Source organism: Neolamprologus brichardi, chromosome 10, assembly GCF_056152115.1.
Source record: "Neolamprologus brichardi isolate AB-2024 chromosome 10, ASM5615211v1, whole genome shotgun sequence".
NCBI classification, from domain to species: domain Eukaryota; kingdom Metazoa; phylum Chordata; class Actinopteri; order Cichliformes; family Cichlidae; genus Neolamprologus; species Neolamprologus brichardi.
This window is the reverse complement of record NC_142113.1, coordinates 4,817,217-4,953,440: the sequence shown is the minus strand read 5'-3', so window position 1 is coordinate 4,953,440 and position 136,224 is coordinate 4,817,217. Positions and strand designations below refer to the sequence as shown.

General features: G+C 41.3%; 5 protein-coding genes across 6 annotated transcripts; 4 read left to right on the top strand and 1 right to left on the bottom strand.

The window, feature by feature from the left end:
- Positions 1 to 9,644: 9,644 nt before the first annotated feature.
- dlb (deltaB) lies at positions 9,645 to 14,650 on the top strand. Its single transcript, XM_087847091.1, has 7 exons — positions 9,645 to 9,910; positions 9,997 to 10,236; positions 10,384 to 10,441; positions 10,534 to 10,791; positions 11,985 to 12,346; positions 12,734 to 12,950; positions 13,148 to 14,650. Exons 1-7 carry the CDS (start codon positions 9,860 to 9,862, stop codon positions 13,843 to 13,845), a joined length of 1,884 nt encoding a protein of 627 aa, XP_087703217.1. The 5' UTR covers positions 9,645 to 9,859; the 3' UTR covers positions 13,846 to 14,650.
- A 5,673-nt stretch (positions 14,651 to 20,323) lies between these two features.
- ppp1r14aa (protein phosphatase 1, regulatory (inhibitor) subunit 14Aa) lies at positions 20,324 to 26,974 on the top strand. The gene is made up of 4 exons (XM_006808601.3): positions 20,324 to 20,671; positions 23,435 to 23,515; positions 23,944 to 23,976; positions 25,802 to 26,974. The coding sequence occupies exons 1-4, from the start codon at positions 20,324 to 20,326 to the stop codon at positions 25,979 to 25,981; spliced, it is 642 nt and encodes a 213-aa protein (XP_006808664.2). The 3' UTR covers positions 25,982 to 26,974.
- Positions 26,975 to 29,758: 2,784 nt separating this feature from the next.
- On the top strand, positions 29,759 to 42,799 carry exoc3l2a (exocyst complex component 3-like 2a). The gene is made up of 13 exons (XM_006808600.3): positions 29,759 to 29,862; positions 32,385 to 32,956; positions 34,780 to 35,000; positions 35,433 to 36,180; positions 36,268 to 36,382; positions 36,467 to 36,577; positions 36,657 to 36,757; positions 36,872 to 36,982; positions 37,077 to 37,212; positions 38,511 to 38,633; positions 38,737 to 38,892; positions 40,225 to 40,346; positions 41,445 to 42,799. Exons 2-13 carry the CDS (start codon positions 32,409 to 32,411, stop codon positions 41,758 to 41,760), a joined length of 2,808 nt encoding a protein of 935 aa, XP_006808663.2. The 5' UTR covers positions 29,759 to 29,862; positions 32,385 to 32,408; the 3' UTR covers positions 41,761 to 42,799.
- Positions 42,800 to 74,021: 31,222 nt separating this feature from the next.
- mark4a (MAP/microtubule affinity-regulating kinase 4a) lies at positions 74,022 to 112,211 on the top strand. 2 transcript variants are annotated; one of them, XM_087847089.1, is made up of 18 exons: positions 74,022 to 74,662; positions 76,961 to 77,158; positions 78,542 to 78,595; positions 82,749 to 82,797; positions 83,047 to 83,112; positions 90,610 to 90,680; positions 90,771 to 90,827; positions 91,258 to 91,494; positions 95,919 to 96,038; positions 96,121 to 96,220; positions 96,324 to 96,433; positions 97,175 to 97,358; positions 97,613 to 97,824; positions 98,497 to 98,600; positions 102,091 to 102,375; positions 105,667 to 105,749; positions 106,323 to 106,367; positions 106,467 to 106,647. In XM_087847089.1, the coding sequence occupies exons 1-18, from the start codon at positions 74,609 to 74,611 to the stop codon at positions 106,529 to 106,531; spliced, it is 2,094 nt and encodes a 697-aa protein (XP_087703215.1). In that variant the 5' UTR covers positions 74,022 to 74,608; the 3' UTR covers positions 106,532 to 106,647. The 2 variants fall into 2 exon arrangements, with proteins under 2 accessions (XP_087703215.1, XP_087703214.1); XM_087847088.1 differs by lacking the exon at positions 105,667 to 105,749 and having other exon boundaries at positions 106,467 to 112,211.
- Positions 111,882 to 115,317, bottom strand: ckma (creatine kinase, muscle a). The gene is made up of 8 exons (XM_006808599.3): positions 115,168 to 115,317; positions 113,784 to 113,991; positions 113,506 to 113,660; positions 113,228 to 113,360; positions 112,966 to 113,137; positions 112,740 to 112,863; positions 112,457 to 112,646; positions 111,882 to 112,372 (listed from the first exon to the last, which is right to left on the bottom strand). Exons 2-8 carry the CDS (start codon positions 113,974 to 113,976, stop codon positions 112,194 to 112,196), a joined length of 1,146 nt encoding a protein of 381 aa, XP_006808662.1. The 5' UTR covers positions 113,977 to 113,991; positions 115,168 to 115,317; the 3' UTR covers positions 111,882 to 112,193.
- Between the last annotated feature and the right edge of the window lie 20,907 nt (positions 115,318 to 136,224).

The window sequence follows — 136,224 nt, the reverse complement described above, 5'->3', positions numbered from 1 at the left end:
GGCTGGGGTCCTGAATAGGCAGCTGTATTCACATTGTGAGCGGGTCTTTCACCTTCAGTTCCTTACGGAGCCCTTAAAACTGAGACTTAAGCCTTTCTGAAAAGACCTTATTCACTTCGAGTGCCTATAAAACTGTATTCTGCCAGATTCCAACCCCCCCTCTTCTTCTTTGAGAATAAAGTATGACTTATTGGAGGGTACACTAAATACACACGATTCCATTCAGTTGTTAAATACCTTCATAGGCTGGATTTCTCTGTACTATTCCACACGACGTGGTGCATTGTGGTCAGAAGAATGAATGTCAAAGGTAAAAAATGCTGTGACCCATATAATAAAAAAGGTAGATTAAAACAAACAAGGTTGGATTAAATAATATACTAGACTTTATATTTTAGAATATGAGAACTACTTGCTTTGAAGAGTATAGCTGCTGAAACACTGTAACAGTCTTTAATAGTCAAACACACTCTTTCTCTAGCTGTAGTGTAAATGTTCACATTTCTGCAGAGCCGCTCACCATTTGGCAAGACGACAGATTTCAAGAGGCACATTGGAAAGGGTAAAAAGAAAAGAAAATCTATCCATCGATCTGTCCCTCTGCAAGTCTATATGTAACTTTCCTCCCCCTTTCTAATGCCCCAGTTGACCCCTTGACCTTTCCTTTTCTTCAGTTTTCACTAACACCTGTTTTCATTCCCTCGTTCATCCAGCTCCCCCTTTCATCTCCCATCTGCCACTGAAGCTGCTGCAGGGCCGAGTGTGGAAAGGTAGGACTGGAGGAAGCCAGAGCTGCTGCTCAGCGTGGACGGGTTTAGATAATTATCATGATTTCTTTTGTGCCCTAACAAAAGCATAATTATGCATCTGCTGCTAAGCCAAAGAGTTCACTTCATCGCGGCCGTTGTTTCGGGAAGGATTTGAGACTTGATCGGAGACACAGATTTCTTCCTTTCATATATTAAAGCAATTTTTTAAAATTTTCTTTAAAACCATATAAATGGTTTATAGTCATAAACTGGATCTGTGAAGTTATACAAAGAAAATAACAGGTTGCACCCATTAAAAGGAACTCTGTTTTTAATCTGCTTCCCTTTTTTTGATCAAACTCTTCATTTTCCTCACAGAGTGGGCAGATTTGTTTCTAGAAGAACTTCGAAGACAGTCACCCTCATATTAACCTGTTTAGCCTGCATGTCCCCAGGACTTAATTTACCAGCACTATGAACACTACCATGGACACACAACCTGCAGAGGAGGGAACAAGTGTCAGTAAATGCTAGCCGCTGCAGTATTATTGCTGTTGTACTCTGTGGAAGTGTGAACGTGTTAGAGAGATGAATATGAATAAGATGTTATTAATAAAAAGAACAAGAATAAAATAAATGATCAGAGAGAAATTATAGAATATAAGAGAAGAGAGTCTACTCCTGTGTGATATTACGTCAGTATCAAATTATTCCAAATTAAATCACCTACTAGTAACTCCATATTATGGGTGAAGGATTTGGTTTTACCATTGCAGTTGCACCCAGGTCCCTAGCATCCTCCTCTGTCACACCAACCATCTGCATACCCTCCTGTATTACATCTATGAACCCCCTCTGTGGTCTTCCTGCTTGGCAGCTCCATATTCAACATCCTTTGTCCAATATATCAACTTTAACTTCTCTGTACATGTAGAAACCACCTAAACTTGCTTCTATAACTTAGCCTCCAAACCTCTCATCCCAGCCTGTTGCTCTGATATGTCTATGGCTGTATCCCAATTCAGGGTCTGCAGCCTTAAAGGCCGCATTTTAAGGCCGATTACGTCACAGCGACCCTACGAAGGCTGTCCCAATTCGAAGGCTGCTCGAAATGTGGCCCTCAAATGCGTCCTTCATTTCCCTGAATTTTAAGGACGTGGCGGTGTAGACTTCGTGGCCCAACATATCCCAGAATGCATAGCGCGGCGGTGGGTGTGGATAATTTTGCCGAAAAAAAATGGCGGATGAGGGGCGCCAAAGAGTAAACTTTAAGTAAGTACTGAATATTATGTCACTTATTTATTTGCAAATGTTTAATAACGAAGAACATTAAAACATTACTGTTGGCCACATGTCGGCAAAGTTATGTGACATTAGTGACGTTTGTACTAACTTGGTTTTAAAGCCTTTACTTTAAAATATACGCCGTTCAATAGCTGAGCTTAATCAGAGAATGATCAAAGCTCATGTAGAAACAAACAAACAAATGAACAAAAGATTTTCCCCTTCATTTCTGTCAAACAAAGCTGTATGAAACGTTTCCAGCTGTTATTATCATGGTTGCTAGGCAACCTGGGGAGCGCAACGGAGGCTACACCGTCACATTTCACAAGCCTCGCACTTCCGGCCTTAGCGGTCTTTAAGTACGCGGCCCTTGAGGATCGTTAAGGCTGTATACTTTAAGGCTGCAGACCCTGAATTGGGATACAGCCTATGCTGTCCATTGTAGTCACTCCCAATGAAAAACGTTCATTACTCACCTTTAGCTGAGGTAACTGCTGTACCTCTTGAGCCACACCCAACTCCTATAGCACCTGGTACTCCCATCCAAGTACTAACCAGGCCTGCTTGGCTTCTGAGATTAGATGCGATTGGGTGTGATCAGGGTAGTATGACCGTGGCCTCAACCAGTGGTCATTTTGTGAGGACAAGCTGATATCAATTAGACCAAAGTGAAACCATTCTGTCATAATTCTTCCCATCTATTCTTTATATTGCTTTCATCCTTTGGAAATTAGGCATTATCAGAGGAAACAGGCTTGCCTTTAATTCCACTCAATTCTCAATTTCATGGACGTGTCTGTGTCCTATTAGAAAAGGCTTGAGCTTGTCAGGCTGAGAAAGCAGCAGCTTTGTTTCGGGTTTGTGCATGCTCATCGTGGATAAACTTCAGGTCCTTGATGGGAGACTGGTTAGAGATCAGGGTGCTGGCTCTAATTTCCCTGCTCTGAGATGAACAGTTGCTCGTTTGTGAACAGAAATAGCATTATTAAGTAGAAAAGTTTTCTCTTGCTGACCATATTGGGCAACATGTTTGATGTAGAGGAGCTAGAGTGCAGTGTGAAGAAATTCTTAATAAATGCTTTAGCGCGTTAGCAAAGAAAACCCCGATGATAGAGTACAGAGGTCGTCTCCTGCCACGTGCACTTTCATGAGACAGGCAAGATGAACCGGATCACACTCGGACTGCATTTTCACATCAGCATCTCTTAGAAATAAATGGGTGGAATGAATGTACAACGTTTAACCAAATGTTAAACTATTTTCATAATCTCTTTCTGATTATGTCTATGTCCTTCCTCCGCCGCTGCTCTGTTTCCTCCCTCCTTTCCTCCTCACCTCAGAGCCTGAACTGAAGTCCAGGCTAAACATGCTTTGTTCCTGATATTGCCACAAGTACTGATCATAAATGGTAAAATGGTAAATGGCCTGTATTTGTATAGCGCTTTTACTAGTCCCGCCTAGGGACCCCAAAGCGCTTTTACACGTCCAGTCATCCACCCATTCACTCTCACATTCACACACTGGCGGAGGCAAGCTACAGTTGTAGCCACAGCTGCCCTGGGGCAGACTGACAGAAGCGAGGCTGCCATATCGCGCCATCAGCCCTTCTGGCCAACACCAGTAGGCGGTAGGTGAAGTGTCTTGCCCAAGGACACAACGACCGAGACTGTCCGAGCCGGGACTCGAACCGGCAACCTTCCGATTACAAGACGAACTCCCAACTCTTGAGCCACGATCGCCCATCATCAGCATATAACCTAACCTAACCTAACCAACAATTTACTGCAATATTTCTATTTAGAAAACTTTGTAACAGACGGTAACTTATTCTTATTCTTGTACTTTTACATCTATTTTGTGCTTCTTTAGTTCTATATTTGATAAATTCTCCACATAAGGTATTTTTCTTTTTACAGACAATGTAGATCATTGGTTAAATGATCACCAAGCAATATTTGTTTGTGCAGACCTGCCATAACTGTGGGGGACTAGTCCAACCGGAATAGTATGGTGGGGGGAGTTTTGTTCTTCCGGTGCGGTCTGTGTGTTTTGTCGTGTGCTGGAGTATGCATTAAAGTTTTACAGCGGAGTAACATCGGGAGTGATTAGTGGCTTGTCGCATCACACGATAGTGCTACAGACAATATATACAGCTGACCTTGTGATGGATTATCTATATAATCTGTTTTTTTTTTTAATTTTGCTGTATTTTTTATAATGTAATAATTTAAATATACTTTGTTTTGTTTAAATCTTTTCTCAGTGAATCTTTCTCAGTTTTGCACATACATATATTTTTAAAAAGCACTCACTGAGTCTTCCATTTCTCTTCCAGCTGTTTGTAGAAATATTTTATTATTATTTGCAATTACATGAAGGCCCACAGCAGACCACATGAACTGGATGAGTAACCAACTTTGACAGGAGAGCATTCAACTCAAGTCACTGTGCTACTCAGGAAAACCAAAAAACTGAAAATTAACCAAAATCAAAAAACATTTAAAAATAGTATGCTCATGGAGAAAACAGGAGAGAATTTTTTTCTGGGTGCAGAATTTCAATTCAATTCAATTCAATTTTATTTATATAGCGCCAAATCACAACAAAAGTTGCCTCAAGGCGCTTCATAGATACAGAGAAAAACCCAACAATCATATGACCCCCTATGAGCAAGCACTTTGGCGACAGTGGGAAGGAAAAACTCCCTTTTAACAGGAAGAAACCTCCGGCAGAACCAGGCTCAGGGAGGGGCGGGGCCATCTGCTGCGACCGGTTGGGGTGAGAGAAGGAAGACAGGATAAAAGACATGCTGTGGAAGAGAGACAGAGGTTAATAACAGATATGATTCAATGCAGAGAGGTCTGTTAATACATAGTGAGTGAGAAAGGTGACTGGAAAGGAAAAACTCAATGCATCATGGGAATCCCCCGGCAGCCTACGTCTATTGCAGCATAACTAAGGGAGGATTCAGGGTCACCTGGTCCAGCCCTAACTATATGCTTTAGCAAAAAGGAAAGTTTGAAGCCTAATCTTAAAAGTAGAGATAGTGTCTGTCTCCCGAATCCAAACTGGAAGCTGGTTCCACAGAAGAGGGGCCTGAAAACTGAAGGCTCTCCCTCCCATTCTACTTTTAAATACTCTAGGAACAACAAGTAGGCCTGCAGAGCGAGAGTGAAGTGCTCTAATAGGGTGATATGGTACTACAAGGTCATTAAGATAAGATGGGGCCTGATTATTTAAGACCTTGTATGTGAGGAGCAGGATTTTGAATTCAATTCTGGATTTAACAGGAAGCCAATGAAGGGAAGCCAAAACGGGAGAAATATGCTCTCTCTTTCTAGTCCCTGTCAGTACTCTTGCTGCAGCATTTTGGATTAACTGAAGGCTTTTCAGAAGTGGATTGATCAACTCACCACACACTAGGACAGAATATCCTGTTTTCATTTGTTTTGCAATTTTGAAGCAGGGTTATGCTTCAAAGCTGCACGAGCTGATGAATGACCTCTTTTAGTTTCAAGGAGACATGAGCTGCACTTCCCAAAGTCTGACCTGCATAGAGCCACCTGCTCAGGGTCCCCCTCACTCAGGATGGTCACCGTGATTGCTGCAGAAGCAGAACTAAACTACTGTGAACCAAATAATTAAACTGAGCGTGCACTGCAAATACCCATTCAAACGAGTGTTTTTCATTACCAAACTGTATGAATTAATGTAACTTATGCCAGCCCTTTCCATTTTTATTTTAAACATCTAAATGATTATGAAGTATTTTTGTAAAAATAAATAAATAAATATAAATTGCTGTTTAATATGACTTGCCTGGAATGATATTAAGAAATGTAGATCAGCACAATGGAAATAATTGAATGTTGTGGCAGCTACGAAAGGAGAAGTTTGGGGCCTAAAAGGATTACAAGCTACACAGCCTGGAGGAAGTAAGCAGATACAGATGTCCTGAGCAAATGAGAAGTACATCATGACCTGTGGCTGGAGGCTGTAAAGATGAGAAGATACTGTATATTTGTTAGTTTTAGCCAGTGACTTGCCTCATAATACACTTCCAGCTATCTCACATCTCTTTGACTCATAAATTTATTCAGTGGGGAGGTGGCAAAGCTTTTCTGGTACCCAGCAGTGCATCCAGCATCTTAATGAGATAAACCAATACGTCACATGGCATGCATAAAATTAGAGGCTGCCTGCATATGGGCGCACACAAACAGAACATCACAACCCAGTACACATCCATCCCGTACCTCCCATTGTTGTGCAGTCAGACAACAGGACGGGACTCCAGAAGTGGCCACGACCGGCTGACTTCTCCCCTGAGAGCCTGCGCGAGTCAGATTTGCAGCAGCTACCCTCCCTTCAAGAGTCCTCAGGGAGAAGGATCTCCAAGCTGCTGCGGGGCCATAGACGAAGCAGATGCCGACCACTCAAACTAATGGGAGGTCCGCGGCGGCCGGGGTGGGGGCTTACATAACTCTTCTTTGGTTCCCATGCCCTGTGGCACGTTCATGTCACACCCTCGCAAGTAATACAGATGACAACAGCAGTGAGGGTGCACTGTCCATCTGCTCCCCACACAAAGACACAGGCATCCTCCTGCAGATGCTGCAGGAGGATGCAGATACTGTATACGCTCAGAGTGCACATATTAAAGAACATTGCTGTCTGACCCAGAGGAACAACAGATAAGGTAATTGTCATGTCTGTGTGACACGAGGGTTGTAGGTTACATATGATCTGATGTACAGGAACAGGTGTTCCACACATGCTTTGCTTCATGACATAAAACCACACAGAGCATCTGATACGTGCACAAAAACAAACAACTGCAGCTCTGATGTTTTGCATTATTTATGGGCTCTAACTTCTAACACACATCAGCAGAAGGATGGTTATTTTTTTTTTCAGTTAACCAGCTGAGGCACAGATATTTGATCATTTTTTCTGCTGTTTTGTATTCTCACTTTGTGATCATCATGGTAAAACAAAAAACAACCTGGAATCAAAATAGTTGTTAAATCAATAGAGATTTTTTGAAAGTATCAAGAAGTTAAACTGATTTCAAACTTTATTGTCTCGCCTTTTTGGGCAAATGAATTCAACCTAAAATAAAAGTTTCTACAAAAAGAACAATTACAAAATTGTTAACAGCACGAGTCAAAATCAACACCCGCAGGTCAAATCTGGTCTCTACCCACAGTCCACAAACATGAGTGTTTGGTCCTGATGCTTCTAAAATTTAGGTAGCAAACGTGTACAGAACCAAGGATTTATATGGATTTGTACTTTTCAGTGATCAGTAAAATACATATAACATACAGGTGACTGCATTACACTGAGTCTGATCTCAAAGTGATGGGGCTGAAAGGACATTTCTATGTGCAGCCAAGTCCACAGCAGAAGTTTCCACTGTGTGGTACATGATGTTTTTCTCACACAAATATTTACGTTAAAGCCTGTAAATCATCCTGCATAAAACTGGTAGAAATATGTCCCAAACCAAAATTTCAACTTTCAAATTTGGGCTTGTTATACAGTTAGTTGTGAGTTGCACTGTAAATGATAGATTATCTTTCTTTGTTTGTCGCCTCTGAGTTAAGATATTGTCACATATGAAATATTTACCAGATACAAAATGTTTAAATATCATGATTATCATAAACACATTGTTATTCTCACCATAAATGTGTTTATTTTTTGTGTTAGAAACAAAACAAAACAAACAGTTGAAAAGTTTGTAATGAGGTGATAGCTGGCAATCAGAGCCAAGTTGGGAGAGCACAATGTGCACACTTTAAAAACACCACAGATTACACTCCTCAGTTAACTGAAACGACATTTTTTCCCCCATAAAACTCAGATGGTTTAAGTTGATGGATGCAACAGATAACAATTCAAACAGACAAGAAAGTTAAAGAAGACACAACAACTCCTCTCCTGTCCAAGCAGGATTTATTTGGCCTACAGGCATACGGTTACACCTGCCCAATCAAACTATCGCTAAATCGTCCTGTCGATATTTTAAAGGAGGACTTTTGTTGCGCTTTTAAAATCGCTGTTCTGGGCTTTGTTATTTAAAAGTTTGAAGAACTGACAAGCTACTCAGAAAAAACACAATGTAGATGTTTCCTTTCCGTATTGTGCTCGTTATCTGCAGAGAAGCGTGCCAGGATATTCAGGGGGCCACTTCAGGCACGCGTTCTCCTTTCTCATTTTAATATCAATCGGTATCCACCCGTCGTCCAGCCCCCGTCACAGCACACATATACCAACTGACATGTCTGTAAAATGAAAAAATAATGAACGTAGCTGAAATGCCTTGGCGTTACCATGGTGGAATCATGTGTCAGATTTTATATATTATATTATTTATTCAATTTTAATATTGTTAATTTGTGCGACAGTGACTCATCAATCCACTGTAGTGACAGTGATTTTGGAACTGAAGCACTGGGATGAAGAATTGGTTAACTCACCTTCAAACAAGTATTTATTATAACAGTCAAGCTGCCACATTTTTATTTTGTGCTTCTCTACAGCTTCGATAGCATTAACACTTACTTGAACTAAAACATTAACTGGCTACTAAAATGGATAACAACAAAGGTCGGTGGCAATGATCAGTTCAAGGTCTAAAGCTAACAGTTTAGGTGTGTTTACTCTCCTGCGACAGGTGCGGGACTCGGCAACAGACCGGAGTTTTTTCTTAAATCAATAAGGGGTTAGTGGTTTGTGCGCGCCCGCGCAGTGGAAGAAGACGCTTTGAGGAGACAATAGCCGGGTTTGGAACCCCCCAAGGCGGATCATGTGCCGCTGATTATCATACAGCTGTTCTCATGAGGTTCAGACAAAGGCAACAGAGAGTCTCAACGACTCCCTGGTTACGCCTGCACACACGCGCGCGCGTGTGCGTGCGCCGCCTTCTTTCTTGTGACACAAGAGCACAACAGAAGTCTGAATGACCGCTACACACACAATGCGCGCTTATCCGGAACCTGCCCACTCTTTGTCACCTCACACGCGCCACAGCAATTAGAAGGTTGAATACTATTCTTTGCTCCCTTCTGATCTTTAGTGTATGTATAAAACACTTTCTAAACTATGATATACAGCCACAGAGCCCACGGTCATGATTCATGTGGGAGGTCTTGAATGCTTTGGAGCGCGTTTGATTAAAACTGCAACAAAATTCTAAACAGAGAAGAAAAAAATCCTTTCAGAGAGAAAAGAAGTTCTGATTTAAAACTAACTCCAAACACTCTTCAACGCCCATCAATAAAAGTTGGATCGTTTGCTATCAAACTGACTTTATTGTCTATTTGTGACAATCTAGTCCCATCACCTGCTTGCTTTTTTTCCTGGCTGATCAAGAATCGTACAAACTTGATAAACGTATCTTCATGTACCAGCTTCTAATGCATATTCCAAAGAACTTTGTCCAGATGTAACGAGTGTTCCCTAAATCCCTAAGCAGGCCCCTTGTGTCTGGATGCAAATCTACTCCCCTGAGGTCTGCCACGGCTCCACCTCTTTGCCTGTGACGCACAGATCAGAGGGTATAAAACCGCTCTGCGCCTTTACGCACCAGAACCCAAACAAGACGAGTGCCAATAAGAGGTGAGAGGACAAAGGAGAGGACTACCAAGACGTCTCAGGATACCCTGAAAAGATAACAGACTTAAGAGTGATGAAAAATATTTGAGAGATTTCCCCTCCACTGTGACAGCATCCTGAAGTGATCTATCTGTCTGGCATTGTGACGCACGGCGAATGAGGAGCTCCAAACTTTAAACTTGGAAAAGCAAACTTCAGGAAAAATGGCACATTTGCATCTGAGATGCCTATTGGCTCTGGCCTTAGTGAACGTTGTAAGTTGTCTTCAGTTTATGCTCAAATAACACCATGAAGACGTCTTTACGCCGTGATATCTTATTTTATTTATTTCTCATTACAGGTTTTGTCCTCTGGTGTGTTTGAGCTGAAGATTCATTCCTTCCACACCGCGCAGCGGATCTGTCGAAGACACAGGGACTGTCACATTTTTTTCAGAATTTGCCTGAAACACCCGGAGGATGTCATCTCCGCAGAGCCGCCCTGCACCTTTGGTACCGGACAGACCAACGTCATCAGAGCCGATCACACCTCGATCTCCAGCAGCGCTCCCATCAGGGTGCCTTTCCACTTCAAGTGGCCGGTAAATAAATAATAAAGAACATCAGTTACACAAACAGTGGTGCTGGAGTTCATATACCCGTTTAAAATATTCATAGTTTACGTCCGCTACACATCCCTGATCTCGAACTTGCCGAGTACTGATGCGCTTTCCCCCTCCTGTTTTTAGGGAACATTTTCGTTGATCATTGAAGCCTGGAACGCTGAATCTCCCACTGAATACACAGGTAGGTTGTTTTAAATAACTCACCCTATTTAAGCCAAACCAACATATCTTGCGGAAGGGTATTTGTTTTACAACTTTCTTTAACTCCTGCAGACAACCAGAACAACCTCGTGAGCCGCTTGGCGACCAGAAGGAGACTTGCCATTGGAGAAGACTGGTCCCAGGACGTGCATTTTGGAGAACAGAGCGAGCTGCGCTACTCCTACCACGTCTTCTGTGACGAGTACTACTTTGGAGACGGCTGCGCTGACTATTGCAGGCCGAGGGATGACACGCTGGGCCACTACACCTGCGACGAGGAGGGCAACCGCATCTGCCTGGAGGGCTGGAAAGGAAACTACTGCTCTGAGCGTAAGCGTTCATGATTGATGACTTGAAGTGTCCATGAGCAAGGCACTTGAGTTTGCCATACTCTTTTATGTTGCGGTGGCTTTATCATATAGTGTATAACAAATACGTCTACTTAAGTTAGTTCACCTATTTATACAATATTGCATCTTTTAAAACAAACTTACTGATAAAACGGAAATTCAAAGTTTCTCACTATAGTTTGATCAAAAATGTTAAATGAATGTAGAGAAAACAATTAAATAGAATTAAATCAAATAAAAATGTTCGTAAAAATCAATAAAAACGTTAAATAAATGCACAAATATAAGAAATGTAAGGACTGACAAATATAGATAGATAGATAGATAGATAGATATCGAGATATAGAGATAGATAGATAAATATCGAGATAGATAGATAGATAGATAGATAGATAGATAGATAGATAGATAGATAGATAGATATAGAGATATAGAGATAGATAGATAGATAGATAGATATCGAGATATAGAGATAGATAGATATAGAGATATAGAGATAGATAGATAGATATAGAGATAGATAGATAGATAGATAGATAGATAGATAGATATAGAGATAGATAGATAGATAGATAGATAGATAGATAGATAGATAGATATCGAGATATAGAGATAGATAGATATATAGATATAGAGATATAGAGATAGATAGATAGATATAGAGATATAGAGATAGATAGATAGATAGATATAGAGATATAGAGATAGATAGATAGATAGATAGATAGATAGATAGATAGATAGATAGATAGATAGATAGATAGATAGATATGTATAAAAAATATGATGAGCAAGATTTATAAAAACATTACACAGATGCTCATCAGCAGATATCCTGTAGAGTTTTTTTATAAGGCGGGGTTTGGTATTCCATCTACCTTTTGTTGTGTTACAATGTGACAAAGAGCTGGGACCATTGTTAGACATACACATTTTTCAAGGTGATCAGGCTACGTGTGTGTGTGTGCGTGTGTGTGTGTAATCGGGAAGAGATAAAAGAAAGCATTTTCTCCGGCAGTGTGCCTACCAGCTGCTTGGCTTAATGCTTAACCAATAGTGAAGTCTGGAACAGGGCTGGGGTCAGACGTGGGGCCCTGTATGTGTTCGTGTGTGAGATGTATGAGAAGGGGCGCCCATTGTAATCACACACCCTCCCCTCCCTCTCCTCCCCAGCCATCTGCTCGGCGGAATGCAGCGAGAAGCATGGCTACTGCGAGGCCCCAGGGGGCTGTACGTGCCGCATGGGCTGGCAGGGCCCTTCCTGCAATGAATGCGTCCGCTACCCAGGCTGCCTCCATGGGACATGCAGCCAGCCGTGGCAGTGTAACTGTCAGGAGGGTTGGGGGGGCCTCTTCTGCGACCAGGACCTGAACTATTGTACTAACCACAAGCCATGCGCCAATGGTGCCACCTGCACCAACACAGGCCAGGGCAGCTACACCTGCAACTGCCGGCCCGGCTTTGGAGGTACCAACTGCGAGCTGGAGACCAACGAGTGTGACAGCAACCCCTGCAAGAACGGAGGCAGCTGCAATGTGAGTCAACAATCAGTTTGTTTGCTTATTATAAAGATGCAATAAGAGCAAGATAAGATAAGGAAAACTGATCCCATGCAGGCAAGTTTAAGTTTTACAACAGCAGGAGATAGGATAGGCCATGTGCAGCAATATACTGCAAACAACAGAAGAAAATCAATGGATGGATTATAAATTGTGCTAACAAAAAAAAGAGAAATAAATAAATAAAAGAAAAGTCAAAATTGCACTTGAGGGAGTAGAACTAGATGATTGCTCTCCACTGGTCTACAGAAGATTTGACACAATGCATACAGAATAGTTCTTGGCAGCGAAATAGATCGGCTGCTTACGTCCTATTTTCTAGATCTTTGCTCCTTGAGCTGAAGGTTTTCTTTCCTTCCACAGGACCTGGAGAACGACTACTCCTGCACCTGTCCTCAGGGATTCTATGGGAAGAACTGTGAGATCATTGCCATGACTTGTGCAGACGGTCCCTGCTTCAATGGCGGCACCTGTGTGGAGACAATGACCGGAGGCTACACCTGCCGCTGCCCTCCCAGCTACACTGGCTCCAACTGTGAGAAGAAGCTGGACCGCTGCAGCAACAGGCCCTGTCTAAACGGTGAGTGTACGGCGACATCTTGTGGCTGAAGTACAAATCAACCGACCTTGGCTCTTCTTCAGTGGTGAAGTGTGACTCTCAGCACTTCTGCATGAATGCCCTTGTAGCAAACGTAATCCAATTAACACTCCTTCTTTAAACGACTGGCCACCTTCTGATTTAATGGATGCTGAACAGAGTGTTTCTCTCTCCTGCAGGCGGCGAGTGTCTGGATCTCGGCCAGAGCATCTTGTGTCGTTGTCAGGCAGGCTTCACGGGTGCCAACTGCCAGGTTAACATTGACGACTGCGCCTCAAGTCCCTGCCAGAATGCTGGAACCTGCCAAGATGGTGTAAATGACTACACCTGCTCCTGTACTCTGGGATACACTGGCAAGAACTGCAGCGTGCGCTCAGACGCCTGTGGCGCCCATCCCTGTCAGAACGGTGGCACTTGTTTCACCCACTTCACTGGGCCCGTGTGCCAGTGCCCCAAGGGCTTTATGGGTCCCAGTTGTGAGTTCACGCTTCAGCCCAGTTTCAAGCCAGCTTTGCGCCAAACCTCCCAACCCTCATCTACTACCCTCACCCTCTCCTGCGCTCTGGCTATTCTGGTACTAGTCCTGGTTGCGGGGATCCTCTACTTGAGGAGGAGGAGGAGAATGCAGGGAAGGAAGCAGCTAAGAGACACTGCAGTTTATAATGACTTGGAGACAGTCAACAACCTGGGTGGAAGCGAAAGAGACGCCTTCCTCGGCCCCAATGGCCTCTTCAAGATCAGCAACAGCACAGCCCGTCTCAGCCTCTCCCTCTGCCCAGACGGCAGACCCGGCTACAGGCACAACCCTGTGGAGAACAGCCTCTCCAGAGGGGAGCGTCAGGACTTCATGTGGAGAGATGAGGCAGGACTGAGATGAAAAGCGACAAAGCACAGATTTGAAAAACAGGGAAAGAAACACATTAGCACTTGTTGCTCCTCTTTCGATGCGTACAGTGAGGGAAGGAGTAAATCCACGAGGTGGAAACCACTCGTGCTCACAAACCAACATAAACATCACTGAAAAAAGCAAAATTGTGACAAATAAACTATTCTGTTAGAGATGATTTATTACTGAGAAGGTATCCGGGGCCAAGCTCTTCCATGTGTAAGACCCAAAGAGACAAATAATATGATCCACTGTTCATAGGACCTAAAACACAAAACCAAATACAGGAAGATCCGATATCCATTCCTCTTTTGGAAAACTGGCCCAGATGTGTTTTGCTGGGTTATTCTCATGAATATGTTCACTTTGTTGTTGTTGTTTTTTAAACACTCAAATTTTCTTTTGCTTTTCAATCTTCCTTTTGCCATTATTTCCTTGTTGTGCGTACCATCATTTTTTTTATCCTTTTATTATTAATTATTATTTATTTATTTGAAAACTCGTGTTTATGGTTTCACTTTGTCACAGATGTAGAGATATATTTATACGATGCTAAATGAAGACCGATGCTTGATGCTGTGCATGGATGTTTTGTAGGCTGTGTGAGATATCCCAAAGATACGATGGGCAGGGATATAATGAGAATGTGCTTTTTCACATAACGTCAGCCATCACTGTAATTTATATAAATATATATAATATAGTACTGGTGTTCATGTGCCATTTTGAGTTCATGCCAAAGTTTGTTTTATGTTGCATCTTTTCATTCATATTATTTATTTGTAAGTTCATTATTTCATGGTTGTGATGTGAAATAAAACTTTGCTTTAAAGCGATCTGAGATTTTAGGATTCTGTTCCACAGGCTTGAACAGTCCTGTTTTACATGGTATCCGTGGTGATTTATATTCTGGTTGATCTAGGAGGCAATGACAGAGGTCAAATATATATTTTTAAATAAACTAGTTTAACTATTTACTAATTCTCTAAAAAAAAAAAGGTCAAGATGCTGAAAAATGCATCTTCATTCTCACACACGGACATTTCGAACCATTGACTATCAGTCCGGTTCTTGTGTACTTTGGCTGACCTCAGACCTTTCTCCCTGTTTCTCTTCCTTACGAATGGCTTCTTAGCAGCCACCCTACCGCTGTGACCATTCCTGATGAGGCTTCTGTTAACTGAACAGATGCTGTTCAGTTTATTAAGCCGATTTTGCCTTCCAATTTTTCTGCTTCCTCAGATTTTTTCCAGGAACACACTGCACACTTTGCTGAGATGCAGCAAGTTTTTAGTTCATAGCTCTTCAGGAATGAACTTGTCGATGCTGTTTTATACCCATCAAACTGTGTTCTGTTTAGCCTTTTTCATAGATTCAACTAAAGAAATCAGAACAAATGAGGTGTTTTTGTAAGAAAGTAACTAAAGATAGCAATTACAATAGAAGTGATTCTGTCTTCTTGGAGGCAAAATGTAAAGAAATGATAGGGAAGCTCAAAACACTTCTGGATTTTTATGTTAAAGTGAGACTGAAAGTACGAACTACAACAGCTGCAGGACAGAATTTATGTATAAACGCTGCGACATAGTTAAAAGACAATATGTAGGTGTTTTTACAGCTATCTTTTTTTTTTTTTTTTTTGCCTGTCCCGTTTGGTTCTTTTGCCATCAGAATTATTGTCTAAAGGCGAGGAAAGATGCCCAACGGATTTACTTTACCAAATTGACAGTCCCAGCCTTGCCGTAATGGTCTATTTGATTCATCTTTTATTGTTTATTTATTTATTTTATTTTCACTTGCTAGATACAGGACAGACTTGAGTGAGGAAAAGAAAAGGGAGAAAGGAAGAGGGGAAAAAACAGCGGAGAAGAGGGACGGGGATAAAGGACAAAAAAACAAAAACAACAAAATAAGCAGACAAAAAAAATATCAATCACCTGGATCACCTGTTGAGAAAAGAAAACAAGCAGAAGAAAACGAGAGCAATAGAATAAACAACATCACAATGATATATGGAAATATAACAGTAAATACTAAATATTAAACATTATTGTGCAGCACGTAAGATCGACAGCGCACAGTGTGCTTTGAGGTAGGAGCCAAAAAGGGTGTAGTTTGTGTGTGTGAGCACCCGTGTGTACACCTGTGAGCATGGACGCGCTTGTTTTTTAAAGGTTCCTTCATGTAATGATCTGCTAGAGGGTGTGGGGGGGCCACAGCCCCGTCCTCCAGGGCATGAAGCAGGTATGGAGGAGATCAAGACTCCAGACATCCAGAGGCCCCCAGAACACAAGAGACCAAGGAAGACCAACAGAGGGGCAGCCGCGCCACTGTCCCAGAAAGAGCTGAGGAGAGTCCCAGATGAGGGGTCATTCAGCAGCCGCGGAGCAGAAGCCGGGGGGGTTGCAGTGATGTGCCCGTGAGCTCCGCCGGCAGCCAGCTGTGCCAGAGTGACCGAGCCCCAGGCCGAGAGGCCTTTTTACAGCTATCTAAAAAGTGTGAGGAAACTGTATCACATGTTTGTTTTTTAATTAATATTATAGATTTCCTCCATGGTTTTTTCTTGATGAAAGCTCTGCATGTTACTGGTGTAAATACATCTGGAATGAGAAAATAACTAAAATCAGAGGCAGCTTTAAGCCTTAAGGACCCTCTCACGTGGAATCAGCTCGCAGTTTAGATTAAGGAGACAGAAACCTTCTCTAAAACTTGGTTTGATAAAGCCTACAGTTAGCCCCTTACTGTAGCTATGATGACAGACTCATGATGCACCGAATGCCTCCCCTTAACCCCCTATTTCTCTCCCAGTGCATTCATATATGCCACTAATGGGAATTATTAATTTGCCAATCTCCTAAATTGTGGGGGAAAATATCTGCTCCTCCCTTTTAAAAGGGAGTTCTTGCTCCTAATAGCTGTCATGTGTTTGCTCTAATGTTGAAGGGTCTTTACCAAACAGTATAAACTGCCTTGAGACAACTGCAAAATAAAACAAAAAATACATTAATTTCTATCTTCTAATCAGACATTCGGCTGTGCTGAAATACAGCAAACAGCTTCATTCAACTACTGCAGTAATCATATTAGAAATGCTCAGCTGAGTAAAGAGAAAATATAGTCCATCCAGTCTTCAAGAATGAAGAAGTGTCAGTTGCAGCTACAATAATAATCACCAAACGCTGTGATGAAACTTCTCCAGATCTCCAACAATTCCCTTTGATACTAAACAAAAGAGTCACTAGCCTGAGAAATCAACAGTTAACAGCAGCCATGTCTCAGAATCAGGTGTTTATCAGGCTTTCAAAGAAAATAAACCACTGATGAGGTTCACCAACAAGATGAGAACAAAGAATCACGGACATTTGACCAGAAGATATTTGAACTTGGTCTGATAAATGTAAATATGAGATGCTTGATTCCAGCTGCCATGTCATTGTGTGGCAGAGAGAGGCTGACAGATGGTGTGTTCCCTAAGGGTTGAAAGGGGGGGGGGGGGGGGGTGCATTCCCTCTTTTATGGCTTCTAGACCAGGAATATTGAGTGGTGAATAAGATCCAATCACCACTACAACCACCCAACCTTAACCCATTTGTCAAGCTGTGGAAGGTAATGGAAACTGAGTATAGTTGTAAGAAAGAAAGTTTTACTGTGTTATTGGGAAGATTCCTGAACAAAGTACACTCTTAGTGCTTCCACAGAATTTAAAGGGTAAGTGCAGCTCAGTGCTCATCAATCAAATCTTCTTCTTCTTCTTTTTCTTCTCATGGCTCATCCCGTTAGGAGTCACAACAGCCGTCTCCATTTCATCCTGTTCTTAGCACCGACCCTCTGCATGTCCTGCTTTTCCTACATCCATGAACCTCCTCTGAGCTCTTTCTGTTTTCTTCCTGCCTGACAGCTCCATGTTCAACTTAGTCCACTATATCCACTCTCCCTCCTGCAGATGTCCAAATCATCTCAGCCTTTCCTCTCTAACTTTGATTCCACACTGCTCAGCCTGAGCTGTCCCTCTGATATGGTCATTTCTAATCTTGTCACTCCTAATGAAACTCTTAACATCTTCATGCCACCACCAGCTTGGCTTCCTGTCTTTTTCTCAGTGCCACCATTTTCAAACTGTAAATCGCAGCAGAGCAGATCCCTGTTATAATCTCAACCCCTCCTGCACACCTGGTCAGCGTGTAAGGTGCAGCCAGAGACTGAACCACCATCTCTCCAGCCAGTAGATGACCTCCTCTACCTCCTGAGCCACGCCCACTCTGCCGACAAACTCACGCAGAAAATGAACCCTTCAAATTGTTGCTGCTAAAGATGGTCATACAACAGTGAGGTATACATATGGGCTTACATAGATTCCTGTGAAAATGTTCTTTTACACATGATTTTATACTGTATTGTACTCCAGTATATCTCATACATTATTCATTCATCTACCTCATGTACATGTGAAGTGCACTTAAGTATGATTAAGTCTGATTGTAGACGTGAGAGAGTGTTGCATGCTGACAGTTCGACTTTTGTCCCTGTTTTTGGAGGAAACATCCATCCATCTTCATCCGCTTTATCCGAGGCCGGGTCGCGGGGGCAGCAGCCTAAGCAGAGAGGCCCAGACCTCCCTCTCCCCAGCCACCTCCTCCAGCTTATCCGGGGGAACACCAAGGCGTTCCCAGGCCAGCCGAGAGATATAATCTCTCCAGCGTGTCCTGGGTCTGCCCCGGGGCCTCTTCCCAGTGGGACATGCCTGGAACACCTCACCCAGGAGGCGCCCAGGAGGCATCCTTGTCAGATGCCCGAACCACCTCAGCTGGCTCCTTTCGATGTGGAGCAGCAGCGGCTCTACTCTGAGCCCCTCCCGGATGGCCGAACTTCTCACCCTATCTCTAAGGGAGAGGCCAGCCACCCTTCGGAGGAAGCTCATTTCCGCCGCTTGTATCCGCGATCTCGTTCTTTCGGTCACTACCCACAGCTCGTGGCCATAGGTGAGGGTAGGGACGTAGATCGACCGGTAAATTGAGAGCTTCGCTTTTACACTCAGCTCCCTCTTCACCACGACAGACCGGTGCAGCGTCTGCATTACTGCACCCGCAGCCCCAATCCGTCTGTCGATCTCCGGCTCCCTCCTCCCATCACTCGCGAACAAGACCCCGAGATACTTGAACTCCTCCACTTGGGGCAGGAACTCATCCCCGACCTGGAGTGGGCACTCCACCCTTTTCCGGCTGAGAACCATGGCCTCAGATTTGGAGGTGCTGATCCTCATTCCCGCTGCTTCACACTCGGCTGCGAACCGTTCCAGTGCGAGCTGGAGGCCCTCACCTGATGAAGCCAACAGAACCACATCATCCGCAAAAATCAGAGATGAGATTCTGAGGCCACCAAAGCGAAAGCCCTCCGCCACTTGGCTGCGCCTAGGAGGTTGGAGGAAACAACCCAATTAAATGTGCACGTGTCACCTGCCCATGTCAATGATAAACTCGATCCATTTAGTCAGATTTTCAAACCCTTGTACTTGAAACACGTATTCTGCCAAGATTTCATTTTAATGTTCAAACCTTTCTGTAGTTTCCAAGGATGTTATATTCCTCCTTAGGGGTGTTTTTTTTTAGAAATCACAGACACCTTAACTGTAACATCAAGGATGACTAAAAACAAAAAGGTCAGAAAATATTCCCTTAAGATTAAGCCAGCATAACCAGAGGAGAGAAGATGCTGCGGACTGACATTACAACACCGTGTGTATGTGTGCTGCATGGTGATGAAGTTAAAAATGTAAGACTTGGGCAGCCCAATATTGGTATTGGATCAATACGAGCGTGATGGGATTGATACTTGATTGACAGAAGCTGACTCAAAGTGCTTTAGAGACACACACATCTACATTACAACTCTCCAAAAAAGCCAGTGTCAAAAATACACGAATAGCTGAAAGGTGTTGTTGTATTAACAAATGATTATAGAAAGTGACACATGAATTTAGTGGTCAAAAATGTATTCTACATTTGCAAACTGATGATGATTCATGTCATAAATCATGAAATGGAGAGCTTCTTGTATAAGGCTTTTATACTCTGAGCACTCAAAGCTTTACGCAGCTTGTCTCATTCACTCCAGCACTTTTTTCTATGCTCTTTTTATGTAAGTGTACTTAGATAGTAAACACTTACTAACATTCTGTGTAAATGCACACCGATGGATGCATCCGCGTAACGCAGGGGGAAAAGATTAGTTGGTGAGGAGAAAGGACCCACTCCTTTCAGAGGTCTCGCTAAGTGCCTGAGGTGGTGGTAGGTGTGCATGCCATGCGCCCCCCGTGAACGCTTACACACGTTGAGCTGTGACGCAATCGGTTAACCAGGCACAGCTGAGTAATTAGAAAGTGAAAATATCTCTTCTTTTATTTTCATGTATTTATTTATTTATTGTTTTTATTGAAGGTTTTTACAATCGGAATGGTTCAGTGACTTGCTCTATGTTCCAGAGAAGCCAAAGATTCAATTCAATTCAGTTTTTTATCAACTCACAAAAACATCTCAAGAGGAACAAGGAAAAAAAAAGGTGGGAGCTGTGTCGCCTCCCAGCTCCTCTCCCGTCCGTGCGCGTCAAACGGGCGAGAAACCAGCCGGACCAGTCCACAGCAGAGATGGCAGCCGAGTGGACAGACGCAGCGCTCGAAGAAAACGCCGGCGAAGAGTGCAGTCGTAGCATCCCGAAGAGACATGCCCGGGTTACGGTGAAGTACAACAGGAAGGAGCTGCAGCGACGCCTCGACGTAGAGAAGTGGATCGACGAGAGCCTGGATAGACTGTACGCGGGGCAGGTGGGTGTCTCTGAGAGAAGTGAACTGATTTAGGATACTGCACGGTACTGTCTGCGTGTCCAACAAGTTTAAAAAGCTTTGAAGTTGAGAAGAAGTTGAAATGCAAAATGGAAAATATTATATTTAAACAAGAATGTTGCGTGAAGACACTTTCCTGAGACTCGTCTTCAGGTCTCTGTTGATTTATGAGGTGTTTAGGGAATGAGGGGTGGGGCACTATGTTGTCCTTACAAGGCCAAACATCCTGTAGATGTGATATCTGCTGCTGTTCCCGTCTCACAAATCTGTATTTGTCTTGGAGCTTTCTGCCTTACATGGGCAGTGTGGAACTGGGGGAAGAGGAAGAGGGGGTAGGAGGGAGAATGCTGGTTTTATGTCCCTGGAGGGGGTGAACTCTACATCTGGGAAGCAGCTGACAAGATGTTAGAATCCCTCAACAGGAGTTGCAGGGAAAGTTTCTTGTTTTTGGACTTTAGGGCTATAATGAAAGTCTGGTTTGATTTTAAAAAGGCATTCAGATGGTTACAATAAGTCATCTCTCCAAATAAAAAGGAGCAAACATACCAATTTTCTCATCATCCCCATACCCAGAAGATTCTGAGTGAGACAAATGCTTTGTTTTTGTAAAATGGTCCTTTACAGTGAGCTAACCTTATGCAACATAAGGTCATGTCACACTCAAGAACAGCATTTCATTATTTAAAAAAAAATAAAACAAGCCTAAAAACAGGAGTTGCTGTTATAGTGCATAGAGTTGCAGTCCTATAGGTGCCAGGGGCCTGATCACAAAGGCAGTGCAGTGCACTGGTGTGCATGGGTGGGTGGGTGGACTGTCCCTTCACTCAGCTTGTACAATGGCTGTTTGTTCAAACAGAACACGCCACTCTTACTGTAGCCTATTACATGAACACTGTTAACATTCGGTCCCCACAGCCTAAACAACGCAATTAAAGTTTGCAGGCTGAATGTAAATATTCCAGCTGCTATTAAAGCTTAAAGTACTATTTGGACATGGAGGTTAAATGTTTCAGGAAGTCTTTTTAACTTAGTGACTGTTAAAATGGACATTTGCACATGGCTGAATCGCTTTTCTCAGCATAAAGGTAGCCTACCTTTAGAATTTGGGTATTCAGAAAGACCCTGTAAGTATGCATACTGTGTATGTGCTGACTAACAGACAGCTGGTAAGAATATTACTGTAAAGTTGTGCAAAAGTTGTTTTGTGTGATCCGTTTATCCTGGGATGAAACTTTTTTTTTAGCTCAGTCTTGAGGGTGTGAGGACTCTCTGAATGGTGTGGTGTGTATGAAGATGTTTTAGACCATCATATTAGAAAATGTTCATCCAGATGGTGAAAGTCACCATCCAATGGTGACTTTCTGTTAGCTTTCATTTTAATTTATCAGTCGTTTGTATTCCAAAAATTATGATTCCCGGGGAGTGAATCCTATCCTAATCTCAGCCTATTCCCTTTTATGGTTTTTATTAGCCAGTTGAAGAAAAAGCGAGTAAAGACAAAGAGTACATAGTGGAAGTTGAAGAAGACAATTGTTGAACAGAGTTCAGGGAAGAGTTGAGACAGGCTCTAGGTGGTAGGGAAGAGTTACCAGATAACTGGGAAAGTACAGCTGACGTGTTGAAGTATTTGCTGTATCGTCTGGACAAATGAAAGAAGACCAGGAGACTCAGCAGTGGAATGAGCAAGTACACAAAAATATTCAAAGCAGGAAGCTGGCACAGAAAAATTGAGATTGGTACATAGATGAAGAAAGTGGACTGGAGTACTGGTAGGTTAGACATACAGCAAAGACAGACAAAGTAAAAGAAAAGGCTTATAGTGAGCTAATGCTAGCTTGGACACTGAAGGAGAGGACTTGCACTGGCTTGGCAGAGAGCTTGAACTGGAAAGGATGTGCAGCAGGTCAGGGTGATCAAGGATAGACATGAAAATGTACTAATTAATAAAGAGTGCTGAGAAAATGAAATAAATACTTTAAAGAACTTACGAATGAAGAAAGTAGTAGTAGTAACTACAGAGAGATAAAGCTGGTGGCTGGTTTGCAGTAGTGATCGCCAGGTTGATGGATGTGTTTTGTTTTGTTCACATGATCATAGTTACTTTGGATCCACTGACAACTGAAAGGACAAAGTCTTAAGTTATGAGTTAGTACCTGCTCCAAAAGGCACCGACAACACAAACACAGTAAAGATCCAGTGTAATGACTTAAAGTAGTAGATAAGGTCTAATCTGAGGCAGATTTAAACCAGCTCCAGCTGCCTGTTTCTGGCCACCTGGCAATCAAAGCGGCCACCCCCCCCCCAAACTTTTGTATCCAAGTGAATTTCATTCAAAATAATTATGAAGGGGGAAACTATCCACAGAGGCTGAAACAGTTCTTTGTACCAAGCTGTAAACATGCTTTTTAATGCTATAAAGCTGGGCGTATTAATATGTGATTCTATGGGGAATGACTAACTCTTGAACACAGCTTCAGTTGGTATCTAGACAAACAGCAGTCTTTGAAACCTCCGCATTGGCCTAGTTTTTCAACGCCATAGGTTGCCCCTTAAAGGAAGAAACGGATGAACAAAGCATTTAAAGCTGAGCGCATGCCAACTGCAGGAAAGCGGACGATACTTGATTTTTCAACTGATAACAAAATCAGTATTGTAGCATGCATCTGTCACATTCTTCTACGATGACTCACTGAAGCGTTCCATATGTGTGTTTTCATTACTTCTATGTCCACGTGTTGCCCTCAGGAGGGTGACATGCCAGAGGAGGTTAACATTGACGAATTGCTCGACCTTCCGAATGAAGAGGAGCGAGTCAAAAAGTTGCAGGTAATATGACCTGTTGCATTCATCGCTATCTTTTCAACTTCGGCGTGAGATAAATGGACGTGTTGTTTTGTTTTGTTTTTTTTTATTTCTGACCAAATAAAGTAAAAAACACAAGGTGCATTAATGAGGTTGGTATACAAGTCCAAAATTGAGCAGGTAGACGTAGACACTCTTCAAGACAAACCCCCTTATGTAACAACGAACAAAGAAATTTACAAATTAATACAAATTAAGTTGTATACAGGCTGCTACGTTCTCATTAGCTATAGATATGTCCACATAACAATAATAATGGAAAATAGTAGTTAGAAATTAGCAAAACGGAGTCAAAAAAGTCAAATCATCTTCATACAAACATTAATTTTTTGTTTTTATACAGTTGTGTGAACTTAAGGTTTGTTATAACACTGTCCTTTTTTAAAAAACAGGAACTTCTTCAAAAGTGCAGAAGCAGCACAGAGGTAAGTTAAAACTGAAAGTTACATTTACAAGCACTGATGCAAACATGCATGTGAGCTAAACTAAAGCTACAGCCCGTCTTTCTTCCTGCGGTCCTTCCACATTCCTCGGCAACAACTTTTTTTTTTTTTTTCCCAGTTCAGTGATTGAAACAATGAGGCTCTCTGGAACAAACAGAGTCAGTGTAGGAGCTGCATTTTTGTCCCAGACTTAATTTATTAGACTTTTTGGATATGGATTAGATTAAACTGATTCACTTTTATCCAAGCACTGAAACATTTTTTCTTCCCTTCTATATCCTCTCCTCACCATGGACTATATGCCCTAAAAAGTAAAGCTTTCAGTTTTCAGTATGGCTTCAATAAACACTTTCCTAATGAGTTAATGATCTCAGTTGTTAGCATTTAGTCACTGATGATCTCATTTAAAGAAAAATAGATGTTGAAAGTATTTTTTTGGCAGTGGATGCCTTTGTGCCTGACAAGATCGACAAAGATTAACATGGGGGCAGCCGAAATGCTGTTGAGGCTTCAAAATGTTAGTCCATAACTCGGTTAATGGTTTCACGGTGGCTGCATCCATCTTTTCTGTACAGTCTGCACTGCTAACAGTGTAAGGGACAAAAACCACACTCCTGTTTGTGCAGAAATCGATTGCAAAGTTTATCTTAAATAAACGTGAGCAGTCCAAGTCTAAAGTTTCCATGCTGGACAGCTGTGAATGGATGTTACGTTTGCACCGGTGATGACTGAAGCAAGCGCACATACAACAGTCAGTGCACGTATGATTAGGTGAATATTGTTTTAAAATAGGTTAAATTAATGAATGGATATAAAAGACCTGCTACAGCTGATACTAACACAGAGATTTAGTACTTCTGATGAATGTTCACAGTAAACAAATGTGGACAGGGAGTATTTATACATGGCAGGGGCAGCTGGTTTTTTCCACCTGCACGTAGACTGTTACCATAACACAATATATCTGGGTATTGCATGTCTTAACAAACTACATCACAACATGGGAGGGCTTGAGGTCATTCTCCCGGGACTCTGGTGCTCTTCGAGACATTCTTCCATCTATGGACATATGAACACTGAATACTCTTAAACAAGAATGTGTGGAAAAATGATTAAACGCTACATTTAGTTCTGCTTCGTGCCTCACAACAATTGATTGTTATCAAATAAGAAGCTGTTTGTTTTTTGATTCTCTGATAAGGGCTGCAGGGTTGTAAAAGTAGATTCAGATGCTTCCAGATGGTCCACATATAAAGTATGTTGCAACTATGGTCTCCTATAAATAAAATCTATAAAAACAAAAAACAAACCTAAATATCTGATTAAAAAAAGTTCTCATCTTTAATGCATTACCAATCTCGTGTATCTAATCAGGGCTACAACTGGCAAAGGCATAACTGAGTTCCTGAAGAGGTTGCAGTTGTTACACAGTACATACGTGTAGTTATATTGAGCTCATTGTAACTTCATTTTACTTTCTAGTTATTTTAAATTCTACTATTGTCCAGTGTTGTTTCAGTCAGTGAGCCATAAGGAGGCGCTATTACTGTCATCTTTTATTTTAAACAAAAAAAGACCAAAATCAACTGCAGTAAGCCTGAGTGCTGTGGGTAGGATTAACCCCATCAATCAATTTATGATTCAAATTCCATTTCTGTTTAGTTTTTTGTTTGTTTTGTGGGCAGAGTCATGGAATACTTTTTAAATACTCTATCTTGTGTATTATAGACAGAAATGATTAGAGATTAGGTTGTGCTGTTAAGTGTGAAAGATCTCTTAACGGACTGGGTTTCTGTTTCACCCTCAGACCTTCATCAAGGAGCTGGTGGTCAAGCTACAAGGAGTTCACAGGAAGGATGAGCTGCAGAGCGAAGGCATCGAGCATCCTGTCATCTGTCATGGCCACTATCGCCATGAGCCTTATCACTTCAACAACCCACAGCACCACCACTTTCACCACAACCAAGAGCAAAATCAGACCCTCTGATGGCCCAATAAACATGCACACACACACAGACACACACACAGATACTATTGTGAAATGAAGTCAGTCGTCCTGGATTACAGAAGGCATTAGATACATTGTTGAAAACAACAACAAAATTATTAAATATAGATTTCTTTTGAAGTCCCTCTGCATCTCACTCAATTTTAAAACCCAATACAGTATTCATAAAGGCAGAACATATGCATTGGCTTCTTGGCTCACTCTGAAGCCCACATTGACCCAGCGGCACCACCTAAGCTCACAGCTCTGGTTTCAGCTCCCAGCCAGGAAATATTTTGCCACGTTGATTCAAAAAGGAGATGTACATGTTGAGAGAGAGTGACTTTCAGACAGAAGAAGCTTTGCTTTGCCCCGTATTTTTGGTCTTTATGGCTAGCCAGTTCTATATGTCCCTTAATGTCGTACTATTCCTTAAAACACAAACAAACATGTAGGTTTACTTGACTGGAAAAACAAAACAAAACACCGCTTAACTTGTACTCTTTGTCACTTTCCTTACGTAAATATAGTTGGTGTCAGAAACTGTTGTGGTAACTGATGTATATGAAGGAAAACAGGATTGACAGCAAATTTTGAAGTGACATCCAAGGGTGGCTTCTAGGTCAACAAATTCACTGTGTGAACTGAACTGTGTCACAGAGCACATGAACATGAGTTTAGAAATAACACCACTCAATCACATGCACATACGTGTGACTTATTTAACAGCTGGTAAATTCCGGTGGTTATTTATTGTCATGATTACAGAAAAAGGATAAGGATCTAACATACTGGTATGATGTAACACTGGAAATAATCCTGTTGCATTGCTTATCCACTGTAGCTTTTTAATATTTCATTGTTATTCAGATTGTGTTTGAGTTTTGGTGTTGCTACGTTGTGAGTTATGTCGATACATTCACTAAATTGTAGTTGTGCAAAATAACCGAAGTCTCCTGAAGAAATTTCTAATAAAATAATTTTGTTCAGTTATGTTTGTTTTCACTAATCCACTGAGATGTGCAGTCTAATATACAGCTGGATGTGGGACACATAAGTTTAATGGTGAATTATGAAAACAAACAGCTTGTGTCAAAGGCCACAACATTCCTCAACCAGGACCACTAAAGCTCACCAGCTGCTTGGGGAAATCTAATTTGCAGTTTGTGCTGTAGTCCCTACTGAAGGGCAGTATTTCAAAAGTAGAGGAACTATGTGGGTGCAGTAAATAACATTTTGACAGGAGGCAGAAAAACATAGACCACCGTAGAAACACAGGCAGTCATTAACTTGAAGAAACCCTTGGACTAATACTTCTGGAAGTAAACTTAATTTCAGGGAGAGTAAGGGTGGCCACTTACTCCTTTTCCCAGTGTTTATACTGTTTATCTGGACGTAGCATTTCCAGTGGGAGGAACGTTTCATCACTCATCCAAGTGACTTTTTCAGGCTCAGAAGAAAGAAATGACATTTTAAAAAGAGTCCAGTGAGCTCATAGATCATAGATCATTTCTATGAGAGCTTTGGGAATTGACAAAAAGCCCTGATCAGAAGAACCGAGGCCCCTGCTGGTGACATGGCTGCAAAAGTTTGCTTGTGTAGGTGGGTGGGTTATCCAGAGCCCTAAAGATGAACACCAGACCTTGGATTTGAGTCTAAATGGGGAGCCAGTGCAGTGAGATCAGCATAGGTTTGACATGAGAATGTCTGGAGGCTCTGGTATGGAGTCTATTGTAGCTAGGTGAAGCGAGATGACATACCAATCTCCATCTCCACAAATAAAAGATCTCTTTAAGCAATGCAACATAATTCAGCTGTAGGATGTGTGTTTATTTGTACTCATAGAGGCACTGCAAATATGTCATGATGTTAATGTATACACTAACGTGTGACATTTACCTGGCGCCCCAGCAGGGGTCTTTTGTGTGGCGAACATCCTGGCTCATCCTGACCTTTGTGGGAACGTATTCATCACAGCAAGAATTCGGCCTCAAACTGAGAGCGTGCTGGCTCTGTTTGTATATTTAACACATTTTAGGAAACACACATTTAAACTGTATCGACCTTTTAACCTTTTAATGGTTTCAAAGACTCCAGCTGACTGCACTCATTTTACTATTATAAATGCACTTTCTATGAATCTGAACATACCCACTAAACCTACAATCTGGTGAAGCTGTTAACAACTTTTAGACATCTGAAGGTTGTGAATGATAAATGAATGCTAGCGACTGGGCTCATCTTTAACAAGCTGTTGTATCTGTAATCAAATCAAAAGGAATCTTGATAATTGAAGTTCAACATATTCATATCATATTAGCCATGCATCCTGTGACATTGACGACACAGTTGTTTTCATGTCACTTATGATACACTGTGTGTATCTTTTCAGTGGCTGACAAAGCTGTTACTTTTATCTTATTTGCTCTAAAATTGAGATGTTTTAGAGCAAAACCTCTTTAGGTTTGAAGTGTTATGAGTGCATTTAATCAAATTTGTATTTATATTTGACCTAGGTTACATTAAATTGTACTTTGTGTTTGCAGCGTAGTTGATTTCAGCTAGAGGCGAAATCGCTGGGGGCGATCGTGGCTCAAGAGTTGGGAGTTCGCCTTGTAATCGGAAGGTTGCCGGTTCGATCCCCGGCTTGGACAGTCTCGGTCGTTGTGTCCTTGGTCATACTTCACCCGTTGCCTACTGGTGGTGGTCAGAGGACCCAGTGGCGCCAGTGTCCGGCAGCCTCGCCTCTGTCAGGGTGGCTGTGGCTACTGTAGCTGCCATCACCAGTGTGTGTGTGAATGTGTGTGTGAATGGGTGGATGACTGAATGTGTAAAGCGCTTTGGGGTCCTTAGGGACTAGTAAAAGCGCTATACAAATATAGGCCATTTACCAGTCTTTATTGTAGAGAAAACAAGTCAATGCTGGACAGCATCCCTGACTGTATGATACGGTGGCCCTGAAAGGCCAAACGGACTGCAACGTAAGAAAACACCAGCAATAAGAAAAACGCTGCAAAAGCACACAAAACACAACGGAAATTCACCCAACCACTGTCATGATGAGAGACATTCATAATGGAAAACACGAGTAGAAATGAGCAAATTCCATCAGTCATCATGTCTGAAGTGGACTAAATGCAGAACACCACCCTTTGCACTACACCTCTCTGCACACTGGGTGGCAGCAGGGAGCCAGCGTGAATAAAGGCCCTTCATGTGTTACTGCATCTTGTTGACATGTTGCTTTTTTTTTTTTTTTTAAACTCACAATACTTTGAACCGTCCACGTGCTCAAACTCTACAAACTCACTGCATTCTTCAATTGTTCTGTCCTGCATTAGACTTCTGTCGTGGCTACGATGAACTTAAAACTTTGCAGTAATGCAAAGACGTTCAAGAGAGTGTGCAAGAACGGGACTTTTTCCTCATGGCTGTTGACAATGAATAATAATTTTATGTTTTCTACTGAAGCCGCACTCACAAACACAGAGAGATTCACAACCGTAGAACACAACATGGGGATGGTTTGTCCTCCTTCACCCTTAAGGTCAATACAATTAGTGTAATTAATTACACTTGGGGCCCAAGGTGCGGGGGCTGATCAGGACAGGGTGGTGGTGGGGTGGGGGTCTGTGGTGTGTGTGTGGGGGGAGAAAGGACGGGACAAGCCTTTCCTCAGGAAAACATATCACCTTCAACCACAATAGGGTAAACCACAGGAAATCAGGAAACCGCAGGCAGCAACATTGCTCTCTTGAGTCAGTGAGGACTTTCAGACACGCTCTCACACTCATCACAGACGCTCTACAGCCTGGCAGCTCATTTAGCCAACACACTCCAGGATGACATTGGACTGAAACACAGCAAGGCATCGTCATCAGGTAAGTCTGATCCTCTGCAATCATTTATTATTTCATACTGACTGTTTCCGTTGTGATAGAGATTTAAGTTCAAATGATTGTTTTTATGTGGAAATCATTGTGTTTGGCTGTTTTTCACCACCTCTGTCTGTAACATATATACTTAAAGTTGGGTAGTCATTTTTGTGTTTAGAAAAAAAACCCAAACTGATTCACAGTTTCTCCGTTACTTTTTTCAATTTTTGGAAGAGTTTCCCTATCCTGGCTAATTACACAAACAAACAAACAAACAGACAAATAAACAAACAGACAGACAGACAAATAAACAGCTTGGAAAAATCAAGAAAGAATATCATGGAAAAAAATCATACACAGTTGATATTTGATCAACCCACCAGTTGCTAAGTGTAATACAATGCTGATGTCTGGCTTTTGAGCGTTTGCCAGTCACACTGATTTTATGAACTTTGAGGTCATCTTATTAAAAAAAAGACACAACTGATAAATACCATCCCTACTCGTCTCCTTTCTTCATCAGGAACACTCAGTATTATTTTTCCATGTAGACACTAAAGGATTCAAATGCCAATGCATCACAGTAACCATCTCAGCTAGAGTCACTGTTCTGAATTTTTACTAACAAAAGATCAATTGTTGTCACTGTCTGGAGTTTGGCTGTTTCTGTTGGCAGGAACAAAGATGAACAAACAAAAGGAGAACTCTCTTTCACTGCCATCAGACCAAAAAAAAAATTGTTCCCCTGCTACTATTTGTTCTATTCAATGTCATTATTTAAAAATGAAGTCCATATAACGAGTAAAAACTGACTGAAATGAGCTTGGCTTGATACCGTACAAGCTTTAGTCACTATTAAAGCACCTAAAGTATTTTTTCAGCAGAGCATGCGGTATGAAACGAAACACTGTTTCTTGTTCTTGATCATGAAGCAGTAGGCTCTCATTATAGTGGACGTGAAACAAAGTATACAAACTGAATTAATGAAAAATGTACAAATGAAAGAAAAACATACTCCTGGGTTCCAAAAAAGTAACCACCACATCTGACCACAAGTAATCATATGAAATATTATGACCACATCATAAGGCAAAAAAACACAATAATGAAAAACAGCCAAAGCAGAAAAAAGGGAGAGTCAGACAAAAACAGCAATAAAACTATATATCAGTCGCATCTACTGTAGGCCTGGTGTTAATAGGATGTTGAGTCAGCAGGGGGCGCTTTTTGCCTTCAGTACTTTTTAAGATTCTGTAAAAATTTGCTCATTGAATGCATGAGAGCAGACAATTTTATGTTTTCTACGTAAAAGCACAATGACTTGATTTTTTTTTTAAAAACTGGAAGTAAAAAATCTTTAGATACCTTTAATAAGTAGTAAAGTTACTTAAGCACTTAAGAACTAGCTGTCCTGTTTCTCACCAATATCCCACCCAGGGCTGTGTGCAGTCTTGCGTATGTTAGCCACTACGTATCACCTGAACAGCACCTTAGCTTCTTTTCTCTAAGTCTTGTTCTTCAAAAGGATATTCCAGCACTAGAGAGCACAATAACAGCACTACTATAGGATATACACTACCCATTGTGTTGCGTTCTTCTTACTATGAAGGTCAAATATATTTCACATGAAAGTATTCAGGGACCTCTAATGCCCCATTGTTGTCGCTTTGGCTTTTTGTCACTCCCACCAGGACAGAAATGTTTCATAGAGGGATAAAGGTGAACATTTTGCTCTGATGTGCAGTGACAATTCCCTACAAGGCGACGAGTGGCTCCAGAACTTTGTCAATAACTTGCCCACCGCAGAGTCACCAGATCCCATCAAAGGATCAAAAGTTCTGCTTTTTTCCTTTAATTTGTCACATACTGTATATTTGAAACTAATGTGACACCACCTGGATTCTTGGTATGAAACTGACTATTTGTGTTTCCCTGGAAACTGTTTTGTCACTAAGGTGTAAATTGGGCCAAGAAGAACAGCAAAAACTCAGTTTCATCACCTTATATTAGAACTGAAAAAACGTCACAAACCAACTCTTAAATAAAAAATGTCATTTAAAGTTATTTTAACTTTTAATAATAATAATGGATTGGATTTATATAGCGCTTTACAATACCGCTATTCATTCACTCACTGGTGGAGGCAGCTACGGTTGTAGCCACAGCTGCCCTGGGGCAGACTGACAGAAGCGAGGCTGCCATATCGCGCCATCGGCCCCTCTGGCCAACACCAGTAGGCGGTAGGCAAGTGTCTTGCCCAAGGACACAACGACCAGGACAGAGAGCCCGGGAATCGAACCAGCAACCTTCCGGTTACAGATGCGCTTCCTAACCCCCTGAGCCACAGTTGCACTGTTTTAGTTCAAAATGAGTTCACTTATAAGTAGTTTGAAATGAAACCTCTGATCCAGGACTGTTTCTGAATTCTTTGGGGCATGAAGTTATATAATTTTGCTCTTATCTTGGTTGGTTATAGCCCGGGTATGTCTGGTACTCATGTCCTAATTAACATTATCTTTGTTTTGCAGTTTGTTAACGTATTAAATGCAACCATGCCAATTCTGAAGAAACTCCCGGGAAGATCCAAGAGCTGCCACGAGTTCCCCAGAGTGAACGGTGAACTGATTCTGCCTCGCCTAGACTTAGACATCAGGGACTTGAACGAGCTCAAGGACCTGAAGGAGCTTAATGAACTGAAGGATCTAAACAAGAACCTGAACCCCTTTGAGGATGTGGACCTGGATGATGATGATGACAGGAACAGAGGTGACATGGGCCTCATTATGGGGGAAGTCAAGGGTAACCTCCAGCTGAAGTCGTCCTGTGATGGTGAAGAGGAGGAGAACGAGGTAAACGCTGGGAAACACGGGGCAGGGAATCCTAAAGTGAAGCCACTGCGGGGGACCCTTGAGCGGATCTGTGGAGTGTCTCCCCTTAAGACCCTTGGAAAATTGGGAAAGGGGCTTCGCATATCAGGACGGAGTGTATGGGGGAACAGCACCCCACACTACAGCCCTGGAGATTCAAATACACTACCAGCAGAGAAAGAGAAAAGAAAAGGAGTACGCAGGAGCTCAGAGGGAATAATGACCCTGCTTCGGTGAGGAGAGATTTGGAGTAGAAAGAAAGCAGTTTTTAAACAATTTAACCTGTGGTACAGTTGTGGTTTGGCGTTTACATTCACTCTTCATTGACCTAAATGTTCTTTTTTCCAGGTGTAATCATTGTGCAGCATGCTTTTGCACTTTGGGTTTGAATTGACATTGGATTTTGTCACATCCACACAGGGCCAAACGTATACATATAGGCTAAAATATATTCATACACTCACTTGAATATTTTAATAGGTGACACTGAAGGTCCACTGAATGTCTTTTAACTTGCCAAGGCCTACTAACTACTCATTAGTGATCACCATTGACTACAACTGGTACTTTCTCTTTGTCAGCAGAAAAAGGATGTGTTTCACAGCTCACAGCACACATGGGATTAACTAATACTCATAACAATGGGAAAATCCAGAGAAGTCTGAGGGAAAAGATGATTAATAAGAACTCTAAATTTACGTAAATTTAAGCTGGGAAGGTGTCTTAGTCATTTCCACAAAACTGCAGATTCTGAGCTCATCATTTGAAAGAGAAAGTTCTAAAAATAAAAATTGGCTAGAATATTCAGAAACATCCGTAACCATAACCCAGAAAAACTGCTGGCATAACTGTCAGTGAAGCAAGTTTTACATTTCAGGGTTAATCCATTTGTAGAAATGTGTAGCTCCCTGCATGGACGAGCCAAATGCCTTGTGGGAAAGTTTTATTGTCAGACGAGACAAGACTGAGTCACAGTTAAAAGAGGTACGTTTGGAAGAGGCTTTCAAACCTGTGCCAGTGTTCAGCATTCAGTTTGCTTTGAGTGCTCGAGTAGAGTAGAAAACCACTACATAAGAACCAGTCCATTTACCATTTACCAAATTAACAGCCAGACGCTTTAAACCTTGACATAACTGGGTGTTCCAATGGGACAATAATGTAAAAACGCACATTAAAATGGTTCTGGAATAGGCTAATATTAAGCTTCTGGCATGGCCTTCCCAAATCCCAGACCTCAACCCTGTTGAAAAATTCTGGACTACGCTGGATTTGTGCCAGGAAACCAACCAATTTAAATGAAATTTTTACTAATTCTGCCAAGAGTACAGGTCAAATATCCAGCAAGAATTATGCCAGGAGCTTGTTGGAGATCAGAAGTTCAGGCGCAACTATCTAAGCAACAAATATTAGTGGGGGCATCTGTATTTCTTTAAGGTTTATGTCTTTAACCTTTGACCCTGTGTGGATTAGAGAAAATCCAAAACTAAAGAAAAATTGTGCAAACAATTTTTGGTTAATTTTTAAGCCATTAAAGATGTAGGACTGGGGAAAGAACATTTCAAAGAGATCAAGCCCCCAAATTATGGTGATATTCACAGCCATGTAAATTCTGATGACAACTGTATGTCACTTATGTGAAGCAACTCTATGCGCATTGGACTCATATGATGCTTTTGATTGCATTAATGACACAAGGTTAAAAAAGTTTTTCAGCGACTGAGAATAAAAGTTCTGTTTACTGGTCAGTGACAGAATAACATATAGTGCCCTTATTTCCTAAGAGGTTGTGTAATTTGCTGTGGTAACTTGTTGATCTAAGGAACCTCTTTTGTTTTTCAGTGGCATGTTGTGTACTTGCTGTCCTCACTCAATGGGACTATTTTTAGACGAGGTAGCCACACACAGCAGCAACACTGTGTGAATGTGTGGCACTCAAAGCACAGGTTTCCCTAGGAATCCCGTACAGGACAATACAAACCTCATGCACTCATTAAAGTCCTTGCATCATTTAGGGCCATGATTTATGCTCTTTGTCATTGCTGTGGATGTTCTGCAGCTTCACTGGTCGACGGAAGGAGGAGCGCAGAGAAAGCCTGCCCTGTGGAGACCTGAGCGTAGGCAACGAGGTAGAGACTTCCAGGCGATCATCCTTCCTCAGGATGGTCAGTCTGGGCAAGCTAAAGAGGGAATCCATGTCAGACAAGGCATCCCAAGAGACGGAGGAGGAAATGGAGGAGGCAGAGGATCCAGTAGTGAAAACCAGAGAGCCCCTCTCAGGTAATAATTAAGAAGTCGAAAAAAATTACTTTCCAAGTGACCCTGTAGACTTTAGCAATGAATCTACATTACATTAGTTAATATTTCAGGTCAAATTTCAACAGCAGTTGTTGAAACCTAGACAACCCTCTGATGAGGTTAAAACTTTTCACTTGGGAGCCACTGCGCTCACTTACCATTAGGCTGAAAAGGAGAGGAAGTAGGGTCAGAAATGTTCCCCAGCTTCCTCTAGATAATTCAGTCCAGCTACTGTTTGGAGACTCCGGCAGGGAATTTTATCAGGAACAGAGGAATGTGCAGACAAACCTGCAACAAACAGGCGAGTTTGTCAGCCAGGTACATGCACAGCTGCTGAATGAGATATGTGCATTAACATATTTGTTACTAAACTTATTACCTCTAAACTTGTGTTTCTCTTCTGGTTTCCCACAGTTCTGGAGATCTTACAGCTGGTCAATCACAGGGACCTTCTCCTGGCTGACACACACATTCAGGAACTGGAGCGAGAGTGTGAGCTCCTGTCTCTCCTGCCAAACACAACTCCTCCTACCCTCACTCCTACCCTGTGTCCCAGTACTCCACCCAGCATGTTGTCTTTGTCCTCTTCCTTTGATGAGTCCCTCAGCTCTAATGCGACTTTGGACTCAAGCCGGAGAAAAGCTAAGGATGTGGAGCTCCTGTATGAAGCCCTTCAGAAGGAGATGTGGGATGTGGTGCGGGAGTCACTCCGCCAGCCTAGTGCTGGCCCCAACCTTGGTCTGGTGGTGCTGGTAATCCAACAGGAGGAGCATGCTGATGCTGCCTGGGCTCTGAGGGAGGAGACTAAGCCAGAGCAAGAGGTCCCCCGCATCCAGCCCAGCCAGCGTCCCCGGCGACTGAAGATGAAGTGGAGGCAGGCTGTAGCGGAGGCTGCAGACTGGAGCCTGCCACATCAGGTAGACACCCAAGCAGGCCAGTTGGCCTCATACCTGGAGCGCCTGAAGTGTCGAATGGTGGATGATCTGGATGCAGCGAGAAGGAACGCTATATCCATTTACCCAGAGGAGTTTGCAGCCTTCCAGGTGTATGTGGAAAGTTACCATCGAGCTGTGGCCAAACGTCTTCACACTATTACCAGTGGCCCACTGCAGATCACAGACGTATACTCACTACTTGACTGGTTCTACAACATCTACAACAGGTTGGTAATGATTGCCTGCTCCAATAACGACACACACAACAAGCTTTTATTCGTAGTTAAATTTTTACATTAATTCTTTCCCACCAGGGATGTCCTAGGAACTATCGGGACCACCACACCCATCAACTACAGCACACTGGATGGTATTCTGCCTCAAGAGACAGTGGATAGGCTGGAACAAGACTGCATTAGTGTAGTCAGGGTGAGAAAAGAGTGTTTGAATGTCTGTTGCTGGGAAAATGTGGATAAGAGGTGCATTTAAATTCCCTGCTTTTTCAATTTTCAGGATAAGGTGACAACAGAGCTGATCCATGTGCTGGATGAAGAGGAGAGGCGATGGGCTCAGACTTTGCACATAGAGGAGTATCAGTCTCACCTAGCATGCTCAGTAATCCAGGTACAAAGCCGTCCTATTTCAGTAACATTTTCCTTGAATGAAACCTCTGTCTTATCACTCATGTCTTTTAAAATTTCAGAGGGTAAAGGTGGATTTGGACAGATCTACATCTGTGAACCAGTTTCTAGGAGCAAGAGTGGCTCGCTGCAGTCTCATTGGATTGGCTGACTTCATTTACAGGTGTGTGGACAGTAGTTTAAGGTTATAATGTTAAATCATATCTATATATCTATCTACTGAGAAAGAGAGAGTATTTGGATTCAAAGTGTTCTCATAAAACCTCTATGCATTCAGTTTCCAGAGGAAGGTGGAGATGTTTCATGACAGTCAGGCAGAATTTGGAGACCGAGGAGATGGATATGTTTCAAGGACCATAGCTCTGGTTAACTGCTGCCCTCCTCTCAGGTTGGCAAAGATCAGTGAAACGTCATATCTGAACATTTTCTAAAAGAGCTACAGAAACTAAACTGACATGTCATATTTCTTGTGTAATGTGTAGATCCTTTGTGGACCGCTGCAGGCAGTGTGACCCACAGGGCAGTGAGGAATCTGCGCAGAAAGCCAACTCCTCATTGGACAGGATCATCAACCAGTCAGTGAGGGTGCTGACTGACAGGCTATTTGACCACATCAGAGTGAGTAGGACAGTGGCAAGATTCATCTGAGCCATTAACGATGGTTTTCCGGAAACATAATTATGATCATGACCCAGATGTGCTGTGCTTAACAAATTTATGAGAGCATCACCCAATGTAAGGTTTGTGCCACAGCTACCCTAAATTAACAGTACTGTAATGGTAATTGGCAAAATTATTGTGTGTGTTACTGCAATGGTTGCTCCACCAGTATGCACAAGCTCTTCAATAAAATTATATTTTAATGCTAAAATATAATTATTTTTCTTATCAAAGAATTTTTCAATTTACTGTACAAAAAGAAAAAAAAACATTAAAGCACATTATTATTTATCAGGTTAAGATACAAAATGACAGTTATTTACTTGCATTCCTGAACAGAAAAATAGTTTTAGTGGTTGAAGGTTGTGCTTTTGGTACAAACCGCAAATTAATTTCAGTAAGTTTACTTATTATTAGTTCTGAACAAGTTTCTGGCAGATTTGTGTTCATGACAGGTAAGCTAAAACAAAACTGTATTTTTTAAGTTTCTGGTCACATACTTGTGTCTTTTATTATTTTGATAATACACCGAATTATATGGAGAACTTACATGTAATACATGAAAAGTCAGTATTTGGGCAGAAGTGTTTTGTGTACACACAGCTGTTTAGCTGTATCATTAGCTGTTTCGTTAGCTGTATCATTAGCTGTTTCGTTAGCTGTTTTGTTAGCTGTTTCGTTAGCTGTATCGTTAGCTGTTTCGTTAGCTGTATTGTTAGCTGTTTCGTTAGCTGTATCGTTAGCTGTTTTGTTAGCTGTTTTATTAGCTGTTTCGTTAGCTGTATCGTTAGCTGTTTCGTTAGCTGTATCGTTAGCTGTATCATTAGCTGTTTCGTTAGCTGTATCGTTAGCTGTTTCGTTAGCTGTTTCGTTAGCTGTTTAGACAAAAACAGCTAATAAATACAACTGTCCAACATGATGATGATAATAATGATAATAATAATAAACAATGAGTATAAAGTACAGTCTTTACCTCGTTCCTATATCTGAAATTTCAAGTAATAAAACCATCCACACTAATTCGGTTAAAAGGACTAGATGTTACAGTCCCTGATAATGCATTGCTTTTGATGGAGAGACTCTTGAGGGATGGCTGTTATGAGGAAAGGCAGCCCAGAAACTTTGCCAGCAGGACACGTCGTTGTGTGCCTCACTTTCGGTCTTTTACCCAGGCTAATCTGCTGTTTTCCTTCCTTGGTTAGGGTTACCAAACCTAAATCTGTTCTTAATCTGTACTTTGTCTGTTGCCTTTCTAGCCCTTCTTTGACAAACTGATGAAGAGAAAGTGGCTGAACAACACAGAGGCCTTCGAGGCTATTGAAGCCAGTATTAAACAGCATTTCAAGAAATTTAGAAGGATGGACTCTCCACCCTATCAGGTCAATACACGTTTGAAATGGTAGTTGATAATATTTTCAATGTATAAAGGTATGAAACTATATAAAACTATAGCTAATCTATAATTGCTGTTATGACTGACAGACACTGGTGGGTGAGGTGCACCGGCGGGTCCTAGTGGAGTATGTGAGAGCCATTATGAGGGGACGCCTCATGTGCACATCCTCCAAGATGAGGAAGAGGATGGCTTTCCGCCTGCAAGATGAGGCCAAGCAGCTCAAAGGACTCTTTAAGGATCTGGTAAGTCTGGTCTGCAGACACAAAACTTTTTTTTTTTATTAGACTGTGTTAGTGTGGAAAAGAAAAGTATATTTTAGAGTGCTAATGGTCTCCAAATATGAAGAAGGAAATTCACAGAGTCCAAGACACAAGTAGTGGTTATGTTTCCGGGGAGCACAAACAGAAGTGCTGATTCTCAAAAACTTGGAATGGGGAGGGGGAAAGAGTGTGCTGGCTGTGACTGGAGCCTGACCCTGGAATTTCCTAGGTCAGGAATAACTCAGACAGTGTTGATACAGGACTGAGCTCTGAAAAATGGCTGCCGTCAGTGAGATGGAGATGGATGAACCGGGCTTACGTTAGCACTTGCCAAAGTGGGGAAGAGGGAGTCAAACAACGAGGCCTGACGGCATGGCATTTGCCCCCTTTCTATCTACAAGTTCAAACAAGTGTCCGTCACCTCAGCTGACAACAGGAAGCTGCTGTGTTCGGAGGAAACTTCCTGTTCCTGTCAGCTGGCGCACTTTGATGTGGCTCTGGAATGGCCTTGATGGCCTTTTTCGCTGAGGAGCGGGATGAAGTTTCTGTGGAAACTGGGAACTTAGGAGCATTGGGGGGAGGATGAGTTTTTAACGACCACCAAAAAAAGACGTTGTTATTTTTAGTGAGTGGCAAGCAACCTCTCTTTTCCTCAGTGTTCCTGAGAAAAAAACAAGAACTGGGAAAGCAGAGGTTGAGGTCTGGTATTCACTAATCAAATTCCTAAGTGTTTGGCCTCCAGAGGCATTAACCTGTGCTTCCTCTGTGGGTTTCATTGTTCACTAAATTGCTTGTCACTTCTTGCCTGAAAAACACATTGAGACTTAAGAAGAGGTCATTTGGATGGGCAATGATAATAAATAAGTGGAACTCGCGTCTTCTTGCAGTCCGTTTGTGCTCTTCTCATTCTGTCCATCCAATGTCTCGTCTCTCGCTCACTGTTTTTCTTTGAAACTTTTGCACATTCTTGTAAACAGTGACCAAAGATGTCTGCAGAATCTTTTATGACTTTTATATCTAACAATACATTACCATTAGATGTGCAAGGATGCCAGCCTTTAGCCTTTTATGTGTTTTAAAATTTCATCCACTGTATTTGAGGTATTTTAGGTGTCATCACCAGAACTAAGTGCCCAAACCACATTATAAGTTCAAACAAAAGCACAGCTGGACAACTTTCAGATTTATATTTATTTATGTAGCGTGCTTGCATTTATATGCTACTTTTGTAGTCTTACTGACGCTCAAAGTACTTGATTTATCTTGTAGTCCTGAGTTTCCTGTGAATGAATTGTTGCCTCTTCTCTGCCTCAGGAATCGAGCTCCTCCTGGTTGGACAGCATCATCTGTCACCTTGCTGACATCATTCTCCTGGAGGACACGCCCTCCATCCAAATGGAGGTGGCTGTCCTGGTGAAAGAATTTCCAGATATACGGTAAGGATTTTTTTTTCCCCCTCACAAATGAACAGTCTTGAAATGTTACAACCAGGAAACATCTATAAAACAGATGCTCTCTGCACTGGTCCCTCCCAGAGGTCCTATATTCTTTTATGCTTACGGCTACACATTCGCTGTGTTGTTTTTGGCACTGTGCTAAAACAAGAAAAATGTAAGCCTGCATATGTTTTTTTGTTGCAATGGATCAAAACAAGGAAAAGGAGCGCGGAAACATATCTACATTAACTTTGCTATTTTTGGAGCGGTGCGGGTCTGTTTTGAGAATGGATGAAGCAGACAAGCCTCTGGGGGGGAGTTCCAGCCTGTTTGTGCACAGATTAAGACTCACATTAGTGACGGTTTTCGACCTAATGCACGTGACGCATAACCCTCCAAGGAACAGACAGGAAGCTGCTGCCGAATACTTCCTGTTCCTGCCATCCTGCAGGAGACAGACTGGTGCCACTCTTTGAATCAGAGAGAGAAAGGTGTGGAAGAGAAGAGAAAAAGTAGCAGTTCAGACCTAGAGACACATTAACTTGCTACATTTGTTTGTACCTTATGACAGACCCGCAAGTCTTTCAGGAGATCAAATGCAGGATTTCCCGAGTCTTTTATTTATCGACCTTAAGAGTCACATCATGCACATACGGCTGTGTCTACACATTGTGGATAAAAAGTATGAAAAAATCCAATGATAAATAAAATACAGTGCTTAACAATTTTATAAGATCACCACCCAATGTAAGGTTTATGCCACAGCTGCCGGTAGTTATCAAAATCATTTTCTTTAAATAGTTTTTTATTCTGTAATGGTTACATACACAAGTGCTTCTTGTTTTTACCTTATTCAGTGTTAGTTTAAGTTTAAATGAAGCTTGTAAATTTAAGTAGACCCAATATGATTTAAAACCATCGCCATGCAAAATTTTAGACGGGCACTGAATCTTCTGTCCTTCCCAGAAGTGAACACAGTGACTCAGAGAAAATAACCGTTACTCGGCGTCATGGCACTTCTTGACAACACCACACAGATCTAATTTCCGATACATACCCATTTATCCTTCGCCCTCCCTGTATCCTTCCTCTTTGCAGGAAGAAGCATGTCTCCACCCTGCTGAACGTTCGAGGGATGATGCGGCAGGCAGAGCGACAGGAGATCCTCAATGTCGTCAAAGATTTCGAATGCAGCAGCGCCCTCATGTGCCGGGACCACGCCCTCTTTTCCGATATTCCCATCACCTCAGAGGTGCACTGCATCAGCCTGGGTTTCCTCCGCCTCGCCATGACCGTCTCCAACTGGTTCTCAGAGCACCGGCCAAGACGGAGAGGCAGAGTAAGCATCAGGAACGTTACACCTCAGCCTGCAGAGAATAAGGAAGATGCGAGTAAACTTCACAGAGAAGACTAGCGACTAGTGTTTGTGCTAGGAGAGTAGTCACAGGCATACTGCGAAGATGAGATGTACATGCACCTTGACCAAAACTGATTTTGTCACCAGCCACTTAAAAAAAACCTCAGGTACTGCACATACTGTACATCCTCAGTGACAATTCTCCATTTCCTCGTGTTCGCTTTTGCTTTAACGGTGAAACAAACCGTGTATTTTAATAACGCACCATGATTTACAGTACTTTGCTGTTTATTTACACCTCTACAGAAGTAAACAAAAAAGAATATATCCTCTGAATGTAACATCATGTTCATTAGTTTTTCAGCTTTTATTTCTTAATTATCATTGCACAAAAAACTTCAATATGATTTACAATGTCTGCTCTTCAGCATATATTTACCCAATGATATATACCCTTTCTCTGGTATATAGAGCATATGGATGTACAGTACTGTGCATCAAAAGTTAAAGACACTTGCTGTTGTTTAGCTGTTTGCTTCTTATCCAGATACCTGATCTGTTAAAAAGTCATTCTGCTGCGTGCAATTAGGCCAATATGATGCTAGCTTTAGTGATAAGAAAAACAAAGGGTCCTGAACATTTGGACCTAATCTGGGATCATTCTGACACTTACCAATGTAACTGGCAAATGTTGTGAGTGTTACAAATGTGGATATAAGATAAAGTGGACCTGTGGCTGAGCTGCAGAAGTCAGATTTGCACCAAATCCAATGAGGTGGATTTGGATTCATTGCTATATATAACATGAAAGAAGTCATAAAATAACTGTGGCAAGGTCTCCAAGATCCTTTGATCAAACAAAAAGTGGTGCAGTTTTATTGGTGTTTTTTCATGACTGCACTTTGAATTAAACTAATACAGAAAAATGAAAAATTGCTTTATTTTCTTCAAAACATCCTCCATTTACATTTTACTTTTACAATGTTTTCTTAGTACTGCATATTAATTTTATGGAAATCTGTTGTGTCACTGTGAATGAAATGGATCAATTGCTGGAAACATAATAAAAGCCCATTGACTGGGTCGAGTAAAGTGATTCAGCAGCTCTGTCATTGTGGGTTCAAATTCTGTTTTGCATTTCAGGTAAAAAATGGAATGTGTTCTATGTACTGACGTGCTTCAGTTGAGTTCAGTTTCAATTTTATAGCAATCACACAAACCCCTACCTCAACCACTTGGCGAAAATGAGAAGGAAAAACCCAATTTTAACAGGAAGACTCAGCGAGGGGCGGCGAATCGGATGCAGTTGGTTGGAGCAGGAGAGACAGTGTTTAGTAATTATTATTTATTAAATGCAGCAGTACTGTATAAAAATACAGAGAGTGCAAAAAATAGTGTAGAAGGAACCCTCACTGCATCATGGGAAACCCCACGGCAGCCTAAGCCTATTGCAGTGTCACTAAGGAACAGTGTTGGTCAAGTTACTTGAAAAAAGTAATCAGTAACTAATTACTGATTACTTCCCCCAAAAAGTAATCCCGTTACTTTACTGCTTACTTATTTTCAAAAGTAATTAATTACTTAATTACTTAGTTACTTTTTAAAAACACAATTTACAACCTGAATAGGTGATAAAGCGATAGATCTTTCAGCCCAATTCTACTTTTTCTGCATAATCCATCATACAAAATGTAATCAAATGGAAAAGTCTCTTTTTAAAACTTGTTTTATTAGTTTTAATCTTTTAACTTTATGCATCAAGCAAAAATGTAATTATATGCAACATTCTCTGACTGGAAGAAATTTGTTTAACATTTAAACCTATTTTCTGCACATTCCAGCACTTTTTTTTTTTTTTTTGTTACACTCAGTCTTTCAAATAGATGCAAGTAAAACACAGCAAAAAATAAATAAAGTCAAAGTCTAGCGGTCCTGTTGCTCTATTTTCACCTGTAAAGCAGGAGTGGGGTAGGCGGAGGTTTACCCTGGTGCAGGTGTGCCGCAGCGGTCAGTGTAAGAATCCGCGAGTTTCTCTGTGAATTTCCCATTACGTCGTAGCTACTCGGTGTTTGTTCGGAAGTTTAGGGTTTTTTCGCTGTAAAAAGAAGTTTTCTTCCCACGCACAACGGACACTAATGTTTTTGTCACTTTTTATGGAATCAAACTCAAAGTAAGGTCAGCGCGTGCAGCGTTTAAGGCTTTAAACGCTGCACGCTCATACTCTCTCCCACACTCGATATATGATCCATTGTTGATCTGCACACAGCTGTTGTCACAAACGTCGCACTCGCTTACGTCACTGTCATGAGACATTCTCGCAAAAAAAATCACGGTTTTAGTAACGCAGTAACGCAGCGTTCCTACGGGAAAGTAACGGTAATCTAATTACCGTTTTTGCAATAGTAATCCCTTACTTTACTCGTTACTTGAAAAAGTAATCGGATTACAGTAACGCGTTACAAGTAACGCGTTACTGCCCATCTCTGCTAGGGAATGGTTCAGAATCACCTGATCCATCACTAACTATAGGTTTGATCAAAAACAAAAGTTTCAAAAGCAGTGACGGTGAGTTTTCTGAATCCAAACCGGGAGCCGGTCCCACAGACGGCTTAATAATGCTCGGCTTCTGACTAAACTTTTATCAAATCTGGGAACCTCACGTGAGCCACCAGTCTGAGAACAAGGTGCTCTGTTAGGAAAATAAGGTGTTGTGTGACCTTTCAGAGCCTGAGTGTGTGGGGAAAGGTTTCAAATTCAACTGTGAATTTAACAGAGAGCCAATGAAAAGAAGCTAATATGGGAAACACATGGTTTCTTTTTATAGCTCCAATTCTGGATTAACTGAAGACTTTTCAGGGATCTGTTAGAGTGATCTGGTATTAAGGAAGCAGAGGAGTCGCGCCTAGAAGGTTATTTACTGGCACCTCAAAAACCTGTGGTACATGATAATAAAGATAAGTTAATCATATTTACAATTGAAGCATTAATTAATGGTGGAACTTTATTAAGCATCAGGGATGGGGTCTAAAAGACACAATGATGGTTTTTAGAAAGAAAAGATTGAAATTAGCTTGTTCTTGGATTGGTCTAATAAAATATCATCATTTATCATAACAGAGAACTAAATTAGACTTTAAAAAGTCTGAGAAATCCAATAGAAATTGAGTAACTGTTAGAATGGATATGCGTTTAGTCAGTTACTCTGCCAGCTTCTAACTTTAGGTGCTGTGACCCCCGATCACCGGAGGGTCAGACATGCTGTCTAGCGCTATGTTAAACAATACATACCAAGTGGTACTCTGACAAACAGGCACTGGGCCGACACACAATCTATGTAGCCAACGCATATACGCCCACCTACGCATAAAGTCTTTGCTGTTTATCTTAAGAGTAAGGCTGCTTTGTTCAGTAAACAGAGCTTTAAATATGGAGCTCAAGAACAACGACTACACTGTCTTGCAACAAGAAGGGTCATCCAACCCGGGGCCAACAACGGGATGTTTTTTACTAAACAAAGATTTCCTGTTGTCCGCTGAGGTGCCAACGGATGCTTTTATTGGAGCCAAGTTTACGTTATGCACTAGGAGGGAACTTCCCTTCTGCTGCTGCCGCTGAGCTTTTTCATGTCTGAGCTGCTCGTGGGCTTACCATAACAAAGTTGGCCAGCCCCAGCAGGGGTCATTCTACATGCCGACCTCTCAGAGGATCTGTATTTGAATTCTGAATGAGTGGCCGTGTGCTTTGAAATAACTCGGGAGGTTTGCCGTGAGCGTGTGGGATTTCACAGCAGGTGGTGGGATATATTTATTTGAAAAGCATGGAACTGCAGATGTTTGGCCATCTCCATGTCCCCTTACCGCAGTAAGGTCGGTGTAGTAAAGGGTGGTCACACGACACGATCCAGCAAGTTTATTTTAAGTGCTTTTGGTAAATTTACATTCACATATAAACTTGCTGCTTCACATTGATTCATTTCAATTTCTGATCATTAGAAATTATTAGTAATTATTCAATAATAACCTTGTATTCCATTTGGAAATATTGACAGAAAACAACACATTTAGTCCTGCAGACATGTTTTCAGATAAAAAGTAAGAACCCTCTCCACTCTGCCACTAACCTCACAGTAGAACAGTCTTTGTCACTACTATTAATGCAGCTCTCAAATCAGTTTTTTATACTCACTGCTATGGTTTCCATGTATTGTTCAGTGGTAAAGATATTTCTTACTGTGTTGATTTGTTGCGCATTTTCAAAAAGGTATTTTCAACCAGACAACTGTGGCTCATAAGATATTTGGTCATTTTTGTACCATTGCCTCATTGTGAAAATCCATTAGAGTCAGTTTGAACATCAGCAGCTTGTTTTGACAGGTGTAAGTAATAGTGGCTGCTGAACGTGTGCAGTGTGACTTTATTGGACTGTACAGTAGTTAGTGGTATGCTCTCTGATTGCATACATTTGTCTTTTCTGTTTTCTGATCTGCAAGTATAGTAAAAAATAAAGTCTTAAAACAGTGGTTTTATTATAAAACCAAATAACTCTAAAATGATAATATAGAAAATAGTAACAGCACTATTACTGCTGCCCGTCTGACAGTCATGTTGGAGTGTGATGAAGCAAGGACACAAATGTAGAGATGGAGAGAGAAGGAGCATTAGTAAATAAATACTGGGTCATTTATTAAGGCTAGTATAAGTAGATGGTGGCAAAACAATGTTCAACTAAACACCAGAGCTCCATGAAAAATACTAGGAATGAGGAATTACAAATAGACAGAGTAAAGACAACAGTATGACATAAGAAGGACAAAGGGAGGGCAAAAGCTATATATACACACAAAAGGCTAATTAGGGGAATGAGGAACAGGTGGGTAAACACACAGCAAGGGATAAGGGGATAAAGGAAAAAAAAGGGATATAAGGGACAGAAGACTGCCAAAATAAAACAGGAAGTAATATAACACAGAGCCAGAGACTAAACAACAAGACATGGGGATGCAGAGGAGGCAGGATAAACTGAAACTCAATGAACTGAATATAAACTGTAACTCCAACCCCAAACAGAGACAAAACCACAGACAATAGCAAAGCTAAAACTAAGAAACTAACGAGGAAATAACAAGTACATGAACAGAATACAAATCTCAAAACATCATAAACACAGGAATCCAAAATTAACGACAAAACTCAAAATTCAGCAGAAACCCCACACTACATGACACTGACACAGATCCGAGTCACCATCCTGGGACACACTGTAGCTGTTATAAAACTCAACCTGCTCCACTAAAATGGGTATTTAATTTAGGGCAGCTACATTGTTGGATAATACCTCCCACCCACTCCATGATATGCTGGCCAATCACAGGAGCACGTTCAGTGAGAGACTGAGATTACCAAAAAGCACCACTGACCGACACAAGAAATCATTCCTGCCTGTGGCCATCTCCCCGTACTACTCCTCCATCTAACACACTGTGAACACTGCAATAGTTACACCCTTTTTATACACGCTCTTCTCTACTCTGGGATATTCTTGTCAATTTTCTTGATATTTATTTATAATCATCACCTCTGTTAATCCTTGATATTTAGAACTGATTATATATTAGTATAATATATACTATACACTATATGTAGTATATATATATATCTTAATGCTATTTCTTAAATGTGTAAAATCTGTAACATAATGTATTGTTTGGAGTTTAGTCTGTTACTGTTACTATTTTTACCATTTCTTTTTGGAGCAACTGTAATCCACATAATTTCCTTAGTAATAAAGTATTCTGATTCTGATTGTTTCAGGATGACCTGCCATTATCCAATCACACATCTGCTTACCTGTATCTTTTGCTCTTTTCTCCTCTTCTTTTCTCTTTTTTCTAAACTGAGCACCTGATGGCTTTGAACTTTTCTTGTCCATCTTGGTTTTAATTTTGCACTCCAGTATGAACAATCACCCCCCAACCTGAGGATAACCTAATAGACCTACACCTTAGTTCACAGATTCACTTTGTCTAGGGTTTATTTCTGGGATTTCGCACAACCCAGGATTCAAATCATGAATACATAATGGGCTTGGATTTACAACATTATAAATGAAATGTGCTCTGTTTGGAAGCAGCCGGCCCCCTTCCCCTTTCGACGGGTTGTGTGTGAGACTTTAAATCATCAAATATAAATTTTAAATTGTTATTGATCCCTTCACCCCGAGTCCTAAAGTGTATATTTATTTTCTTACTCTAATTATATTTATTGTTTGTTTACTTGCACTGTTGTAACTGGAGCCTCGTCGTCTCGTCTCTCTATATACTGGACTGTATGTAGCGGAGATGACAATAAAGTTTACTTTGACTTCAGCAGCAAGCAGGCCAGGGGCGATTCTAGAATCAGAGCTTTGGGGGTGCTGAGCACCCAGAGAGCTGCCCATCCAGGCAAGATAAACTTTATTCATCACAGTAAGACTTCTTCCCTGTCTCTGTCAGTCCCTGCATCCTTAAATGTCTCCAGTTGTCCTAAGTTCCCTCTGACTGTCTCCTTGGTGCATTTAAACCCCTGTTCCTCTCTGTCCTCATCGTCTGTTGTCTTCGTCTCCGTTATCAGTCATCATAATTTTACCATCTCTGTGCAAGTCTGCAAATTTCTTTATTAAATCATAAGATTCTTAAATTCATCAAGTCTCTCTGTGCCTGGGTCCTCGTCACAAAACATGACATCACTGTTTGGTACATTTTAACAATTTAATCCCCACATTTGTGAAAGAAAAGCAAAACACTTTTTTAAAGTCTGTAACAAAACCATCAAATCTGATAAAGGTTATTTAAATGCTGCTAAAGAAGAACCTAACCTTAATTACTGCGGGAGAATAATGAATGATGCTCACAGTGAGTAAAAAGTAAACTGAGTGCATTTTCTGGACAGAGACTCACTTTTAATGTGTATGTATAATATAATACAGATACATAAAAAAATACACTCCAAAAATAGAAGAGTCCTTAAAATGTACAAAATATTATTAAAAAATTAGAAAAATTGAGACACCTTGGCCTACGGTACAATGTATACAATATATGAAAAGATCTTTACTGCAGATACTTCTATGGCTCTGCAGATCTTTTCTTTTCTTTTAACCTATGTCGCCTCAGCTTGAGGTTGGCAAATCTGTCTATCACATTTTGGTGGTCAAGTCTCTCACGCATCTCTTTCTCAACTGACATCACAGCCAGGTGCTGGAGTCTGCTTTGACCCATGGTCCTTCTCAGCCAGGTATGGAGCTGACTCAAGACACTAAAAGACCTCTCACAGCTACAGCTGCTAACTGGGTTTGTTAGGGCAACCTGAATAACAGTTTTCAGTTTGGGGAAGATCTGATTATCCAGAAGATTGTACAATGTTAACATATCTGGAATGGCACCAGCCTCACTCTTGAGCTTCAAAAAGTTTTTGGCAACCCTGACTTCCTCTGACTGAAGCTCAATATGGTAATGCAGTGCCAGGGCTGACAACCCAGTTTGTTTAGCAGATTCTGTATAGCAGCTTTAATATAGGGAGAAAACAACTTCCAGATTGTATGAGTAAAATTAGTTGTTTTCTTTGCCAGTTTAACAGTTTGTGCTGTGCCTGTTAGTACACCCTGTCTGTTTTCTTACCTGGTTCTTCCTGACCTTGTACTTTCTCCTCATGTTCTCCTCTTTCCTCTCTCCCTCTTTGGACTGACAATCATACACAAATAGATTGTATTCAATTAGATTAAAAAAATACTATTAAGATCACTAATAAAAAGTCCTCTCTCAGTGTACTTTCAACCAAAAGGCAAATAACCAAACCACATGTACATCTAATAAAATATATAAATATTGAAACACTGATCCAACATTATCCTTTATTGATGGATCATTTGATTTTACACTTTTACCTGAATGTGGCTCCTTTTTTTGAAAAGACCTCCTCATATCCATTATGAACCTGGCTGTCTCTAAGTACACACACACACACAAAACAGGAGTTATAAGGTTAATGGGCATCCAGTCAGTTAGCTAGTTAGTACCTTGGGTTCAATATCAGCACATGCACATATGAGAAAATAACCAGTTTCTCTCATTAGATTTCAAACAGGACAGTGGTAACAGCAGCAGGCTACGGACAATTATAAGTTTTAGATTTTAAATAGGCTGTATACATTTCAATGGGAGCAACGGGACGGTCAAATATTGCTGATTTTACTACAGAGCAGGACGGATTGTAGGGTAGCAAACATAGCCGGGAAACACGTTTTTAACCCTGCAGGTTACCTGGTGTAATGTTTTTCAGTTAAAAACAAACATGGTCTGACTCCTACCTAACTATATAAAGAGTAACTGTAAGTTAAATGCAGCTAATATGTCCTGTTTTAAGCCAGGCACTTACACCTCCGCTCTACTGTGTCTCAGTCGCCATCGCTCTGGCAGTAGTGATGTGCGGATCGATACTGAAATATCGATTCCTCCGATACCAGTCATTTATGTTCTAGAGTCGATTCTCATATTAAAATATCGATATTTTAGTAATTTAGGGTAAATTTGTGGTTTATCATTAACAGGAACACAGTGGAAAGAAACTGTATCATTCGGATTGTCTACATTGGAAGGAACTACTTCTTCTTCCGCCTGTCATAGTCATGTGCGAAATACGGCTGTATAAATGTGTTGCAATGCTTGTCGTGTGCACTCACAACAATGGCTGAGCATAAATGGAGTCATGTGCGGACGTATTTTACTTCCACAAACGGCCGAGAGATACATGTGGCAAGAATGTGAGGTGTTGTGGCAACACCACTAACCTTGTCAAACACCTCAGAGTAAATCATATCACAGAATATGACAAGCGTATGTTGAGGCGAACTGAAGAGGAGGACAGGGACAGGTGCTGCTAGGGCGAGAGAGACGTCTCTCACGGAGTCCTTTAGTGCTGCAGGCAGGCAACATGTGCAAATAGTGCACAACTTCAGTTTTTTTATTTCTATATGATAATTGTGCATTATTAAGTGATAAGAACAAGTAATCTGATGCCCTTTAATCATTATGAAGCTATAATTTGAGATACAATAAATGAAACAAGTTTTTGTACAAAGTATCGGTATCGGATCAGTATCGTCGATACCACCCTGAATTTTACTTGGTATCGGATCGGAAAGGAAATCAGTGGTATCGCACATCACTATCTGGCAGCAACGGCGCTAGAGCCAGAGCAGGGGAGAGCTGAGCTGGAACAAACCATTTTGGGAGGGGGGGAAGGGGTTATCTATACTTTTGTTGTTAAAATGTTCCATCTCAATTAAGTACTGTATGCTTTTTATACTTTTAGTAGTGTGTCCCACAAACAGCAAATATTGTCAAAAAAAGTAAGAAATCTTTGGGGGTGCTTTGTCTCCCCAGGATGCTTTATATGGTAAAGACTCTACTATAATACAGAGAAAAGCCCAACAATCCCACGACCTCCTCGGAGCACTCACTTAGTGACAACGGGAAGGAAAAACTCCTTTTTAACAGGAAGAAACCTCCAGCATAACCAGACCCTGGTTACGACCTGCTGAGGATGAGAGGAGGGAAACGGGAAGAAAGACAAACTGTGGAAGAGAGCCAGAGATACTCTTTTTTTATACGCATTTACACATAGAATTTATGAAAGAAACATCATGACTGGATTTCAAAGCAGCTATGTCAAAAAAAACAAAGAAATCCTGATTAAAGGTGAGTCTAGAGCATAGGCGTCAAACTCTGGCCCCCGGGCCAAATTTGGCCTGCAGCCTAATTACATTTGGCGAAGCCATACCAAATTACTATTAGAGCTGGCCTACTGGTATTATACAGCTAATATATATATTGTTTAGTATTAAGCTTTGCTTGTTCCATATTCAGTTTTCCAGCAAAACTTATTTGAGTCCATAAGAAAAGATTCATTCTTATATCTGGAGGAAGATTTTTTTTCAATAAATATTAATGTTAGCCCGCGGCTTTGTTCCAGTTTTGAATTTTGGCCCACTGTGTATTTGAGTTTGACACCCCTGGTCTAGAGAAATGTTCCCCATCAGTTAACAAATGCAAAAATCAAACTCTGAACACATGTCTTTGTCCTTTTTATTTCTTTAGACAACCTGTTAGAGTTAGGATTTCACTGGGTTTTCACCTTTCTATCAAAACAGAGTCAAAGTGCGAACAAGTTTTGGATGCGGTCCTTTTTTCTTCCTGTTATTGGTCTTTAGGAGAGAGCCCTGCGGACATTCTAGCTTCCTCCCGCATTTCAAAGACATGAATGTGAGTTTAAATGATGATTCTAAATTAGCTGTAACTGTGAGCACAAACGGTTGTGTGTCTCTATGCATCATCCCTCTGACACACTAGCAAACTTCTCCAGGGTGTACCCCGCCTCTGCGTTCATAAGAGTTGGGATAGACAACAGACTGTATTGCAGATGGAAGATAAACAGTGGGCTGTTTATCTCCTTTGCCCCACTTTTATTGGTTTCCATGATGACCAGCCGGAGAGAGGTGTACCACCTTCAAGCTAACGACATGTGTTTGATTTAAGACTTTGTATGATCAGTTCCAAGACTGCGAATGCAACAAAGACTCATGCATGTGTTAAAAAAAGATTTCAGACATATCTAAATATTTCTTCAAGATGTTTACCCACAATAGCTCTCGGATATTTCTGACCTTGGACTGCACTGTGCATTTTTTTTTAAAATATGTTCCACGAATTTGTAGGCCAGAACAGGAAGACCATTAAGTGGAGTTGGCATCAACTAACTGTTAAGTTTGGCAGTTCAGCTTTTGAGTCATACATATACCTAAGAGCATTATCAGACATCCTCTTATAAGGCAGGCTGAAAGCGGATGCTGGACGGCTGTTTTCAAGTGATCCCATGTGGGGATTACCATCTCTGACTGAGAAGGGCAGGTAAAAATGAGGGCCAAACTCTAGGAGGTTTCCCTCGATCAAGCAGTTAAGGTGGAGTGGTGCACGGGTTCACAATGCAATCCCTGGGAAGCACTCCTCTGCTTCCTCTCATTAACGCAGCTCTGCAATGGAAAATCCATCTGGCTGTATTTGCTGTTTGTTTTTGGAAGCAAGCTGTACCCTGTCTTTGTTCACACTGTCATGCACTTTTGACAGTTAGAAGTTTTCCTTTTTGTTTCTCAAGCAGCACTCTGTTTGCTTTCTATTAAAAAAGAAGCAAAAGAAGAAAAAAAACCCTTAAGATTGTGTTGTTGTCAAGAATGGCATTTGTTTTGGCTCAGCTCCGGGCACTGGGTTTGGTTTAGTCTAGACAATTCATTCCAGTGTTTGTTTTTTCCTCTCTAATTGAGTGCTCATAACTCAGTCTGGACTGATATGACTGCTTACTGAAGTGCTGGTCTGATCCGCGGAAATAAATCTAGATTTGTTTCTGCTCACAGGGCAAAAGTTTTAACAGCATGTTTAACACGAAACCAAATAGCTTCCATAGATATTATTTAGCTTTCAGAAAGCTTTAAATGAACTTTCAGGAACAGAATGTGGGGAAGCCTTAACCGTGAAGTACTGTTTTTTTTCCTGCTGTTGTAGATGCAGACTTTCTCCTTGACACGTGCTAACGCACGTGTGCAAACAGCATCCTTTAAACGCAGGAAACAACTGAATTAACACAGACCGTTTTACAATAGCCATGTCAATTTATAGTGTGTACTCTGGATTTGACTGTTCAACAGAACATCTCAAGAATCTCATCAATTTCCGCAGAAAACGGTCAACTCTCGAGTGTCAGATCATCCTTGAATCCGTCATCAGGTGACTTTTTATTACATTTCCTGCTCTCGGCCCTCAGGAACTAGAGTCTAAAAAGGATTAAAGAGAAGAAAGCTCCACTTTGTTTTCCTTTATTGGTGTCATTCTTTCTGAACGCTGTAAAAAAGCAGGCGATGGCAGTAAAGTTCTACTTGCACCAACTCCAAGGCACCACAGTAGTTTCTCTCGGTCGCTTTGACCCGTTTCTCAGAACTCTCTGAGTTCTTCATGGCATAGATGGAAACACTGCTCAGAGAACTGGTCCATGTTGACATGATGATTGAGATGGTGCAGTTAGGCGAGCCTGTGCAAATCGTAGCCTCAGTTTCCTGTTTGTAGCGGCACCTGATGTGGTTGTCTGCTTCAAGGTTCAATCACAGTTGCTCTTCTGCATGACTTTGTTGTAACAAGTAGTTATTTACTGTCTACAGTGGCCCCTGGAGACAAAGCACATACAAACTCCAAAACACAACAGAGGTGCTCCAGGACGCTAGGGGCAGTGTTGAGCTCGATTTGCAAAGTGAGAAATCATGCAGGGGTAGAAACGCCATGTTTAGTCATGTTTAACACTGGCCAAATGAGCCAGACATGGAATGAACCAACAGCAGATGCATGTAGGTGATGTGTCCCAATTCAGGGTCTGCACGCTTGAAGTACGCTCACTACGCGTACTACGTACGGTGCGTACTATAAGTACGAGAAGTGCGGAAGTGAGAGGCTTGTGAAATGGGACGGTCTAGCCTTCGTCGCGCTGTTCGGGTTGCCTAGCAACCACGATACTAACCGCGAGAAACGTTACATACAGCTTTGTTTGACAGAAATGAAGGAGAAAAATGTTTTTTAGGTCATTCATTTTTGTCATGACATCACTTTGATTAGTTGAGTATCTGAGGCTGAGACCACGGGACTGTAAAACATGATTGTTGGACTTCATTTCTGTACTGAACAGTCATTTAAGATTAGTTAGTAAATAACAATTAGCTGATGTTCATGAGACTAAAATCATCTCACTGTGGTAATGTAAATATAATATGGCCAATATTATAGTTATTGTCAGATTATTATGATATATATATATATATATATATATATATATATATATATATATATATATATATATATACATGTATACATATATATATATATATATATGTATATGGCTTTACAACTAAGTTAACGCTGAAAGTACAAACATCACTAATGTCACACAACTTTGCCACATGTGGTCAACAGCAATGTTTTAATGTTCTTCGTTATTAAACATTCGCACATAAATAAGTGACGTCATATTCAGTACTTACTTTTGACAGTTCACTCTTCGCGGCAAAATTATCCACACCCACCGCCGCGCTATGAATTGTGGGATATATGGGACCACGAAGCGTGCACCGGACCACGCTTGATATTTGGGGAAATCGACGGCGCATTTGGAGTATGAATTTGAAGTACACTTCGAATTGGGACAGCCATCGTCACGTGGCGGTGACGTAATCACACTTAAAATGCGTACTTCAAGCGTGCAGACCCTGAATTGGGACACAGCTACTGTATAGCAGCACACAAAAATCATACTTTTCTTCAACATTTAGTCAACAATTAACAGGAATAGTTCAACATTTAGGAAATTCTCTTCTTTGTGGTGAGAAGACAAACTTTCAAAAACTCCCGGGTGTCATTTTACAAAAACAAAAATAAAGAAATCCTTTTTTAATGTTTCGGTAGTATTTAATTCATCAGTGTGGACAAATAATCATATTTATTATCAATAATCATATTTATTAATCATATTTAATTATTTAGAAATAATTATATTTTTACTGGTTTGCTCATTTTTGGTTAAGCTGCCAAAAATACATATATTTACTTGCATTCCTGAACAGAAAAATCTGTTTTATTGTGCAAACGTTATGCTCGACTAATTTCTCAAATTTGGGTGTAAAAATGTGAATTCAGTCACTTTTACTTCTAAACAAGCTTTCTATATTTCAATCTAAATATCATGATCACATCCAAAAATGTAAAGACTGCTCTGCATTCAGACCGTTTTGCACAAACAAAGTCTGCTCAAGTGTCAGTGAGATGCGGCCTGCAAACGCAAACATTTACCTTACCCAGCGCCTACACATTCTGCATATTCATATACCTGTTTGTGAAGATTATAAAACATCTGTTCCTTCAAACGGAACACAAAAGACAGTTCTGTCGTCAGAAGATTTCATAACTACGTGTGAAAAACTGCCTCTGACCTGACCCATCAAGGAAAACTCAATAGAGAGAACCTCCTGTCCTCTCCCATGTCCAGTGTACACCGTCTGTCAGGATGGCTGCCCACTTGAACCAAAACAATGGTGCACTTCGTCACTCCTCTTGGGATATCCTGATTTATGTTATCAGAGTTTATCCATCAAGTGGATCTTTATTTAGCGATGGGGGGGAATGCAGGACCCTGCCTGTGTGTGCCCGTTCAATCCACGCTGCGCGAAGCGGCACGCCAACCTGTTTGTGTCGCAGCGGTCATATTAAATCATCGTTCTCAGGACTCGGGCAGAGCAGAGGAAGTTCACCTTTGTTCAAAGCGGGGACATTATCTAAAATAAACTCTGACTATATCTTAAAGTATTTTTCTTAAAATGAGTCAACAGTCCTTACACAAGCATGAGAATTCATTCCGTTTACTCTTGAGCCATGTGATCAGTGTTAAAAGTGACACTGGGTGGATCCATGGATATAAATATTTAGCTTTGGCCTGAAGCCACTTACACTGTAAACATCCCAACCTGTAGAGTTATTTGTTTTCCTTTGTTTAAACCGTTTTGACGTCCATATAATAGTGAGAAAAAAAAACAGGGGGATGCTTTTTTCGCCCCAATTGTCTGTATTTATGCAAGCACATCCCCTAACCTCACAGACCTGGCAGGATGCTCAGCATCACCGCCAGTCGAGCAGTGATACTTGAGTAAATAAGCAGAAGGAAGCCCTCTGCCCTCCAGGTGATGATCATAATAACAGAAGTAATGAAAGTGAATTATAAGCCTCAAAAACTACGAGACTGCGTTTTGGCAGTGCTATAAGTGCGGCTCTAGATGTTTTGTCTGACTAGTTACAGATGCACAGGAAAAACGTGTCGACAAATGGTGGTTGGAAGTGTCAACTTATATTTATCCCAAAGTTGGGATATTCCCTCGCTCTAATATGTGTCGGTATGTCTTCCAAAAACAATTGCCATAAAAAGGTAAGGTGTGAAAAACAAAGAGCGCACAGCTGCTTGCTGTGTAATAAGTCCAAAAATCCTGATTTGTGATCTATGGGAGAATTCTGCAAACAGCAAAAAAGAGCATTTTCAAAAGCTTTTTTTTTTTTTCAACTTAAACATTATCTTCCCAAACTTTTTCTTTTTTCATATTTCACAAGTGCATCTAAAAAAAATACAGATTTTATGCCTCAGAGGGAGACCATAGAAATGATAGTGTATTTAAAAATGATAATTCAAAGTGGCCACAGAATGGCAAGACTAACTTGCAGAAGGACTTTGCAGGTGGATGAAGAGATCTGCAAAACAGCCTCCAGCTACCTCTGCTAGTCTGTTCTGTGACTAGCATCAATAAGTGATAAAAGTTAGGCTCAACCACTGCTTGTAGACCCAATCTGTATCTGGAAGTTCACAGGAGACTGAAATACCAATAAAGTACATGCACCCTCCATGTTAGCAGCCAATCTCCAGCTGTACTTCTTTTATTAATTAGATATTTTTCCATAAATTCTGCTCTGTAATTAAAGGGAAAGCTTAAAATAATTCAAATGCACTGTTTAATTTAGAGAAACATTTAGACTGATGATCCGAAACATTCCCCGAGGTACCATCCACATTTAATTTTTCTCAGACACAAAACTCTCGTAAAAATAACGATCATTTTTATGTGTTAATTATTCCTTGTCAGAATTACTCATTAGCCTTCTCCCTTGTTATCTGCTAGTTGACATTTGCAGCGTTTTTGTAACTTGACACTCACAAGAGGTTAAACATAGGTGGAAGGCAAAAGAAAGAAGAGAGAGTGGATATGACAGTGAGTGACTGTGATGCCGGCTCTTTTCATGGAAAACAGGGTGGACAAACGGACATCCTTAAAGGCTGTATTTATGAGGAAAGCCTCACCTTTAGTCTCTGGAAACATAACACACAACTGTAAGAAATTCAAATGTTTGGACTGTGATGTTTGTGTTTCTGTTACGTTCTGCTCCATTTGGGAAACATCAAAAAACTGAAACGGTCACTTAAACTTTAACACATTCTGGAGCCGATGAAGGCTTGTTTGTGTCTGCTGGTGTTTCTGCCCACAAACAGAGGTGATCGACTCCCAGTTCGTTTTGTCCTGTACCTGCCAGTATGTTGCCTGTTCCTGCTGTTAACAACAAATTTATTGGCTCGGGCCATTTGCAACAACGGAAACTGCTTTACATGGCGAGGAGTAACTCTGGAACTAAACAATGGTTACTCTTGTGAAATATGACAACAGGGTCTCACCTTTGGCTCCTTGTGCCTTCTCCCCCGGCTTATTTACGTAAGCACGTTGTGTCCTGTACCCCATCAGGAAGAGGTGTTGCAGGAAACCCAAAACTGAGGTAGGAATTAGCGCAAACTCACAACATTAGACCCCAAAAGACAGCTTATCTGATCCCAGAGGGAGGTGGAAAAAAAGGGTAAACATGAGCGTGACCTGTGCACCAGAACTCACTGGATGTAATGTTTTCACATTCACGGGGGGTTATTTGTGTTGACTTATAGTCCAACCTGTTCATTGTGTTTGATTCCAGCAATACTGATTATCATTAAGATGTTTTTTTGGTGCACAATAAACTTTGAAAAGCAGAAGCTAAAAATGTGATAATCCAAAGAAGAATGAAACAAGAACATTTCAGAAACATTTAAAGAAGAAATTAATGCTACCAAGATTTCTGCAGGCACGATGTTTATTTTCACTAAATTAAATGACGGCTTTTTTAAAAAAAAAAAAAAAAAAAACAATGTTTCCAAAAGTCAGTTTAAAAAGTCTGAACTTTTTTTCAAGCACATTTTAAATGTTAATTTGATTGGTGAGGCTACACATGTCAGATTTAATTAAATCATTAAAATGATTGAAATATGAAAAGCTTTTCAGCTCCAGTGACAAAACAATAAAAATGCTATAAAATAGACGTGGACTTTAACTAAACACAAACAAAATTAAATTGGAGGAAAAAATGGAAAAAAACCCCTGAAGATCCTGCAAAAGCCTTTCAATTCAATTCAATTCAATTTTATTTATATAGCGCCAAATCACAACAAAAGTCGCCTCAAGGTGCTTCATAGATACAGAGAAAAACCCAACAATCATATGACCCCCTATGAGCAAGCACTTTGGTGACAGTGGGAAGGAAAAACTCCCTTTTAACAGGAAGAAACCTCCAGCAGAACCAGGCTCAGGGAGGGGCGGGGCCATCTGCTGTGATTGGTTGGGGTGAGAGAAGGAAGACAGGATAAAAGACATGCTGTGGAAGAGAGACAGAGATTAATAACAGATATGATTCAATGGCAATTGATTGAAGTCCATGCACTTCCATGTCAGTATTGAAACCTGGGATACAATCACAGTAATGGAGGACACACACCCGTGGGAGAGATTCATAGATTTGGCCTGAACTATGAAATTAAACCTGTGCTTGGCTGTAGACACAGTTTTTATGTAAGTGAGAGACATCTGAAGAGAGTTCTTAGTGCAAGGAGACCCACGGAAGGTGTTAGTTGAATCCACTAACAACCAACTGCAGTACTCTGGACAGCTTCACAGGTACCAATGAAAGTTTGGTAAATGCAGGAAAAAGTCTTTCTCTGCGAGATCTCACAAAACATCTTCATTTTTTTTCCTCCAATGTCCTTTGCGGGGCATTGAAAAGACAACGAAGTATGCTGAAAATAAAGCAGGTGACATTTGAACAGCTCATTTCATAAATGCAGTCATTGTCAAAAGAAGCAGCACGGTGGTGCGGTGATTAGCACTGTTGACTCACAGCAAGAAGGTCCTGAGTTCCACCCTTTCTGGGTGGAGTTTGCATGTCCTCCCTGAGCCTGCGTGGGTTCTCTCCGGATACTCCGGCCTTCTCCACATTCCAAAGACATGCGGTTAGGTCAGTTAGTAAGTCTGCATTGTGGATGTAAATGCTAATGGTTGACTGTCTCCACTGGCGACGTGTCCAGGGCGTACCCTGTCTCCTGGCTCCACCCCAGAAGCTCTGCCCATTCTCAGGGCTTAAAATTAGGCGACTGCAACAAAGCAAAAACTGAGTGAAAATGCAAAAGCAATGTGTGAGAAACTTAAGAGAATAGGATCTACTGCTTATCAGATCCTATTGATTAACAGATTATGAGCATGTGTGAGCACCTCTATAAAAACAGATGTTTTGGCAGTTTGTTGGTCTGGAATATTAAGGTGTGTGTTAACACAGTGTCAAGGATGAAAGACATCAGCACTGATCTTACAATTGTAACTTGAATCTGAACAACCCAGAAGATTTCAGGAACAGTGTCCTTTGGGCAGATTACACCAAAGTAGAGATGTGTGGCCATAGTGCACAGAGCCACGTTTACTAAAAACCAAACACAGCATATCAGCACAAACACCATGATGGTGAAGGGATGATGATTTGGGCTTGTTTTGCAGCTATAGGAGCTTTCACTCACTTTTTCAACCATACATTTCTCTGAATACCAAAGTATTCTACAGTCGCATGTGGGAACGTCTTTCCAAAGACTAAAGATTCCAAGCACAGCAACAACAGAATAGCTGAAAAAGAGTCAACATGCTGCAATGGTCCAGCCAAAGGCCTTAAGAGAGTTGTACATAAACAAATGCCTGTAAAACCTCAACAAATTGAAATAATATTTAAAAAAAAGAGTGAGTCTAAATTCTTCAACAATAATGTGAGACGCTGATAAAGTTATACAGTAAACAAATACTTCAAGGTATTGCCTCTAATTGTGTTCATCTCAGCTTATTTAGCTTTTTTGCCTAATTTTAAGACCCGATAAGGACTAGATCACTTTTATGTCCCTATACACAGTGTTGGGAAGGTTACTTTTAAAATGTATTCCATTACAGATTACAGAATACATGCCCCAAAATGTATTCTGTAACGTATTCCGTTACGTTACTCAATGAGAGTAACATATTCTGAATACTTTGGATTACTTAATATATTATCATGCTGTTTACAACTACATGAATGTACTATTGCTGTGATTTATTACTGTTACTGAAGGTCCGCGGCTCCGAACCGTAGTAAAGGGACCTCTGGCTAATACGGTGGGTTCTGTGTCGGGCTCGTAGCCGAAAACTAGCTTTACTTTGTTGTCTGGGTCAACTTTGCTAGCGAGAGACAGAGAGAGGCGTTGAAAGGCTGCTCCAACGGAACTTATTGTTTTTGGAGGAAAACACGAACACGGTGTACAGTCGAGTCTTAATAGCTTACTTACACCTGGGCTCGTCAGGCACTCTTCTTGGCTGCAGTGGTTATTATTATATTTACATGCTTCCAGCTCCCGTTTTTGCTCGATGACAGCTCGTACTTTTCCTTTTTCTCCCTCCCTCGCTCACAGACACATAACGGGTATGGCAGTCCATTCTCCCTGCAGCACGGACTACACTGCCCATGATGCTACATTCTTTAGAGCTATACCTGTAGCATTCTGCCTATTAGCTTAGCACAACAAAAAGGCCTCTCTCACCCAGGAAGCACGCAGAGAGAGAGGTCACCCTGGAACAACAGAACGTAGCTGTCAAACAAAACCCAAACAGTCCTGACCCGCCACAATATGAAACAGGGAAGTACTGCCGTGTAATCCATTTATTTCAACAAAGTAACTGTATTCTAAATACCACCTTTTTAAACGGTAACTGTAACGGAATACAGTTACTCATATTTTGTATTTTAAATACGTAACAGCGGTACATGTATTCCGTTACTCCCCAACACTGCCTATACATAGGACCTTATATCATGACATCATGATGATCTGATTCTAGTAGGATGTTGGGCTTGAAAGAGCAGGCAGAGATGCTTAACAATACAACCAAGCTGAGAAGGCTTGTGGTATATGACATGAGAAGAGTGAGGCAAGTCCGTGTGCATGATGTTACCTAAACTATCTTAAGGGCTTTTTGGTGGGGCTGCAGTTTTGTTTTGTTTGTTTGTTTTCTTTTTATCCAAGTATCATCATTGTTTGCCTGACTCATAATAAGGTTGCTACTCTCGATCAGTAGCAGTTTTTGGCCTGTAGAAGTTCTTCTCTGAGCATACGGGTCAACAGTAATGTGGTTACTCTGAATATGAGTAAGTATCCTTTATACTTGTCAGCTCCAGTAATACACATCCCAATCACATGTTTAAAAATTAAGCACCTTAAATTAAAAAAAATAAAATAAAATAAAAAATCCGGGTGTCTTGTGAGTGGACATGAGGCTATATCAGCCAGCGTCACCTCTTCCTGACCTCACTCAGCACCATCATTCATCAACAGAGACGTAAAACTTGAGTCTGATGATTCCACATCCTCTCCTGTCTCCTGCTGACGCTGCTTCTCCCTTCCCACTCGCACTTGTGACCTCTGACATAAGAACCGTATCTTTTTCATGCTCATCAGTAAATCTGTTGTGTAACAACGTCATTGTTGCACAACAGGTCGCTGTCTGTGGATCTTGTCTGTGGAAGAAAAAAACAGTTGAGGGGCAGCGAGACAGATGCCAGGTTAGCATAGATACCATGTGTGAACCCTGTGGACACAGTTTGATTATAACTTTGTATGTTTCTTGTGTCCAGTCAGCAGAATGATATTAAGTTAAATATGTTCAACAGTTCTTGACTCCATATGTATAAATATTATGTCATAACCTCAGCAATTATAACTAATGATTATTCTAAAGCATATATTAAATATCAGTGAATCATGAAACATCATTGTCATTAAGTTTAAACTGATTTGTCCACATATTGTTATATATCTTTTAACAGCCATATCATATCATGCCATTGGCAACAACATTAGCTACACATTGTCTCCCTCTGGTGGCTATTGCAAAGCATCGCATGACCAAACTAGAAGACTTCACAACGCTGAAGGAGTTGGGGATCGTATGCATCACTAGTGATATAGCTGTGATGGACTAATATCAAACAGTAATATCTGTCATCAGTCCAAATGAGCCTCTGAACTTAATGGTCTTTACCGAGGCCAAAGCTGTGCTATTCTGTGTCATCTGCATTCCCAGGACTGGGCGATCTGGATATCATTCCATGATGAGTCAAACACTCTATAGTGTTTATCTAAATGTATTCTTTCCGTCAATGTGAGCGAGTATATTGGGTATACCTAATGGATTTACACAATTCATCTTGAATTTTAGCCAAGCTGGTGGCAAAGCTCTGAGGATGCCAAGCTTGTTCCACCAGTCATCTGTCCACACTTGGCTTGACTCTCTTGTAATTTTGTATAGACAGTCAAAGTTCCCCCAGATTATTCATTCTAGAGACGTTTATAATCGCCTCACTTTTCCTGCAGTGTCATGAGATTTTGTGATTTTGAGTCAAACACATTTAGGCTCAGAATTTCCTGGATAATTGTAGTACTTTTGCCTCTCTGCACCACCAAACCTATTTTTAATCAATCAGTCAATATGTGATTGAAGTGCAGACTTTCAGCCTTAATTCAAAGGATGGTACAAAAACAAGTGTTAACTGTTAATTACTGACGTTTTCATACATAATCCCCCATTTTGAGAGATGGGAGAACTGATTTACAAGCACTTTGATGGACAGGTAAGACCAGTTCCCTTGTTATTTCTTGACAAATAAAATAACTAGTCCCTAAAGCATTCATTCTAGTGACATTTATCTAAGCCTCCTAATAGCATAATATCTGACGCATCGAATTTGAATTTTATAGCTTTGAACTGTAATTTTAATTATTTATTTATTTATTTTTTTGTTTCACACATGGTACAGCAGTAATTCATTTCCCATACACAACCTTCCTTTCAATTAAAGTAACACTGTTTCCATGCATGAAAAGGAGCAGGAAGAAGAATAAATTCTTATTGACACCTGCCCCCTATCTGTGATAATACAAGTAGGCAACCAAAATTACACTCTGACAATATTCTGCACATAACAAAACAAAACAAAACAAACAGAACAATATACTCAACAATGAGCAATACCACTAAATATCAAACTAAAAGGATCATTTTTCTACAATTAAATTCTATTATTTTCAACTTCTTCATATTGGTTTATCATTTTATTCTTATAGTAGATTTTAAATTGAGAAACATTTGTACAACACTTAAGATGATCACTGAGAGAATTCCAGTTTCTTATGTCTATGACTGTTGGACACATTTGCCTTTGTGTGGTTCGAGCAAACCGGTGCTTAAAATAAAACTTCCTTCTGCCGTCCCCATTTTCTGAACACAATACAAATAAACTTTGTAATTTAAGAGGTAGTGTTTTATTTTTTGCCCTAAACATAATAGTTAATGTCTGTAATTTCACTATGTCTTCTAGTTTTAATAATTTCGATTTTATAAACAAACTATTAGTGTGTTCTCTATATTTAACATTACGCATAATGAAGCCCAAGGAGATGCCAGTGCAAGCTCAGGAGACCACCATTAAGAAAAAATACAATCTGAGAGACAGCAAAAACTTTCAGAGTGGTCAAATCTAAAATTGTGAACATTCTTAAAAAGAAGGAATGCTTTGGCCAGACCAGCAATACCAAATGGATGGAAGCCTACAAAAGGCAAATAAAGGACATGAAAACAGAATTATTTCCATGGTGAACGCCACAATATTTAACCAAGCCAAGCTGAAAACCACTGGTTACACTCAAGAACAGGAAGAGCAGATTAGAGTTCAACAGAAAACTTTGCAGAAAGCATCTGCACAGTTCTGAAAACCAATTCTTTGTACTGATGAAATCCAGATGAACTGGTAATGATAAAAAGTCATGATTGAAGCAGAGAAACAGCTCATGTTTGACCATGTCCTTCCAAGTAGGAGTATGGATGCTGAAGTGAAACGTGCTTTCTGTGCAGATTCAATCAGCTACTGTAAAAACAGGTCAGGCACTAACTAACAGCACAAATAGATAATTACTTAAAGCAGACGTTCCCAAAGTGTGGGGCCCGCCCCCTAGGGGGGGCGCAGAGCCATTGCAGGGGGGGCGCGGCATTATAAGGGAAAAAAACCCAAAAAAACAACGCTGCTAGCATGGGGCGCCTACACAAACGCAAAGCAGGAGATGAAGCATCGCTGAATATGTTTCCAAACCAACTTCATTCTAAGCCAAAAACTAGAAAATATAGCGAAGCATATCTTCCCTTTGGTTTCACCTGCACAAGTGCCGAGGTAGGTCTCCCCTGCAGAATTGGTTTTCCCTTCGTCGGGAGCAGCTCTGGGCTGTTTAAATCACGGACAAACAGTATCCCACATTCTTGATTTTTAGTTCACAAACACTTGTTGTAATGACTAACTACTCCTGACATTTTGGAGATGTTAGCTCTTTATACAGTAAAGTTACTGTGGGATACAAATAACATCAGGCTGATCCTGCCACGATTTGTTCCCCCTGTCTAAATCACGGACAAACAGTATCCTACAGTTGTTCGTGTTTTTAAACCCATTTTGCACAGAGAGGCATTTTTTGAAAAATGTATTGATAGCAATGTTGAATATTATTACACAGGAAAAAAACAACTACATGTAAAATAATCACACCGTGACGCCTCTGCCTTTCTAAATAGACAGTAACTGCGTGTTTATATGTAAGCGTGTAAAACCTGAAGATAGAGACAAAATACTGTTAATCTGACTAACTGCCATTCTGCAATTCCTCTCATGTAAACAATAACGTGGCGCACAGCTGACGTGAAAAAAGGCACATGAACTCTATTCCTCGTCCACACGTAAACGCAAAAAATTAGTTTTAAAAAATCTCCATTTTCGCCGTTTATGTGTGGACGAAACAGCTGCGTTTTCAAACATACCCGTGTAGGTGTGGACGTAGTGTAAATTAGTTAGCAGTTTATTTTCTTAGATTACTTGTTTTTGCTTAATTGTTTACTAAATGTTTGAGGTGTGAAATAAACCGCAATTGAGCAAAATATGGGTGTGTTTGGTTGGAGGATGTGTTAGTGCGTGCGTGTGTGTGCGCGCGTGCAGGGGGGGGGGGCGAACATTTTTCTCTAAAACAAAGGGGGGCCCAGCGAAAAAAGTTTGGGAACCACTGACTTAAAGCATACTGCAAAAGTAATCTAAGAGTTTTTTAAGGAAACAAATGGGATATTTTTAAATGGTCAAGTCAGTCACCTGATCTCAACTCAGTAGAACAAAATAACGAAATAGGCTACTATGTATAAATGGATATATTAGTTAATGTAAAGTTTTGTTAAACTCCTTGTATTAAAGCTGAAAGCCTGCACTTTTCATTTTTTCTGATCGTTTGATTCACTGTTGCAGTGTACAGATGCAAAATTACAACTCATGGTGAGTACCATGAAACTTGATGAAGACATGATGACTTGTGATACTGTCTGTTAGTCCTTACTTCATCTGGTACCTATACCAGGATAGCTTCAGCCTATCCCAGCTACCATAGAGTGAGAGGTGGGGCAAGACAACGATCTAAACACAACAACTTGTAGTTTGTTTTCCCCAAAAACAAAGAAATTATAATTTAAAAACTGAATTTTGTAGCGAAATAAGTCCCATTTAACCACAAATTCTTGCAGGGTTTTATTCTATGCACTTTAGCCACTCTGTCTACATCACCAGGGACAGTTTAGACTCACCAGTTTCATGTCTTTGGATTATATAAAAGTTTGTTCTATTGTTCGGGTGACAAAACTGACTAAATTAAGCAGGATTAAAGTTTCTTAGAGGAGAAGTTGTTTATAACATTTTATGATTATGAACATGTGTAATTTAGTTTGTTCAACTTAATATAATAGAATATATAATAACTTCTTTTACTCTGACCTAATATTAAGTGACTGTCCTGACATTAAATCAAGCAAAAGTTAGTTATCATGGGTAAAGTTTAAAAAAAAAATGAATATTTTAATTAAAATGCTACATTAATAAGATGTGGAATGGTGTTTGTTAGGACACTATCCTGCTGTATCTGTTTTTATGTTTTATCATCTTTTTATGGCACTAACACAGCGTGCAGTGACAGTTAACATTTAAAATATATACCTACAGGGTGGGGCATTTATATGGATACACCGTAATAACATGGGAATGGTTGGTGATATTAAAGTCCTGTTTGTGGCACATTAATATATGTGAGGGGGCAAACTCCTCAAGATGGGTGGTGACCATGGTGACCATTTAGAAGTCGGCCATCTTGGATACAACTTTTGTTTTTTCAATAGGAAGAGGGCCATGTGACACATCAAACTTATTGGTAATGTCACAAGAAAAACTATGGTGTGCTTGGTTTCAACGTAACTTTATTCTTTCATGAGTTATTTACAAGTTTCTCTTTGTTCACAGCCATTGACATGTCGAAGAGGTTAACACGTGAGGAGCGGATCGAAATCGTGTTGATATCTGATGAATGCAGTAACCAGGTCATTGCAGCAGATTTCAATGCAAGACACCCTACGAGACCACCCATCTCCCATGCTACAGTTAGCTGCTTGCTAAGTCTTGTGAAACTGGTTCAGTGTTGGATTTGCCAAAATGTGGACGCAAGAAAACTGTCACTAATGAAGAAACTATCAGTAGCTGTCCTAGCTTCATTCAGCAAGAGCCCACAGCGTAGCACTCGCCACATGTCACTGGAGAGTGGCATTAGTCGAACATCCCTTCGGCGGATATTAGCTACTCACAAATGGCACCCTTACAAACTCCAGCTACTGCAGCATCTCAACGAGGATGACCCAAATCGGCGCACAGAATTTGCAGAATGAGCAAAACAAAAATTGGAACAGGACCCTCAGTTCACGCAGAAGATTTTGTTCAGTGATGAGGCAAACTTTTATGTGAATGGTGAAGTTAACAAACAAAACCACCGCGATTGATCTGACACTAACCCACATTGGATGGATCCCTCCAAGACTGTTGGAACAACAAAAGTGATGGTTTGGTGTGGTATATGGGGTACAATGATAGTGGGTCCATTCGTCATCAATGAAAACCTCAAGGCCACTGGATATTTGAAAATGCTACACGATGATGTGTTTCCCTCTTTATGCACTGAAGCTGGCACGCTCCCTGAGTTTTTCCAGCAAGATGGTGCACCACCACATTATGGGTGCCAGGTCTGAGCATTCCTAAATGAACAGTTTCCTGGAAAGTGGATTGGTTGTCATGGGCCAGTTGAATGGCCCCCAAGGTCTCCCGATCTGACCCCCTTAGACTTTTATCTTTGGTCTGAAGGCAATTGTCTATGGTGTGAAGATACGAGATGTGCAGCACCTGAAACTACGGATGCTGGATGCCTGTGCTGGCATTTCTCCTGCGGTGTTGCTATCAGTGTGTGAAGAATGGGAGAAGAGGGTTGCATTGACAATCCAACACAATGGGCAGCACATTGAACACATTTTATAGGTGGTCAGAAACTTAGGTTGAAACTTACGTTGAAACCAAGCACACCATTGTTTTTCTTGTGACATTACCAATAAGTTTGATGTGTCACATGGCCCTCTTCCTATTGAAAAACCAAAAGTTGTATCCAAGATGGCCGACTTCTAAATGGCCACCATGGTCACCACCCATCTTGAGGAGTTTGCCCCCTCACATATACTAATGTGCCACAAACAGGACTTTAATATCACCAACCATTCCCATGTTATTACGGTGTATCCATATAAATGGCCCACCCTGTAGATTGTTTCAAGCAAAACATGCAGCGCAGCACAGACTGGATTTATTTTGTGTGCAGGTTCCCAAAAAGACACAGATTGAAAGAGCCACTGAGGAAAGGAGACTAAATGATTTGTCTGGAGCTCTTGTTTAAGCTAAACTTTGACAGGACTGGACCATAAAGCCATTTAAATGATGGATTAATACTGCCTGTTGCTCAGTTATAAATTGGGAAAAACTGTAATGTTAATTTTAAACATTACACTAAAGAACCATTATGATTACTATCAACATAATATAAGAATTTTTTAATATTTAAGAAGAAAAACAATGCACCATCACTTCATGCGGATACCCCTTTGGCGCCAGCGGCGGCCTTGAGGCTGGAGCTGAAAAACAACACCCTGATAACGACTGTGTTTAGTCTGTTCCTTCCCATTCCATGCAAGGCCACCTGGGTTGGCTGGTAGACTGTTTACTTAGCCTGGCAGGGTGAAGGACACTGTCTCAGCTGAACTATGGACACACATACACTGATATGCACACACTCATCCCCCTCCGTTTCCAAACGCCTTCGATGCTTGTTTCCTGCGGGGGAACACGGCGGGTCTGTCTGCCGCGCTGGAATGGTAGCGCTGTGCAGGGCGGCTGTTGTGTTCGCTTCGGATTACTCCTCACCCCCCACCCAATCCTGTGGCTTGTCATGTCTTTCACAAAGTTGTGCTGTGGACATTTATGTGCTTTTTGTGCAGAGGAGTTTTTTTGTTTCCTGTTCTCATGCTGTCCTACCATGGAAGCACAGCATGAGTAGAGGTCTCTTTTTTTCCTCTTGTACTTTCCCATTGTAGTGTATATTTCAGTGTTTTTCTGTAACGCTACCGATCTCCGACCATGTATGTAACGTCTGTGTTGTGTGTGTAAGGTCGGGGGGGGGGGGGGGGGGGGTGTTCCCATTTCACTGCAGGGCAACCTGCATGTGGCGAATAAAGCTTTGATTGATTGACTGATTGATTGATTGAAATTTGTTTGGAAATTCAGTGAGTGAGTTATAATAATTTTAATTACACATTTCTGCCTCTCTAGATTAGCATGCATTACAAGGCTCTGTAACAACATGGTGGCTGCGATGACATAATTCCAGTGACCAGTGTAGCATCTACATGTGTACATGGGCCAATGTTAGTATGCTAACATTAAGCTCATTAAGCTCATTTAAGTGCTTCAGTCTGATATTTTATAACAATATGACTGCACAGATAGAAAAAAATGATTATCTAGTACATTTTTCTCCTTTGCATCGCTCCATCTTAAATGAATTTACACCTGGAGAAACCAGCAGCCCTTGTTCAACACTGACATTTTTCCCTAAAGTTTAAACCTAATGCAATGCTGCGTGAAGACCCAAAGATTGATTCATTACTGGCTTTCAGTCTACTTTTCAGAATGTTAATGATATCATGTACAGCAGAGGATGACATTCCTAAATTCTTAGCAATTGTCAGACTATTGAGCTATTTACTTATGAACCAGCAAGGACTGCTGGTGATGCTGGGATTTGGTTTTGTTGTAGCAACTTCACATATTATCACTGAGAAAATGAATATTTTGTACTCATTTACATTTTACAAACCTGAGCGCTGTGATGGAAGTATGAACTGGAGGACAGTCCTCCTAGAAGACAGCAGACAGGAGGGCTATGAAAACATGATGGACAGTGTTGGGGAGTAACGGAATACATGTACCGCCGTTACGTATTTAAAATACAAAATATGAGTAACTGTATTCCGTTACAGTTACCGTTTAAAAAGGTGGTATTTAGAATACAGTTACTTTGTTGAAATAAATGGATTACACGGCGGTACTTCCTTGTTTTATATTGTCGCGGGTCAGGACTGTTTGGGTTTTGTTTGACAGCTACGTTCTGTTGTGTTACGGTTGCCATGGTTACAGGGTGCCGCTCTCTCTCTGCGTGTTTCCTGGGTGAGAGAGCGCCTGTTGTTGTTGTTGTGCTAAGCTAATAGGCAGAATGCTAACGGTATAGCGCTAAAGAATGTAGCATCATGGGCAGTGCAGTCCGTGCTGCAGGGAGAATGGACTGCCATACCCGTTATGTGTCTGTGAGCGAGGGAGGGAGAAAAAGGAAAAGTATGAGCTGTCATCGAGCAAAAACGGGAGCTGGAAGCATGTAAATATAATAATAACCACTGCAGCCAAGAAGAGTGCCTGACGAGCCCAGTTGTAAGTAAGCTATTAAGACTCGACTGTACACCGTGTTCGTGTTTTCCTCCGAAACAATAAGTTCCGTTGGAGCAGCCTTTCAACGCCTCTCTCTGTCTCTGCTAGCAAACTTGACCCAGACAACAAAGTAAAGCTAGTTTTCGGCTACGAGCCCGACACGGAACCCACCGTATTAGCCAGAGGTCCCTTTACTACGGTTCGGAGCCGCGGACCTTCAGTAATAGTAATAAATCACAGCAATAGTACATTCATGTAGTTGTAAACAGCATGATAATATATTAAGTAATCCAAAGTATTCAGAATATGTTACTCTCATTGAGTAACGTAACGGAATACGTTACAGAATACATTTTGGGGCATGTATTCTGTAATCTGTAATGGAATACATTTTAAAAGTAACCTTCCCAACACTGATGATGGATGACAGATTACTGTCTCTGTTGGAAGTCTGGGGAGAGTGTGTAAGAAGTCATCCTGTGAAAGTAGCCTACTATTAGGGAGATCGCAGTGTAGTTGTAGGAGGGTCAGTGGAAACGACATAAATTGGTTTCTCAGGAATGGCTATATGCTTAACAAAAGTAGGGCAAGGACAATTTAATTAAAGTCTGGATGGCACCTTTAACAGGGGCCTTCATTCTTAGAAACATAAGATAAGCCATCAGGCATGAGCCACACAGAAAACAACTTGACAGATTTGTAATAAAGCATTTGAGGTGGAGGAAATAGAGGGAAAAGCCTTGTGTTTCAGAAAACCTGATTTTGCTTCACAGACTTAAATAAAGCTGGAACTTGAGTAACGATAAGGAGATAGTTTGAATGACAACGGATGCAAAAGTTACTTATTATAGAGTTCTTTGGTGAGTGCAGAAAAGGCATCTCTACCTAAGCAAATAACAGAATGCCATTAAAGCACAGCAAAAGAGACAATCAGGCTAACTAGCCATAGCTTCTTAATTCCTAGTTCTAGGGAGCTGTAGAAATGCACATGTGCATCTTTTACTAAGTGCAAGACCCGACAGACAGATAAGGCATCAGTCACAGTAACTGCACAGGTCGTAGTGTCATGACTGTGTGTTGGTGTGTTGGTGTGTTCCACCACAAACCCAGTGTGGACCATACAATAGACATTAAACATGAGCAAACCCAACATGATCCTAAGTTGCTTTGTGAACTTCTTTTTTTAAAGCCTTGAGTGGAGCATCGTCGTTATATTCCATATTTTTTGAAACTGAGGCACTCTCTTCACACAGCAGGCAAAATGTATTCTTCTTTATCATCCTTCTGGAAATTAATGGAGGCAATAATTTACAAAATAAACACCATACTGTATTCAGTAAGAACTGAAACCAGCAACTGAGACCAAAAAACTAGTCAGAAAAGCTTTGACTGAGGTGATCAATGAAGGGAGCTGAGGGCCATTTAATCACAGACTTCTATATAGTCAGACATGTTCTGCAACCTTAAATGTCACCTCCTGCTGGCCATCAGACAGAATGCAAAGCATGTATATGTGTGTGTGCAGACACTCACATTACACATGTGCTCATATGAAGCCAGTAGCCTAGAGGGAATATCATTATTTCAGAGCTGATGAGTGGACATGAAGTAGCTCGGCACTTTTATTTCTGGATCCCTAAAATGTTTAGGATGTGTAATTTTAGGAGTGTTGTGTAGAGGTTTATTGGGGGAGACAACATTTGCCTGGTTACAATTTCAAAACAGTTTTACACCCATTATGTTAAGTTTCAGGAGATTTCATTACATTATACACAAAGGGATTCACGTCTTAACTCTGTGATGCCTCTGCCTTTTAAGGCATTCGCTCTAACAGAGAGAAGAGCCTCAGCTCCCACAGCAAACACTATCTCTCTCCCTGTGCAGGCCCCAGCCAGACACCAGGTCTTATAAAGGCAGAGAACCGCTTTATGAATCACTGTTTTGGATGGAGAAGCCTTGCACTTCGGCCATCTTTGGATAGTTTATGCTCATTTACGCACAAAACTACGCTGGTATAACCGGTAGTGGGTTGTGTTGTGCTGGACCTGTCAGCATCTTTGATGTGGCGCATCTAAGTCGCATCAAACACAATACGGTTAGACAGCTCAGGCAGGAAGTTAGGAAATTGAGTTTCCAAAATAAAATGGTGAAGTTGGTCGATGTGTGGAGCGCTCCAGGTGTTGTGCCAAAAAGTGATTGCCTGCCAAAAACTGATTTCCAATGTTTGCGTGTATATTTTATGTGTAATATTTATGTTGGTAAATAGACTTCGGTGAACAGCGTTTACAAAGGGGCTATATATGGAATTAAAAAATTAGCTGTTTTTTCAAGTATCTTTACAACTCTGTGTTATTGTACTTACATTATAACCAATCCGGTCCTTTATCCCCACTTTAAATATTTTTACAGAACTATTGTAATATTTGAGCCATTTCTGCTGTCCAACTACTTCATACAAAAGACATTTTTAATGTTAATTAGACTTTTTTTTAACGGCATAAATAAAGGTTATATAAAAGTCACTGCCAAAGACTGATTGCGGCTTCTACCTTGTTACACTAATGTTTGTAGCTCAATATGACTTTATGTCATCCATGAGGGATGCATTTGACATATGTTTCACATATTATAGCCCAACAAGTTACTTATAGCAATTTAAATTCGAGCAATCAGTTTTTGGCAAATACCGGAAATCAGTTTTTGGCAGACAATCACTTTTTGGCACAACACCCGGTCTGACTTGGCCCCAGTTAGCACAACGAGAGGGTGATACTTCTACGGCCCGCTTTATTACTGGTTAATTTGTAGCTACATTAATGCTCTTTATGGAGACCGATTAAGATACACACGTGAAAATAAAAAAGGTTTAAAATGAATTAACCACTCATTGAAACTCTGAGTAAAAACAACATCCGGGTGCCAGAAGAAAGCAAAAAGCAAAATACAAATAACAATATGTTTTAGGGAACCATCGGCCTCCGCCTGACCCAAGTAGCCTCTTTTATCATCATCATTAACATTATAAGGAGATAATTATTTGGAAACGATACCCAATATGAGAGCATTACTGCATCATAGCATATGTTCCATATGTTGAAGCAGTTTTGTGTGTTCCTTTACATAAAGACACAACACAAAGGTATTTAATGGAGCGTAACAACTGACCACAATATAGGTTTAGTGTGCATTCAGTTTAAAGCCCTCGGAGGGAGGGGCCCTGGTTCTTACCCTCATACACAAAGGCTGAAAGTGATCACCTGATAGATCAGATAATAGATATTTGAGTCGTTTTGTCTCGAACATCAAACATAACTTTCATATTGTCAGTCCCCCAAACCGACCGGAAGTCTCGTCCCTGTGTCTTCTTCCTGACTTTACGGTGGTGCGCATCTCACCGACCGGGAATACCGATTTCCGAACATTTCGGCCTTTTCCCTCCGCTGCACCGTAAAGCCGCGTTTTCGTGCTGCGGCTTGCATTGGCGTTGTGGGGTTAAGGACAGGCTCTGTCGGTCGGTATTATGACAGAGGGAGATGACACACATCCAGAGGGAGCTGTGTTTGTTTTGTATGGCGAAATGAGGATGAGGCAGGGGGTGGAGAGTCGCCACAGAGACGCTGGGTTCCGTCCAAACATCACCGCATTTTAGCACTTCTTCAGTGCTCGGGATTTGCGTTACACGGCATCTGCTGCACCGCTCATTTTTTCCCTTTCTTGACAGTGCATGGTGGAACATGCAGCTTGTTTGAGGACACCCCCCTTCCACATACCCATTGCTGCCATGATAGGCAGAGGTCTCCTCTCGACCGTGGCTCGGCCGGTTGGAGAAGAGGCAGATTGATTTGGGACGGTGGGTCATATCTGCGGATGTTATTCCGTCTGTGGAGCCTGTAAATCTCATCCGCGCGCGCACACCGTGATTCTTACTCAGGGAAAAAAAAAAAGGAGAAAGAAAACAACATGTCTTCTCGATCTGCATTACCGTCTGGAAACGACAGGAGTAGTGGAGACCATGTAAGTGCAATTCCAGTCTGCAGCCTGTGTTTGTGTGCCTGCAGACGACAGATCGCGCATCCCTTAAAAAAAAGGAAGAAAAAAAGATATCTGCATATGTGTGGCTTTGGGCAGTCTGTGGTTTTATTATTGTGCGGATGGTTGAGGGGAGGGGGGTCGTAGATGGTGATGTTTTTCCCGTTTGAGGCTCTGCTGTCCTGATATTGGACGGATATTTAAACAGAGCAGGCTCTTTGAAAAAAAGGCTAACCTTGGGTGTCTGTGCAGGGAAAGAGCTGATGGCAGGCAAACAGCCCGGAATGAGTCCATCCGCATACGATAACGCTCAGCGGATATGCGCAGAAAGCCTGAAAACCAGCCGTCACCTCTTATTATAAGGCTTGGAGAGATAGTGATGTCACATTATACTCCTTGCTGCTGCTGCTGTGTGTGTGTGTGTGTATGTGTGTGTGTGTGTGTGTGTTCCCTAGAAATTGGATGGGTGGGACGAGAGCAGCACAAGAGGCCAAAATAAACGTAGAGAGAATATCTGGACTGTTCGGCTGAAGCCAGGGGATTACTGCGTAAAATGATGTGCAGTCCATTGCTGCGCAGCCTACAAAGCGATCAACCCCAGAGCCAGTGGGTGTCAGACAGCGCCATACATTGTGTGCTGTGGAAAACAGAAACGGCCTGCAGAAAAGAAGCAAGCTGACACCGAACAGGTTCTGCATATGTGGAATCTATCCATCTAATATCTAAATGGGCGCATGACTGATTTATGTTGCATTATGTCATTTCATTGCCCTCAACACTTTTGCACCCCCTCCCCCCACCCCAACCCCATCTGTTTGTTAGCAGAGCTTTCAGCACAGAAGGATGGGTAAGCCAATAGATGTGTGGATGTGTGTGTGTGGAAGTGAATATGCAGGAGTGTGTGACTTTACGAGGTGTGTGATCGATTGTGAATGGAGATTCCTCTATTAGAAGTGATCTGGAGCTGTTACTGTTGCATCTCGATTATGCGGTGATGACAGATGAGTGGATGGAGCGGATGAAACAGTGTCTTGCCATATTGGCAGTCACAGGTGAGGCTTGGCTTGATGTGCAACGAACAGCGCAGGGGGATTAATGCACTCGCTTGCATGCATGTGTGTGCTGCCCGTGGTATTGGTTGGAGACGTTTGATTGTGGAGTTTGGATCCCGACTGGCACCAAGGTGGGGCATAGGAACATGACTGGAAGCAAGAGAAGGAATAACGGAAGGTGGGGGTTAAGGCTGTGAGTGGTTGTGTTTGCGTGTGAAACTGAGAGCAAGATGACATGCTGGGGGGGAATGGAAGTGTGATGCCTCAGGGCCCAGGGCCGGCCAGGGACCACTGTGTCGGCATCTGCTCCCTATTTTTTTGTTTTTGTGTTGTTGTTTTTTTACTTCTTCCTCTTCCAAACAGTGAAAGGTGATACCTCTTTATTGCCCCACTCACTACCACCTATTCTTACGTTTCCCTCTTTAATATCTTCCCTTTGTTTGTCACATGACAAGTAGCTGTTTCATGCCGTGCTGCATCAGGCTTTGCTTGAGTGATTGCATGTTGTCGTTTTCCCCTTGAAAATTATCCGTGACTCAAGCTTGAGACTATCAGAACTGCACAGCAATGCTCTAAAGTGTTGGGGTCCAGGATCAACTGTTCACAGGCTTATGAAAGCTTCAGGGCCACCACATATTCTAGCAACAGCATTACCTGTATCCCCTGTCAAAATGAATGAAGACATCTCTCAGCAGTGAAGCAGCAGACCTCTGAAGAAGATGATGCTGAGCCCAAAATGGAAACAGTATGTTGTGTTGGAATGCAGCTGTTAGCCCAGGAACGAGGGACATGTAGCCACATGCAGATCAGCTCCAGGTTGTTGCTCTTTGTCATTACGGGTCAAACATCTGTTGGAATGATTATGGGATATGGCACCAACTTGTCATTATGAGCAGTACAAATATACAAAGCTGGGTTGCTTATTGTAAGTGTTGTCACCAATGTGTTTTTTGTCACTTACACAGTATGTGTTACACTGTGCAGCGATCAATGTGACAAACGCTTTAGCTACTAAAAGAGAGAGGTGTCTTATTGTTTGGAGACAGAGTTTATGAGTAGCTTGAAGAGGCTGCAGGCACTAACTAATGCATGCTATTTTACTTCTGGAAGCCCATCAGTCGTTTGAGGTTGTAGATCATCCTTAAAGTCCTTTTCCAGCCTGCTGCTGCTGCTCTGTGTGATATTGCTGTTGGCACAGTGACCTAACCTCTTCCCCTTCATTTTCCTCCAGCATGTGTCACTGGGGGCCAGCCGCTCAGATAAGGCCACCAGCCAGTCCAGCCGCTCTCTTGGTGCCCGGTGCAGGAACTCGATTGCCTCTTGCTCCGACGAACAGCCGCACATAGGCAACTACCGCCTGCTCAAGACCATCGGCAAAGGAAACTTTGCCAAGGTCAAGCTGGCCCGCCACATTTTGACGGGCAGGGAGGTGAGTTACAAGAGAAACAGACATCAAAGGTGGGAGTGAGTGATGGATATAACTGTGAAAAATGAAAGGTAACACTTGGCCGATGTGCTGGTGTCCTTAATATTATCTTAAGAATCCAGTAGGCTTCATGAGAGCCCTCCTTTTAATTATATTTTCTAAAAAGTACATTTTCCTTGCCTCCTAATTAGTCCTTCTCTAAAATGTATCTGTGTACGTTTCTTTGAGCCAGCTATTTTAACACAAATAGATTGACTTATCTTCTGTATCTTTAATGCTGAGCTTCAAGCTCCATATTTTATTCTTGGACTCAAGTAGAATTTCTTTGGATGACTCAAAGTTCAAAATAGTCCTTATATACTGCATGTACCTCAGCGAAGTCCTTCAGTTTAAGCCACCTTTCTTCTCATCGGCTGCCACTCACAAACAGAGAGGAGGGGCTAATGTGTTCACAAGGCGTTAGTTGTGGATACAGTGGACTCATTATATTAAACTATAGCCATGTTTAACATGAGCATGCACCGCTGCAATACTACATGTATGACAGGAAATAAGGAAACACATACTGGGTCCTTTTAAGGGAAACTGGGAAACTATGAAGTGAAATTATTTCAAACTGTGGGTAAAAACAACCTAATCTAAACACACGACTAAATAATTGCATTACATCTAATAAGATAAGAGTTAACAAGTTTTTCAATTCAATTCCATTTTATTTATACAGCAACAACAGTCGCCTCAAGGCGCTTTATATTGTAAGGTAGACCCTAAAATAATACATGCAGAGAAAAACCCAACAATCATATGACCCCCTATGAGCAAGCACTTTGGCGACAGTGGGAAGGAAAAACTCCCTTTTAACAGGAAGAAACCTCCAGCAGAACCAGGCTCAGGGAGGGGCGGGGCCATCAGGCTGTGAGCGGTTGGGGGGAGAGAAGGAAGACAGGATAAAAGACATGCTGTGGAAGAGAGACAGAGATTAATAACGTTTAATACATGTTTTTATAATTTGTAGTACATGTTTTCTTTATGACACTTTATGATTAATTATGTATTTAACAAAGCTTGGAAAGAACTTTCATCATCTACTTAGCAGCGCCTGGTTTAGCAGCACCAGTTCTAGTCAGTAGGGATTAAATCCGCTCAAATTCGCGTGACAACAGCTTGTGGAAGTAAATGTTCCGAGTGGCCTCAGTCCATGTTTACTTGCTGTAGAAGACGATTTAAATATGCCTCTCAAAATGAGATTTTTCTGCATTTCTGAGTGCTGAGAAAAGAATTCTTAGATATGAGCCAGTTATATCAGTAGGAAAGGCTTCACAGCATCATATAAGAGCGGTGCTATCTTTTCTTCACTCATCAAAAATTCCTTGATGTCTCTTCCAGGTTGCAATAAAAATCATTGACAAAACTCAGTTGAACCCAACCAGCCTACAAAAGGTGAGTTTTTCCTTTTGATACTAATGAGACGAGGGAATATATGTGTTATGTGCTCAGGTACGAAATAGAAACGCACACTGGTTTGATGTTATTCGTCTTCATAAGCTGAAACAAAGCATTCAAGTGAGGTGGATTCTGTTGGGGGTTTAGAGGCTGGTCAGGTTTGTCCTCAGCTGCTTCCACCCTCTCACAAGGGACAGCAATGAGACAGCATCTGATAGAGAGAGGGCTCATGGGATGTGATGCTGTTTGACAGGTGCTAGGGACTGGATGGGAGTGAGAGGAGACCTCTGCTCCAGAGATCAACTCTTGTCTCTCTCCGGGCTAATCACCGGCCTGAGAGGGACTGAGTTATTTCATAAACCACAGTCACGCAACCTATACCTTCTTAAATTGCCATGAAAAGCTTGTTTCTATGCATAACAAAGAAAACAGAAGATTTTGTAGCAGTTCAGAGGTGGACTGCTACAAAATCAGCTGTCTTTGGTGTCTGTCGGGTGCATGGCACAGTCTGGTTCCTGCTGGGCAGAATGTTGAGATGTGAGTCTGAACTGTAGATACTTGTATGGCTTGTTATACATGGATGTCTGGTATAGATGGAGCAGGAGCTGGGTTTATAGACACTTGGAGCTGGAGACATGGATTGAAGATTTCATTATTTTATTAATTAAAAGCTGTTGTGTCTCAAAATGTGCGCCTCGTGTAGCTGTGTGATGTAGAAAAATAAAAAGTATATAGAAGCTCAGGAAATGCATGTGACATGTGCTGCTTCCTATAATACCCACATAAGTCTCAACATCGCAACATGCACAAGCTCCTCTGCCTGTGCACAAGAAGTGAACAGACCAGGCAAAATCAAATCAGGGTCAAAATAATCCAGTTTTATTTGTGTGTAGTATGTGTGTGATTTCATTTGACTGAAGACATCTGCATGTCTGGCTTGATGCAGTCAACGAGACACTAGTTCTATAGGAGAGGACCCTTTGTTTACATTAATGTGGAGTAAAAACACCATTGCAAAAAGGTCCTGGAAGATTTTGATCACTGACTTCCTGCAATCCTCATTCTTAAAATCATATTTCTGGTGCTTATTTCATGGCAGCCGGTTCAGGAGCTGTAATCCTAACTTCCATGTCATGCCATCTTTCTGGGTGCACCTTTTTTTGGATTGGATTGGCTCTTGTGGGAGACAAGAGGGAGAAAACTCAACACCTGGCCACTGGTGCTTTTTCACATACCTGTGGGCTAGTGAAAGTCCTTAGATTTAAACACACAAAAGAGGCAATATTAACACAATGTGGATGGTTTTGTAGAGATTAGTTGAAAGATAACAAAGTCCGAACTTAAGCATGTTAATTCAGGCAGAATACTAAAGCTAACAGTGACATCCCACATCGTTGACACCTTTGTATATATGTAGCTGGTCAATCTCGTTTAGAGTGTGATACTTGAGCTGCTTCAACCTGTCCGCACTTGCTACAGGTGCGTGCCACTTTGCAGCTCACCACCATTCCAGTTCCTCTTGTTCTGGCTATTTCTGACTTCATCAGTGCCATCCATCGTCTACTTTACAATGCTATGGGGTCTTATTGCTCTCCCTGCCTTCCATACATGTGCATAGACTTGGTGGAGCCTTGCCGCCAAATATAAATTGCTGCAGATGGAAGTAATTGTCTTCTCTTTATACGACAGTCCTGTCTGAAATGAAGTGTGTGTTAAAGACACATCACATCCAAGCAGAAATTTCTATTTCAGCGCATTTCTGCTCTGTCTTAGCTACGGCCAGGGAGCTTATAACCACTGTTCACATGCATCCTGACATAGACCTGCTGTTTGTTTGCAGTGTTGGGGGATTGTTTATTGTTTTGATGGATCTGACTCTTCTCAGCCTCGTTGTGATGAGCAAGGAATTAATGGGATGGCCTGGATGATAAGACACTTAAGCGCTACGCATCCCAAGATTCCCTCTAGCACAGCTGGAGAAGCTGGGAAGGAGCTTGGTCTTAATACCTAGGTTGCTATGGCAACAGTGATATTGGGGCACTGCTGAAGGAATTGAATGGAGGAGGAGGAGGAGGAGGAGGGGATGGAGGGAGATGTGGGAAAGGGGAGTGAGGGAAAAAAAGAATAGAATTGCTTATCGCACTATCGTTTTTTTCTTCTTCATTTTTTTTTGTAGTTGACATCATGGAAGAGAGTTGCCACCAACTGCCTTTTGTTATGACAGTGGTACTGTTACTGTATGTTCATGGAACTGGGAGAGCTGGCATACATTTTAAAGCCCCTGACTGAAGTGTACAAATATGTGCCTCACAGATCACAGACAGGAGGAGGGGTCAGAGTAGATGTTGGTCTGAATTTGGCTCCGTTCATCGCACTGCTGTGTGGGCTTTGCTTGCTCTTAAAATGAAAATCATTTTATTATGAGGACTATTATACATTTGTCTGCTCCTCTTTGGTTTTTTGTGGTAAAATGAATTGCACATTACTGTACTATAAGGACAAATGACTATATGTGTACTCTGTTCACGTCAGAAGAGATGCATTACAAGATTTGTTATAAAAGCATTGTGGGCATTATAGGGCACATTGTTATTTACATCACAGACTGTACATGTACTGTACAAAAGGGCTGTAATTTCCAATTTTGAAAAGTGAGGCAATTTTTTTCATGCCAGTGACCAGCTGGGCAGCACCTCTGTTTTATAAAGGGTTTCTGGTTGCATAGATGCTGAGATCTTAGTAAACACATTTCTAACGCTCACAGTCATTGCCTGTTGCTTTAAAGCTAACTCCTGCCTGTTTGTGGTTACCTAGATAACCCATCAATGTATTCACTACCAGGTAATATGTCGGTCAACAGTTCAACAGTATCTTGCTATCTCATTTGTAGTTGCTTCAGTTGGTCCCCGTTTGTTGAGAAAGGTTTGTCTCGGGCTCTCCTGCTCTTTTATAACAGCTCGACTTGTTGATAAAGAACGAGAAATGATGTTACTTTAAATTTTCTGGAACCTGTAAACTGGCGAATTGTTAAGGCAAGTGCTCGCAAGCACTGGATGCTGCCCTTCGACAGACTTACTAAATCTGCATGTGAAACGAAATCGTGGTTTTAGGTGAGGGTCATTAAGGTGTATGCAGCTAATATTGCACACTTTAGGGAGAGCCTCACCTTCATAACATACAGTATTAGATTAAAAATAATAATATTTGTTAATGTGACTCATGACGAGCTACTTTAGAGATGTCCAAGAATAAAGTGTATGGGTGGAAATGACCATGATATGTATATATATATGGAGTGGCACGGTGGTTAGCACTGTTGCCGCACAGCAAGAAGGTCCTGAGTTCAATTCCACCATCAGGCCGGGGTCTTTCTGTGTGGAGTTTGCATGTTCTCCCCGTGTTTGCGTGGGTTCCCTCCGGGTACTCCGGCTTCCTCCCACCGTCCAAAGACATGCAGCTTGTGGGGATAGGTTAATTGGATAATCCAGATTGCCACTAGGTGTGAATGTGAAAGTGAGTGCAAATGGTTGTCTGTCTCTGTGTGTTGGCCCTGCGACAGACTGGCGACCTGTCTAGGGTGTACCCCGCCTCTCGCCCTATGACACCTGGGATAGGCTCCAGCGCCCCCTGCGACCCTGAAAAGGATAAGCGGAAGCGAATGAATGAATGAATGTATATGTATATACAAAGAGCAACATGTAAAGGACAAATGTGAGCCCCTAACTGGAATTTATCTTTAAAAAGTTCTAAATTGTGCAATTAGAAAATGACAGATTTGTTATTTTAATTTAAAAGTGAATTAAATGAAATGGAGAAAATAGTTCACATGAAGTGTTTAACTATGCTCAGTTTCTACTGACATTTCAACTATTTTAGTATTCAGTGTCACACGTGGGAATTAACAGCAACATGCTTCAAATGAGAAGCTCAGCCTACTTATAATTGCTTGACATTTTCATGGTTCTCTGGGATCATAAAACTTCTGGGAAACTCTAGTTTAACTGACATGGATCTCTACAAAGTGAATGCAGAAATGCCCTCTCCACCACTGTATAGAGACTGGTTCCACAGTTGAAACCAGTTCTCTTGAGCACCTAATTCCACTGAGGTTTTATTTATCATGAAATGTAAATTTTGTTTCTTCTTCCAGCTTTTTCGGGAGGTACGGATAATGAAAGGCCTAAATCACCCAAACATAGGTAAGTAAATGTACACATTACTGTACTTTGTCACAAGGTGTGTGCGCAGGCAGTAGTAAAAAGGTTTGAGCTATTAAGCAGTCACTGACTGAAGTGCAAAGTGATATCTCACATGTATCAATACCTCCCATTGCACTAATGACTTTCCTACATATTAAGAGAGCCAGACAGATACCTGTGCATTTTTTATAACATTAACAGCTTTTGTTTTGTGTTTTGATGTTGATCTGGTTCTGTTTTGGGCTACAGTGCAGCTTTTCGAGGTGATTGAGACGGATAAGACCCTTTACCTAGTCATGGAATATGCCAGTGGAGGTAGGTACATCAACCATCATGTTCTGGAAAGCTATGATGGAGCCCAAATGATGTATAGGGTTGCAGATTTGGCATCTTAGCTCCAAAAATGAAAACTGTTTGTGAGAGCACTACGTGGCTGATTTTACAGATGCGTTCTTTCTTTAGGATGTGCAATAAAACAGAATAAAAGTGGTACAATTTTTAAAAAAACACTGATTCCTTTTTTCATCCATATCCACAGAAAAGGTTAAAAAAAGGGTTTAATATTAGCTTAATAAGAGTGATTTTCACTCTCATGTAAATAGAGAAAATATATACATAAGTGGAAGCAGCCAGTTAGCCTTATTTAGCAGATGGAATTTAAAGAACACCCTGGTTTTCCTTCTTATTTGATTTCATTTATCTAATATATGCACAAAAAAAGGGATTTTTCTCAAAGATATAATCAATGGCTGGTATGTTCTACAGAGCCAGAGTGGCTCTTTCCCCTTTCTAGTATTTACACAAAGCTAAGCTAGCTCCTGTTTCTGTGTGTCTGTTTGGCTAGTCACACAGGGTGTGTGTTAGCTAACGGTACAGAGGCTGTATTTCCCAGGAAAGACAGAATGTGAAACAACTTTACGCAGAGACAGAAAAATGTGTAACAATGACAGGGCAGGAGAGGAAGAAGAGAGAATATCTTTAAAGATAATAGTGCTCAGTGACATTTTATAGACTGGAAACTTGAAGCTAGCTGCTAACTGTGGTGAGGTTTATAGTAATGTTGTGGTGGACCACTAGAGGGCTCCACTCACACCCAGTGTTGAGGAAGTTGTTCCTGTGTTTTGTGGTGCGATATGTGCAGTTGATGTTGGAGACGAATAAAGAAGGAGTGAGAACTGAGAGCTCTGTGTCGTCGATGCTTATGTACCATATTGTACTGGAGCAGCTAGTGTTCATGGTCAATGTTAGGTTATATTGCAGGTATCAGACATCAAATTCAATTTAAGATGAGAATGTTGATTAGATTCATTGACCGAAATCATCCTTGATAGCTCTTGTAATATCCATAACTTATGTCTTGTTGATTCTTGTTGATTCAGGTGTGTCAGTAGTGTAGGGTGACCATATTTTGGTTTCCAAAAAAAGAGGACATTTCCAGTCATGAAGAATTTTAATAATACTGTTTGTTTAAAGAAAATTTTAACATATTTAAAAGATGCCTTCTTTGTGCGGTTAATGAATGGTGAAATAGAAAATGTCATATAGGCTTTTACAAGTCAACAAGTGCAAAAATATAACTTAAAAACCTCTGGAATTAAATAATGTTACAGAAATAATGTGTCTCATTTGGCATTTCTAACCTCAGTTAATTTTGTTTGCACGCCACCATTCTTCCAGTCAAAGTATGATTGGGAATATTTTCCCTGTTCCATGGTTACTTAAGTCGGAGAAATGCCACCATACTGGATTTCATTAAGAGCTTCAAGAGTGACTTCCACTGAATGTAGCACTATGACATAATTGACAATAGCTTCAGTCTTGGTGCGGCCCAAGTTTTTAGGTTTGTTTTTTTGTAGCAACACACTAGTGCAATCCATGGATCTGTAGCTATTGTGATGCTTCATAGTATGAAATGTCAGTGCGCCTTCTTTTATACTTCACGTACATTTCAGAGCTTTTACTTTTTCACTTTTTAAGTTCAATTACTACTTTAACTTTACAAGTATTAGTACTTCTACTTAATTGAGGAATATTTATACTTTTTCCATCTGTGAGAACTGCTTTCATGCCTTATGAGCCTGAAAACAATAGCTTCCTGGTTTGCTTTAATATTATGTGGCGCGCTACATCCATACAGTTGTTGTTTTCTTGCTTGCGCACAACCAATTTTACAAACATGAAAGCCGATGATACATTTTCACAATAGAAAGAGTAAATGCAATGTTATGTTGTATTTTTGATAAAATGTTGAAGGGATGTAGTTGAAGTTGGTCATTGAGAAATATCAATAGCAAGACTGAGATCTGTCAGACTCAGTTAATTGATCCGTTTTAGAAACACAGTGTCTAAGGGGTTTAAGTCCTCCCAAACACTCATTCACTTCGGCCGGATTTGTTCTTCACTATTTGAAAAATTGCTTTGACGTTGTCTCTCATCATTTAGAGAATTTATGTACACTACATATGTAAAAATATGTACAAAATAATCAATAGTTCCTGGGGTATTTCCAGTGCCTGGTAGACACTCTCTGCATTGGTGTCATATTAAATGAAAATAAATTCCTGACTAGAAAAATGTTGCTACATGCAGAAATTCAATGAAAGTGCATGTTTGCATATGTTTAGTTATGATTAAAGACACCCTGCACTTCTGATTTTTCAGCTAGAATTTGCTATTAATCGAATCGCTCTTAATGAGCAAGGCAGTTGCAGGAGGCTGGACTTTGGTGGGAGAACCAGAGAAGTCCAACCATAATGAGAAAAACACTAGATAAAAGAGGACAAAAACACCTTCATGTTAAAAAAATATTTTATATAAGTATAATAAAATATATTTGCAAGAAAGAAAGAAAGCATTTATTTACAGTGGATGACATCATCACACTGTGGCAGGAAAACACCAGAAAAAAATTAAAATTGTTTATAAACTGAAACTACTGGGCCTGGGTTTCTGCGTTTCAGTATCCTCTCCCATAATAATGATAATAATTATTATTATCAAATTTGCAAAAATTTGTCATTACATTCCCATCCTGATATAGAGACGCGCATAAAAGAAGTTAGGCTGAAGAAGGAGAATAATAAAAATAAGTCTGACTTATTAATATCTAATGTGCCTCAGTGTTTCAGTGTTCAACATCATGAGTAATAAATAATGTGCCTCAATGCTATTGCATTAACACCCTCAAAAAATTGAAAACAGATATTATTCTGAGGGTGACAAAGTCTGTTCCACTCTCATCTCCACAGTATCATATGAGACCCAGCTGTCAGTTAGCTTACCCTAGCAGAACAAAGCAGCCTATTCTATAAGGCTGTAACCTTATACGTATAGTACAAATGGCAGTGTTGTCGATCTTGAACTCAAAGGAAATTAAAGGAAACGTTCCTTCTGTAGCAAAGCTAATTTAAAGAAGCCTAAATAACATCTAAATAACCAAAACTACAGTATCACATCTTTTAATCTAAAATTGTGAAATATAATAATTTTGGTGGGCGATTGAACTCAAGTGATAGCTGTCCAGAAATGCATATGTCATGTTCAGGCACTATGACATATTGGAATATAGTGTGCCTAAACCTTTTTATGGCTATATGCGATAGACAGACTCTTTAAAAAGATGGCTGTGGGCTATGCGCTAATAGCTGCTCTGTATTTAAAGTTAATAGCATATGGGACCTCAACATAAATAAGTGAGCAGCCTCAGTGCAGTAATAATGTTGCTTTTAAACAGACTTTAAACACATTAATACCCGCCAGCACACGTATCTGTACACTATCCTTTTCCTGTTTGCGTCCATTGGTTTCTATTTGTGTCAATTTCTCGTCACCAATCCCATTTTTCTGTGTTGTGTCTGAGACCATATCATGTTCTTACTGTGACCTTGGCGAATGTCAGAGGCATTGTGGTTTTTTTTTACAAGCCTTTAAGTCAGGGGGTAAAAAAACAAGTATTAGGGAGTCGTAATGGTGTAAAATGCCTGTGAAGGCCATAATATGCTTTTTCCTGCAGCATGTTTAAGAGTACATAATAGTGCACAAACACGATAGTATTAAAACAACAGCTAAGCTGCTGTAGAGAAATATTAGTGGTCAGACTTGGGTTATGTTTTTCATATTTACAGATTTACAGCTAGCTTTTCGAGCAGATATAGGAAAGCAGATGTGGAGTCCTGTGAAAAACCCTGATAAACCCCATGATTCAGTAGCTTGTAGAATCAATTTTTGCTGCAATAATTCTCATGAATCATTGTCTGCAGGACTTTATTCATCTCTTACATGTTTGTGGAGGATTTTTGGTGCACGCTTCTTAAAAATGTTGGATTTTTTCGGGCATTTCAGTCAGGTTGTGATCTGAACTTTGAGCCATTGCAACATTTTGAATCTTTTGTAGATTTTCTGCTCGAGATCATTATGCTGTTGCACGACTCACTTTTAACGTTAACTGTCAGACAAACTGACCTTTGACTCTAAAATTTTGGCATTCAGAGGATTTCGTGGTTGGCTTGGTGACTGCAAGTTGTTCAGGTCCTGTGGCTGCAGAACAAGCACAGATCATCAACCCTCCACCATAGCAGCTGATGCAGTGTGTTTTTGCTGATATGCTGTTTGGTTTTCAGGCCAAACATCTTCACTTTGGTCTCATCTGTACAAAGGACATTGTTCCAGAAGTCTTATGGTCTTTTTATAATAAAGAGGCTTTCTCTTGCCAACCCTTCCAAACAAGCCATACGTTCGTTCTTTTTGGGACTGAACTTTAACATTTAAAATGCTAACTGAGTCCTGTAGAATCTGTTGGTCTTGTTTTTCACATTTCTCTCAGCCTTGTACTGCCTAACACTGGTGGTGAATTTGCTGGGGCATGCACTCCTGGGAAAAGGGGTAGATGATATAAATTCAAAATGATATCACAGTATGTCAATAAAATATATGATCAGATTTTTTTTACAATATTGAAAGAAAACAGTGAACATTTTCTTGTTGCTTGCATCTAGCAATCCATTTTCCATCCTTTCCCTGCTGACATTGATTACATAATTACTCATTTTAAGTGTAAATCTACTGAAACACTGCAGGAGCAATATAATAGTAGTCACATAGTATTATTGCCTGTGACACAGCATAAGTCAAATGTAAGTGCAAAAGTGGTGTTTCCAATAGAAATGAAGCTTATGCATAAGTTCAGTGAGGAAGCTCTGTAGTCACACATCTGTCTGCTTCCCAGGTGTTTGGTGGCTAATCTAAGCATTACATCACTTCCACTTTCCCACGCTTTCAAGCTCATTGCAGCAGCTGTGGTCCAGTCCAATCATCTTTCTGCCTGCCTTCTTCAGCCCAATCAGCCTCCGCTCCGCTTACTTTAAATCTCACCGATCGCTGTCGTTCTCCCTCGCAGAGGCCTTCATGCAATTCACCTTTCTTGCCATCTCCGCATCTCCCATGTTACTCAGACTCTATCAAAGCATCCATCTTCATTTCCACCACCAGCGTGTAGACTCCAGGGAACGGGGCCCTAATCCCTGCCACCGCTGGGATTTCATCAGTCTAATCGGCAAATAGCTTCATTGAATTCTGTGCATCAATAAAGCACGTTCAGTTCCGTCAAATGATTTTTTCCTTAGTAAAATGTGTAAAAAAAGATAAAATAACTGCTTAACACTTAACAAGTAAACCCTGTAACTCCTCAGGAGTTGCTTAATTTGTCACCTAATAGAACTTGAAGTATTTTCTGCCAGCTGATGTTGTATCCTCGGTCAAACTTTTTAACCATTTGCATAAAGCCCTGTTTTTCCTCCATCTCACCGCATCAGTAATTTCCATCCACTGTTTGCTCTTCCTGTCATATGGGGCGCACCTAGAGAGTGCTCCAGGGATGCTCAGTGGAGTCATATGTTTACTTTGGGTGACACATCACCAGCTGCTAGTATTTCCTCCTTCATAGCCTGGTTGTACTTTATGGTGTGTTTTTTGCCTCAAGTGGTAAAATATGTTTGTTTTTTTCCACTGCAGGGACACTTTTCTTGGATATTTTGCCAAGTACTGTGCTTTCTTTCAGATTTGTTGAAGTTTTTTTTTTAGGTATTAAAAAGATATTCCCAGATTTACCTTGTTACCATGCACACTACTGAAGATATACACATGGTGTTAACTATAGCAATGATATCACGATGTGACATTTTTATATCACGTAAAAAGTGGCCAAACCTTCTGCTTTCATAGATGTGGTCACACACAAAAGAGAAAGTATTAAAACTGAATGTTTTGATTGTTTTGGGGATTAAGCAGTTTGTTATGTTATTTCATTATATGTTAGAAGGTGTCAGGAGCTATTCTGTCTCTAAAAATGTGAAGTGAGATAATTGTGATATTGAAGTAGGGTGCAGAAAAGACTTTTATCACGTTTTTATGGCCCACATAACCTGTATGGCTTCAGTAGTTATGGATGTTCCTTCGTGTTGTTAGTAGTTGGAGGCTGCCATAGATGGCAGCCATGTGAATACAGGTCACATAAGCAAATGGGAACGCCTAACAGAAATATTAAATACATTTCAGTGAATTTGTGTCAGTTTGACCACGAAACAAGACACGTATATTCAATTCAATTCAATTCAATTTTATTTATATAGCGCCAAATCACAACAAAAGTCGCCTCAAGGCGCTTCATAGATACAGAGAAAAACCCAACAATCATATGACCCCCTATGAGCAAGCACTTTGGCGACAGTGGGAAGGAAAAACTCCCTTTTAACAGGAAGAAACCTCCGGCAGAACCAGGCTCAGGGAGGGGCGGCCATCTGCTGCGACCGGTTGGGGTGAGAGAAGGAAGACAGGATAAAGACATGCTGTGGAAGAGAGACAGAGATTAATAACAGATATGATTCAACACAGAGAGGTCTGTTAACACATAGTGAGTGAGAAAGGTGACTGGAAAGGAAAAACTCAATGCATCATGGGAATCCCCCGGCAGCCTACGTCTATTGCAGCATAACTAAGGGAGGATTCAGGGTCACCTGGTCCAGCCCTAACTATATGCTTTAGCAAAAAGGAAAGTTTTAAGCCTAATCTTAAAAGTAGAGATAGTGTCTGTCTCCCGAATCCAAACTGGAAGCTGGTTCCACAGAAGAGGGGCCTGAAAACTGAAGGCTCTCCCTCCCATTCTACTTTTAAATACTCTAGGAACAACAAGTAGGCCTGCAGAGCGGGAGCGAAGTGCTCTAATAGGGTGATATGGTACTACAAGGTCATTATCATCAAGTAAATGCATTTTATATTTTAAAATATCTTTGAGAAATATCCAGTCATTGTTACAGACAGCCATTTTTTTTTTTAGGAGGATTTGCTCATTTTAGCCACTTTAAGCTAATGTGCATACCAGGCCTATTAGTACTGTAGCATCACAACGCCTCAGCATACAGAAGGAAGTATTATTTAGTCTTTCCAAAGTTGTAGTCTGGTCTTATCAAACAAGATAAACCTTAAAACTATTCTCACATGGATTTTCATCACCTTTGGACGGAGCCATGGTCGCTGCTACCCTCTTCTGTTATGCCTCCGTCGTTCTCTTGGCAAGAAAGTTCATTTCCTAAAATATCAAACTGTTCCTTTGCATGTATTATTTGTTTATTATATGTTTTCATGCAATTACATGATTTGCAGATATTAAAATGAACTTACAGTGCTTGCATCTTATTAAATATTAAAAGCTGACGATGTGATTAAAATTGACTGTGTACGTCAGCAGTGTTTACGTAGCTAACAGCATAAAGCTTCTGGCTTTGTTACCTGACTGATGTGCTGATATGCTCCTCACAGGTGAAGTTTTTGACTACCTCGTGTCTCATGGGAGAATGAAGGAAGTTGAAGCAAGAGCCAAATTTCGACAAGTATGATGTTACCTCTCGGTGTCAACGTTACACCAGTTGTTGCATTTTGTTGTCGGTACTTCAAGTGTGTCTGTCTTTCTACGTCCACAGATTGTTTCTGCTGTCCACTACTGCCACACGAAGAACATTGTCCATAGAGATTTGAAGGTGAGGAAGCTCAGAGGAATGTCCGGGGCAACTTTCAGAGGGGGATTAAGGCTAGTCTAGGACTAGAAAATTTATTTCACTGACAGATTACCCTGAACTCAAAGTTGTAATCTCTGACTAGTCTTAATCTATGTCTCTGTAAAGGGTTTTTAATCACACTGATGAGTGTATGGGAGGGTAGAATGTGCAAATGCACAGTGGGCACAGTGACATATATACACTATAAGTCATGCCCAGTTGAACTTGTGCATTAGTGGATAACACACAAGTGCAACTTCCTTCTCCTCGTTTGCACTCTTTGTATTCAGTACAACTTTATTCTCATTGTACTCTCTTTTCTCCCCCATCCATCTTTCCCGTTCTTCCTTGTCCTCTCCATCCTGCTGTCCGTCTCTGCTTCCTCCTCTGCGTGAATGGATGTGTGAGTCAGGCAGAGAACCTCCTGCTGGATGCCGATGCCAACATCAAGATTGCCGACTTCGGCTTCAGCAATGAGTTCACCCTGGGCAACAAGCTGGACACGTTCTGTGGCTCACCGCCCTATGCTGCGCCTGAGCTTTTCCAAGGAAAGAAGTATGACGGGCCCGAGGTAGACGTCTGGAGTCTGGGAGTCATCCTCTACACGCTGGTCAGCGGCTCGCTGCCCTTTGATGGGCAGAATCTGAAGGCAAGTGGAAGGCTGGAGGAAACTATCCGTCTGTTTGTCTGTGTGGGGATACTTGAGTTTTTCTTGGTGGTTTATTGTAGCAGCGATAGGTTTTCATGCATTAGTACGCAACAACATTAAAATCACTGATTTATTCAATAACTTTGATCATCTAGTTACCAGTGTAGGGACTAATACGTTATTAAGTAACGCGTTACAGTAACTACGTTATTATTGTGGTAACGAGCACGGTAACTAGTTATTATGTCAAAATCAGGAACCCGTTAATCGTTACTGGGATTTAGATAGGGTCGTTATTTGTTACTTCGTGTGGTGGCTATCGCAGAGTTTCCACAGATTCAGTAACATTAGCAAGTGGTGGAGGCCAGCAGGTGGATGAGGGAAAGGGGAGGCAGGAGGAGGAGAGACCTGAGGCGGCCGCCGGTCCGAGTGTGAACTGAACTTCAGGTAAAAAGTTATGACCTGCAGTCTATCTGGGTCAGATATAAACCAAGTTTAGGTGGAGTTTATTTTCGTTATGCTGACTTTTTTGTACTGAGTATTAGCTAGCATGACAGGTTTCTATACAGTTGGGTGGGTGCTATGTTACTGATGTTGAACTTTATTTTGTTCATAAGTTCATAGTTAGTAGAGTTGCCAACCATCCCATAAAAGAATCGTCTCGTATTCAGAGAAAATATTACACGTTTCGTATTTAGGTGAAAAGGAACAGTTTGTCCCGGACTTCAGCTACAATGAAAAAGACACAAAGTTGGAGTTATTCTGTCTTTACGCTGCACAGCTGCCTCTTCTCCTCTCTTTCTCTCCCCTCCCTCTCCTGTTTCTACTTCAATCATGAAAACTGATCAATGATCAGCTGATCGGCTTTTCAAGTCTCTCTCGTTTGTTTATCGCTCACTTTGCACCAGAAAGAAGAAACCAGCGGAGGTCGAGTTAAACAACAGCTGCACGTTTAAGCTTGATCAGCTGTTGTTAGAATTTATTTAATATTAATTTCTAGTATCAATTCAATTCAATTCAATTCAATTTTATTTATATAGCGCCAACTCAGAACAAAAGTCGCCTCAAGGCTTTTATCAGCTGATGTTTGCTGGAGCCACAGCTGTAAAGCTGCTGGTCATGATGTCGGTTTGGATATGTGGTGAGAGGGAAACATGAAGATGAAACCAGGAGACGTCCTTACTGAATCATCAGAGCTGAACAGGTGATGGAGAAACAGGTTTACCTTTTAGGTGATATGAATGAGTTGAAGGGAAGTTATGAACTGTTTCTGAGAGACAAATAACACCAGGATCCTTTTTTTATGTAGCTGACAGCTGGTAACTGTGCAGGGGCGGGTCTAGCAAAGTGTTGCCAGGGGGGCAGGTAGGGCATTAACAGGGAGAGGGGGGCACAAAGAAATACTTTTCTTTCTTATTCTCATTTAAAATGTCTCGCTTTTAAAAAATAATTATCTGAATCTTACAACAAACGATTGATAGATTAATGCATATATACCATCAAAACAGTGAACATCACTGTCACAACAGCGTTTGTTTTCATTCAAAGGCTTTGTTTTTTCCTATAATGGCGGCCGGTCTCTAGTCAAAACGCCCGGGCCGATTTTTGTCCCAGTCCATCCCTGTATGCAGCTCATCTGCAGTGTGGAGTTACCTACATCTTCCTATTCAGAAGGCAGAATTTCCGAGTTCTGAGTACAATCGAAAGCACCACGACTGCAGTTTTTGTGTTGGATGTAAAAAGCGCACATGACGCTGTGACGTAGGCTAGAATCATGGCAGCGGTCAACGACGGTGCAGGCGTGGGATTTCTCTCATGGAAATATGTAGATTATTTTTTCCTTTCTATTGGTAGGTGGCACAGTGCACTTGTGGCAAGTAAGCAAGCTAGAAGACTGGCAAAGTTATGGAAGCAACACATTAACAAGAGAATTCTAAGTAAAAACAAAGTTACTTTCCCTAGTAACTAGTTACTTTGAAAGTAACAATACTTTGTACATTGTAAAGCGCTTTGGGTGCCTTGAAAAGCGCTATATAAATCCAATCCATTATTATTATTATGATTAACAAGTAACTTGAAGTAACTGAGTTACTTTTGATAGAAGTAACTAGTAATGTAACTAAGTTACTAATTTAAAGTACTGCTAGTTACAATGCAATGTTGGGCTGGGAAACCTTGCATCACAGCATTTATGTGAAAGTAATTTTGACAAGTACCACCCACCTAAATGGGTAGGAAGTGGGTTATTTGCAGACCAAACAGCCCTCCTTGCACTTCCAAATCCCACACCACCTCCCATACCTCAGACATTGCTCAAAAACAGGACAATTAGCTGCTGACTGAACATGCAATATCCTCTGATTCAAATTTAGCCAAGCATCCTCTGAATGCACCAAATAATCCTGAACCACAGATGCTGTTTGGAGGATCCACAAAGGATGCCCAAGTAGCATTCCAGTGCCAGACACCAAAGGACTCCCGCAGAGGTCCTGTATCCATCCCCTGACATGTCAGAGGTTTTGGCAGCAGAAGGCACAACAGTCAGCAGTGTTGTGGCTGATTGGTGCATGTTTATTCAAATGTAGACAGTGTGGGTGGCACATACATATCAGACATTATAAATGCCAAAACAGTCAAAATGCATTTAATTACAAAAGTTAGGATTGATCAGGAAGCCATCAAACTACTGAACTGATAGGATTTAAAATGGTGGTGTATTCAGGCCATATTTAATCAGCTAATAGACAAATATAAATGTTGCCATTCAGATACTGAGGCCTCTAAAAACTGTTGAATGCTGTAAAATGCTGACAACTGTTGTAGATATCTGGTCTGTCCATCATGCAGCAAGTGGAGTGGTGAACTCTCTGTGCAGTTTCCACATTGCAGCAACAACAAGCACATGATTATCTTTCTTGCGTTTTGCATTTCAGACATTTTCTAATTTCTCTAAGTGATAAAAATAAAAGAATCATAAATGTTAAAACAAATGTGCGTATTTGCTTATGCTGACATTATGTTCTGGAGATGTCACACATGATTTCAACAGGCCTTCACCTTATAGTTTGCATCCAAATATGATGTCACATTTGACCTCTGACCTCACCAATTCCATTTCTATTTCCATTTCATTAAAATACTGCCCAGAGAGAGAGCTGCCTTGGCGGAGGTTTGGGCTCTCAGAGTGCTTCTTGTTGGTGATGCATTTCTCAGGTAGCAGGCTAGTTATTTAATATGTCCAAAAATACGTACATACAGTTTGAACAATAGTACAGAGTTGCTGAGTTCAAGACTGCTGTTTTCAAAATTCTTCTCATTTATGTAATTTCATCTACTGTTTCATTTAGAGTATGTTTGCAGATTTTAGCCGTTCACAGCCATTACCGTTTCAGCAACATCTTTTTTGACATACCATAATGCCTAGAGGTGGGAATCACCATACATCCCACGATACGATATTATCACAATACTTAACGCACGATACGATATTATTGCAATTTTTTAAAATATTTTGCGATATTCAGATTCTGTACATAAAGGTAAACTTTATCAATATTCATTTTATCTAATATCAAAGTCTCACACTCAGTCTTTCTCTCATTTCAGTTTTATTGTTGACAAACTGAACGGTTTGTATTACAGTCTAGTCCAACTTAACTGAACGCAACCATCTGGTACAATTATAGCTATTCTGAACTATGCAGTTTATGAAAACTATGCAGCCCCTTCAGCAACTGAAGAATTTGAAAGTAAATTAAAACAAAATATAATTTTACATTAAATAAAGTTTTAAACTTAATTAAAATCAAACATGTCTTAAATTAAAATAAGTAAACTGTCATGTTTATTGCTGCCAAAAAAAGTTAAACACATTTGGACAGTGAAGGAATGTCAGGATTCTTGCTCAGAAAAAGGATCAACATGCTCTGAAGTCAGAGCACAAAAACCTTTTTGTAACAAAATATCGATTTCTGCTGTCCCTGTATCGATACATTATTAGCAAGCAAAATATCACAATACTACACAGTATCGATTTTCCCCCCCACCCCTAATAATGCCTGGAGAATCAAAGTAAACAGCTGTCAGAGGAAAGGATGTGGCAAATGTAGCTAGACTTTCGGCAGCATGGAAGGACTCCATTCAGATGGTTTGTGCACTAAGGCATCATCATCAGTCTTCTCTCTGTTCGTAATATCTCCGTGCAGTGGGCCATGCTGAATAAAAAAGAAGAATAGAACTTTTATCTCAAAGTTAATAGTTGGCAATGAATGCCTCCCTCCTCCCAGAGCTCCACTAAAGGAATGGTAGAGACCAATGTATATTTCATTTGTCACATATGTCACTATTGGTAATGAACATGAATTGTTCTTCTCGTATTATGCTGAAGGAAACATGGAAAAACATGTATTTGATGTGGCCAACAGGAACTGAGGGAGCGCGTGCTGAGGGGAAAGTACCGCGTGCCCTTCTATATGTCCACAGACTGTGAAGGCATCCTTCGCCGATTCCTGGTGCTCAATCCCGCCAAACGCTGCACACTTGAGGTGAGCGTCGCGCAATTAACAGAGCAGACGTGTTGTGAAATTCCCGCTAATGTGAAGCTCTCCTGTGTTTCCGTTTCTACAGCAAGTCATGAAGGACAAGTGGATAAATGCAGGGTACGAGGGGGATGACCTGAAGCCTCATATAGAACCTGTTGAGGACTACAGTGATCCAGCTCGCATCGGTGAGTCAGCGGGCTGTCAGCCTGTCCGCTGAGGTCTATGTAATTAGGATACAAGGTCATCGGTGTTTTCTTACCTTCATCTATGTTTATTTGTTTGGTTCAGAGGTCATGGTCGGGATGGGCTTCACTCCAGAGGAAATCAAAGACTCTCTGCTTAATCAAAAATATAACGAGGTCACCGCTACCTACCTACTGCTTGGCCGCAAAGGCGATGTGAGTTCTGTAGATGTATCCTACCTGTATTATTTATTTATGCATATTTGACTATAAGGCACATTAACCTTTTCCACACAGCGCTTCAGTGCTTTATCTGCCTTCCATCTTCACACATAACCAGTTTAGAATCAACAGTTTACCTTTGAACTTGAGGATGAAGTTTCTGGTTTAAACGCACGCAGAGAACATGCACACTGGATGCAAGACACTGGACCAAGAACCTTTGGACTGTGAGGAAACAGTGCTAACCACTGCACCGCCTTTCCAGCCAGTACGGTGGTGCAGATGCTAGTGCTGGATCAGCAGGAGTTGGAATCGTTTAACTTTTCTTTCTAATATCCAAAACTCTTTAAAATGTATGACCATAAACCAGAGTTTGCATCAGTGTTTGCCTAGTTTAGAATAGTATGATGCCTTTACCAGGCTTGTAGATAAACAACATAAAGCCACATAGCCACACATTCTCCTTAGCTCAGTCGATGTTGCAGTGCATATCGATGCAGACCGTATCTGGCTCGGATCAATGGGTCCAATGGGACAAAATTAATATTATTTAATTGTTTGTTGTGTGTTTTCAAAAATCTCTTTTTTCATATCTCTTCTCAGAGCCCTTATTCCAAATTCTGACTCCAATCTTTGTTTCTGAAATCACTACATACCATCTCCTTATCTCTTCAAACGCTCTGCACTGTCACACTTTCTAATATCATTCTGTCCAATATCACTGGGACATTATAGGATGGTAGTGACGCCCGCAGTGCTAGTAGCCTGTCCCTGGCGAGGGTACGACCCAGCCCTATCACCAACGGGACCAACAAGCACTCCTCAGCCACCGGCTCCTCCTCCTCCACCTCTTCGTCACATAGCAAGACTCAGCGTAGTGCCTCCACCTACCACAGGCAGCGACGACACAGTGACTTCTGTGAGTCTCTTTTCTAAACTCTTTCTGAGCTATGATGAAATCTGGAACCACGAACTTCCTCCTTGTCCAGTGACCACAACCTGGGTCTCGGCTGATATGACAAGGAAGGTTTTCTAATGGGCAGTTATTCAAATGAGGGTCTTATTTAGGTCTGTAAGCACCGTTGTGACAGCTCTGCTTTCACCCAGTCATCCACAGAATATTCCTTATATGAATTCCTATGTGTCTGTGCTCTGCTGTCCTCCACAACAAAGGCGGGCCGTCCATGCCCGTCATGCACCCCAAGCGGAGCCCGACCAGCACGGGCGACCGGGAACTGCGGGAGGGAAGGATGCCTCCGCGCAAGGCTAGCTGCAGCGTGATGGGGAGCCGCAGCCTGCCTCCCTCTAGTCCAATGGTTAGCAGTGCCAACAACCCCAACAAGTCTGAAATCCCAGACCGTCGCAAAGACATGACTGCCACCACGGTAAGTGACACATTTAATCTTCAAGAAGCAGAAAGCTGGGCATCGAACCAAGAGCATAGGTTTTACTGCAAGAATCGGAAAGTTGGTCTTCACTACTCCTCAGCAAGTATAGTTTTACTACTGTTAGCACTCACATAAGTAGTCAGGGTTGTATAGCTTCTTAGACAAGTTAAAAAAACACAAATCTTGTGCTGTGTATAGTCAGAAGGACATATATATGTCTATATGTGTATATATATGTATACATGTGTATATATAATGGAAAATAACAAAAGGCATAAAATAATTATTTACATAATCGCGAAGCTATGGCTTTTGTTTCCTTAAAACTATATATATATATTTTTTTTGTCTACCTTCTTTAAGGTAGATTTTTAGATACAAATCTTGTTTTCATGTTGTTAAAAGGTTAAAATGGTTTGTTCGACGTCTGTAAATTGTAACAAATATTGTAACATTGTAATAAATATTGTAACATTTAAAAAATGCATTCTAGGTGTTTTATATTCACTCAGCCGTAGTCCTGTCTGCTTTCAGTGTAGCTCCAACAGATATCTTTGTAAAATGTCAAAGTTCAGTACAGTACAGCTTCACTGTATGAATCACAGTTTAATTTCCTCAACAACTCTCTAAGCTAATATGTGTGCTGAAATTACTCTTCTCCTCGGATAGAATAACATCCCCGGAAGCGCCATGACACGCCGGAATACGTATGTGTGCACCGACCGTTCGGGAACTGATAGACACTCTCTTCTGCAGAACGGCAAAGACAACAGGTACCACTTTGTGTCGTCAGATTCACAGAGACTTTAAGCAGGTAGCAGATATTTGGTATCATTAACCTTCAAAGGAAGGTGGATTGGATTGGGGTTTTTAGTCCTTTGTTCTGATAATATTTACGAACTGAGTCACAGGGCACCACAAGTCAGTGTCCTGGTGAGGGTGAGGGTTATGTCAGGGAGGGCATCCAGCATAAAATCTCGGCTGAATCAAATATGCAAATCCTAAAGCAAGAGATTACCGTACCAAATCAGTAGGCTATCAGACAATGTGGTGCTGTTGACCAAAGACAAAGGAAGAGGAGAGGTGGAAGGCATGTTGGTAGGCAGCAATAGGAAAAAAGAAAGCAGGAATGTGGAGGTGAGAGGGCTGTAAAGTAAAGGGAGAGAGCTGGCTGATACTGTATCTGTGTCAGGATGGAGGTCTATAGGATCGCTTTGGCCAAGAAGAGGAGGTGCGTAAAGGCAGAGGCAAGGATTAAGTGGTGGAAGTCGATGAAGGAAGAGCGTTTCGCAGAGTTCAAGAAGGATTGAGATGGTTCAGGATGAAGTACAGGACAACATTTAAAAGAAGAGGTTAGCAAAGAAAAAGTAGGAGCACTGAGAGGCAAAGAGAGAGGTGGCAAAGGATGAGGCTTATAGTTAGCTGCATGCGAGGCTGGACACTAAGGAAGGAGAAAAAGACTTGTATCAATCGGCTATGCAGTGAGACAGAGCTGGAATTAAGGATAGAGATGGGAATGGGCTAACAAGTGACGAGAGTGTGTTGAGAAGATGGAAAGAGTATATCGAGGAGCTGATGTATGTAGAAAATGAGAGAGAGAGGTGCACAGATGGAGGAAAATTAGTGAAATAAGAAATGAAGGGGTTTAGCAAGGAGGGCAGCTTGAAGGGGATGAAAAATGAAAAGGGAATCGGTCTGACCAACACACCTGCGGAGATATGAAAACGTCTAGCAGAGAGGGCACTCGAGTTTTTGACCAGATTGTTTAACACAGTCTGAGTGAAAGGATCCTCGAGGAATGAAGTGTGTGCTGGTATGCTTTTTTTAGAACAAGGGTCATGTACAGAGCTGTAATAACTGTAGAGGGAAAAGGTCGACCATGAAACTACGGTTGTTGAAGCTAGTTTAAGAAGACAGGTGACGAACAGTGAGCACTACAGATGGGATGTTTGGTTTGGGATTTAGAATAGAGAAGGTCAGAATGAGCTTCACTGTGTCTTTGTGGATGTAGAGAAAGCATGTGATAGGAACTGTGGTACAGCATGAGGAACTCAGGAGTGGCAGAAAAGTATGTGGGTGGTGCAGGACATGTATGAGGACAGTGAGGTGTGTGGTGGGTGAGCAGCAAGAGTAAAAAGGTTTAGAAGATGGTAATGACCTGCTGTGATGGATGGTTTGGAGATGGTGGAGACGGAGTTGAAGATGCCAACATATTGGTACGTTCTGAAAAGAATACGACATCCTTTTAACCATGACGTGGTTGTCTTGTTGATAATGTGGCCAATTTGCAAAATTAACTGTGATTTTTAATTTTTTTTTACCACTATTCATCGACAGCATGTTTTAAAGCTCAGTTTTTAAAACCTTACAATTAGTGCTGTCAGCGTTAATCTCTTTAAAAATGACCTTAACGCCATAACCGCATTAACATGGCAAATATCCGTAAGCGATAGGTGCACTCTGTTTAGATATTAGCACTCATCAGGCAATGTCTATGGGCAACTGACTGCACTCAGACCAAAGGGGGCTGAATAATTACGCACACCCCATTTTTCAGTTTTGTAAAAAATGTTTGGAATCATGTATGATTTTCGTTCCACTTCTCAGGTGTACACCACTTTGTGTTGGTCTTTCACGTGGAATTCCAATAAAATTGATTCATGTTTGTGGCTGTAATTTGACAAAATGTGGAAAAGTTCAAGGGGGCCGAATACTTTTGCAAGCCGCTGTATTAATGACTAACCTCGTATTGTGGATGGATTATCTCAGTTGTTCTCCTGACTGAAGTTTGGTCCGTTTACAGCATCCTGCCATGCGATTGCATTTGTCTCTAACCATCAGGAACCCTCACGTTAACTTTTATAGAGTGGAAAAAAGTTAGCGTTCATCCTCCAGCTTCACTGTGCTAATGTGTTTATGTTATGCTAACCATAGCCGTGTAGCTAGCCACTAGGGCTGCTCGATTATGGTAAAAATGATAATCACGATTATTTTCACTGAAATTGAGATCTCGATTATTTGACGATATTTATTTAACAATAACAATGTGTTGAATAATGACTTTAAAGATTGTCAAAAATAATATAAAATAGTGTGCAAATACTGATAACAGTGCAAATGTTTGCAATATAAGAAATAAATGAAAAATGTAAACATCTATGTTTAGTGAACTTTGCAGTGTTGCTCTGTGGTGCAGCTACGACACTGTAGCAAAGTTTACACACTGTGTCTACTTGATCCACGTCTGACTCTGAACCCATAATGTTTCCACACCACTCAAGTTTTTTTTACCTCGGCAGTCACTCTCCTCTCCAAATAACTTCTGCTTAGCTTTCCGAGCTTCCCTCGGATCCTCTTAATCAGCTGTCCCCAACCCCCGGGCCTCAGACCGGTACCGGTCCGTGAGTCGTTTGGTACCGGGCCGCGAGAGTTGAGGCTCAGGTGTGAAATGTATAGTTTTCAGGGTTTTTATTGGTTTTCAGCGTTATTTTGTTATCGTTTTTATCGTTTACTCGGTTTTCCTGGGTCTTTTCACGTGTGTTATGAATAAATCTTCTTTTTTTCGGTACCGGTACTAGTTTGATTTTGTTGTATTTATCCGCGACACCTTAAAGGCCGGTCCGTGATAATATTGTCGGGCATAAACCGGTCCGTGGTGCAAAAAAGGTTGGAGACCGCTGCTCTTAATTGTTGTGACACGTGTTCGAAATGCAGAGAGGTGCGCTCGATTTGCCACACGGAGCAGCGCGAGAGTAAAGCACGAGGGAGGGGCTAATAATCGGCTCAGTCATTTTTAATGATCGTTGAAAGCCCAGATCGTAATCGTGATTAAAATTCGATTAATTGAGCAGCCCTACTAGCCACTAGGTAGCACATCATTATATACCAGCTAGTCCCCCCTCAGTAACCCTACAAACATCACTGCTGTACTTTCTAATTGTGTACCCTCAGTCAGAACATGTTATGTTGTCTTTAGATGGAAACTAGCGAGCTAACTCCCAACGCCGTTAAACTCCATAAATCCTGCTTTCATGGATGCCTGGATGTTAAACTTAATTGTTACACCTTGTAAAGAAGCTACACTGATCATTTTATTAAAGATGAATTTAGACAGTTTGTCAGTGTTTGTTTGATTTTGGGACTAGAGGCGGAGTTTGGACCCGGAAACGGCTAATGACGTCAGACTCAAAGACCGGATTATCAAAAATTATAAGTCAATAAGACTAAAGACTAAATCCTGTTTATTTTTCTTCCTCGCTCCAGTTCCCTGAGCCACCGCATGCCGGCAGCGTCTCCCTCCACGCTCAGCATTTCTGCAGCTGGAGCTACAGGCTCATCTTCCTCCTCAGACCGATGCCGCCTGACTCGAGGCTCCACAATCCGCAGCACCTTTCACGGGGGACAGCTGAGGGATCGCGGTCCCCCGGTCTACTCGGCCCCGCCCACTTCACCCACTCTGTCGCACCACGACGCCAGCCCATTGACCCATGCCCGCACCAGGGCCACCTCCAACCTCTTCACCAAGCTGACCTCGAAACTCACTCGCAGGTAGACTTGCACTACGTGTGATTTGTATAGTAGTACTGCTGAATACAAGAAACATGACAGTTTCTGTAGCTTTGTAGGTCTTCATTAGGCGATGAAATCAAAACTTCTTTGATTTAACCAGGAAAGTATTTACAGCCTGGGAAAACTGCTCTTTGTACAAGCCGCCTCTTCTGCAAGTGATAGGATAATAAATAATCAATAGAAGGATATTGTTTAAAGTAATGGCTCGAGATGAGAACATTTAATAGCATGGCTTATGTATTCCTTCAATATAAACGAGCTATGAGACATTAGCTTACCTTAGCATAAAGACTAGAAGCACGTTATAAAAGCTGTGCTCCAGTTCACCTCCAAACGCCTTCAAGTTTTTTGAATATTACAAATTCAAGTAAAATCAACCAGCTGGTCGTTTCCTGAATGACTTGAAATCTTCATTGGTTAGGCTTTGAACACAGTAGCTTGTAGTATGTGAGTGTAGTTCTGTTACCTGTATCCTTAACCACTGACATAAGCTATACTCTACAAAAGCTGTAGTTTTTTTAAGAAAGCTGGAGCTGTTTTTTTTTTAAACTTTTAACAGAAGCAGACTCACAGCTTCTCCCTGCATCATACATTTGTGGAAACCACTTGCTACAACATTAGCAGTTACTACTTATTAAGAAGATAATAGAGGTGTCCATATTCATAGGCTGCATCCTCCTGAGGCCGCATTTGTAGGCCGATTACATCACAGCAACGCGACTAGGGATGGGTACCGGTATCCGGTGCCATGATGGTACCGGTTCTGACATAAACGGTAGTAACCAGACCGAAAAGCAGCGCACATTTCTGTGCTTTTTTTTTTCCTGAGCTGTGATACACTTTAGATTCTAGCCAATCATTTTACGTTTCCGAGGATAGTAGGCGGGTCCAGGTACGTACGTTCTTTTAGAGCAGAGCTACAGATTAAAAATGCCCAAGGCGAAGCGGTCAAAGTCTGGCTGTACTTCACAGCAAAAGATGCAAACTCAGCAGCCTGCAACAAGTGCTTTAAGCTGATACTGTGATACTGTCAAAGGAGGTAACACCTCAAATCTGATGAAACACCTGGCGACGCATAGCGTTTTTTTAAAAGCCGAGAAATGCGCCGTATTTGATAGCTTGCTGCGAGACCTCACACCGAGCACATCTACTGTGGGTGTGGTGCCTGTTATCTAGTTAGCAACATCCCCCAAAAACCCGAAGAGGAGCGTCCTGGCCCCTAGCCCTGCCAGTGTAGCAGAAATGATGACGGATGATGATGCAGCAGCAGCCGTTCTTCTCTGCGTGAGTAGCTTAATGTTGTTCGTGTGTAATTTACGTTGAGTAGGCTAACCACGTTATTACATTAATGCATGTAAGGTGAACTAGCAAACACCGTCGTAGTTACATGCGGCTGTCTTCTTGTTTGATGGCAGATACTCCCTTCACCCTGGCCAAAAAGGCTAAAATGACCAAAGAAAAAGTGGAAACAGCAAAACATGAGAGGTTTTTGGACAAAGTTTGTGTTTTTTCCATTGTTTAAGCACTGCTTCCAGCCAAGAGTGATGCCATATATGCCCCATAGCTGCAGAAAAGGCTAACATTGTTATCTTTTTACAAAAAAACAGCTAAACATGAGAGGTTTTTGGACAAAGTTTGTGTTCTCCATTCTTTAAGCACCGGCACCGTTTCAAAAGTACCGGTTTGGCACCGGTATCGGATAATACCCATCCCTAAACGCGACGATGGCTGTCCAAATTCATAGACTCCTCCAAATGCGTGCTCCTTTTCTCCAGAGTTGAAGGATGGGCCGGGTGTATCCTTCGTGGCCCACCATATCCCAGAACTCATAGCGCGGCCCAGCCAATTCAAGTTTCCAACAATGCTACTTAGTTTTAATATTACTCTTTCTGGGTCACAAAATAAACGTTCACGATATTTTCATGCGAGAATGTAGCTGTGTAAACTTCAGATATCTGCTCGGTTTATCAAGACATCACATATTTGCAAAGTGCTCCGACGTTTTCGGAGACGTCTGTTACCCAACAGCTCGATAGCTAGCCGGGCGATAACAGCGACCTCCCCACACATCGTTTTCAGACCCCCCCACGGTCTTTCGTGACTCAGGTTAAAGATGATATAAAAGTCACTTAGGTAACTTAAAAAATGTTATTGTTTGGCTTTCAGTGTTTTATTTGTTCATGAGTAAATCGGTTTGGCTGAGATTACAGCTGAATAAATGTCAAAGGGAAAACTGATTACACCAGGGTCCTGTTATATTTTAGATAGCAAGGAGCAGACGGCCAAGTTTATTAAACTCCACCGAGACAGCGATGACGCAAAACTGAAGGCTGGACCGTCCAGTTTCACAGCTGCTCACTTCCGCCTACCCGGCCTTCGGAGGACCCGGCCCACTTAGTCGGTGAAGGCCGGGCCCTCAGGAGGATGCAGCCTATGAATTTGGACACCCCCAATATACACGTGTTTGTATGCTAAGCTAACGCTATGTTGGTATTATGTTGTGCTAATGTGACGTTGGGAGAGAGAAATTTCACTTCTCAAAGAAGTCAAGACGGCTGCTGCCGTTTGTCTTGGACTGCTGCTTCTCACTCGTGACTGAAGTTGTGTTAATCCATAAACATGCAGAAGAACAAAAAAGGATAAAACCTCTGTGCTGGCTCACTACAGAGCTTGATATTCATTTTGAGCACAGTAGAAAACTTAATAATGAATCTGTTACACTACCTCATAGTGTAGCCCTTGCTACATCTACATAGCTTTTATTCAATTTCCATATTCTTATATGGTTATTGAAAAAAGGACACAAGTGTCTCTCACATGTTTTTGTTATTTGGTTTTTGTTTATGGCTTTCTTTGCTGTTCCAGTTGGTGTAAGATTCTTTTGAACTCAAACCAAGGACGTCAAATACATGAAGCAAAGTCATGTAGAGTTGATGTAAAGTTCTGTGTTTCATCTTGAGCACAGCCTGGGATGGATCCATGCTTATCAAAACATTTTATCCACCCAGGCCTTTCAGCAAGCCCTGCCGCGGCCCCGGATTATCCCCTCTCCCTCCCAGTCATCATAATCACACATGTCTAATCTTATCAAACCTCAGCTTCATCCTTGCCAATCAGCTGCAGCGCTGCACTCTTTTTCCACCACTTGCTTTCCTGTGATTCACTTATACTCTCTCTTACTCCTCCCCCAAATCCCCCGCTCTTACCCTTTACTCCCTCTTTTTTTCTCCATCTTTATCTCGTTCTCTTTCCTCCGTGTCATGGCATCAGGGTCAATCTTGACCCGTCCAAGCGCCAGGGCTCAAACAAATCAGTCTCGGGTTGTACTCTTCCACAAGGATCAAAAACAGTTAGTAAGTTTCCATGTCTCTCTCTTCTTTCTTGTCTGCCTGTGCCGCCCATTTCCTGTCTGCCTGCTCACACTGGAATTTGCTCAAGTTCAGAAATGCCTGATGTTTTTTCATACTGCTTGTCTGCATGCCTCGTGAATGGTCTTCATTCTGTCCAGGTCCCACACACTTGTTTTCAAGCATGGTTGCAATCAAGGAAGAATCAGTGTCATCGTCTATAAAGACTATCCACTAGCATCCCGTGCATACCTGTAGGAATAGTGTTTCCAGTTTGTGGTTGGTGGGGTAAAAATCATTTAATGTTTTCTCCGTGTGAAGTTGAGTAAATGAAAGTAAGTAAAATGAAAGCGTTGTAACACAGAAGCTGAAGGAAACCGTTAATATCTGCATGCTTTAGAAGTCGTGAGTGAGTGAGGAGTGCCTTCGTGAGGACAAGTTGTTTTGCAACATCACATGCTTGTTGTTGCTGATGCTTGCTCAGTTCCACTGTGTAATATCCACTTGTTAATGCCGTCTCATCATGAGGCTCGTTGTGCTCTGGTGGATTACCTCTTACGTTGCCTGTTTGTCCAACAGGGTCACAAATGAATCTGAGGGAATCAGGAGATTTGCGGTCACAAGGTAAGTACATAAGTTCCGCCTGTGTCGATAGCGTTTAGAAACAGAGAGGATGTCAGATGTCTGACCTTTTTCTTCCTGTTCTTCCCTCCCTCTCCTCAGTTGCCATCTACCTGGGTATCAAAAAGCGTCCGAGCCCCGGGCCGTCGGACGTGGCTGGGATCTGAGAGGCGGCGGGCGGCGGGACCCTGCGGAGGTGGTATTGGCTCTGCGGGAGGCAGCTCTCGGATGTGGCTGCCAGGTCCACCACGCCGGCCCCTTTCTGCTCTCCTGCACCCACGGCGTGGCAGGGGGCCGCGTGGCTTTCGAGGCCGAGGTGTGCCATCTTTCCACAGGCACCTCTGAGACTTCTAACGGGGTGCGCTACACGCGACTCTGGGGGGCGCCGCTAGCTTTTCGGGACATTGCCACCCAAATCTCTAAGGACCTTGAACTTTGATCGAGAGGGTGCGTTTGCATACGAGTGCGTGGTTCCGTGTGAGTGTTGTTGATGTGTGTGCGCAAAGGAAATCAAAAAAAGGAAAACAAAAAAAACAGAGAAGAGGTGAGGGGCTGGACCCGAAAGAAAAGACGTCTCCTTCTGTCTCTTTCAAGACTAACCTCCCCCCTGCACGCACACATGCACACACACACACACACACACACACACACACACTGATAGACACACACCTGATCCGTAAAGTCATACAGACTAAAACATCCACCCTCCTACCCCCTGCCCCCTTCTCTCTCCACCCTACCCAACACAGCTCAGCTTTCCCTTCCCTGAGCTCCTGCTCCCACTGGACCTGGATCAGATGGAATAAGTTGAATATTTTTTATTGCTACTCCTAGCCATAATGACTCTTTATTTTGTTATTTATTGTTCTGGTCATTGTTTTTACTCACTGTCACTTTCACCACTGCAGAAAATCACCTCCTGTCTGTCTGACATCCTCATCCATCCTTTTTTTTAACACTTTTTTTTTAATATGTCACCTTTACATTGTGTTACTGTTTTGTTTTTTTAATTTTTAATATTCCCCCCTCACCGATAGTTATCCTGCTGAAATAGTAACATGCACAAACAAGGAAATGGTCCAACTCAGCAATCAGACGAGCAGCCGCAGTGTTACGTTGCTTTGAGTCGGGTAAATACAGCAGTGACAAACACGCCGGATTAAGGTCAGGGGATGGGGTTGACGGGCCGTTGAAACAGCCAGTCAGAAGCTTGAGTGCAGCGCGGAGTTATGGCCTCTCAGTCACATTAGTTTCTCTGAGTGACGAGAGCAGACGCTTCAAATTTAGCTAATGTCGGTCAGTAGTAACTGTAAGGTCGAGCTCCATTTTTCAGCCTTCTTTAACGCTAAATCAGTCCAGCTGATTCCCTCCTTTTAGTATCCCAGCAAACATTTCAGTGGTGAGTTACATCAGTGCTCATTCTAAACATCCAACATTAAAAAATAGTACCAAAGTGAAAAATGTGCTGATTACAAAGAGCGGACAAAACATTCTCACCACGAGGGAAACATTTCTTATCCTGATCAGCTGATCATTTATCACAGAGAGTCATCAACAAAATGCTTTTTCAGACATAAACAAGGCGATAACTAAATAAAAGCTTATGCACTTTCATCCACAGATAAAACTGATGTGAAAACATCCTGGAGAGATGAGATCCAATCAGAACTAATGAAGTTGCGTAGAAGTGTAGAAAGGTTAGATGCGCATATATGATCTGCCACTGTGAAATGGTACATTAAATGCTCCAGCGCTTGGGAGGAAGAGAAGATCAGACATGTGGACACATTTTGCATTTGATGTCAAAGAAAAAAATCCTTTGGAAATGGTGTGGAGCAACTGTTACCAGTCAAAACTAAATCTAAACGAATTTATGACACCTAAATTATGACTCAAACTACGTTATGCTTAAGTCAAAAGGCTATCAGTTACTGTTAAAGTTAAGCTGTCAATTGATTGACAGGGAAGACAGATGGTGCTCTTTTCCCATTACCGGTAGTAACCGAGTTATAACCTCCAGTAAAGTGCCAAACACTGCAGTTCTTCTAGTGGCCACTTGAGGCAGGCTCCAAATGTGAATCAATCTCCATAGACTCTCATCTTCTTCACAGCACTTAATAGCATGCTTGCACTGTGGTACAGAAACAGTGTTGGCCTTTACAGATGTGTTAACAGATGTGCAACTGTAGCTCATTGGTGTCTGCCAATCTTTGTTAATATGAGCTACCGAACTGGATCTTTGAACTATGTTTGTGGTATCGGTACCTTTTGGATAATTTATAATGAAATAATCTGGCAAATAATATAGAATTGCCCGAATAATCCAAAAACCAATAGGTCAGCCACAGAGGCTGTATCCATGTGTTAGTCTGTATGACCTGTATGCAGTCCACTGCAACAATGTGTGGGCAAAACGATTCTGTTAAGGCAGCTGCCACAAAGCTACCATTGAGGCTTCAGAATGCAAAGCTAAAAACCATCTGGCTATGTCCATCATTTATATTTCAGTATGTTTGCTGGGATAACGCTCTTAAATTATTCCATATGATAATTCGGTGCAGTAAGTTGTCCTTGACGACCCTCTATAATAAATACAGGAGATAAAATTGGCTAAAATCAATGTCCTTCAGTATTTGTGACCGACCCCCAACCGAGTCATTTAGATTTCACCAACCTTCACTTTTCTTTAGCAGCCTTGTAATAAGTTGTCATTAGCAGAGGTGGGCCGTCACTCACCCCACCACAGACTTAGAGAGATTCAGTATTTCTGGTGTATTTTCAGTGCAGGGCAGCTCTTCTGCCGCTTCTATTCTGTGCCGTGCGATCTCACCTCAGTCGTGATCTCACTTTAGTCGTCGCCTCAGTTCTGTCGGTGGGAAACGCCAAAAAGTGGATCGACCAAGCAGCAGCGCAAGCGCTTGGATTACAAACTCGCCGTCACACACGCAGAGGCGGCGTGCACTCCTCTAACGCCCGCCCTCTTTCTTTTTTCTTTTCTTGTGGTTCGTGTATTAACTGCTCTGTCCATTACTGATGACCGTGGGGATCAGGGGAGGGGGGAGCGCTCTGTATTCGGAAAGGCACGACGAAGGCAGTGTGGACAGTGTTTTCTTCTTGTTAGTCCAGTTGCCTTTAAAGTGAACTACCCCCAGCGCCTTCATACGATACACATTTAATGTAAAAAAGTAAAAAACAAAAAAAAGAGAGAGAGAAAAGTGCGAGAGCTTTCTATTCTCCCTCCCTGTTTTTAGTGAATAATGTACTGTGATATTTGCGTAGGCTACAGAGATCATATTGTTTGGCTGCTGATTTACTGTTAATACTGTCTCTCAGTTGTGGCTTTGCTCATGGTGACCTACCCCCACCACCCAGCCCCACCCCATTCCATTCCCACCCCTACATTTTACAGGGATCGCTGACCTTCTGTTCGCCGCCTCCATACGTACCGCCAACTTTATCCGGTCGAGCATTCGTCTTTCTTTATTGCAGGGAAATGGTCAGCCATCATCCACTCTCTCACATTGTTCTACATTTTCAGTCCAGTATGGTGTTTGCTGTTTCACGTAGCCCAGCAGGGGAAGTCGATGTTGACCTGCCCTCCCCCTCAGGGTGAGAAGCAGACACCAGAGTGGACATCAGGAGTCTGTCCTTGTCCTCTCCCTGGACGTTTTTCATTGTGGTGTATATTAGCATTAGGTAATATAGACCTCAATGCACTTTGCTTTGACTTGAATCAGCTCCTTCCAGTGTACCTGTATAGGTAATACCCAGAACTAGCCACTGGAAGGCGCCAATGTCTTAAATGTGAAACACTTCGATTTGTGGATATTTGCACAGGTACTTTATTTATTTTTTAGAATAATATCATTAAAAAAACAGGATTTATATCAGTCAGTTGATGGCTGTATATAAAATATATGAATATAGTATATATCTTAGAGCTCAAGGTTTATTTATAGCTAGAGCAAGGGAAGTAATTCTAGATTAAAGCAGTTTCTGTCAGTGATAATGGGGAACAAAACCAAGCTGCAATCTTGCATGAGTTCAGAGTTTGGGTTATACTGGAAAAAATGAAATGTGATGCACACCTTGGACTGGAAGCTTTGTGAAATGCAGACACACACAGTCACTTTTCAGATATGAGTTGCTAAATGAAATGCCAGAATATCCCCCACCCCCCCCCTTTCACAAAAAGTAACAGAAGGGCTCATGTGAGACACAGTAACTTCACTTCACCTTGTTGCAACAGGATGGCGTCAGCACTCATTCAAGAGGGCATCTTGAGTTTATAGAAGTCTTTGGATATGCCGTAAAACATACCACAGCGTAGAGTATGAGGTGCAGTCAAAGAATTACAAGACTTGTTGCGGCGAAGGTCGCAGAGACGCAGCAGGCGATGAGCAACGATTGTGCTGGTGTGGTCCAAACACTTGCACCTGCATTTGAGCTGATTGTTGTGTAGTAGGCTGTTACTACGGAACTCTACATTGGAAATACTCAGTTTGATTTTATTTATATAAAATTTGCCTCTTTATGTTGTGAGGTAAAAACCCAACAATAATATGACACTGAGGGACAAATTCATGCCAGATCCTGGGTCTGAATGTTGGGTCGAAGATGCCCGCATACCGCCTCAGCTCCATGGTACAAAGTGCAAAAGCCTATCTACAGAACTTTGTCTGTCACAGGTTTTTATGTTGATAGAGTGACAAAATGTGGAATCACGTCTCTTAAAGTCCTACTTGACATCTTTTACGTGCACATGACCGTACCATGCTGCACAACAGGAGTCTGTGAAGTCTTTGAGTGCACCTCGTACATCAGAAAAATGATTTAGATCCTGCACGAGGACAGCTGCAGTTGGAATAAATTGTGCAGTTTTAACTTGAATTTCCAAGTCCCTGTCTGCATTCAAGCCATAGAAACGTTTCAGGTTGTTTGCTGAGCATTTCAGCGGGAACTTTTGAACTAAATGGGTTGAAAAAAAAAGAGAAAAGCAAATAACTCATGGTTAAACAACTCACTCATAGTATAAGATGGATGAATCGGGGGGATTCTACTGTGAAGAATTCTCAAAAAGAGGTTTTGGTGACGTGAGTGTTTGGGTAAATGCTTGTATACCTGCTCGGAAAAGGTGTATCACTGGTCTAAATGGTTTAAATGGTGGATGATGACAGTATTAGAAACCCGAGGGGCTCAGTGTTTAACATTCACTGTCATTTCAAAACTGATTTTGGATACAGTTAATGTTACATGCAAAAGAGACTTAAGAACACACACAGTTTGACCTGTATGAGTAATTTTACTCTCTTCTACTGTTTAATTCCTCCCATCAGAAGCAAACTGTAACCTGAAATGAGTGGGTGTGATGCGTAAGGAGAACATGGAGCTGAAGATGAATAAAATTCACTGATGTTGGCAATTTTTTCCGTCATTTTGCCATCTTGTTTTCAAAGCTACTACTTTCCAAAACCTCTATCTGTCGATTATACTGCAACAAGACAAAAAAATGACTCGTTTAGTTGTTTTACAGGGCACTTTTTTATTGAGCAGTATGAGCGGCTTCAATAATCTTTACTTTTTATAACAAAAAGTAGGTGATGCCACATTCGCCAGGCAAGCCCAGCTCAGTGGAGGCTGATCCCAGGATGTTACCAACCAACACAGGAGAACTTAAAAAAGAGGAAAGAGAAAAGAAAAAGCAGGGAAGAAGAGAAAGAAGTTTTCAGAGTCAAGAGTCTCTAGTTGAGCGGCTGTTTCCTCTGCGTGTCCATCAGTTGGCTCGATTACACATGAACGGTCACGAGAAAAACGGAAGATTGTCCCTCTTTACTTCTGGGCTGGGATCATGCTGTCAATGCTCTCTCCCTTCTCCAGCTTCTTCTCCATCTCAACCATCAGCTTGACACCGTCAACCACCAGTTGGACCTGCTCCACTTCAGAGGAGCCCAGACGGTCAGCGTTGGAGATGTCAAACACACCACCCACAGAGGCAGTGTCCACACCACCTAAAGAGAAAGGGCAAAAGTCAGCGTCGCAGTCGAGATTTCACTGGGCTGTTCAAGCTGGTCCACAAGCATATGAGTGTTTACCTGTGCCACGCTTCTGCAGACGCAGCCTGGTGAGGATCTCCTCAAACTTGGCATGTGTGCTCAGCTTGGCCAGTTTGACATGGACGCCACCACGCAGGCCAGTGCCCAGGTTGGAGGGGCAGGTCAGGATGTACCCGAGATGCTCGTTCCACATGAAGCCATGGTCGTGCTTCTTGAAGATCGCCTCAATCTGGCAGGTTTGAAAGAAGAAGAGTCGTTGAAACATCCTGAACAATTGTTTTCATTTCATCCCGGCTTTCCGAGGCCTGTCATATCTGCATACCTTCTGCAGGCCAACGCAGAAACGCCTGAACACCTCCCTCATGTTGCCACCCTTCTGCATGGAGATGACACGAAGGTGATCCTCCTCATTCACCCAGACCAAGAAGGTCTTGTTTTCGTTGTGCCTGAGCAGATATAGTTTCACATTTAGGGGAACACAGATAATGCAAAAGATTTAAGGAAAATGTTTCACATTCAGCCTATTAACACTTAATGACAGTGCTCACCAGATGCCTCTGCCATCAGGCCAGTCACGGGCCATACCAGCGCAGGTCAGCAGGGGAGACACGGGCTTGTCAAACAGGAAGTGATCAGCGATCAGCTGCTCCTGCTCAGCATCAGTCATGGTCTTCAGGGGGTAGTACTTTCCCTTGAACTCACCGTCCAGGCTGTTCAGAGCTGCAGTTCGGAGCAAAGCAGGAATAATATTATCCATACCGACACTGGATGCTTAAATTCAAAGACAGTCCTTTTCCTTTGCATACTTACCCTCAATGGACAGCCTCTCAATAATTCTGCGCTCTCCACGGCTGTTGTGGGGGGGCAGGGTGAATCCCTTGATGCTGCGACCAGTACGAACACGGCTAGACAGAACGTAGTTGGGGTCCAAGTCGTCACCACCCTAAAGACAAATAAACAAAATAAAATAAATAACAGAGTTCATGGAGCAATGCACAGATGTGCTAAACCATTAAATCAGTTCAACATCTGAAGACTTGTGCAGTAAGTCTTTTGTTAAAGTACTTCTCCTCCATGATCCGCGGTACCTTCAGGTTCTCATGGTTGAGGTCAGTCTTGTGCTTGTCAGTGGGCTTGTATCCACCATGACGGTCAGAGATGACGGGGTCAAGCAGATCCTTGAAGACCTCATAGGACTCCTCATCACCAGCAACACAGCCAACAGTCATGATGAAGGGGTGACCTGAAGAATGTAAGTAAGAAGTGCGTGTTCGGAGGGCGAACAGAAATGAAAGAATTCGTTTTTATGGCTAATGTTAATCACGAATGAAACAGATTTCTTTATCTGATATGAAACATATCTCACCAGGGTTGTCAACACCAGTCTGGATGACGTCATCCAGAGTGTAGCCACTGGGTGTCTGTTTGTCCCTCAGCTTGCCATATATGTCCTTGGTCAGAACCTTGGCCATATGGTTGTTGTGCTTGGACAGATCTGGGAACTCCTCCTCAACTTTGTAGTTGAGCTTGAAGTTGTTGTGGGTGTTTCCGAAAGGCATGATTGCTTTCTAACACTGCAAGATGAGGGAAAAGCCTTTGACTAAATCTTGGAACGATAATAAACTGTTTCATCTGGAGATTGTGGAGGTGATCGAAATAGTCACAAAATTTCTGCAGCATTTGGAGATACGGGATATTCTGTGTGACAGCTGCAGGTTTTAAGCGGTGTCGGCAGAGGAATCTTGGTAACAAGTGTCACTCAATTTCCAGCAGCTCAGATGTCACTTTGAAACAGAGTACAGGGAGGAGTGCCTGTTGGCTGGGTATTTTTAGCACAAGTACATCTGAATGTGTACCCTTTATGTCCTCAGTATCTACAAGCAAAGCTTTATACGTACAATCACAACTGTCCTGATTGCACATTGACACATAAATGCACATAAATGAAAACTTGACTGGTCAGTTCCAGCACAGGGGTGTTTTCACTGAAAGCACTACAAGGTCTTTGTGTCACTCTACAGGATTACTACAGTATAATTGTCACAATGCTGAAAGAAGCCTGATTAGCAGCAGACTTGTCCAGCTACTGCGATCCAACAATATATATAGACATACTCTTCTTACTCTCATTACCTGATAAGCTGTTCAACACGAGTACGAACATGATGCATGCAATGACGCACTTGTTACATCACATGAAATATGATCTGCACCTCAGTCCCAAACTGATTTACAAAATTAGCCGTTCTTTAAATCAGTAATCCCTTTCAATGTGACAATTTTCTGATTAGTTTACCGCCAAAAAGCTCCAAAAGTGTAACTTTGAAACAGCAAAAGTCGCAGATGACACATGGGGGACTTCAGTCTGTCTCTCCTACACGTATCAAACTGCGAAGCACCTGTCCACATAAATCACTGTCCAAAAGAAAATCATGTGCAGAGACACAAGTTATCACTGGAACCACAGCCTGTCTCTTAAAGCATGATCTTTAAGCTTAATCTTAACGGAGAACAATTCAATGAAATTAGCTCTTTTTTTTAATGCATCATATGGATGCAAACGTACCAGATTTGTTGCACAATTATTCTTTGATTTCATCATGGACTTCATGTCTACAGCTTTTCATTAATAGAAAAAGTAGCCAGAACTAATTGCTTGTGCTATTTTAAATGCTTTGCTTGTTCTCCCAATCCATCCATATCTCCACGTCTTCTCTTCTTTAACCCCACAAAACTAATCATTTCTTTACCTGCACACCAGACAAGTACAGAGGTAACAGTCCTTGGGATCAGATCCTGTTCACCACAGCCAAAATAGGGGTCACCCAACTCTGGAGGTCTCTGGCCCCTCTTTATATACCACACAGACACTAGCCATTGGCTTGGCCATTTTAGTGCCTACTGCAGCCTCATTGGCCAGAGCCTCTGCACTGATACAGCACAGTTTATGAAAGAGACACATTTACAGCTCAGTCATTCAAGACGGGTGCTGCAGCTGTAACCTCACCCCCGTCAGCCTCCGCACAGCCCCCCACCAACCCTTGGCCCATACATAGCTGTAGTTGGAGTGTGGGAGCATGTGAAAGGGGAGGAGGAGGTCACATGAGCGAGGCTGGGGTGGTAATGGGGAAAGGCCACCAAAATAAGCTGAGTTTCACTTTTGTCAAGCACACTTTGGAGGTCAGGGTTCCTTACTGTAGGTGTGAAGGTTAGAAAGAGTTGGTATTTTCTTCACTTATCAAATGGCTGTTATCGAGAAATGCTCCTCGCATCTTAATGGTGAGCAATGTCCCACTACCCACCGAAGCTGGTTTACGCTATGGAAGGCATAAACGCACTGAATCAAACAGAGTGATTGGTCAGGTTTCGATCATTGCACTTCTTTGATCTACACCAGGGGTGTCAAACATAATGCCTGGGGGCCAGAACAGGCCCCCCAAAGACTGTAATTGGCCCGCAGTGTGGCTTTGGAAAATGTGAAGGAGAACACAATTTATAAACTGTATTTTAACAACTCCTGTATCTTTTCCTGCCGATGAAGATCCTCCTCAATACTAACCAAAGTAATTAAGTAATAGATAAAAAAAATTAAATTACAGAATGTTCCCATTTTTTCTCTTTTCTACGGAGCCCCGCAGGGGACATGGGAGAAAAAAAAAATTAAGACGGACTTTTGCGAGATCTCGCAAAAGTTTTAGCCGCATTCTTCGGAGGCCGCCAGCTCGAAGCTGACCGGGAGGTTGAGGCACGATGTGCCGGGAAAGCGGTATTCCTCCCGGCTGTAGTAGGTCTCGACCTCCCGTTAGCTTCGAGCTAGTGGGTGTCAGATCTCCGAAAATGTCGGAGCACTTTAGCAAATATGTGATGTCTTGTAAACCGAGCAGGTATCTGACGTTTACACAACTACATTCATGCCTCAAAATATCTTAAAAGTGTATTTTGTGACCCAGAAAGAGTAATATTACAACTTAGTAGCTGCCGCCATTGTTGGAATTCAACTTTTGCGAGATCTCGCAAAAGTTTTGCGAGATCCCGAGTTTGTTTTGCGAGATCTCACAAAAGTTTTGCGAGATCCCGAGTTTGTTTTGCGAGATCTCGCAAAAGTTTTGCGAGATCCCGAGTTAGACAGAAAAATTAAGACGGACTTTTGTGAGATCTCACGAAACTAACTCGGGATCTCGCAAAAGTTTTGCGAGATCTCACAAAAGTTTTGCGAGATCCCGAGTTTGTTTTGCGAGATCTCGCAAAAGTTTTGCGAGATCCCGAGTTTGTTTTGCGAGATCTCGCAAAAGTTCTGCCCCCTGCAGGGCTCCGTACTTTTCAATAACTACTGTAGAAATGTATGATTTATACGGTGGGTTCGCAGTATAGGACTGTGTGCACGATGAGCTAACAGAACATTTTCTGTAATTCTACACTTTTATTTCATGCAGTTTATGTGCAACACAGTATTTCTTTATCATGTAGAAAAAAATACAAAACTTTTCCCTGAATTTGTGGATGGCACGATGAACTGTGTTCCAATGTATGGAGCTGTTCCTGAGCCCATGCACTGATGTCCATGACAGAATAACACCTGCTTTTATTGCAGTGTCATGTTGGGCCGCGAAGATCACAACCATCTAATATTGATTTTCAGCCTTTACCCTTATGTACAGATATTTCTGTAGACAAATAATTTCAGATATTCATGTCAATACATTTTGCAGATCTTTGTATCCTATTATAGATGTTTTCCACAAGTCTAATTTTCTCTTCTTGTCTTGGAGATGTTTGCAGATTGCTGCAGATCATCTGTATGAAGGTGTACTTTCATTGTAGAGTCTGACAATGATGCGCCTATCTCTTCCTAATGACTATTTTCTTAAGTCATCAGGTTGTTGATTGTTGATTTGGTCACTTCTAAACTTTTTTGCTATCTTTATGATCTTGTTTTTATTTTGCTCTTCACTTATATAGAGTGACAGTTTCAGCAAAACAATACAAATGCAAACTTAACACTTGGAATTAACTCCATATTCTTTACCTGCTTATTATTTCATGAAATAACAAGGGTACATGTCTCACCTGGCCATGAAATGACGATGAAAGTTTGCACTTCAATCATATTTCAAGTAAAATGGTGTACAGAGGAAAACCTACAACAACTGTGTCACTGTCTAGAAACTTAAAGACCCAAGAGTCCAAAAACTGAGGGTAAAAACCAAAGACTCAAACATTGCATTTGCCAGATTTTTATACATTTGGCAAATGCAATATTAGATTAAGAGTTACTATTTTCTTTTATTAAAGCCTTTCGCAGTTCAAATATGCTGTGCATGTATTTAAGGGAGTGTGTTAATATTTTCTGTGACAGCCCAATCTTCATGATTTCTCTGAAGACCGAAGGGAGAAAGATTCTCACGTATGTTTTGAGATGTTGTTGGTACCAGTGCTGCCCCACACCACAGACATCTGAAACTCTTGACTCAAAACTGATATGATAATTATCAGATGCTGAATCTTTGATGGGAATACTGAGCGATGGAATGTTGAGGAAGAAAATCGATGCCACCTTGGAACCGGCATCGTTCCAAGAGAGAGGGGCATCCCAGAATGCAGCTCTTATTGTGGGATGGCCCACCCGTCTTTGACTGGCAACTGACAGTTCACAGCTGCTCTTTCAACGTCACCATGTCTGTGAACCACAGCACAGAAAGGACATATCCAGCTATCCAATTCAACCATCCCAGACTCCTTAGGCGTGCATGCGTGCTTTCCTAGGTCCCCTCTCATTTTTGCACTCTAACTCGCCAGCTGTTGTATTGTAGAGGAGGGTCACCGTGCCTTTGCCCTGAATTGAAACCACTTCTCATGTTTCTCAGCTGTCCCCTGCCTGTCCTTCAACAAGTCAGATGTTACCAAATTAGTGCAGGTTTCTTCTATCTCTCCACATACCAATCTATGTCTATATATTTTTGGCATATATATAATATATACATGTGTGTGTGTGTTAGTAAAACTTAGAACAGGTTTTAGCATTTAATTTTCAGGAGGAAGCAGTATGAGCAGACCCTAGCTGCTTCTACACACAGCTACTGGATCACACTGGTCTACAGCAGTTATGCAACAGGGCGGTTACATCACATAAGCTGCCTTCTACAAACGGTGCTCATGGAGTTCCTCCAGCGTCACAACAAGTTGGAATCACCATCATATTACAGAAATAGTCACCTATCGTGTTTGGGGACATGCTAACCGAAGGGAAGTATGTTTCTAGTCCAAAATTATACTTATGAGAATTTCAAGATGTTTTATGATTTGGTCTCATGACTGCTTACATTTCTCTGGAATTTTAGTGTTTTGTTCTTTCAATACATCCAAACAAGTGAGCATTAATCTGCAGGCTCGCACACACTTTTGAAACAGCGTGAGCCTTTGAAAGGAATCTGTGCTGGCTGCACTGACCCATGTCAGAACAGCACAGTGTCAAGCTGCAGCTGCGTGTAACGCTACACTCTCAGTATTGGTGAGGCAAATTGTGTCACTTAGTCTAGGAATGGGAAATGGGTCATTTTAATTCCAGTGTCGAAGCTTATCGGCAGTTCATTCATAATAAAACAGTTTCAAGGAATCATGATTGGAAAAGTAACTTTTGATGCTTTGCAACCAAATACAATGATGGAGCAAGCGGCTAAAAATAGCACCTTTATGGCAGGCTATATTTAAAGCTTCTTTCACACATTAACCTCAGCACCTGTCTGGACAGAACCAGCAGGCTCATGCCCACAGTATGAGCTGCATGTAATATGTAATGTGTTTGTTCTTAATTACTTAATTTCCAGATATCTACATTGTTACGAATGTGTTCTATACTATACTTTCCTGACTTCACAAAAGAAAACCCAAATTGCACCGTTTTTAAAAAAAATTATTTTGATTGACGATTATGCAAATTATCAACTGGAAAAATTAGATTTTATGCAAGCCGGGTTTGAGGTATCGCAGTTGTTGCAGTGCTTGGTTTCTGGTTGACCTTTCTTCATTTAAATTCTAATCACTTGCGTCACGTGCACATGGCGTGGCATGGGTGAGGCTATAATTATACCAGGTTTGCTGGGTCCATCCTGGTAGAGCAGCATGTGTACACCCAGGACCCTGATTCAATTTCATTGAGTCAGTTGTCTGTCCATCACAGACAGGACTCGAGGTCCCTTTGCTTTGGCTAAACACCCCAAACACCGACTGCAATAAGCAGTATGAATAAGTGGACCAAACGTCCATGGAAGTGGGCGAAGCGAGAGAGTTATTCTATTTGCTCACCAAGAGTCTTGCAGGTTCTGTTCTAAACAAATGAGCCTGTCAGTAGGATCCCAGAACCTTCCAGTACAATTTGTGACCTTTGCATGTTTAATGATCCCAAATGAAAGAGTGTGCTGTCCAACATGAATCCACACCTAGTCCAGGACCATCGCTGAAGAGAAAACATTTATTTTTAGGTCATACGTCATGTCATCTTGAATTTTTGCTTCTCAAGTTTTCTTTTGTCTCTTCTTCCTCCACTGAAAGTCAGAAATCTTGCATAAATGTTAGTGTAAGATTATCTGCTGTATCCCATAAATTAAAAAAACAAACACAAGTTTGGTCAGTTCCACAAATCTGAGCCATCCAACAATCTAAGCTTATGTGGAGGAGGTATGTCCTTTCTACCTTTTGTTTTCACAAAAGAGAGGTAAGTATAGGGAAGCCATGTGCTTTATTTCAAAGATGGGTCATAGGTTGGGTCTAGAGAATAAAACCTTAAATCTGTATTTGCTCTACTGACCACCAAGGTACTCGTGCCAAAAGAAGTCCACCTGTACTAAAATTCTTAAATGCAGTCATTAGTTTCAAGCCTTACTAAATACAGTGGCACAAAGGTGGTTCACTTCCTACCAGGGTATTCACTCATGACGTGATGTATGTCATATGTATGGCATCTTATCTTAATGACCTTGTAGTACCATATCACCCTATTAGAGCACTTCGCTCTCACTCTGCAGGCCTACTTGTTGTTCCTAGAGTATTTAAAAGTAGAATGGGAGGGAGAGCCTTCAGTTTTCAGGCCCCTCTTCTGTGGAATCAGCTTCCAGTTTGGATTCAGGAGACAGACACTATCTCTACTTTTAAGATTAGGCTTAAAACTAAAGCATATAGTTAGGGCTGGACCAGGTGACCCTGAATCCTCCCTTAGTTATGCTGCAATAGACGTAGGGTGCCGGGGATTCCCATGATGCATTGAGTTTTTCCTTTCCAGTCACCTTTCTCACTCATCAGCTGTGTCCCAAAACGTCGGCTGCATCCTCCGGAGGCCACATTTGAAGGCTGATTACGTCACAGCCAGGCAACGAAGGCTGTCCCAATTCGTCGACTCCTTCAAATGCGTCCGACAAATGCGTCCTTCATTTCCCCGAATTTGAAGGATGGGTCGGGTGTGACCCACCATATCCCAGAATTCATAGCGCGGCTCAGCCAAATTTCAGCTGCCAACAATGGCGGCCGCTACTAAGTTTTATTTAGTCTTATTAATCTTTCTGGGTCACAAAACAAACTTTTAACATATTTTCAGGCGAGAAAGTAGCTGTGTAAACATCAAATATCTGCTCGGTTTATCAAGACATCGTATATTTGCAAAAGTGTGCCGACGTTTTCGGAGATGTCTGTTACCCACCCGCTCGATAGCAAGCCGGGGGGTTCAATGGTCACTCCAGCCGGCGAGAGCAGCGGACTCCCGGCTTCATCGTTTTCAGACCCCCGCTTTTTCGCTACTCAGGTTAAACATGATATATAAGTCACTCGGATACCATAAAAATGTAATTGTTTGCCTTTTTTCGGTGTTTTATTTGTTCCGGAGTAAATCGGTTTGGCTGAGATCAAAGTTATTAGATTATTATATTAAATAAAACTTTATTAATCCATCGGGTGGATTCCTCCGGGATTTTCACACAGCTGAATAAACGTTAAACAGAAAACTGATTAAACAGAATTGTGAGACGGTCGAGAATTTACCCCAGTCTCCTGTTATATTTTAGATAGCAAGGAGCAGACAGCCGAGTTTATTAAACTCCACCAAGACAGCGGTGACGCAAATCTGAAGGCTAGACCGTCCCATTTCACAGCCTCGCACTTCTGGCCTTCTCGGTCTTCGAAGGACCCGGCCCACATAGACCGCGAAGGCCGGGTCCTCCGAAGGATGCAGCCGACGTTTTGGGACACAGCTACTATGTATTAATAGACCTCTCTGCATTGAATCATATCTGTTATTAACCTCTGTCTCTCTTCCACAGCATGTCTTTATCCTGTCTTCCTTCTCTCTCCCCAACCAATCACAGCAGATGGCCCCGCCCCTCCCTGAGCCTGGTTCTGTCTGAAGTTTCTTCCTGTTAAAAGGGAGTTTTTCCTTCCCACTGTCGCCAAAGTGCTTGCTCATAGGGGGTCATATGATTGTTGGGTTAGTGATGTCTCCTGTGTGTCGAAGCGTCGAATCGTGTGTCGGGTAATCTCGGGGGAGTTTTTGTGAAGCGCGTATCGAGGTTTGCTTTGATTACGTATGCAGTGACGTTCGAGGCCCCGCGGGCAGTCCGTACCACGTGACTGATTCAGGGACTGGTTCACCGGTTCGCGCCAGATTCGAAATAAAATGGGCAGAAAAACACAGCTGATTTCCCATCACACTGTGTTGTGGAATTGGATTACGTACGTGTTACATAGTTACTTGAGCATTTCTTCTTCGATAGAACCAGCAAGGAAGAGATTTTTATTTTATTTTATCTCTCCTAATAAAGTATGCACACAGTAATAAATATCACAAATGATACCATAATATAAATAAACAACACTACAGATCCTATAATCTGATTTCTGTCTTTTAGTTTATTAAAAAGTGAAGCACCAAACACTAGTTTGTGTCATTATCCAGATGTACATAAGCATGATTACACAGTTACTATGAGCAGGTTTTGATTATCGATTAAAATCGATTCTAGCTTGGATAGCGTGATATCGATTCATTAAAATCCTGAATCGATTTTTAATATAAATATTACTACATTTCAACCACCACCAAACAGCTAAAACAGTAAATGAGAGCAGGTACACCGATTCTGCACAAAGACGTAAACACAAAGCGCTGACCCGCTGACGCATCAGAATCAGCCTTTGTCGCCTTTCTCACCAGACAGCACGGACACGGTCAGGGCTGAAAGCCAACAGCTCGCTGATTCTAATCCGTCGGCGGGTCCGTGCTTCGTGTTTACGCCTTTTTTGCGCTGATTCTGAAGCTGCAGGTTTTATTTCTCTTCAAACAATATTGAACCGAACCAGCAGGAAAAGGAGATCCAAACTATGCTTCACATAAACATCGTCATGAATTTCCCTTTTAAATACTTCCGAAAAGAAAACATAATTTCTGCCGTTCAATAGGCTACTAAAATAATTTAAACTGTTTAACATGATGCAAAATTGCAAAACGCTTAGGTGTATCTCTAATAAAACCTCTGTAATTTGCTCTGCTTCAATTCAGCAGCATCAGGTAATGTTCATTTGTTGATTAATGGTTTTCTTTCGGTTTTGATCTACTGCTGAATATTTTTATAAAATTGTTTTTCTGTTTTAGCCTCAGCTATGTTGACACAAAGGCATCTGCTGTGATGCTTACACATTAGATAAAGTCTCGAAAGTGTCAGCTTTCTTTTTTATAGTTATACAAATATGCAAATGTACTGATCTATGATCTGAATTATACTATTGACTGACTGTCTGAGGCTAACAGTTACACAATCATACCAAAATTCTGTCCTGATAGTTTCCACTTTCTCTTTTGTATCACACATACTGAGACAATATTCGGGATAAATAACCAAGAAAACAATTTATTTATTCAGTTTAAAGGTTTACACATTAATCACAGAGCCTGCTTCACTTGAATTGTCCACTTGATGGCGCAGTAGAGCAAATGAATCATCACAATGCTTGGAGGACCGTGGAGGACCCAAAGTGCAGACACACAGAGCAAAAAGGTGAACTCAAATTCAACTTTAATGGTGGATGGCAAAAAAAACCCCAAAAACTGGCTAAACTGGGAATACAGAAACTTAAACTGGCAGGCAGATGGACAGAACCCACAGCGTGGGATGAGGGAGATCACAACACAGACAAAGGAAAACACAGGGCTTAAATACACAAAGGGAGCAATCAGAGAATGGGAAAGAGGAGGGAAACACGGCTGGGACAAATCAGGGCTAACGAGACAAGGGAAGCAAAACCAGATACATTGACATGAGACACGGACTTTCAAAGTAAAACAGAAAAAAATAACACAGAGATACGGACGTGCCAAGGGGATACAGCAGACAGGGGAGACAGAGCAACTAAGAACAGAAGAACACAGAACAGAAACCAGAAGGCAGAACTCTGACAAACAAAGGAAAAGACTAGAAATGATAAATAAAGGCAAAATCAAAGTACAACAGTAAAGAAAACTCAAAACTCTGGGTCAACGACCAAGGTCTCCTAACACCATGCTGAACACATAACTTGGTCAGTAGCAGATTACTTGGGTATGATGAACTTTGTAGTATAGGGCCCTGTTGTCTGGTATTAAAATGCTAAGCTGGCAAATGCTGAGCTCCAGGTTTCACAAATGATACCTTCCAAATGTGGCAAAGTGGCATCCATCCTTATGCATCTTCCTCCTGTCTCATTGTATCGAATGTCGTCACCTATCTTTTGTTTGCCAGGTGTTTCCACTCCCCCTGATTGCCCCTCTTGTTTCTGGATGTGATATATAAAACTTCAAATTTCTCTTTGACCTTTGTCACTGTGTCTGTGTTCCTTGCCCGTCTGATCTCCCTGTGTGCGTCGAGCCTTAGAGAGAGATTTGGCTTTTATTTTTGTTGGAATTTTTATTTTCTGTTTGTTTTTTCCTTTTGGAGCCCCACCAAAGGCTCTTTTCCCTTACAATGCTAGCAACAGATGCCACGGTGCACAGCCAGAGATCCTATTGCCATGGTAACTTATGCTGCAAACCAGATTAGAGGTGAAAAGGTGAAATCACTTCTACTGACCAGCCAAGTCCCTGGAAAACAGTGTCTGTGTCAGGGTCTATGCTGGCAGACCATGTGGAGAGAGGAGGAGGACCCAAATGCAGACACTTGGAACAAAACTATAATTTAACAAAGGGCGAGGTTAATCAGGTCCAGTTGTGTCTCCCACCTGTGTGTGATTTCCCAGTGTCCCTCTGTGTATTTATAGTGTGTGTCTGCCTGTGTTCGTTGTTGCGTCGTCTGTGTTACTCCGTGTACTCTGTGTTCGTCTCCTGGAAACTGTCTGTGAACCTCTCCGTGAATCCACTGTGTGCTCTCCCTGCTGTCCTCCTTTCGTGTTCAGGTTTGCCGTTTTATAGTTTAGTTTCTCCTAAGTTCTGTTTTGCCATCCCCTCTTTGTCATTTATAATAAACCACCCTCGCATCTCAGTAAGTGCTGCATTCGAGTCCTCTTTCCCACACGTCACACGGCTGCTGCCCCAGCCGTGACACAGAGGACAGAGACACAAAGGGAACTTAAATGGACGAGATTACACATGACGAACAGGGGAGACGACAGGATGCAAAGACACTGAAACATACAAAGCGCGAGGGAGACTGATACACAGGGGACTTGACAGACTCACACACTGAAGACACACCATAACCAACATAGTGGGGAAGACACAGACGCGGGACGAACCTAGACAGACGAGAACTAAATAGGGAAGCAGAACTCACTGTCACTGAGTGGTGCGACAGAAACAACCTGCTGCTTAACACCGAGAAGACCAAGGAGCTCATCGTGGACTACAGGAGGAATGCTGACCCACATCCACATTAAGGGGACGGCTGTGGAGCGTGTGAGCAGCTTCAAGTTCCTGGGAGTCCACATCTCCGAGGATCTCATCTGGACGACCAACTGCTCCAAGCTGGTCAAGAAGGCTCACCAGCACCTCTTCTTCTTGAGGACTCTGAGGAAGAACCACCTGTCCTCAGACATCCTGGTGAACTTCTATCGCTGCACCATCGAGAGCATCCTGACCAACTGTATAACAGTCTGGTAAAGGAACTGCTCTGCCTCGGACCGGAAGGCGCTGCAGAGGGTCGTGAAAACTGCCCAGCGCATCGCCGGAGCACCACTTCCTGCCATAAATGACATCTACAGGAGGCGGTGTCTGAAAAGGGCTGGGAAAATCATCAAAGACCCCAGTCACCCATCACATGGACTCTTCACCCTCCTGCCCTCTGGGAGGCGCTACAGGAGCCTCCGGACTAAGACCACCAGGTACTGGAACAACTTCTTCCCCACAGCTGTCAGACTCTTGAACTCTGCCTCCTGACATCTGACCCACGTTAAACTCATGGACTGAACATACACACACCCACAACCACCTACACACACACACAATGGACAACCGTACCCTCAAACACACAATAATAACATGGACTGAACCACCACTCACAACCACTAGCACTTTATATAGCCTCTGTAGAAATTATCCACATATCTCACTTATCTTAACTGCACTACTGTATAGTTCTGTGTAAATAATAATTCTGTACATACGATAATTTTTAATCCTACAACTGTTTATAACTTGCATAGTTCACATTTCTGTATAACTGTATATCTCAGATTTCTGTATAGTTTTTTTATTTCATATTTACATCCTGTTCATAGCCTGTACATAGCTTGTACTCACTACAGCCTGTATATACCATTGACTGTAAAAAACATGGACGACGCGACAGGTCCCCAAAAATGAAGCCAAAACGTCTCTATCGCCCCCTGGTGTCTGTCTGCAGTATAGGTCATAAACCCCGCCTCCTCCATGTTAGCGGATGGGACTGGGGTCAGACTAAAATAAATTATTTCTCCTCAGATAAATTTTTTCAAGGGATGCAATCTGCCAATTTATGTACTTCTTATCACATTGATTTGGGTCCAAGGGGTCACTTTTCTCATCAATCTATTATGATTATTAACTAGAGCCTTAAAAATTGGGGTGAAACGTCATGATGAAAGCTTTGATTGACAGCTGCAGTTACGGAGAAACTTGCGCTTCTTGCGTAGAGCAGGTGTATTCGGGAGAGAAGCCAAGAGAAGAAGCTAACATCAAAATATCGACTGGGTTTGAAATTATCAAGATGAGTTGTTCAGCAGTAAACTGTACTAACCGACCACAGGGCTCTGATGGATCGTTGCAGTTTTTTCGGTAAGTCTAAATTGTGTTTCATAAGCTAATACATGATATGGTTTGCTAGTTAGCATTGGTATTGCATTGAATATGTATATAAAGCAGTGTTAGCTACCAGTTCTTTGTTCAATTTAAATAAATAGCATTTAAGAAACTGCTAATAAATTTTATTTTAGTCAAGAAATTGTTTGAACCGTGTTAATAGGTTGTGGTCATCTACCCACCACTGTCACACCACAGCCATTTTGCTGCACTGGCTTGCATAAACTGTAATATATTTGCTTGATGTTTTAAAAAATTACAACTTGAGCATTCCTGCTGCATACAAAATACAGTTTGCTAATCATCTTTAGATAATCTTCAGATGAGGCTGTTCTGGCATTTACTTACTACCTGTGATATCACTTCAGCTAATTATCTTGCCCTGTTTTTGTAATGCAAAAGAGTAAAAAAAAAAGAAGCTTCTAAATATGAACGCATGGCTTGCCCACATAATAAACGATGCATGTGATTAGCGCCAGAAATACTGTTAGGTTATAATTATTATTTTATTAATGTACAGTGGGAGTTAGCGGTTGTTACGACACCACTGGCTACTACCTGGGGCTGCAGGCCCGTTCTCTCTGTTGTTAATTGGCTGTGCGAACCGGTGTCTCAGATTAACTGGTGATTGTGAATACATGGATAGACTTCGTTTCAGGAGACACAACCAACAAAAGCGAAATAAGCGCGGTGAATAATTCGTCTTTAAAAAATTATTATTGGGCTCGTTTGTTTGCATAACTAAAAATAAAGTCTGCTGCACCGCTACGTTTTTGAGAAAAAACAGCATGTGAGTTAAAGTGGTAATTAATATGATGTCGCTAACATTAAACTGTTCTATAGCTATTCTACCAGTAGTTTGATATGATTTGGTCGGCCTTGCCACGACAGTATTTACTTAGTTTACTTAGTATTTAGTTCACAGAGGCTTTTTAGTCTGATTTTGCTACGCTGTCATTATGACCATCCAATCAGATTAACCTGACACAGCTGCACCTGGATTCAGTCTGCTAAACAGTCATCTTAGGTGCATGTCTTTTTTTGGTGGTGGGGGTGGTCAGTTTTCCTTTAGGTGATGCAGCAAGACTGAACCAGTGGCTGGCTAACATGAGAAGGAAGGTTTTGAGCTTGTCTGTCTGCCTCTGTTCTAGGTTCAGTGGACATGCAGATGAGATGCTTCTGGGACGAGATGTGAAACATCTTCAAGACACTTAAAGAAGTCCAGATGCTTTTCTTTCCAAGTTCCTTAGACTACAATGACCTGGTGGACTGAGAAACTTCACAGACACACTAATTAATCCTTGCCAAATATCAGCTTAGTAGAATTGTATAATAAAATGTGCTAAACAACGTTACAAATGATCTTCTTATGGCCTCTGACAGTGGACTCATCTCTGTGCTTGTCCTTCTTGACCTTAGTGCAGCATTCGATACTGTTGACCATAATATCCTGTTAGAGCGATTAGAACATGCTGTAGGTATTACAGGTATTGCACTGCAGTGGTTTGTATCATATCTATCTAATAGACTCCAATTTGTGTATGTCAATGGAGAGTCCTCTTCACACACTGAGGTTAATTATGGAGTTCCACAGGGTTCAGTGCTAGGACCAATTCTGTTTACATTATACATGCTTCCCCTAGGCAGCATCATTAGAAGACATAGCATACATTTTCACTGCTATGCAGATGACACCCAGCTCTATCTGTCCATAAAGCCAGATAACACACACCAATTAGTTAAACTGCAGGAATGTCTTAAAGACATAAAGACTTGGATGGCCACTAACTTTCTGCTTCTTAACTCAGATAAAACTGAGGTCATTGTACTCGGCGCTGAAAAGCTTAGAAATATGGTATCTAACCAGATTCTTACTCTGGATGGCATTACCTTGGCCTCCAGTAACACTGTGAGGAACCTTGGAGTCATTTTTGACCAGGATATGTCCTTCAACGCACATATTAAACAAATATGTAAGACTGCGTTCTTCCATTTGCGCAACATCTCTAAAATTAGAAATATCCTGTCTCAGAGTGATGCTGAAAAACTAGTTCATGCATTTATTACTTCCAGGCTGGACTACTGCAATTCATTATTATCAGGATGTCCAAAAAACTCACTGAAAAGCCTTCAGTTAATCCAAAATGCTGCAGCAAGAGTACTGACAGGGACTAGAAAGAGAGAGCATATTTCTCCTGTTTTGGCTTCCCTTCATTGGCTTCCTGTTAAATCCAGAATTGAATTCAAAATCCTGCTCCTCACATACAAGGTCTTAAATAATCAGGCCCCATCTTATCTTAATGACCTTGTAGTACCATATCACCCTATTAGAGCACTTCGCTCCCACTCTGCAGGCCTACTTGTTGTTCCTAGAGTATTTAAAAGTAGAATGGGAGGGAGAGCCTTCAGTTTTCAGGCCCCTCTTCTGTGGAACCAGCTTCCAGTTTGGATTCGGGAGACAGACACTATCTCTACTTTTAAGATTAGGCTTAAAACTTTCCTTTTTGCTAAAGCATATAGTTAGGGCTGGACCAGGTGACCCTGAATCCTCCCTTAGTTATGCTGCAATAGATGTAGGCTGCCGGGGGATTCCCATGATGCATTGAGTTTTTCCTTTCCAGTCACCTTTCTCACTCACTATGTGTTAATAGACCTCTCTGTATTGAATCATATCTGTTATTAACCTCTGTCTCTCTTCCACAGCATGTCTTTTATCCTGTCTTCCTTCTCTCACCCCAACCGGTCGCAGCAGATGGCCGCCCCTCCCTGAGCCTGGTTCTGCCGGAGGTTTCTTCCTGTTAAAAGGGAGTTTTTCCTTCCCACTGTCGCCAAAGTGCTTGCTCATAGGTGGTCATATGATTGTTGGGTTTTTCTCTGTATCTATGAAGCGCCTTGAGGCGACTTTTGTTGTGATTTGGCGCTATATAAATAAAATTGAATTGAATTGAATTAAACGTCATACATACAATTTAATTATTATCTCCTCTGTCTGTGTTTTTTTTTTTTTTTTTTTTTTTTCTTCATTAGGAGCCGTCTTCAGATTGAGACCTCAGTGGCAGTTAATGATGATGGACGTGCCATCTATTTGAAATACTGACTTTTTAAAAAAAAAATTATTATATTTGTCATGCAGACTGGGGGGAGCCAGGATCAAACCACCAACCTTCCAATCAGAAGATGACCAGCTGTACTTCCTAAACTACAGCCACCCCAAACTAACAGTATAAGTCTTTCTTTAGTAATTAATAGAATAACAATGAATTTGGAAAATACAAAGGCTAATACACCACATTATGTTTCTTAAGAGAAACATGCAACCTCATGGAACAGTAATATGTCGAGGACAACAGTCACTGTCTTAATATACATATAATTGGCTTCTCTTAAAATTGTTATCCTGCTAGTGATAGAACTTACAAGCAGCTTTTACTGTTATTTCACTGTCCTAGCATAAGTGCTATGTATTTAAGTTCTAAAGTTGTTAATTGTAGACTGCAGCTTCTCTTTTATTTTATGAAAGGTTTAGATGGAATTTTCTTGCATGTTGTCTTTAACAGGATTCAATAAAACAGTGTCATGAAAAGCAATGGTGTTTCTAAACAGTCTGAAAATTTGCTGAATGTAAAATGCAATATTAAATCAAAATCATGCATGTCAGAGATGATTAAAAAATATTTATTACAAGAACATTCAGCCATAACAAATTTAGAAGAGAATGACAGCAAAAGAAAGAACAGGGGGAATAATTGTGAAATCACTGAAAAGTGTGATGGCTCCTCTGGCATTTAAAGAAAAATTAACAAATGAGTTTAAAGCCGACAAAAAAAAAAAAACCAGCATAAAGAGTAAAATTCCTGATTCAGATTTTGCTGCCAAAATGTTAGTGGAAAGTCCAAAGCCAGCATCACCCTACTGGATTTGGTCTTTCAGACACAAGGCAATATTATTTAAAAATACATCATTTCCCAAAGGGGTGAAATGAACTCCATCATGCAAAAACTGGTCAGGATTTCTATGCTTTATCTGTGGATGATGTACAATACAACCACAACCGACAGAATAAAAGTAGTCATCACACTGTTTACAAAGCGTCGAGCCTCGTCCACCTTCTTTGGATTAACACGCCTCCACTGGCATCGCTGGGTGATGGCAGAGAAAATGATTTTCATCTGCGGGAACTGGTGGTGGAGGTCACGCAAGTCCTGCTCGATTGCTGCCACAAGCCTGACGCTTTTGACATTGCCAAGGTCATTTCCACCACAGTGGATCAACAGGACATCAGGTATCACTCTTCCTCGAAGGCATTGGAAGAGAAAAGGGATCAGGTTTTGCCAAACCATCCCACCCCTGCCAAACCACTGGACCTGCGCATCCAGACCTAGGTTGGTCCCGATGGTCTCCCTCGCTCGTGCTTCCCCACGGCGGATGTAGCTGTCCCCAATGATGAAGATAATAGTTTGTTTATTGTGAAATTAATAAACAATTTTGTATAAAATGAGTTGCTGTTTTTTTTTACATTTCTTTTTGGTAAAAGTAATATTCACTGTTTTTGAATTAACAAAGCTGTAGTGTCACTTTATAATAGATTTTTTTTAATTTAAACACACTTAGATCTTTAAGAAGTTGAAATAACAAGCCATAATATTGCACTTACTCTTTGCTTGGGCAGAAGACGCTGACGTTGTCTCCATTTTTGATTCCTGGTCTAACAGCAGAATAAACGAATTCAATATACATTTGAAAAAGCAGCGGTGTATTAATTGCCAATTGCTAGTATGTTGAGACACGATGGTCCTAACCATAAAATATACTGATAATGTAGCTATTTACCATGGTATTCACCAACAGGTATGTTGTTACTGATTTTAAAAAATTTACTTGGGAGGGGGGGGGGGGGTTTCAAAGTATGAATTTGTTGTAATTACCTTGTTTTAATGGGTCCTTCACTTTCGGAAAAATTTGCGGAGCGCAAGCAGTGGGAAAAAGGACATGCTACGTAAAAGTTAAGAGGGGGGTGTAACGACGTATGACTGTGGGCGGGAGTTCCATGCCACGGCTCCACCCGTAGTTACTACTGCGCAGACTCTGGCTCCAAATTTGCAAGATGGCAGCCTCCACAAGCGGGGTATTTTGGCTTCATTTTTGCACAATGGTAGGAGGCGGAGTCGCGTCGTCCATCTTTTCTACAGTCAATGGTATATACTTATAGTTATAGAATATTCATAACATACTTCATACGTGTACATTATAACATACCATAATAGACCCATTTCTGTAATATACTTACATATCTATATTATTGCTAATATATATTGTAATATATCTATATCATGGCTAAAGCACTTCTGGATGGATGCAAACTGCATTTCGTTGCCCTGTACCTGTGCATGTGCAATGCCAATAAAGTTGAATTCTATTTTATTCTATTCTAAAACAAGCAGGTGTGGAATGTGGAATGGGATGATGCAGTTACATGGAAACACAGTTTAAACTGTAACAACCTAGAGAATCTGACAGCACTTCACCTTTGAACGTCATCGTGTGACAACATATTCATCAGAGCCTCAAAAATGAAAACTACAAACTTCAATTTTGAACAAGATTTAACAACAAAACAACTGAAACTACACTGAACATTTTTGGTGAGTACTTGCATAGGTAGTTTTAAGGTCATTTTGGTTGATACAGTGAAACATCATAATAAAACACTAGACTCTTTCAAATCCTGCAATTTGTTTTTCTTCAAAAATTGTCCCTGAATCTTGTGTTTTACTGGGTCCTTCAACCTTAACACAAAGAAAAAAAGCTCTGTTTAAGTTATTGAGATGTTGTGTGATGGAGCAGTAAAGTCAGGAATTCACATCATGTAAAAACTAGGGGTGCAACGATACACAAAATTCACGGTTCGATATTTTTTCGACAAAAAAAAAATGTTCATGCCTTTTTAATTTGTCATTTATTAAAATTATAAATATATATTTTAACTCAAAAGTACAGTTTTTAAATTTAATGTTGCTGAAACAACAAAAGGGATAAAATAATAAATCTATCTGATCGAGAAATCACTCATCTTTAGGAAAGAGAGTTTATTACAGAGAAATGTCTCTTTCCAAAATAAAAGCTATACTATACGCTAGGGCTGGGCGATATGGCCTACAATCCATATCGCAATATAATTTGAAGCATGTGTGGTAACGATATACATTCTTTTCTTCTGTATATTGTATTTTCCACACAAAAAATCCTTTAATTTTCTCACAAATCAAGAGTGTGCCTTATTTATGAATTCTAGTTGTGCTCCTTTTCGACTATCGGGACATTTAAACAAAGGATAATCCGTATACAAACAAACTCACGCTTTTCTCCTCAACAGAGAGCATCCCCCGATTGAACAAAACGCCGTAAAATAAGAAGAATAGTGCCTAATGACAAAGTTAATAATACAGACTTTGTAATATGTCACATGAAGATTCAGCAGCCAGATGAAGTGTTTACTGGCAATTGACAGTGATAGCGGACATCATCATCACTATTCCAACAATCCTCTCCACTCAGACAAGCATAAACACACTCGATTATCACTAAATCAAATTTAACACACGTTTGTAATGATGCTAATTCAGTTTACAATAGGGTTCATTCGCTCGGTCAGCAGGTGGCAGTATCCTCGTACACTGGGGAGTAAACTGCCATTAAACGAACAGAAGAAGAAGAAAACATCTGCACATGCGCAGTACGGATCGGGCAGACACGATTTGAACATTCCGACTTTGCACATGCTCAGCAAGGATCGGGAGTCCTGATCCGTAACTATTTTTTTATTTTTTTGTTTTTGTCTACATTATATTAAATGTTTCATTATTGGAAACATTTTAAGAGATACTTATTATTCTTAACATCTTAACAGATACTCTGACCCATAACTATCGTAAAACGCTTCGACCGGAAGTAGACACCTTTCGCGCATGCAGGGTACGGATCGGGTTTCCGGTACGGATCGGGTAGTGACAATAACATTAGCACAGTGAAGCTGGAGGATGAACGCCAACTTTTTTCCCACTCATTAAAAGTTAACGTGAGGGATTCTGGTGGTCAGGGACAAATGCAATCGCATAGCAGGATGCTATACACGGGCCAAACTTCAGTCAGGAGAACAACTGAGATTATTCATCCACAATACGAGGTTAGTTATTAATATACTGCAACAACATGAGAATAGAACAGCTGCGAGAGAATTCAACATTAATGAATCAATGTTACGGAAGTGGAGGAAGCGCAGTTTTTGGCTTTCCCCATATTTCAAAAGTGCTTCATCTCTTTGCTATGACTGTCGCCCGCCATAATTTGCAGATGATAATGATTTTAGCGGCCGCTATGCTTTCGACCAAAACAGGCACAGCTTGATGACATCATCAACATGCGCCGTCATCCAGGCGCAGCTCCTGGAGCAAAAAAAAAACAAAAAAAACCCCATCCCCATTGTAAAATGTCATGTGACAATCTGATTGATCTGATTGGCTTACGGAATGATGATGTCACAAGATAAGATGTGATGTCACATCTTTAATACTTTTGATCCTTTGAAGTTCTGAAGTCTATAAATAGGGATCAGAAGCAGCAATTTTAAAGCAGTTTGTTCGCAGACTTCAAACGTTCGACACAAGATACATTTGGAAATATTTCTAAGCCTTTTCAGAGTCACTGTGCACAGGCTGCCTCTCCTTCGTGGTCTGGCCAGCCAATCTCTTCAGGAGAAATTACCATGGATGTTGTCTTATCAATCCAAAGGGCATTACAGGAAAGTCAGAAGGAAAACTCTGACCTCCATGACAAAGTTAAACAAATTGAAGAAGAGAAGCTTCAACTAGAGGAGAAGTGCAGACAATTGGAAGCACGAAATAAAGACCTGGAAGGAAAACAGCAACGGCAGCCTGATATAAAAATTATCAATGAGGGAATGAAGTTTGGTCAAGGACGAAATAATTTTTTTCCCCGTATTTTTTCATCGGGGACACAGAGTGCCGAATTAAAAGAAACATCTGCCCAGCTTCAAGGAAAGAAAGCTACTATTGAGGAGATACAGATACTTCAAGGAAAGCTCGATGAAGCTGAGAAAACAATTGAAAAAATCCGCCAACAGAAGACTGAACAGGAAATACAAATGGAGCACAAACTGAAAGAGCTTCTTGAAGAAAAAAAGCAACAGGAAGAAGAAAAACGTATTCTCCAGGACTTTGAGAGAAGGAATCTAGAACTGCGAGAATTTTGTAATGAAATGAAGGAAAAAACATCTGAACTGGAAAGAAAAAAGACAATACGATTGCAGCGCAAACTCAAAGACATGAGGGAAATGTGCGTAGATCTGGCAGTCAGGTTTGGTGAAACAGTGTGCAAAAATATAGAGCTTCTTGAAGAAAAAGAGAAACAGGAAGAAGAAAAACGTATTCTCCAGGATTTTGAGAGAAGGAATCTAGAACTGCGAGAATTTTGTAATGAAATGAGGGACAAAACACCTGAACTGGAAAGAGAAACAGAAATACCAATGGAGGACAAACTCAAAGCCATGAGGGAAATGTACGTAGAGCTGAAAGTCAGGTTTGATGAAACAGAGTGCAAAAATAAAGAGCTTCTTGAAGAAAAAGAGAAACAGGAAGAAGAAAAACGTATTCTCCAGGATTTTGAGAGAAGGAATCTAGAACTGCGAGAATTTTGTAATGAAATGAGGGACAAAACACCTGAACTGGAAAGAGAAAAGGAAATACTGGAAAGACAATGTTCAGAGATGCAGTGTACGATCGATGGAATGAGGAAAGAACACTCAGAGCTCATGAATGAGATGTTGTTGAGGCTCAGTGACTTGAAGAGCCAAATAACTGATTTATTTATTTGATTGTTTAAGTTTCCTTTTATGTTGTTTCTGTAGTTCCCCCTCCCTTCCCCCCCCCCTTCCCCCCTACCCCCCCAACCAGTCCCAGCAGTTGACTGCCCCCTCCTGAGCCTGGTTCTGCTGGAGGCTTCTGCCCGTTAAAAGGCAGTTTTTCCTCCCCACTGTCGCCTAGTGCTTGCTCAGAGGGGATTGTTGGGGTTTTCTCTTCCCCCCACCTTCCCCCCTCCCTCCCCCCCCCCCCCTTCATTTATTTATTTGATTGTTTAAGTTTCCTTTTATGTTGTTTCTGTAGTTACTTGTTTTACTTTTTTCAACTTATGTAACAAAATAATAAACCAATTGAATTTATCCTTTGAGTATTTTTCATCTAATCTTTACAGAATTAAGCTCTGTCTTTTATTTGCTTGTTAAAACTCCATAAATGGTGAAGTAAAAACCTGGGATATGGTTTAAAACATTGAAATAGACTAACCAACTAGTCTAAAACTAAGAAACACTTAAATATTACGTTAAATTGAAAACAGTTAAAAAGAGATATCCCTGTTCATAAATGTCATGTGATAATCTCATTGGCTTATGGAGTGATGATGACATCATCACTCCTGGAGGGAAAAAGGTGCACAAAAGTGGCAGGCA

Coding starts and splice junctions, on each gene's coding strand:
- dlb (XM_087847091.1), top strand. CDS start 9,860: ATGGCACATTTGCATCTGAGATGCCTATTGGCTCTGGCCTTAGTGAAC. Junction 9,911..9,996: donor CTCTGGCCTTAGTGAACGTT/GTAAGTTGTCTT, acceptor TTCTCATTACAG/GTTTTGTCCTCTGGTGTGTT. Junction 12,951..13,147: donor CAACAGGCCCTGTCTAAACG/GTGAGTGTACGG, acceptor TCTCTCCTGCAG/GCGGCGAGTGTCTGGATCTC.
- ppp1r14aa (XM_006808601.3), top strand. CDS start 20,324: ATGTTCCAGAGAAGCCAAAGATTCAATTCAATTCAGTTTTTTATCAAC. Junction 20,672..23,434: donor ATAGACTGTACGCGGGGCAG/GTGGGTGTCTCT, acceptor TGTTGCCCTCAG/GAGGGTGACATGCCAGAGGA. Junction 23,516..23,943: donor AGCGAGTCAAAAAGTTGCAG/GTAATATGACCT, acceptor TTTAAAAAACAG/GAACTTCTTCAAAAGTGCAG.
- exoc3l2a (XM_006808600.3), top strand. CDS start 32,409: ATGCCAATTCTGAAGAAACTCCCGGGAAGATCCAAGAGCTGCCACGAG. Junction 36,181..36,267: donor TTCTACAACATCTACAACAG/GTTGGTAATGAT, acceptor CTTTCCCACCAG/GGATGTCCTAGGAACTATCG. Junction 38,634..38,736: donor TGGACTCTCCACCCTATCAG/GTCAATACACGT, acceptor TATGACTGACAG/ACACTGGTGGGTGAGGTGCA.
- mark4a (XM_087847088.1), top strand. CDS start 74,609: ATGTCTTCTCGATCTGCATTACCGTCTGGAAACGACAGGAGTAGTGGA. Junction 83,113..90,609: donor CATGGAATATGCCAGTGGAG/GTAGGTACATCA, acceptor TGCTCCTCACAG/GTGAAGTTTTTGACTACCTC. Junction 91,495..95,918: donor TTGATGGGCAGAATCTGAAG/GCAAGTGGAAGG, acceptor TGTGGCCAACAG/GAACTGAGGGAGCGCGTGCT.
- ckma (XM_006808599.3), bottom strand. CDS start 113,976: ATGCCTTTCGGAAACACCCACAACAACTTCAAGCTCAACTACAAAGTT. Junction 113,361..113,505: donor TCAACCATGAGAACCTGAAG/GTACCGCGGATC, acceptor ATTTGTCTTTAG/GGTGGTGACGACTTGGACCC. Junction 112,864..112,965: donor CCTGATGGCAGAGGCATCTG/GTGAGCACTGTC, acceptor ATATCTGCTCAG/GCACAACGAAAACAAGACCT.